The sequence below is a fragment of the Arabidopsis lyrata genome (genome assembly GCF_000004255.2).
Source record: "Arabidopsis lyrata subsp. lyrata unplaced genomic scaffold ARALYscaffold_3, whole genome shotgun sequence".
In the NCBI taxonomy this organism is placed as follows: Eukaryota; Viridiplantae; Streptophyta; class Magnoliopsida; order Brassicales; family Brassicaceae; genus Arabidopsis; species Arabidopsis lyrata.
This window is the reverse complement of record NW_003302553.1, coordinates 13,633,962-13,753,865: the sequence shown is the minus strand read 5'-3', so window position 1 is coordinate 13,753,865 and position 119,904 is coordinate 13,633,962. Positions and strand designations below refer to the sequence as shown.

Below are 119,904 nucleotides of genomic sequence, written 5' to 3'. Positions count from 1 at the left end.
GTGCACTCAAAGACCTGATTGATTAAAATGGTACAAGACCATAAAACGTGGAGCTAAGAATCATTAAGAAGAAGAATGTGTTTGGTCCAATACAAAGGACACCATTCAATGTAAAGCCAGTGGGACAAATGAGTCTTTGTGATTGTGTGAAATAAACATAGTGAAAGCGTAATATATCAGACACGGCTTGTCGCACAAGGATTCACACAAAGACCAGAAATAGAGGAGATATTCTCCCCTGTGGTGGATGCTAAGACATTTAAATCTTTGCTAAGTCTGGCTATATAAAAGAGAAAGATTTGCGGCTAATGGATGTAATGCCTGCATATTTATATAAGTCCACTGGATAATATATGAGATTACCAGAGGGTATTGAGCTCAAAGATAAGAAAGATTTTCGAGAACAGCACTGCATAAGGCTGGACAAATCCTTATATGGACTGAAACAAAGCGGACGTATGTGGTATAACCGGTTAAGCGAATATCTCATCAGAGAAGGCTATAAAAACGATCCGATCAGTCCATGTATTTTTATCAAGAAGTTTGCAAACAAAGGATTTGTAATCATAGAAGTGTATATGAATGATTTAAACCTCTGGGTAATCGCCCAAACAGTTGAGTATATCTAAAGAAAGAATCTCAAATGAAAGACCTAGGCAATAATTAAGTTCTGTTTGGGATTACAACCTGAGTACGTGAATAATGGAATCCTTGTGCATCAAATGGCATACACTGAAAGAGTACTCAAGGAAATTTAATAAGGACCAGGCCCGCCCATTGACCAGGCCCAATGGTGGTGAGAAGCCTCAGATTGGATAGTGATCCACTCAGTCCGGAAATGCCATACTTCAGTGCCATAGGAGTTCTAATGAATTTTGCTAGACACACTAGACCAAACATTTGTTTTGCCGTGAGTCTCCTGTCTAAATTTAGTTCATGATCAACTCAAAGGCACTGGAAAGGTTTAAAGGAAGGTTTGGTTAAATTTTAAAGTTTATTCTTCCTGCGTTGTTTACTTGGGTTTATTCTATACTGATCTAACCAAAGAAGATCCAGTTTGCTTTGGTTTAGTTTGATTTGCTGATGCAGGTTATTCATAAGATCAGATTATGGCATGGTCAATGAATAGGAACTACGTGTGGCTTGATCCCTTCCAAGGGTACGTAGGCAGCCTTCCTTAAGGCGCAGCTACTACTACTACTACTAATACTACTACTACTACTACTAATACTACTACTACTACTACTACTACTACTACTACATCAAAGACCATCATATTTGAAGACAACGCAGCCTGTATTGCTCAACTAAAGGATGGCTATATCAAAGGGGATCGAACGAAGCATATTCTGCCTAAGTTCATCTTCACTCATGAATTACAGAAGGACGGTCAGGTCAAAGTTCAACAGATCCGGTCAAGTGAGAATTCAGCCGACCTATTCACCAAATCATTGCCGACTTCAACGTTCCGGAAGCTCATTCATCAGATCGGGATGCGCGGACTTAAGGATCTACAGTGATGCTCAAATCAGGGGGAGTAATGCGTGTTGTACTCTTTTTCCTTCACCATGGTTTTGTCCCACTGGGTTTTCCTGGTAAGGTTTTAATGAGGCAACATTCCCCAGCGCATTATAGAGATCCCGGTTTAGTATCGGGCACGGTTATGTCTTCCAAGGGGGAGTGTTATAAACCATATGGATGGACTCCATAACCGGCCCATGGCCCATTAGGGTTTTACCTTATTCTATGTATCCTGCTATTATCATTGTATATATATCCCTTATTCTATTAATGAGATGACACAGTTCATAACAGGAAAGATTTTATGTTGGTCAGAAATTTAGAATTGTGATTTTTTTTTTAAAACTACAGAATTGTGATTTATTATGAAAGCAATATACAATATATTTTGGTCCCTAATTAAATTAAAAAGGGGGAAAAAAGAAAGGAAAAAAAGTACACATTATTTTGCCAAGAAGGATACGTCATTTCTCCCACCATCCAGTGGATCCTAACCGTTGGATCAAACATTTCATAGATTTTTGTCCGAAAAATGTAATATATAGGATAATGTGACAAATAAGCTTCATATTTTAAAATTATCGTTAAATACTTAAATATATATATTTTTTGGACGAGTAACAATTTAGTAAGATGATGCTTATATCTTTAGTAGAATGTATAATTACGCATTTACTAAAAACTAAAAAATAAGAGACGAATTGATCTTTTTAACTTTTTTTCTTTAGCTCAACATAGATTTATTTCTTCAATAAAATATAACACAATCACACTTTTCATTTAGCGGTCTCTCCTCCTATCTACAGTAACTTTACATTGCAGTTGAAAGCCTCCATCTAATTCTAAACTCAAACAACTTTTGTCATCATTGACTCGCGCTGACCTTGTCATGCATATACACCTTGATATACTTTTTTTTTATTATTGAACAGTTGTCTTTGACGCATGAAATAGAGTTGTTATAGTTTACCCATGGATACTTCGTCGTTTTTTTTCCCATTTGAAGCGTTTTTGTGTCTAAAACTATGCAACCAAGACTTTTTTTGTTAATAAGTGTATTTTGCTGTTAAGAATGATCTTTTGACCCATAAAGGTTCATCGAATAAAATCTTTTAAACTTATAATTTAATATATTTTATTTTTATCGGATTTGTACTTTAGATGTACAAGAGCTTTGACGAAGATTTGCTTTCTTTGTATCATTATCTTTTGAACATATATGATTTTATGTGTTTGAGTGTAGATCATACATGCATCATCGTCTAAAACATATGATTTAGAGACAAAAGATAGGGAATTTTTTATTTTTAGAGGTTTTTGGGTTCTTTAAATTTTCATATGCCGATAATCTTTTTATTGGATTGAAATACAATATTAAAGTCATTAGACATAAACACTTATTAATTTCTTCTTTATACAATTGTTCCATAACTTTCGGTAATTACACAATTATTCTAGAACTTTATATAATTACAAAATTATCCAGAACTTTCTTAAATTACAAAGCTAACAAAAACTAATTCAGAAATGCAGTGGGGACCCAGTAATTTATTTTACCAGTGTCAACATATTAAATAAAATTTAATTAATTAAAAAGTATTATTATTATTAAAAAAATTACACAAGTTATTAAATTTTTACGTTTTAATAGTCTTGATAGAATAGTTTATTTTTAATTTATTTATATAAAAAATAAAATTAAAAGTAACGTAAATTACATGTAGCAAAACAATGAAAAAGATGGAAAACAAATATTATGGGACAAAAATAAATTAAAAGCGATAATAAGTGTGTCACAAGGAAGATTCGAACTCACGTTGTGGGGTAGTTTGAGCAGACTTTAACCAATTAAGCTTTTAATTAATTTTTTATCAAAAGAAACATTTGAAAAAGGGAGAAATCTCAAGGTGAGTATCTTCAATGTCTCACTCTTTTGCTCTGTTTCCTAACTAAGAATATGGTATTTACATCTTCTTGTTGATTTGATTTCGTTTAGCTTCTGTGTAGTAGTCACTGTGCTCTTGGTTAAATTAATAGCTAATACGTGAATCTTGTCAAAATAATCTTCAGGTTTTGTTAAGGATTTCACATTGACAAATCTTCTTGTTGATTTGATTTCGTTTAGCTTCTGTGTATTAGTCACTGTGCTCTTGGTTAAATTGATAGCTAATACGTGAATCTTGTCAAAATAATCTTCAGGTTTTGTTAAGTATTTCACATTGACAAATTGATTTTGAGAACATTTTAGGGTTTTACTATCTACATAATCGGAGTTCTGTTGATTCTTCTGGATAAAAGAAAACCAAGTTTATTCCAATTGCTTATTCGAATGTTGAATATAGGTTATCATAAATCTATGAATGTGAATGTCTACAAACAATGTCTCACTCTTGAAGTCAGTGAATTAGTTAACTAAGAACTCTCATAGCCATTCTCTTTCTAATTGCAGGGTCATATAGGCAGCATTAGGGCCAAATATCTCAATGATGTGGCAGCTCGAGATGTCTTGAAAAAACAACTTGCTGTAGCCATCTATCTCATTGATAGATTGGCTTTTAGAGCTGGATACGAAAAGGTAAGGATTTGTACTTAGATGTTTTGTAAATGAAATCTCATGTTGAATTCTTATTGACAAGATGGTGATGAGGCTCAAACCGTTTGCTGCTGCAAACTTAGAGTAGAAGATGTGCAATGTCTATCTGAAAACAAGCTAAAGGTAACCAATCAATCTGGAATGTGAAATAAGTGTGTTTATACTAAGTGAAACTTACTTGTCTTTTATGTTCTCAGATTGTCTTTTCCGGTGAAGATTCTACCTGTTTTCAATACACAACTGATGTTGATGTTTCTGTTGGCAAGGCAATCAGACAACTTCATTGTGGTAAGATGTTACTTAATCTTGTATTTCTCTGTTTTTTTTTCTGTTGACTGAAACAATTTGATTCGATTTTTTTCTGGTCTAGGAAAATCAAAAACTGATAAAGGTATTTGAAGCGTTTTTGTGTCTAAAACTATGCAACCAAGACCTTTTTTTGTTAATAAGTGTATTTTGCTGTTAAGAATGATCTTTTGACCCATAAAGGTTCATCGAATAGAATCTTTCAAACTTATAATTTAATATATTTGATTTTTATCGGATTTGTACTTTAGATGTACAATAGCTTTGACGAAGATTTGCTTTCTTTGTATCATTATCTTTTGAACATATATGATTTTATGTGTTTGAGTGTAGATCATACATCCATCATCGTCTAAAACATATGATTTAGAGACAAAAGATAAGGAATTTTTTATTTTTAGAGGTTTTTGGGTTCTTCAAATTTTCATATGCCGATAATCTTTTTATTGGATTGAAATACAATATTAAAGTCATTAGACATAAGCAGTTATTAATTTCTTCTTTATACAATTGTTCCATAACTTTCGGTAACTACACAATTATTCTAGACCTTTCTTAAATTACAAAGCTGACAAAAACTAATTCAGAAATGCAGTGGGGACCCAGTAATTTATTTTACCAGTGTCAACATATTAAATACAATTTAATTAATTAAAAAATATTATTATTATTAAAATAGTTACACAAGTTATTAGATTTTTACGTTTTAATAGCCTTGATAGAATAGTTTATTTTTAATTTATTTATATAAAAAATAAAATTAAAAGTAAAGTAAAATACATGTAGCAAAACAATGAAAAAGATGGAAAACAAATATTATGGGACAAAAATAAATTAAAAGCGATAATAAGTGCATCACAAGGAAGATTCAAACTCACGTTGTGGGGTACTTTGAGCAGACTTTAACCAATTAAGCTGCAGATTATTTTTGCAAATCCAGATTTTAATATTTAAGGCGGGTCGGGTGATACCCCTTCTCCTAATGTGGGTTCGCCGTTGCAGGAGTGTATACATTTCCCTCATGTATTTTTCAACATGAATTCCTCTCCCATTGTTGTAAACACTATTTTGTCCACTCTCTTGATCGATCTTAAACTTTAACCAAGTGCATAGAAGGATCAATCTGTTTCTTATCAACCAGATTCATTATTAGCTCGTCCAATATCTTCAAAAACCCAGAAGAGTAAAATACATACCACTTCTTCATTAGCTCATCCTCGTAAATCCAAAGCCCCTCACAAATTTCTTTGTTAACTGATCTAATGTATGATTCTGGCCAGAGTAGGATGTGATCTCCCTCACACTTCTTCTGGTATGATGCATCTTTTGAGGTTCTCGCCAATATATATTGAGATACATGAGAAGAAGAGAGAGATTGAAAAATTGGAGACAAATCGCCTAACATATTCTAAAAAAAAAATTATAAAGCTGTCCATAACTTTTGTTAATTATGAAATTGTCTCAGATAATATTGTAACTACAAAATTTCCCATAAAATTTCGTGAATTACAAAATTGCCTAACATATTTAGGTAATTACAAAATTGCACTTTTAGCACTAAAACAAAAAAAAACAAAAACTTCGGCTCCCACAGGGGAACAAAGCGACCGTTTTTGCTCATCATTATTGGTAGCAGCCGGCGAATTGACCGGTAAAAAAATATATTCCGACGTTTCTACAGAGTTCCGAGTCATGCTCTGCCTCTCTAGACGCTCACTCTCTTCTCTTCTCCGATCCGGTTTCAATCTCCGCGGCGATCTTGCTGCGGCAGCTCTCTCCTGTTCCTCTACCTTCTTTGACTCAGTACGTATTCACTCGCACCCAAAATCTCAAATCTCTCATCCCAAATTTATTCTCTTGTAATGCCATGGATAAAAGATTCGAATTTGCTTTCTTCAGATAGAGATTGATTAGGGTTTGGTTTTTTTCTGAATCGTAATTTGAGTTTATGCAGCTTCTTGTTGTTGAATTGGATTAAGTGATGGTGTGTTGTTTTACACAGGACGGTGGGATTAAGAATTTCCATTCTCGAGCTGGAAATGCAATCTTATGGAGAAATAGTCCACTATGTAGTCCTCAAGGAAGCTTTTTTGGACGAGAACAAGTCTCAAGTTCCGTGTTTCGATGTTTCTGCAGTGGCAGTGATACTTCTCCTAGCTTGGATAGGAAGTTTTTGGCTCAGCTATGGGTTGCAGATAAGAAAAAGCTAAAGGCTATGGAAAAGCGATATCGGAAAGCTTATAAGTATAGGAACTACACTGTGAATGATGGATTCGATGTCCATAGTGAGATTGTTGAGCCTGCAGTGCATCAACCACCGGTTAGCCAGTCTATGTCTGGTCTTCTGAGGCCTAAAACTTCTGATGAGGTGACTCATTATCTTTCCTTTGGCTACGAAACCATAACATAATAAAACTGCTTTCTTTTTAGTTTTTGCTTGAGTTCATATATGTATGAATTGTGCCTGTAACTTGCTTTTTTTAGTTATTAGTTTAAGAGCATGTAAAAGCATCGCCAAGTATCTTTTTTTTAGTTTCTAGTTTTTGTTTTGTTTAGTAGGTTGGGAATTCAGCTTATTGTACTACTGTTATACCCGAGTTTCTTGAAATGTAGGAGGTTGGAAATTCATAATCTTATACACTTTCTTTTTAGGCGAAAATTGCAACTCTGCTTGCACGATCGAATTTGCTGATTACAAGAGACATTGAATGGGCAAATCTGGTTCTTGGTTTTGAACAGGTATTTTTTTCTGTCAGTTCTCATGTTCCTCATTTGATTATGTAATACCGTTGCTTGTTTCTGATGAATTAATCATACCATGTTTGTAACTCTTACATATCAATTTTTTTTTACCAAAAAATAAACTCTTACATATCAATTGTGCCTTCAATTCCTACCATTTCATCTCTTTTCTCTCCACATATAGCTGATATCACTCGTGTATTCTCCTCTTCTTTCTGCAGGAAAATCGCTATATTGTAGTTGATGTTTGCTATCCTCAGGCTGTAAGTGATATCTTAAGGCATAGATTCTGGGCTTTCGTTTACGGAAGTTTTGAGTGTGGAGGGCACTACTATTACATAAGACATTGAGTTCATATCAAAATTTCGAATTTCAAACCTCTCTTTTCTCACTTTCTTGACAGCCTGTGGGGTCTATCCGGGAACAAAGCAATTTAATTGCGCGGCAGGTTACATTCTCACTTTGAAATTTTCTTTCTCCATACCTCAACTAATATCATTATGTGTTAATACTTTGAATTAGCTGTCACCAATGAGCAGTGTTTTAAGTTTTGGCATGTTGCAACACAATTCATTGCTATTCCTAACTAGTTGTGAGTATCCTTGGTTAGCATGTCTGCACTCTATTTCCTTATATGAGCATATGACTGTGAAGGCTTGAACTTTCTTTGAATAATTGACGTCGAGGCTTAACTTTGATTGTCGAGGCTTCACCTTTTTCTCACACATTAGATTCTCCAGCAGAAATTTTTGATTTGTTGTTTGAACATCTTTCTCTCAGGAAGGTGTATACTGTGGTTTTTTTTCCTCATTGCTAGCTATCAATTTTTCCTCAGTTGCATCTGCAATTTCGTTTTTCTTAGCTAGTCTTTTGTTTCCTATTTTTTATGTTTGGACGAAGTGCGCTGAATTTGCAAAGACTAGATCATAATAGAAAATGTAACATTACTCACTAAAAGCTTGTGTCGCCTCTATCAGTTATCCCTAGGCACTAAGACTAGATCTATTTCTGTTATTGTGTTACTTCAGAGATGTTGTATCCCGTCAATTACATATCGTGTTAGTAGTGATTTTGTCGACCACATTAATAAAAACCATTCCCATATGATATCAAAAATATTTGTAGCTGCTTCGTACCCGGCGCCCATTTGTTGCTTCCATAACTGATGCTTTGGGTAATGAGCTTTTCCGGGTGAGGTTTTCTTGGATTCTGCTGGTTGAAAGTTTGCGGCAAGAGAATTCTTGAATTTTTTTGAGCTGAAATAATTCCTCTACATCATTTAGGTCCGCAGACCTTTCTGGTGGATCACAAGTTCAATATATGCTGAGATTGATGGAGAGGTACACTTGTGTAGGATTTCAAGCCCTACAGAACAGTAATTAATGGTTAACTGTTCAATTTGGGCTCATTCTCGTGTCTGGTACTGGTGTAGGAAATTGGTGTTGTTCACCAACGATGGCATCTATGGAGAAGAATTTATGATTTATACCTGGGGTAAACTTTATTTCTAAGCACTTTTTCTTAATTGTCTTTCTTTAATGCTTCATTGACCTATCAGATATCCTTTTCTTTGTTATTTGGGAAGAAAGGACCATGTATGTTTGACTTGTATAACCATTAAGAATGACACAGACTTACAATGACAGAGCACGTCTTTGATGTTCAAAGAATCAACTCGTGTTCTGCTCTTCGTTAAACTGATCACCATCTTTGGACGAACAAAATTTGTGAAACATATGATGTTTGCAGGAACAACCAGTTTGCAGTGGTAGAAAATCCTGGATTTTGGAATTGGACATTTACAGTGAAGGATGCTGATGGGGAAGTCTTAGCCCAAATAGATCGTGATTGGAGAGGTTTTGGCTTTGAGGTTTGTATTCTTTAACTAAAGGTTATATACTAAAAGATCAGTCAAATGAAGAATCTCTTACAGGAAAACTGAATATGTAGTTGATTGTTGCGACCAATAAGCCTTGAAGTTTTTGAAATATCTTCAGTGCAATCTATGTAAGACTAGAAGACACATTGTAGATATAAAGATCTAAATGGCTCCTTATATACGTGATACAGATATTCACAGATGCTGGGCAGTACGTGATCCGATTTGGAAAAGCTGATGCTGCAGCCAAAACCGGCCCTGCGACAATGGTGGGTTTACTCCTGTGTCGTGGACTCTTGTATTTTTAATATTGGTTGTTTACTTTATAAGTAGACATTTGATTGAGCTTTTCTTATGCAACTCATGACAGATAGAAGAGTTAGAAGTGAAACGGCCATTGACTTTGTCAGAAAGAGCTGTTGTCCTTACGCTTGCTATTTCACTAGATAATGATTACTTTTCAAGACATGGTGGCTGGTAAGTTTTCCTTATAACTCTCGCTCTCTTAATAACTACAACAATGAGACAATGGACTTTTATCTGAAATCATGGTGCTTCTTGTTGTTGGCAGGGGAATACCATTCATGGCGGTGGGTGAGTAGTAGGTAGGATTCAGTTTTTCACAATTTGTTTTCGTATGGCTATCCGAAAACTTGAGCCTTCTGTTGTGTTTCTCTCTATCTCGTTTCATCTCTTACGAATATGCAGAGCAAATGTAACTTTAAATCATTCGACCTAACTCGGTTTATATAATGATGATTATTGTGGATGATGACCAATGTGTCAACGAGATCTGTCTCTGAAGTGATGGAACCCGCCTTGTCACGGAAACTGCTGCCACACGTTAGGGCTGAGTAACGGTGATAACCCCGAACGTTGTGTAACCATGCCAATCAAGTATCTGAGAAGCTGATTACTCTTCCCCGAACCAGTTTCTCCAATTACAACTACCACCGGATTCTTCTCCACTGTTTCCACGATCTTCTCTTCTAATTGAAGATCGGGAGATTCACCATAAACAGAGATAATAAACTCACAGAACCTATCAATTTCAGCAATCGACAAGAATCAAACTATATCTCCTATTTCTTCTTAGTCGATTAGCAGAAGATTAACAAAGAGTTCCCAAAAAAAGGAAACGCAATAATGGTAAATTGCTAGAACAAAGTCGGTCAGATTTAGGTGGTGTTATTCAATGATGGATTTTAATAGAACTAGGTTATGAACCCCGCGATATCGCGGGGAACTCATTTTCAACAAATATATTTTATTCAGTTTATGTATTAAATTTTTATTATTATATATTCAAATAATTGAATTATTATATAAAATTAACTATGTCTTAAAGTTATATCGTAAATATTTTCTAAAGATATTAAAAAAAATTTATGAATAAAAATGTAAAAAAAAAAATTATGATTAAAAAACACTTTGAAACATTTTTTGTGAATATAAAATTATTTTAAGTGACAAAATAACTAACGAAGAGTTATAATATAGAGAGGAAAAATTCTAGCGGGTCAAAACAAAAAAGATATAAAAACACAACCAGAAAAATAACCGTCAACACAAAAAGTAACCGTCAATATTTTAACGAAGAGTTGCGATAAAAAACACAACCGAGAAAAAATAACCGTCAATATTTTAACGAAAAGTTGCGATAAAAAGACACAACAAAAAAAAAAGTAAATGTCAACATTTTTACGAAAAGTTACGATAAAAAGACACATCAGAAAAAATAACTGTCAACAAAAAATGTAACCGTATATATTTTAACGAAAAGTTGCTATAAAAAGACACAACCGAAAAAAAATAACAGTAAATATTTAAACGAAAAATTGCGATAAAAAGACAAACGGAAAAAAATAACCGTCAATATTTTAACGAAGAGTTGCGATAAAAAGACACAACCGAGAAAAATAACCGTCAATATTTTAACGAAAAGTTACGATAGAAAGACACAACCGAGAAAAAGAAACCGTCGATATTTTAACGGAAAGATACGATAAAAAGACAAAAACAAAAAAAGAAACCATCAATATTTTAACTGAAAGTTACGATAAAAAGACACAACCGAGAAAATAACCATCAAAGAAAAATTGTAAACGTAAATATTTTAACAAAGAGGTACGACAAAAAGATACAACCGAGAAAAAATAACCGTTAATATTTTAACGAAAAGTTACGATAAAAAGACACAAACGAGAAAAATAATGTTAATATTTTAACGGAAAGTTGCGATAAAAAGACACAACCAAAAAAATAATCGTCAACAAAAGAACTGTCTATATTTTAACGAAGAGTCACGATAAAAAGACACAACCGAGAAAAAAATAACCGTCAAACTTTTAACGGAAAGTTGCGATAGAAAGACACAAACAAAAAAAATGACCGTCAATATTTTAACGGAAAGTTACGATAAAAGACACAACCGAAATAACTGTCAACGAAAAAAATAACCGTCAATATTTTAACGAAGAGTTGCGATAAAAAGATACAACCGAGAAAAAATAACTATCAATATTTTAGCAAAAATTGCGATAAAAAGACACAACCGAGAAAAAAATAACCGTCAATATTTTAACAGACAAAAGAAGACACAATCGAGAAATAAATATCGTCAATATTTTAACAAAAAGTTATGATAAAAAACAGAAACGAAAAAAGTAACCGTCAATATTTTAACAGAAAATTGCGAAAAAAAAAACTCAACCAAAAAAATAACCGTCAACAAAAAAAGTAACTGTTAATATTTTAACGAAAAGCTGCGAGAAAAAGACACAACCGAAAAATAACCGTCAACTAAAAAATTAACTGTCAATATTTTAACGAAGAGTTGCGATAAAAAGACACAAACGAGAAAAAATAACCGTCAACATTTTAGCGGAAAGTTGCGATAAAAAGACACAACCGAAAAAAAATAACCGTCAATATTTTAACGGAAAACTGCGATAAAAAGACACAAACTAATAAAGTAACAACCAATATTTTAACGGAAAGTTGCAATAAAAAGACACAACCGAAAAAAACCCGTCAATATTTTAATGAAGAGTTGCGATAAAAAACACACCCGAAAAAATAACCGTTAATATTTTAACGGAAAGTTACGATAAAGAGACACAACCGTTCAGAAGTGCAAAATGCATTTATTGAGGTTGTTATTTTGGTTAATAAAACCAATTTGATATGTAGTCTAATGGATGTAAAAAAACTTCGTAGTATTACTAACTATACAAAAAATGCAATGAAATTATATAGTGGAAAGACGTAACTTTAAATGAATAAATGCAACTATAAAGATATAACTGTAAACTGAAAAGATATGACTGTAATTGAACAAATATAACCGTAAATAATTCAACGAAAATTCAAAGAGAAAATTCAATAAAGATATAACCATAAAAAAATAACCGATTTAAACGAAAGGTTGCGATAAAAAGACGCAACCGTTCAGATGTGCAAATGATATTTATTAGATTGCTATTATATATAGATTGAAATCCAACACTAATCTAGTGTTATTAACCTAATGATTCTAAATCTAACTCTAATAGATTTTAAAGTTTGGTGTTATTCAACTAAGATTTAAAATGCTTCATTAAAATCTAGTGTTATTCAAAACTAAAAGACTTGTAAAATCTTTGTATATCAAATCATTTGAAATGAAACATCTTTGGATTTCATGAGTAAATAATTAGAATCATAATCCTAGATATACTGCAGAGATTTTGAACTCCACACAAACAGATTGTTAAAAACAATATCAGAAATCAAATCTAAACCTTTAAGAATTGACTTTAACTCCATGAATGAATAACACCCCCTTAGAGAATCTATATTTCCATAAATTAGTAACGATCTTTCTATACTAGAGATCATTGCATGTCAATTGGGCTAGCCCGGCTCGAAACCCGCAAAACACGCATATTTGAATCCTGTTCGACTAGACCCGTAAAAATTTCAATCCTAAATTTTAAAGAGAATTTATAGAAACTAACCTTGAATTCAAAAAGAATTCACAAACTAACCATGAGCTACAGTATCATGTCTGTAATATGTCGGAATGGCTGTGTAATTAAGTATATGTCCTTTGTAACACGCTTTTTTTTCGAATTACATGTGATAGCATAATATATCTATTTTTATCATGTATTTTTCTCGTACTACATGTTATTTATAAAGAACACATAGTATTTATCGAAAAAAACATTATATTCAGTGTAATATCTGTCTTTATCATGTTATTTTGTAATAATACACGTGTTTTATTAAGATCACATGTGAATATCTGTCTTTATTACGTAACAATGTTTTTTCTTAAAAATTCACTATATTTTTTAAAATATCATGTCTTTTAGTTAAATATAACATGCGAAATTTAAATGTTACATGCTATTTTCAAAAATATCACGAAACTGTCTTCTTTTTTTATATTCAGCGACAAAGTTCTTGTAATTACTATAACTTACAAGGATAATTTTGTATTTATCCTACCCCTACCCCACAAGAAAAAGAGTTAGTTACCAAAAGTTTCTGACGCATGGTTACTTCCTTAATTTATGTGTTTTTTTTGGCTACTTTGTAATATTTCCCAATTTTAAAATCAAAAAAGTAATCCAAATAAATTGTTTAAACTCATAGCAAATAAAATGTAAAATAAGAAGACTTTGAACTAGGGTTTTAGATTTATAGTGAGGCACGATAAAAAAACTATGTTTAGGGTTTTTAACTCTAGTAAAAAAATCTAAAAAAAAAAATCTCTCAATTAAACGAAAATATTAACAAAAAAGTCAAAATATTTTTTTAGAACTTTTTGGGCCAGTCTGAGCCCGGTCGGAAATTTTTTTTTAGCCCGGAAATTTTTCAGCCCAAACCTTTTCAGGGTTGAGCCGGGCCAGCTCGCGGGCTTTACCCCTAATTGACATGACTTCCCTTTAAACCTCAAATTGAATTATCTCTCTCGTCAAACTAGGGTTTCTGATCAAACTAGGGTCTTCTATCGATCAGAAAAAAAATCATGTTCGTAACCACTTCTAGTAGTTGTTGTGGTCACTGGTACGGTTTTCATGGAGTCTGCATCGGCTGCAAATCAATAGTGCACAAAAGCCAATGGCGAGCATTTGATTATATTTTCAACGGTTTACAGCTAAGCCACGAAGCTGTGGCATTAACCAAGTCCCGCACAACAAATAACTCTTGTCTCAACGAGAAGAAACTTCACCTTGTCCTTGACTTGGACCACACGCTTCTCCACATGAAAAAGGTTCCATGTCTCTCCCGAGCAGAGATGTATCTAATCCAAGAAGCATGTTCAGTAACAAGGGAAGATATATGGAAAATAAGACTCCTAGGAGATCCCATAGATCGCTTGATAAAGCTACGACCCTTTGTTCGCGACTTCTTGAAAGAAGCCAATGAGATGTTCACAATGTATGTTTACACAAAGGGTACTCGCAAATACGCTAAAGCTGTCTTGGAGCTGATTGATCCTAATAGACTCTATTTTGGTGATAGAGTGATTACAAAAGACGAGAGTCCTCATCAGAAGACGCTTGATTTGGTTTTGGCTGAGGAGCGTGGGGTGGTGATTGTTGATGATAGGCGTGATATTTGGCCCCATCACAAGAGTAACCTAATAGAGATTAGCAAGTACAAGTATTTCAGAGTCAGTGGCCAAGGGTCAAATTCTTACTCTGAGAAGAAGACAGACGAGAGTGAAAAAGACGGTGGATTGGCGAATGTTTTAAAATTACTCAAACAAGTTCACTGTAGATTCTTCATGGTCGAGGAGGAGAAGCTGGAGTCAATGGACGTCAGGTCGCTGCTAAAAGAATTATATATAGACTTTGATACCAACCAAGAATCTGTAGAATGATGATCTCTTTCTCTGTCTTTTAAGTTCTTTAGAAACTTCAGAATCTTTTTGAGAAATCTTTTATGTGTTTTGAGATCACTGACTCACTGACCATACTTTGGTTAGACTCTCTTGCATTTATATTTTTATCTACTCTGGCGTTTTCCAGCTTTGAGAATATGCTAATGCATTATGTTTTCGGCTGATTTCCACACAAACCTAAAGATCCTTATCTAACACGATTTAGGGTTTGGATTTCCTATTTGGGGATTTTAGGTTTAACATGAGGAGAAGAAGACAAACTAACAGACTGTTAACGTTGAACTAATAGTTCAGAAACATAAAAGTACATGTTTAGAATTTTATAGGTAATCGTTCAAAGAAGACACACTAAAAAACTTTTAAGAGTCTTCTTCACATGTTTCTGATGCATGCTAAATCATGGATCTGCATATGCCTGAAATGTATGTGTAAGTCTTGTTACTTGGTTGTTGTGGATATCCTAAATGTGCATATAATCTCCTAAACATTCATGGCCTTAGTGTGTGTGTGTGTATAATTTGTTTATATCTAATACACCTTTAAAGGCTTCAAAAAGGATTGATTTGTTTATTGCACTATGATTTTGATATAAAACTTTCATTTTCAGTACTGCTTCGTTGAAATGGCTTGTGTTCTTCGTTGCTGTTTCCCTTATTTAATTCGCACAATCAATTTCTGAGTTATTACTTCTTGTAGTGGTAAGACTCTTAAGAGATGGTTGTGGTGTGAGAAACATAAATGTGTGAGAGGAAATATCAAGGAACATGTATTCAGAGAAAATTCCAAGAAATGGTGGAACCTACATGATAGCTAAGGTTGTGGCTCACATAGTTTCCATGAAAAGATAAAACTTCACTTCCAATCAATAGAGTCAACATTCTACGCATTATAGCTACAAAGTCTCTTTGCTTATCCTCACATAGCTAGTAGCTTTGTTCTTGGATCTGTGATCTTAAAGCTATTCTCTAAGTTAATTGTAGTAATGGTTTCTTCTTCTTCTTCGTCTCGAAACTGGGATCACAATGTCTTTCCGAGCTTCCACGGGCCGGACGTACGCAAAGGCCTTCTCAGTCACCTTCTAGAGAAGTTTAAAATCAAAGGAATCCAATCATTCATCGATAACGAGATCAGGAGAGGAGAATCTATCGGTCCTGAACTCAAACGTGCAATCAAAGGATCTAAGATTGCACTCGTCTTGCTCTCCAAAAACTACGCTTCTTCGTCGTGGTGTCTTGATGAATTGGTGGAGATCATGAACAAAGAGTTGGGTCAAACTGTAATGACCATTTTCTATGATGTTGATCCAACTGAAGTTAAGAAGCAGACCGGAGTTTTTGGGAAGGTCTTTGGAGAAACTTGTAAGGGAAAAACAGAGGAGAAGATTGATACGTGGAGAAATGCTTTGGAGGGTGTAGCCACAATCGCTGGTTACCATTTAAGCAACTGGTTGGTCTCTTAATCTTTCTGAACATATTATAATTATCTTCATAGCATTTAAGTAATATATTGCCAAGAGACTTGTATCTTGAGTTCTTAATTATTGTTTATATGCTAGATGTATGAATAGATTTCTTTGTTTTATAGGGATACTGAAGCAACCATGATTGAATACATAGCCACTGATATTTCGAACATCTTGAATCTTGCTACACGATCACATGATTTCGACGATTTAATTGGGATAGGAGCTCATATGGAAAGGATGGAACCATTGCTACGCCTAGATTGGGATTTGTGGTCCTCCTGGGATTGGTAAGACAACCATTGCCAGATTTCTGTTTGAACAATATTCTAATAGTTTCCAGTTGAGAGCAATCATGGTCAATATTAAAGAAAGCTATCGACAACTTGGTCTTGATGAGAAAAGTGCACAATTGAAACTACAGAGTCATATGTTGTCTGAGATGCTCAACCAAAAAGATATCATGGTTCCTAATTTAGGAGTCGCACAAGAAAGGTTGAAAGACAAGGAAATATTTCTCGTTCTTGATGATGTTGATCGGTTAGAACAACTGGATGCCTTGGCAAAAGAAACTCGGTGGTTTGGTCCTCGAAGTCGGATTATCATCACAACACAAGATCTAAGAGTTTTAGAGGCACATGGGATCAACCATATTTATAAAGTGGATTTTCCATCAACTCATGAGGCTTTTCAAATGGTCTGTATATATGCTTTTGGTCAGAAGAACCCTGAATATGATTTCACAGAACTTGTTTGGGAAGTTGCAAATCTTGCTAGTCAACTTCCTCTAGGACTAAAGGTTATGGGCTCCCACTTCAAGAGAAAATCCAAGCAAGAGTGGAAAAATGCTCTACCAAGTTTGAAGAATCGCCTTCACGCGGATATTGTGAGTGTTTTAAAGGTCAGTTATGATGCCTTATGCGATGATAATAAAAATTTATTCATTCATATAGCTTGCTATTTCAATCACGAAGTATTGGAGATGGTTTGATCCGGTTAACTCTGGTTAACTTGGTATTGGTTTAATGTCGATTATTAAGTTGTATATATAAGCTTAAGATTACAGTTTTATTTTCAACAAGTTTTTGTAACAAACTCTGTTTTTGACTGTTGAATAAAGATTCTCTTTGACTCCGATTCTTCTTTGCTCGTGTTCATCTTCTCCGATTCACCGGAGTTAATACGAAGAACTTGAGAAAGTTGTAGCGTATCTTGCGAACTGTTTCGAGAATGTGAGGCACAGACTTGATGTCTTAGCTGAGAAATCTCTTTTATCTATGGAGAATTCGAAAATAGGAATGCATAGTCTGCTAGTAAAACTCGGTAAAGATATTGTTCGTAAACAGTTTGATGAGCCTGGACAACGCCAATTTTTTGTCGATAGTGGAGAGAATTGTGAAGTATTACTGGCTGATGAGGCAACAGTAAGTTTTGCCGTTAGTATTTCATTGCATTGCTCATTACAAATTGAGTTTGTTTGTTAACTAACCATCTAATTTATTCTTCTTGGCCTTTTATTTTCCAGGGTAGTAGAGGTGTTATTGGTATAGATTGTAGATTTAATGGAAGAAAATTAAATATAAGCGGGAGAGCTTTTGAAAGAATGTCTAATCTCCAATTCTTAAGATTAAAAGGATTCTATTACGATGCATGGTATATATCACATGGTCTAAGAGCATCTCCAATGGTGAGAGCCCTCCATTGGCTCTCACCATTTTTTTAAGAATAAAATTTTCAAATTTATGAGATGAGAGTTTTTGTTAAATTTTTTTAATTTTGCAAAGTCCAATGGTAGGCTCTCTTTGTGGGGTTCTCAGGAAAAAATTAAATTATTATTTTAATTATTTTATTTCATAAAACTGAAAAAATATTACAATTCATAACATATTAAACATACAATAATTTCATACATTTGAAAATAAATTTGCAAAAAAAAAAAACGATTAGTTATTCTGTTGATTGTTGCGAAATTTTCTCCTTCTTCGCGTTTTCTGTCAAAATAAGTTCGTTTCCTATTTTTTTTTGCCACCTCTTCGCCATTAGACAATTCGACGAACATATTTTTGTGGTACACATTCATTCTAACTTATTCGTGGTACACAATTTTCATAAATTATTTGTGGTACATGTTTATTATTTATTGTTTACTTGTTTATTATTCAGTCAACATAGTTATTATATCATTTGTGAATAATGATGGTTGATGTGTGTTAAGCTTAGATGCAACATGAGTAACGCTAATGAGAACCAGCAAAACCAATATGTTGCCAATGATGACTTCTCAAAAAACAAACCATCCTTCTCTATTTTCACCAATGATGACTTCTTTTCCATGGATGCATCAAATGGCGGCATGTATCACAAGTCCTCCACACACATTAATCTCAAGCTTTAGCAGCAGCCAATGATCAAAGGATTCAACTCTAACAGTGATAACCTACAAAGAGGAAGATGGAGTCAGCGACAAGAAGAAGAGAAAGATGAAAAGAATAGATAGGCCATGTCTCAGAGGAAGAAGATGAGTCAACGATGAAGAAGCAAAGGGATAAGAAGAAGCCTAACTAAGCTAGATGTACACATTACTACATAAGTCCTCTGAATAAATTATTGAGCTAGATGGTTGAGTAAATTATATGCATACATTGAAAAAAGAAACTGTAGTATGACAAACGTATAACTATCATCAATCAATTGATTTAGCAACTTAAGCCACTATAATCTTAGCAAATCTAAATCAATATGAAAACTCAAGTCTTTTCATTGCAGATGCAGATTCAAATCAATCTCAAACAATATTTGAAGAAAACACCCACCTTTCTTAGCAATAGTTTGCTTCTGTGACTTAGGCTTCTTCTTCTCATACTATGTAACCTCAGCGAAGTCATCCTAAAGAAACATGAAAAAGAAATCACTCTTTTATCTCTATGGATTCTAATGGATCTCTGAATCAACCAATTGATTCTGTTCGAGATGAAATTGATTGGAAAGATGATGACTCCAGCGTCACGAACTCTCAGATACCACGATTACACACGTAATTTTACCCCATCCCGTGAAATTTGATCTCGTTTTTTCCCCAATTTCGCAGAACAAGACTAAAAATCAACTACAACCGAATCAATCTCATCAAACGTAGAGCAGATCAATAGGCGAAATCAATCAATAAACCACTAAATGATCCTTGAGAAAGCGGATTTGTTCTTCTACGACTAAATAGAGAAACAGAAAAGTATTGTACCTCCATGGCAAAGATGACAGACTCCGTCGAACACGAAGACACGTTGATGAAGGTTACCAGACATAATCACCGGAATCGCAGTTAACGATTCAGTTGGGTCCGAGTACGCGAACTCTCCATCGGCTATCGTGGGCAAAGTGTTTTTTTTTTTACGCGTTTTTTTTTTCTTCTATTTTGTCAAAAGAACCGACCAATAAAAACGTGACACGTCATCGTCTCTCTTGTCTTGCAAAATTTCTCTCAAGAGAGACAGCTCTCTCAAAAATAAATCATTATGATTTATTTTTTTCAATTTTTAATGAGAGAAACTATGAAGAAAGCTCCATTTTTACACCATTGGAGATGCTCTAAGCTATCTCTCTCCGAAACTTCGAATACTAGATTGGAATTATTTTCCTGCGACACGTTTGCCTTCCAATTTCAACCTGAAGTTCCTCGCGGAATTAGACATGAGCAAATAGCAATAGCAACCTTGAGAAGTTGTGGGAAGGAATCAAAGTAAGTAATATATTTTACTTATTTTGTTTTCAGTTTTATTTTGAATCTATAAGATGTTTTCTTTTGTAGAGTTATTATTATTATTTGGTCAGATTTTTACAGTTATTTAACGGGAGAATCACATTTTTAACCCTCATGAGTGGGTAACACTTTAAACCTCGAAAGAATTTCACTAACACTATAAACCACAATATATTTTTACTAACACTTTAAACCTCCAAGCTAGCTTTTTTTTGTTTGCGCCGCCAGAAAAATGACGGAACAATCAATTTCTGTTTGTTAAATATAAATATATTTAATTTCATTTTAATTTAAATTAATTTTATTATTTATTACAATTAATAAAAATCTTTTAAAAAAATTATCTTCTTCGTTTACTCACCGTCCGACCATGACATTTTCTTATAAACCTCTAAAACTAGAGGCTAAAGCACAAGAGAAGTGTAAAATAGAAGAATATAAACCAAATAACATAGAATCTGAGATACAAGAGAAAAAACATGGTAAACACATAGAATGAACTGAATAAAAACCTGAAAATTTTATGGTCAGACGGTGAGTAGTCGAAGATGATGAATTAATAACATTAATTAAAATTTAAATTAAATTAAATAAATTTATATTAACAAACATAAATTAATTGTTCCATCAATTTTTATGGCGATGCAAACAGAAAAGCTAGTTTGGAGGTTTAAAGTGTTAGTAAAAGGGTTAATGAAATATCTATACCTGCAGTGGCAAATAATTAAGGATCTGTACATTTCATTTCGTTATTTAGGTGGACATTTTCTTGCAAATTAAATATGACGAAATTACCCCTAGAAGCCCACAGAATCGATAGCCTACTGCCGCGAGATAACGAGCATTAAATGCTAGGAAAATCTACCATGATATTGCGCCGCCCACTGGGAAACTAAAAAAGAAGTTAAGAAGTAATGATTAGATGTGATACGTAATCGATTTCGCAGATATGGAAGCTACATGTTTGGCTATTTATTATCTCCATATCGACATTGCTGCAACAAGAAGAACTCAAACAACTAACATATTAAACACTGCAACCGCTAAAAACTAAAAGAGAAAGAAAGACAGACCATTTAAGTCTCAGGTGTGTAGTTATGGAGATTTCTCTTTGGTTTTCTACCTATATATATAGCTACTTGTTATTTTTGAAAAAAGGGCAGTCGTTAACAAAACTTTTACCATGCTGTTTATACAGGAGAAAGATGTCGCTGGTCGTCCGGCTTGTGCGAGGAGAGTGGAAAAAGGACGAAACCGGGTGCTACGAACATGTATCCGAGATAGAAGGTTTCTGTCTAGCCGTCCGTTTGCGAGAAAAAGACAGTTACGCAAGAGTTGTCTAAGTAGTGAAATACAAACTTAATCTCCGACCGGAGGATGATATCGAGCTGTCTTATCAATGGCCGCAATGGATGATGGGACTAGATTGGCAGCGAGCGAACCCCATACACATTCTCGACGACGAAGATATGACGTTGTTTATGGCCATCCGAGCAGATCTTGAGGAGATGCATCTGAAGGTTAAAATCGTGAGAGGGTCGATGATAGAGCGTACAGTGAACTCATACAGAAGCCACATCGACATCGGAAGCATGAGCGCAGAGGCGATATCAGACAGATATTGGAACAGTGCAGAGACAAGGGCTGTCTAGGACACTGCGGTAACGAAGATGTTACTCCATAATCTATCAGATAACGCGGCCGGCAGTAGTAGCCCACAAGTTACCCAACCAGAAGGTATGGCTGGCGCGTTGAGAAGACAACAGGCCGGAGGGGTAGTAATCAATGACAACCAGGGCATGACCGGGACAGGAAGTGTTAATCCAATAAACATGACACAGCCAGATAATGGAGTAAGCGCGAAAGGGAAAGAGCCAGCCATTGACGAGGAGACAAGGAGAGATTTGGAATTTGAGATGTGGAGAAAATATAAACAAGCTGAGATGTTGAGAGAAATTTATGCAACAGAGATGACACTGGGGGTTCCAGACAGAGCAGTGGAGGAAAAAACACCGGACAAGAGAACAGCAAGAGCACTTGATTTCGGAGATCAACATAAAGATGGTGCAAATCCAAACAGCGAAGTCCAACTAACACTTGCAAGTGCGGAACCAAATACGGGTGGGCCAATGATAGTATCTGTATCATCAACGGACTCAACATATGGAACGCCAACAGAGCTATCTGAAAGCTTAAGCTACGAGAGTGACGAGCTGATGGATGACACAGATATATCGAGCAACAACTGCCTGTCATAGATAGGTAAGTTACTGGATAACTGTGAACTTATCGTAAGTGTAGTGTTACGTGCTAACTAACTTGGAGTGTTATTACTGAATGTAGGGGAAGACATGCTAGCTCACTATTACTCAGACCCAGATGGGCCGCTATGTATGGGACCGACTGATACAACAAACATGAATAAGAGAAAGGCAGTATCAGTCCCCGGCGCCAGAACAATTCAAGATTTAGGAGAGGCATCAACGGCGACGGTAGGAACAAAAATGGGGGAGATGGTTTTGAAGGAAACTCCGGTTCCAACAGTCATGTATGATAGAGACGCACCACCGTACTTTGACGACCCGGGAGAAGAAGGTAGGTTAAGTGTATTTAGTTGCCTTTACTTAAAAAAGTAGCAGATAACATATCCTAGTTATAGATACCTATTACGATGATAACAGTTGATTCGATAGCGACAATAGTTGCTAACGAAAATAATGTGCTAACTGTATTATCAAGTCATTACTTAACTTATCGATTACTATTTTCATTGACAGATTATTTGCATCGGGCCCTGATGGATGCAGACTACGAAGGGGATGACATATTCATTGGCAGGTTGTTCAAAAGTAAGGAAGACTGTGCAACAAAGCTTGCTATTCATGCAATAAGGCGAAAATTTCATTTCATTTACGCCAAATCATGCCCCAACATACTGTTAGCGGTTCGCGTCAGTCACACGTGCCCGTGGCGGGTTTACGCAACAAAGCTAGAGGATAGCGAGCGTTTCGAAGTTAAAAGCGCGACTCTCCATCATACTTGCAGTGTTGACGCGCGAGGAGACTTCCATAAGCAAGCATCAACTGCGGTTATCGGGAAATTGATGCGGACCAAGTATCTTGGAGTTGGAGGAGGACCATGACCTAACGAGTTGAGGAAAATGCTACGACAAGAATTTAGCCTTAATGTGTCTTACTGGAAAGCGTGGAGGGCCAGAGAAATAGCAATGGACAATGCGATGGGTTCAACAATGGGGAGCTATGCTTTAATTCAACCTTACTTCAAACTTCTGTTGGAGACAAACCCTAATTCATTGGTGGCCTTGGAGACAGAGAAAGATAGCTCCGGTGTGGAACGCTTTAAGTATTTGTTCTTCGCACTCCACGCTTCCATCCAAAGATATGAATATATGAGGAAAGTGATAGTGATTGATGGCACTCACCTAAGGGGACGGTATGGAGGATGCTTAATCGCTGCAAGCGCTCAGGATGCCAATTTCCAAGTTTTCCCAATTGCTTTTGGGATAGTGAACAGCGAAAACGATGATGCATGGACATGGTTCATGGAGAGGATAACAAATGCGATACCTAATGATCCAGATCTAGTGTTTGTGTCAGACAGACACTCATCAATTTATACAAGCATCCGTAAGGTATGACGAAATCCTCAAACAGATGACTAGTAGGTTGATTTTTTAGCACTAACTTAAACAATAGCAAGATAATATACGAATTAGCAAGATAAATATTTAATTACATATTACATTTGTTGAGATGGCTAGGATATACTCTATTAACAAAATAACGCCTCAGTAATGATGGTACAGGTTTACCCAATGGCTTCACATGCAGCTTGCGTGGTACATCTGAAAAGGAACATTGTAGCAATGTTCAAATCTGAGGCGTTAAGTGTTCTAGTAGCGAGAGCAGCAAGAGCTTACCGACTAAGTGATTTCAACGGAATATTTGCTGAGATAAGAGCAATACACCCACCATGCGCAGATTACCTAACAGGAATCGGGTTTGAGCATTGGACTAGGTCGCATTTCGTTGGAGATCGGTTTAACTTCATGACGAGCAACATAGCGGAGTCGCTAAATAATGTCTTAACAATGGCTCGGGATTATCCGGTAATTTCTATTCTAGAATCACTCCGAACCACGCTGGTTACATGGTTTGCCCTCAGGCGAGAAGCTGCTCAGCAGGAGGGAAACATTTTACCACCCAAAGTGAATGTAATGGTGATTGAGAATTTTGAGAAAGGAGCTGGATATGTGGTGCTTAAGATCGGGGAGGACAATTATGAAGTGAGAGATAGAAATGACTCCGGATTTGCTGTAAACTTGTGGGAGAGAACTTGCACATGCAGGGAGTTCCAGCTATTAACAATTCCTTGTTCCCACGCAATAGCAGCAGGTATAAAAGAGGGGATTCGGGTAGACACAATGGTAGGCATACATCACACAGTGCCTCATCTAAGGTTGGCCTACCAAGGCATAATAATGCCGGTCCCAGATATGGATACACTAACTCCATCCCCAGATGATATCGGAGGGGGGAAACTGGCCCCACCATATGTCCGCAGGCCGCCAGGTCGCCCAAGAAAAAGAAGGATGCTGTCAAGGGGGGAGTTTAAGGTAAGTTAGCTACGGGATAAGAGTGTTAACAAATAACATATATAGTTATCGGGCTCTTGTGATATGTAATAATGAAGTTTTTAAAATTTTCCAGAGAACTTCGGCGAAAAGGTGTTCACGCTGCAGGGGAATTGGCCATAACAGGGCAACATGTCGGGGACCGATAGCGGTAAAAAATATATAACTAACAATGATTCTCTATGAGTACAAGTAGATTCGATAAGGGGGGTGTTATCAGATAACACATGGAAACGTGTGCTAATTGAAAAATAATGTCCCGCAGGGAGGCAAGTGATCGAGGAGGGAAAAGGTTTTTTGGCGGTAGCAGATGGAGGAAGGAGACTGTTTTTTGGACTAGGGAGGGTTTGAAAGGATGGTGCCGCGATTAGAAGACTCAGAAGAAGTCATGTTTTATAAATAACAAGAATTCGGAGATCAGAAAATTTTCAATGTATATACGTACGGATCCTGATCCAAGAAATGTGTATTATCTGCAATCAGGGGCGATCCCAACAAACCTTCCTTATGAATGTTAAATATATGTTTATGTTGAATGATATGCGGTAACAAAATATGTACCACGATATATACCCTCTTTGAAATTTAGCAACTTGAAAGGTAACTAGCGTCCTGTACTAAAAAGATAAGACAACAACGACTTCGCTAAGAATAAGATTACCTTCTAATGAATGTGAAAGAAGAGAAAAAAAGAGTTCAAATAAAAGGTTAGTCGTAAAATGGTTATAAATGAGATACAAAAATAAAGAAATAAAGGAGAAGTTATATAATTTAGAAAAATTAAACTTAAAATATGATATAGAAGATGATTTAGAAACGTATATTGGTTAACAACTAACAAAAAAAATATCTAAAACAAGTAACAAACTGAAAGAAATAAAATGAGAAGTTATATAATTTAGAAAAATTAAACTTAAAACATGATATAGAAGATGATTTAGAAACGTATATAACATGGTTAACAACTAACAAAAAAACTATCTTAAACAACTAACAAACTGAATATCGACTACTAAGTTCCGCGATAACAAAAGCTACAAAAATAAAATCTTAAACATAGATGTTAACAAACAATTAAACATGACAGACAGTAATTAGTAATTACTAAAAAACTTAGTATCCAATACTTTGTGAGGTACCGCGATAACAAAAGCTACAATTTGAAAGCCGACCCATGTCTAAAACCCGACCCGCGTACCTATATACTCCATCTTCTTCTCCAAAATCCCCAAATCGAAAAAAAAAAAAAAAACCTAAAATCATCAATCTCTAAAATCGACCTCTCTAATCATGAGCAATATCTCTGGAGCTTCAAGTGGATCATCAAATGTCCGGGAAAGAGTGAAAGGCGTGCCCAAGAAATGTTGGTGTGGAGAACAAATTGTGCAAAAAATTTCAAAATCCGACCCAAATCCATACCGCCGCTACTTTCGTTGTGGTTATGCTGCAACAAATAGAGTAATACCCTTCCGTTGAACTTTGATGGCTAATGTTTATTTTAGATTCTCATTGTACTTATACTTGTCTTTCTCGTTGTAGCTTATGAATGATAACCACACATTTAAGTGGGTGGATGAGGCATTGTGTGATGAGGTATCGACATTGAATGGGCAAACTAAGAGGCTGTAAGAAGACATCAAAGAGATCATAACAAATTCAATGAAGCACGACGAGATGATTTTTGAGAAAATGCAGAAGGAGCTTGAGAAAGAGATTTTTGAGAGAGTGGAAGATGCTATGATGGAAAAAATCTGAGTTCAAGTCCAAGATGAATAAGATGATGATTTTTTTTTGTTTTTGGTTGTTTGATCATGGTAGGTCTCATTAAGGTACTAGGTTGAGTCATCGTCATGTGTTTGACTCAGATTTGCGTAATTGTTGTCCTTGCTTATTTTGAGTCATTGTTGAATATTGGTTTTCTGTCATTTTGGATGTCTTTTGTCTCTAATGTACTCTTGTAATGTTTGTGACGAAGACGCAGGGAGATTACTATCCCCAGTATTTCTGAGAAAAAAGATCTAAGCTTACCTGCTATATCTTAGGTTAACTGCTATATCAAGGGTTCGGGATTTCAATAGGAGGATAGGAGCTTTAGCAACAAATTGCGGTCGATATTTAACAAGGGTGGGTGCAAAATTTTAATTATTTTTTAGTTAAACGTCGCCGTTTACGCTTTCAGGAAACACTTAGTTTTAGTGAAAAATATTGCTCCAATTGTTAGGTGGTAACAAAAGGCTTACATAACAACAGGAAGGATACGGACTGAGGGGTTACGAACCAACCAGTTAACAAATAAAAAGAACAACAAAAAAAAACTCCAAATATTACTTAAAAATAGTAACATACCAAGAAATTAAAAAGGTAGCAATAACCAAACATTAAAAGATGTAAGAGATTGGTTCAGGATAAGAAACAACTAAGACCGCTAATAAAACGGTTAGGAAGCAACACCGGCAATCATTATGGCACAAACGAGCTTTTTCACTTCACTCTCAATCGCCCCAACGTCAAAATCATTACACTCCTCCAGACCTCCAGTGGCATGCACATGGATTAAGAAGACAGATACAACCCCAGAATCAAATGGAGATGAAACCTGAGGGATCGACAGAGGACGTTCAATAGAAAATGGGTTAACAGGCAACTGCTTCATAGACGGATTAAATGCAGCTTGTTTGAGAAGGAAAGGCAGCATGACAGCAAGAGGCTGAAGTTCAGATTGTAGAGCTGCATCTTTACGGAGCTGATAATTAGAGTCAAGGACTACAATCTTGCCGCCATTGAGGTCAACACACAATGCAACCCAATGTTTTTTGTCGAAGTTAAACGGCAGGTAATGAAAATCAGCCTCGGAAAATAATTCAACCCGCTCAGGATCCCCAGCTCCACGTAAAATATCAATCAATGGGGATGGGAAAATGAAATTTCCAAGGGGATCAGATTTGGAAAACTTGTAATAAAGACGAGTTAGCTGGGAAACAAACTTCGAATCGAGGACTTCAATACGCAACTTCTCACCGTCACCATCATCAACCCTCAATATATGCCGACTGAACTTGATTAGTGCATCCAAGACCTTGAAAGAAAACAAGAGAAATAAACAAAAGGGGTAATGATAAATTAAAACATACATACATAAAAAGAAGAGGGTTTAATACCTTGTTGTTGAGATGTTTTTTCCGCTCAATCAATTCAAAAATATCCTTGTTAGCAAGCAAAATATCCCCACCCAGGGAAACAGAACTGCAAGGGAAAAAAAATGCTAAATCCTAAAAACAGCGAATAATGTTGTAACTATCGGATAACCAACATTACATGGTAACAAAGTTAACCTTGTCGCCTTGAGTTTTTTAAGAGATCCTTGGAATCGTTCCTCAGGGTCAACGCATTGATTACTTCCTACTACCAACGGGGAAGGGTGGCCAACTAAGCCCTTAATTTTCTTATCGAAATGGAACCTCTCATCTAATTTACTAGAAAAGGTTCTAAGCCTTTTGCTCCTCCTACCAGCCTTCAAACAGACATTCGAGGGGACAACAGGGGCGGCCTTGCCATCAACAAAGGACAGAGGTTTGGCACACAAAACCTCCTACAAAATGAAAAATTAGAAACAACTGATGAATATAAACAATAAGCAATAACACCATAGTTACAAGATAACCTTGACGTTAGATCGAGACTAGGTTGACGGGGGTGGAGTGGTGAAATCCTAAAAATGAAACAAGAAATATATCCCCATTTAAGTATTTTACCAAATTAAATCTGTAACAGGGCAAAAATATCTAACCTCATCAGAATCCTTCTGTTCCTCGACTGCAGTGGTTGATTTTGCCGGATTGTTGTTGGCCTGCAAGAAAGAATAAAATAATTAAAAGAGAATAAATGATAACAATCTTACCTGCTAAAGCACCGGTTACTAATTGGTGAAATCCTTAAATTGAAATCACCGGATAAGGATTTCCCAAAATGCAAGTTAGTGAAAGAGAAGAAACTACTGACCTGATCAGAATCCTTCTCTTCCTCGACTGCAGAGGTTGATTCCAAAGGACTGCTGTTTGCCTGGAAGAAAGAATAAAATAATTAAAAATAAATGAATGATAACGATCTTACCGGCTAAATAAGAAAGAAGGGGGTACAAAAATGAATAGAAAGGTTAAGAAAAAATGGAAAAACGAGTTCGTGAGCTCGATGCTCGAGGGCCTCAGCAGAGTTGTTGACCTGGGGAATCGTGGAGAAAATTGAGTAAACTCGGCTCCAGAATCAGAAAAACCACCAAACAAAAGAAAAAATAATAAAAAAAAAATGATGAAGATCGACCATTACCAAGACAGAATCAGAAGCTCCCACAATCGCACCACTGTCATCGGGGAGGACAGGTAATGTTGGGGACGAAGAAGCAGGGAGATTTGTATCCCCAAGCTTCAGAAAAGAAAGCGAATTAAATATTAGCTAGCCACATATAATACTTAGCTGCTAAACTACTATATAAAACGAATAAAATATAAAACACATTTAACTAACATCAGCATCTGTAGTAGGTGGCAAATCAGAATGGAGGGGGCTGAGGGCCTAACAAGCAAAAATGTAACAACATTACAATAACTTGATACATATATTCGTTTGAGAAAGATATAGCGGATAAAGATATTAGCTGGTAACTTCATTATTATCAACCTCTTCCTGACTTCCACGAGTAGTCTCACTCCCCGACTGAAACAATTAAGATATGAATAAGAAATTTATGAAACCGATAATCTAAAAAAGGTACTCCCTGGACGAAATTTCCTATCTAACTTACCTCCGACTCTCTGGGATACGATGTCTCCATGTCATCACCCTAATAATTCGCAATTACGTATTAGTCGTTAGCAGGTAAAAATATAGATATCTAATACATAAAACTTAACTATACTACGTAACCTGCAAGCTGCTGTCTGGCAAGGAAGAAGACACCTCAGGCAATGGGACCTACAAAAATAAATAATGTGTTACCAATTGATTAAGAGGGCAACACAAGCAAAAATGAATAAAAATGGGCAGAATGCAATCGCCAAAAATGGCTTCACAATGTCGAGACCAACAAAAACGATAAGAAACAAGTGATCAATGTTTTAATGTTAACAACTAACCTTATCCTTATCAGCAGGATTCCCGGGAGGTGGCATAGTCTTCTCGTTTTCATTCTGCCAACAATAAAACACTGTTAAATTTCAAAACTCGAAATTTCAAAACATATTAAAAGTAACGCCAGAACGCTATTATCAACTAACCATTACATTATCTTGGTTAGGAGGCACACCAGCCACATTATTACCATCACCGCCGACGTTATTAGAATTGTAGAAACTCACTACATCTTCAACACCAGCCATCACGTCAACACGGGTAGAAGACCGGATATTATATTCACCAGCTGGAAAAGAATCATACATAGCATGAGCAGCAGAGGCGTGAACAGGGGAAGAATTCACATTTTTTCCAACAGCAGATTGTTTCATCTTATCAGCAGGAACGGGGTCTCCTAATGTCGCCGAGGTTTTAGAATTGTCAACGTCAATAACAGTGTTCTTGACAAACCAATTAATCACCCCTTGAATAATCCTTTTTTCTAGGCCGTCGAGTTTGTCATCGAGCAATCGAGACAAATCATCTTTCACTACATGACCAGAACCTTGACCTTCCTCTAAATTGGGACTTTGATGCTTCCTTCGTAGACCAACCGGGTTCCTCCCTTGGTTTTGTGGCTTCCTACCACGGACTATTTTGGATTTGCCACCCCTCTTAACCTTTTTTGGCCCCACTTCCACCTCGGATGGTATACATCCCCCAGTGAACATTTCATTGCGAAAAGTAATCCCTTCGCCAACTAACTTGACGATATTATCAATTTCTCACATCTTCCTCATCATCAGACCAGCTTAAATCTTCTTGCGGGTTCATCTCCACGTCAGGGCAAATGATAGGCTCCACATACGTCTGCTTAGTAAAACATATCAGAGATGAAGATTAGTAACGTTAACAAAAATGATATCAAGATAATATAATTATCGGGTAGTAGATTTCTTACCGAGCAGTTACCATCCAACTCTTTCGCATTGCCAAGCATCAGGGGAACCAACTGACGAGGAGCGACTTCAACAGCTTCATCTTCATCAGAGTCGGTCCCCACAACCTCATCCATCAACGGGCCTTCCTGAATAGCGGGAGCAGCTTGCAAAACAACAAGCTGGAGAGCGTATAACAGGCCCTGAACAGCGACACAAGTAGTAGCGAGTTGCTCAACTTCCCTCTCTTTAATTGAGGTCATCATCATCTCAAAGGACATCCGCCCCCAAGGATAAGCAAGAAAACCCTCCAAATCTTCAGACATCTCAGCGTGTTCCTTCATTATTTTGGGGTAATGAGAGGTAGGAAGAAGAAACCCGTCAACAATGGCCAGGCACGCGTATCTCAGCCTTACGTCTCTATCAGAGACAATCCTCCTTTTCAACATCGTGACAACCCTTTCCACTGTCACGTCTTCTTCAAGCCCAAACAAAGTGCTGTAATAAGGAATTTTTTTCCCAGCCGTCCCTCTTATCTTCTTCTTTTTCCGAGACAGGTACTTACCACAGGGAAGACCAGTAACAATTTTGAACTCCCGCATCGAGAAACGAACAGGCGTGCCGGCGTATACAACCCAAATCTCATTGGGTTTCGCTACATCCAATTGGCGACTCAAAAGGAAAATACCAAAACTCGCAGACCACGACGGCTTATTAGGAAAATCCAAAATCCCACCAAGCGAAGTACCCGCAATATACTCACGTTCTTCGTCATCCAATGCTTCAATAATGCCGCATAGTGTTTTGATTTTGTGGTATACATTAACACTTTCCCCAAGGGGTTCTTCTCCATCAGCGATCAAACGATTCGGAAGTTCAATCTCTCGCATCTAACAAGAAAAATGTGAACCGCAGTTAGACAATCATATAACAAAATCTTATCAGACTCCGAAAAAACCTAGTCAGTATAGATAGGAAATTTACTCCGGCTCTGCGACAAACAGAATTTTACTACGGCGAATTGAAACAACACAGAAGATAGGCTGACGAAAGCGCTTCGATTCTCTGAAAAGCAATGTGTTTTACTAAGACGAAAAAGGGATGCGACTCTCCATATGGAAGAAAAAGGATAACGACGACTCGTTTCCCCAAGACCAATTAAATAAAGGAAAACCAAAAATACAACACGCGCAGACAAATAATGATCTACTAAGATTTTAATACGGCCGTCTAACACAATATATTTCAAACAGTATAAAAAGATCTTCCCGCTATATAGGGGTACATACGCAATTTCCACATACACAGTTCCAGCCAAACAGTAGCTTTTTTGGGCACCTAAATAACGACTCTTCGAGGTATAGTCTGTTCAATTTCCCTTAGTAAAACTATGTTGGTAGTTTATAGTGTTAGTGACACTTTTAAGGTTAAAAATATTTAATTTAAAGAAAATATTAATTGACTGATCTTGTCACTCGCTCTTTAATTATATTAAACACTCAAGCATGGAATGTGCTCTTTTTGTTCCATGCGTATTCTTTTTATGTGTTATAATGCTCAGTGTATAAATGTGATCTTGTTATTTGTCTGTACAGCCACTTGCAAATCTCAAGTGGATGAATTTGAGATCCTCTCATTATTTGAATGAGCTTCCTGATCTCTCGACTGCAACAAATCTCCAAGAATTATATCTTAATGGTTGCATAAGTCTCGTGGAGCTCCCTTACTCTATTGGGAATGCCATTTATCTCAAAATATTAGAGCTCAGTGGATGTTCAAGTTTGGTGGAGCTCCCTTTTTCTATTGGGAATGCAATTAATCTCCAAGACTTATATCTAAGTAATTTTTCAAGTCTCGTGGAACTCCCTTCCTCTATCGAAAATGCAACTACTTTAAGAAAGTTGGATCTCAGTGGATGTTCAAGTTTGGTTGAACTCCCTTCTTCTCTTGGGAGTGCAATTAATCTCCAAGACTTATATCTCATTAATTGTTCAAGTCTGGTGAAGCTACCTTCTTCTATTAGAAATGCAGCTAATCACAAAATATTGGATCTCAGTGGATGTTCAAGTCTGGTAGAGCTCCCTTCCTCTATCGGAAATGCAACTAATCTCCAAACATTAAATCTTAGTAATTGTTGCCGTTTGGTAGAGCTCCCTTCCTCTATCGGAAATGCAACTAATCTCCAAACATTGAATCTCAGTGGATGTTCAAGTTTGGTGGAGCTCCCTTCCTCTATCGGAAATGCAACTAATCTCCAAACATTGAATCTCAGAAATTGTTTAAGTTTGGTAGAGCTCCCTTCCTCTATCGGAAAGGCAACTAATCTCCAAACATTGAATCTCAGTGATTGTCACCGTTTGGTAGAGCTACCTACCTCTATCGGAAATGCAACTAATCTCCAAACATTGAATCTCAGAGATTGTTTAAGTTTGGCACAGCTCCCTTCCTCTATTGGAAAGGCAACTCATCTCCAATCATTGAATCTCAGTTATTGTACAAGTCTGGTGGAGCTCCCTTCCTTAATTGGAAATGCTACTAGTTTCCAAAAATTGAATCTCAGTTATTGTACAAGTCTAGTGAGGCTCCCTTCCTCTATCGGAAATGTTTCTAATCTCCAAACATTGAATCTCAGGGATTGTAAAAGTCTTGTGGAGCTTCCTTCTTCTATTGGAAATTTAACTAAATTAGATTTAGATATCCGAGGATGCTCAAGTTTGGTGGAGCTGCCTTCCTCTATTGGGAATTTCATAATGAATCAAGATGGTGGGAATATCTACTCTTTCAATACATGCACAAGTTTGTTGCAAATCCCTTCCTCTATTGGGAATGCCATTAAGCTTGAAAGTTTGAATTTTTATGGCTGCTCAAGTCTTGTGGATGTCCCGGCCTCTATTGGAAACCTAATTAATCTCGACGTGTTGGTTTTTAGTGAATGCTCAAGTCTTGTGGAAGTCCCGACATGTATTGGAAATCTAATTAATCTCACTTATTTGGATTTTAATGGATGCTCAAGTCTTGTGGCTATCCCGGCCTCTATTGGAAACCTTCATAAACTGAGGATGTTGGCGATGAAAGGATGCTCCAAGTTAGAGATTCTTCCGGGCAACGTCAACTTGAAATCTCTCGATAGACTTGTTCTTAGTGGCTGCTCGTCGTTAAGATGTTTTCCTGAGATCTCCACAAACATCAGAGAACTCTATCTCAGTGGAACTGCGATAGAAGTGGTGCCTTCATTTATCTGGTCATGTTTGCGTCTTGAGACATTAGATATGTCATATTGCAAAAACCTCAAGGAATTCTTGCATACTCCTGACAGCATCACCGGGCATGATTCAAAAAGAAAAAAAGTTTCTCCATTCGCAGAAAATTGTGAGTCTTTAGAGAGACTATATTCCTCCTGCCACAATCCATATATCAGTCTCAACTTTGATAATTGCTTTAAACTAAATCAAGAAGCAAGAGATCTCATCATCCAGACATCGACTCAACTTACGGTCTTACCCGGTGGAGATATACCTACCTACTTCACCTATCGAGCTAGTGGAGGTTCTCTAGTAGTGAAGTTGAAGGAGAGGCCTTTCTGTTCAACCTTGATATTTAAGGTTTGCATTATTCTGGTTAGTAAGAAGAATGGTTAAGTTAAAGCTGGTAATGGAAAAAGGGTGTCTGTACATTGTGGGATCATGGACAAGCAGCATAGGCTCAACATTCTCTCTTTAACGGAGCATTTAATTTATACATCTTTGAAATAGAATCAAGTGTGACTTCAAACGAGATTTTCTTTGAAATTGTGATCTCCAATGACAAATGGGCGATAAAAGAATGCGGGGTACATTAAAAAAGTTGTAACAAAGAAAAGAATGCGGTATGATGGACAATGTGAAGCCAAAGAAGAGGAAAATGGTGAGGCAGTTCCCTCTTGAATTGTATTCCTATTTGCACTATATATATATATATATTAACAATAAATGTGATTCATTAACTTTACAGCCTCATGAATCCACATCAAAGAAGAGTAGATTGTCAGGTCATGGTCGTGTTATGACATGTTCCAACTGTAAAGAAGAAGGGCATAACAAAGTGACATGTCCAAATTAGTCATGAGTTGAAGAAGGATCAGGTTTACTGTCTTTAATTTGTTGTGTTCATTTGGTTTGTTTTTGTAGACAATTGTTGTGTTTATATGGTTTACATAAATTTGGTTTTATCATTTCATCACAGGGAAAACTTTAAGCAGAGGAATCTTTGTAGAGTGCTTGGTAAAGAGCTTCGTATGGGGTTTGACAAAGATCATCCTAGGCCGTTTCGCGGAGAACTTCGCACGGAGCTTCATAGAGACTTTCATAGAAACTTATCGTCTTTCAAGAAACTTTTGTGTTGTGTTTCAGATCAGGAACCTTGTATTTTTTTCTTTGCTTCAAACGAGTATTTTTAGCCAGAGTCCTAGAATTTTGCATATATTCTCCATGTAATTTATTGTTCCAGATCAGGAACCTTGTAATTGATAAGTTTTTTTTTTAATTATGTGCTTGATCTTCACAACAGAAACGGTAACAGTACTCACTAAAAGCTTTTGTGGCTTCTCAGTTATTTCCAAGCACTAAGACTAGATCAATGTAGTACAACAAAGCTAATTGTTGTTGGCAGAGGAATACGCTGCCTTTTCATTTTCTTTTTATAAACAAAAAAAGCTAAAAGGTAACAAAAATATAGGGAAAACGGCTTTTTTCAACCTCAACTATTTGCTGGCGGGTTTTTCCAACCCAAACTATGACCCCCAGTCGATTTCAATCCGAACTCAAAAATAATACAAAATCAAAACCTAAACTAATGTAAATGAGCCGATTTCAACACGACGTGAAACAATGTTAGTTCGGAAGTTAACAGTTCTCAAAGTTATTTGATTTTATTTTCAAAGTTTGATGAATGTTGTAGAGAGAGAATTACCCAAGGTTGAGTAACCGTTAACTTCCGAACTAACACCGTTCCGTGTCGTGGTTAAATCGGCTCATTTGCATTAGTTCAGGTTTCGATTTTGAATTAATTTTGGGTTTGGGTTGAAATCGACTAGGGGTAATAGTTTGGGTTGGAAAAACCCGCCTGCAAATAGTTGAGGTTGAAAAAGGCGGTTTTCCCCAAAAATATATTCCGCTATCAGGCTTGGAACCAGGATCTCATGTTCAATTGAACTAGATCAATTGTTTAACCAATGTACTACAACGGGTCTTTTTCTATGACTATATACAAGTTTACATATAGCATTTAACTTGTTGCAAGAAAAAGATCCGTATCTGAAGTGATGGAATCTACTGTTTTCTCTCTCAATAATTTCTCGTCCATAGATACGAGACACTTAATTTAGTTACAGAATAGCATTCATCACAGCCCTTATTGGACTTTTGTTGTCGATTAGACCGTAAGCTATAGCCAATCTCTCATCACTATGGAACTCCAAGTCAACTTCTTTCTCTTTCTAAGTACAAATGACTAAATGAGCTTCCTTCACAAATCCAACGTGACTGCTAGGCGCAGTCTGCATTTTGAAGGTTTTGGGAGAAAAGAAGACAATACGCTGCCGTTTCGGTTTCTTGCTAAAGACAAAAAAACCTAAAACGTACAAAAAATATATTCCGCTGCCGGGCTTCGAACCCGGAAATCAATTCTAGACAATCTAGATAAATACTTAAGCCAAAGTGCTACAGCGGATCTTTTGATAAAGTTGTATATAACCTTATTATATATAGTACTTCACTTGTTCTTCCTCTTCTCAAGCTTTGGTGGAGGGTTTAACATATCGACATCAATTTGGAGAACCTGTTTTCTTATCAAACATTACAAGATTTCCCAAGCTTAATCAGACCATCAAACCATAACAATCCCATGCAACAAAGACAAACTCGAATCAGTTTAAGCCATTAACCAAGTAAAGGCAGAGATAAAAGGATAATGACATCTTCGCTTGGATTACAAGATACATGCGATAGCAAAACGTTAATGTCTTCAGAGAGAGAATAACAAAGTTAAATAACTAGAAAGAAACAAAGTTAACAAACCATGGGATTATTTGACGATTCTGTTTATACTAAAACTAATTAGGGATATCTTTCTACCAGTCTCTTAAATTCGATAAAGCAAGCCGATACATGAAAAACAACTAACGACACCCGTAATTTATAAACAGATAGAGGAACTTATAATTGAGTAAATACATACGAAAACAATTCTATACCTTTTTCCCTTTTGTCTTCTTCTCTAAACTGACTCAAACCTTAAGATGTGAGATCTTTAACTCTCCAACTGGTTATTTTTATATATTCTATCTCGAAGCGATCTCAATTGAAATTCGGTTACGTATCTCTTCAACTGATAATTTCTTGTTGGTCATATATCCTTTACCATTGTTTTCTTCTTGGACTCTATAGTAGAGTTTTTTTGACCCCAGTGCAGACAATGTTCCTCCACTTATTAACACATACATTCACAGAGTACAAGCGCAAAGTGCAGGTTCAAATTTGCATATTGGTTTAAAACTTTGATCAAAAGCGAGTCAGTTGGGATAAGAACTGTTGAACTATAATCAAAATCTCGTATAAGTTAGTTATATTCACATTAGTTAGTTACTTGATCAAGAGGCACAAATACTCTGTTTTAAGGTTGTGTCTTTTAGATTAAGAGTTGTGTTCTTTCATTTACACATCACATCTGTTCGGTTTGTTTAAATACTCTAGAACGTGTGATTGTTAAACATATTACTCGAGTTGTAATACTTTTTCAAGTTATCAATAAAGATCAAGTTACAACCATTGTTCTTACTCTGTTTTTTTTCTCATTCCTTCAAAAGACTAACATGGTATCAGAGCTTATCGATTGAGAGGACAAAGAGAGAAAGCACAAACAATCACAGCAAGAAAAAGGCAAAAGTTTTTCGTATACGTTTCGCAAAATAAGCCGAAACGATGCAAGGCTCTTCACATCAAGTGATTCCTATATTCGATGGGGAGAAGTACGACTTCTGGAGCATTAAGATGACAACCATTCTCAAGACCAGAAAACTATGGTCTGTGGTTGAAGAAGGAGTGCCAGCCGAACCAGCACAAGGAGAAGAAACTCCCGAGACAGCGGCGGCAAAAGCAAAAAGAGAAGAGGCAATGAATGTAATGGATAGAAGAAATGAATCATAAGTTAAATCAATTCACTAATTAATCAAATGACATTGTCTAGAAACATGAAACCGAAAAAAAAAAAATAGGTTCTACAACACAAACCTTACTTGTACCGACTAGTTCCATTCTTTTCTTTTGTCCACTACCTTGCTAACTTTGAACCAAACTTGGTACATAACTGAAGATAATCGGGCGCTGCCAATTTGTAGAATCTTCATCAGGGATTTCAGCGTAATATTGATCGTGCAGTCCAGTAATGTTGACCATGTTCCTGCTGGTCTCATAAGAACCTATAGTACAACACAAGGCCTTTTCCTTCCCCTCATGCATCAAAAAACTCCAGCAAACCGGAAAACAATAATAAGTCGAGAGGTTTTTGAAATCCACTTTAATGAATATACTCCACGACAAGGCGGATTCAGTATCAATATCATCGGTCATCCAAATCTCCATCTCTAATGCATGATAGCTCTGAAGTAACACTAAGAGTTGTTCTTCTCTAACTGATAGAACTATCTTCCCAAAATTCTGAATTGGTGGAAGACAAAAACTTTTGAATCTTTCCGTTGTAAAATCAAAACTGAGTAAGAAATTTGTTACTTCATCCGAAGCAATCCAGTAAGTATTTCCTTTCAAAGAAACACCAGTATTTGGTTCTATGAAGCAGTCCAGAGGGTCGTTATCAAGAACCCTCCATGAACCAGAGCAAAACTCATAGATTTCAACCGCAGCAACATGGTTCATAACCATCCCAACACCTCAAGATTTTGTAGCTACGACTAGGCTTGTTATACTCATATCCTAGAGCTAACTTAGAGTCTCTCTTGTGATCAGTTTTGTGTTGGATCCACCTGGTTTCCTCTAAATACGGATTCCAAACCACGAGTCTATCGTCCTCGGTGGTGCATAACAACAAACCGTCGCAGTGAAAAACGCCAGCTATATCGACTTGTTGTGACTTAAAATGTGGATCCATTAGGCTAAGTGCACCATCAAATTCTTTAGATGGAGCAGCGACGTCGTGATTGACGCTCATTCGCCAAACCCTATAATCCCTCAAAATGAGAACCAGAGGCTTCTTTGCAGCTTCGAGAAATCTTGGGTTTCTTTTTATTAAACCGTTCCATAGTTTGCAAGTGGATCGTAGTCCTTTCAGAGACGTGGTCGGGAGTCTATTGAAAATATCTTCTAACAAATCCACCGGAAGATCAGACATCATCATTGTTTCTCTTGTGATCTCCCCAGGTTCTGTAAGTAGAAAATTAGGGTTTTGAGTTATTCTCGTTTGCCCCATCTTGTTTATTAGTATTACTTTTTTTTTTTCTTAGTCCAATTTACATTAATAAAGAAAAAGAAGCAGCCCACCAAAATAAAAAGAAAAAGAAGCAGCCCACCAAAATAAAAAGAAAAAGACAAGAAGCATATATGTAAATAGTATATGGATTCTTTTTTTTTTTTCACTCAACTATTAAATAATTTAATCATCACTGTGCGTATCCTGCAGTAAATTAATGGACCTTATACAGTAAAACCTCTATAAATTAATAATGTTGAGGCCATGGTATTTTATTAATTTATAATGATATTAATTTACCTATATTTTTGATTTTTTAAATTAATAAATAATTATAAACCTTATTTTTGATTTTTTAAATTAATAAATAATTATAAATAGATACCAAAAATCACAACTTCATCGCTAATATTTTCCCGCTAAAACAAAATCCCGTCAAAATTTTCCCGCAAAAAAAATATCTGTCAAAATTTCCCGCAAAAATATTTTCTGCTCCCGAAAAAAAAAACCGTCAAAATTTTCCCGCCAAAAAAATTCCGTCCGACTTTTCCCGCCAAAAAAAAATCCAAAAAATTCAGGAAGTATTCTACGAAATTTAGGAAGGATTTCACGTAATTCAGGAAGGGTTTCACGACATGAATTCATGAAATCCTTCCTAAATTACGTGGAATCCTTCCTGAATTCGTTGAATACTTCCTAAATTTTGTGCAATCCTTTCAGGAATCCTTTCCTGAAATTCAAGGAATCCTTTCTGAATTTCTTGATATCCTTCTTGAATTTCGTGGATTTTTTTGGCGGAAAAAGTTAGACCGAAAATGGTCTCCAATAGCCTTAAATGAAGTTTTTGTGACACAAATAGCATCTCCTAGTTTATTTGACAAAAATAACACTCATTTATTTTTAAAAATTTAATAAACAAAAGGGAAAAAATAGCACTCCACGATAACTGGCGACGGACAGAGACGATTTCAGGAGATAGCTGCCGGCGACGGAGAGAGCTGCCGGCGACGGAGAGATCTGCCGGCGACGGAGATCTGCCGGCGACGGAGAAAGCTTCACCTATTTTCGATCTTCAAACTGGTCTAAATCGATCTCTTTCACCAATTTTTTCTTCTTCATCTTCCCCAATCGTGTTGACAAAATTAGGCGTTTATTGTTGAATTATGGCTTTCTATTGTGGAATTAGGCGAATTATAGGTGCGTTCATTGATTCAGCACAAAGAATTCTGATGTGTCATTGTTCATCTCTTACCTTTTTCATTGTTGGGCTTGATTGCATTAGAAATCTTAAGTAGATGAGACTTGTAATTGGAAACTGTTGATAAGTAGATGCTTTACGAATTCTGATGGATCTTCTAGTTTGTTCATTGTATTTGGTTGTTGCTTTCTTTAGGTATGGTGGAGATATACTCTGTTTGTGGGAAGTGGAAACAAAATGAAAAGCTTCAGTGGGTTTTCTTAGTAGACACAGAGAAAGGTGGATCCCTTTGTGAGGTAGATGAGAATATTTCATACAAGGGATTAGTTGAGAGTGTTATTGAAGATTTCGGACTTAGTCAAAGATATTTCCCTTAGCTATGAACTTCCCCCAAGGATGAAGCTGATGTTAGAAGATTCTCTACTAATATGTATTCGGAATGATCGCCAAGTTTGCACTTTCATCAAGAAGAAACAAAGAGATCCTGAAATAATTCGTTTGTGTGTAACGGTAAGTAAAAACGTATATGACTCTTTCTTGTATTAACTGTGGTCAGACTTACACTACATACTAAATTATTTACATTTGATCTTCTGGCAAGAACTTCATCGATCAACTGGAAGTGACATCTCAGTTTCTGTGCCGCCAAGTGATACATGTTCAATGGCTAAAAAAGGACATGGCAATGATTCATTATTTTTGCCTCCTGCTCGAGATTCTTCTATCTCTGCTGCACATGAAAACCAGAAGGTAAAAACTCAATTTAAATCCTTCCCGAATTACTATAAACCACAACTCACCTCATGCTAAGCATTGTCTTCTTGTTCATCAGCTCTATCATTTTCATTCACTCCATTGTCAACATTATCTCTCTGCAACAAATATAACAAGTTCAGGAAATATGTTCCTAAACACTGTAAAACAAAGAAAACTCACCTCATCATGTTGATCATTGTCTTGTTGTTCATTAGTTCCATCCATTTGATTCATTCTATTGCCAACATTATCTTCATTCTTGTTTCCTGAAGAATTGATATCCTGGGTTACCTCCTGTGTTTAGTTCTCAGCATTTGTCTAATCTTTGTTCATCTTCAAATCCAAGACAGTAATTATTTGAGTTAGCTTTTTTACAAAGTTTAAGATTTAAGAAAGCTGTAGAAATCTTTATTTTACCTCATTTGTAGAACTAATCTTCTGGGTTATCTCCTCTGTTTGGATCGTCTTCTGAGTCTGGGAAGTCTGAGTAAGAGGGACAGTATGTTGCTCAGTTGTTTGATCAGGTGCTTGCTCATCTGCTTTCTCAGCTGGTTGTTCAGTAGCGGTAGGAGATGGGGGATTGTTGAAAAAGAAATCATTTTCCCTAGGAGATGGAGTTTCTGGTCTTTCCCTCTACAAGAAGAAATCAAACCGTTCATTTCAGTTTCTATAACATCACTAAAGTTTTTTAAGAAGCTTCTGTTACCTGATCTTTTTTTTTTTCTTGCACTAAGTATTCTCAGCTTCTTCTCCATCTTTGATAAGCGTTGATTTGTTGATTTGAACCCATCTTCAACTAGCTTGTATAGCTTGTCAAGCTTCTCCATAAATGACTCGCCTGATGAAGATAGTTGCACTGCCTCCTTGTTACTGAACATATAAGATTTCATAGCAACCTCTTCCATCACAGCTCCAACGTCAAGTGATCCTCTTCGCCAATCTTCAGCTTTCATGACGTTGGAGCTGTGATGGAAGAGGTGGGAGTTGAATTGAGTTTGATGATCCTGAAGAGGATCACTTAGGACCGCCAATATTTAACGAAACATTTGCCCAGACCGCCAACACTTAGCCAAACAATAAAAAAAAGCTCAAATTAAAAATCAAAACCTAATTTCTATCTTCTCTATCCTCTTTCTCTCTTTTACGCTCTCTTCCTCGATTCTTCCCTTCTTCCTTGATTCTTCCCTTCTCCTTACCTCTCCTTTACCCATTCACTCTTTTCCTATGATTATACACCCCTAGATCTATTGGATTTTATCAATTTCTATCACTCTTTGTCATTCTCGCTCTTATCCCCAAATTCTTCTTCTTCTTAAATTCTATGAATTCTTCATCCTCCATCTTCGTCGCTCGTCCAGATCCCCTAAACCATAGCATTTGATTTCGTTGGCCAGAAACCCCAAAACATCTTTGTCGCAGGTATGATTTTGTTATGGTTCAGTAGATTCATGAGCACTTGGGTTAGATTTTGTTAGGGTTTGATCGATTTGGATTATATTGATTTCTTAGAAGCTTTTGGCAGGAGTGGAGTGGTTTATGTTCTGATGATGCTTTTCATGCCCTCCAGGTGTTCGACGAATTGCCTCATTATTGGCTTGCTTGTTTCTTAACTGTTTTGTGTTAATTTAGGTTTTGTGTTGTTGATGTTAAAACTTGCAGGTGCTTACTATTTTGTTTGTTTCTATACAACGTTTTTATGCACTCCATGCAGTCTTACTTAGTAGACATGTTCTGTTTTTGTTGTTGTGAGGGTGTCTTGATTTTGGTTTCCAAGTGAGTTTGAATAAATTTGTGGCAAAAAATTTCAGAAAACAATTAGACGTTAGTTGAATCAAGTTGGTGAGTCCTTCAGAAAAAAATTTGTGGCCTACACGTCTTGACAACCTCTCTTCTTTACACGTTTTGTGCGAGTCCTTAACGATTTGGTTTTGTGTGAGTCCTTAACGTTTGCATTATATATTGTGGTTAGTCAAATTGACTAGGTTTGGTTTCTCAAATGTGAGGGCTTTGTCTCTATGTAAACCAATTTGATGTCTTCTCCTAAGTAATTTCAAGCTAGATTCATTCGTACTTGCTCTTAGATGAGCATGATTAGTCTGTTTAGTTCAATTTTGTGCTTAGATGAAGAGTTTGATGTGACTCTATCTCACTATTTGAATATTAGTCTAAGTGAAAACATTAATAGTCATACTTGTTTGTATTTATTCTCTCTCCATATGTTTCTTTTTTCTAAAATCTCATTCATCTGCAAGGGATAAGGATTCATTTTTCCTCTATGAATGAAATGCTTAATCTGTGATGTTTATTCTTATTCTGTGATGTTTAGTTGTTTAATTGTTTGCTTAATCTATGATTTTGGTCTGAAATTAATCTGATTTAGCATGATAATTACTCTGGTTTCACATGATGTTAATTTGCTCTTAAATTCTTAAAATTTTGTTTCATGCAGAGGTTAATTAACAACATCAAGACTGTGAAAAAGATTTTGGACATGAAGGTGTAGAAGTCATACTATTGATGAGCCTAACGATAAGCTCTTAGTCTGAAGCAAGATAATGTTAGGTAGCTTAAGTTGAAATTTATGGTTGTGTGACACAAATAAAGTTATTTCGGTTTGGTTTTGAAACTAATGTAGTCAAACTAGAGTTCTTATTTAATTGTATTATTCTTCATTAATTATGTATAGTCAAACCGGATTGAAAATTATGTATAGTGCAAAAAAAAACAAAAACCAAAACAAAAAGAAAACCATAATATATTGCATAATACAAATGCTATTTTAATTGAATAAATTGCGTATTATAAATGCTATTCTAATTGATTAAATTGCATATAACAAATGCTGTAATTTGATAATTAATAAAAAAATATAGTCGCTATTATATAATATTAAATTACATAAGAAAACAAGCTATAATATGTAAACAAAATATAGCACCACCAAAAACCGCTATCGGAAGCCGTCGACCAATTATCATGGGCGCAGATATAGCGCTTTCTAGTCCACAAATTCCACCGCTAGATAGCGTTATTCGGCCGCTAAAGATACTCTATTTTCCTGTAGTGAACATATTTAGGAACACCATCCCGAATTACTATAAATACTTTCCGAAACCATCCTGAATTACTATAAATACTTCCTGAATTTCTCTAAGTTCTTCCATTAAGTTAAAAGCAGAGAATGAACTTACATTGTCTGAAGCTTCTAAGTTTTCTATTTGCGGAATTTGTGGAGTTGTTGTGCTTGTGTACCTCTCACAAATGAATGCAGTCCAAGGCTCGAGCAAACTCACTCTGCTTAAGCTTGATTGCAACACTGGAATGGACTCCAGAATCCAGAGATGGAGAGCCAACAGATACCCTTGGATATCATACTTACCCTTCAACAATTTAGATGGCACAATAGACTTAATCGAGGACAACAACACCTTGAAAGCATCTATCCCCCGTGGATAGTTGAGGAATTGATGAACATCTTGAGCTCTCTTAAGGTGAGTTGCAGGAAATTTGTTGCCTTTAAACATGTTGAGAAAGATACACTCCGTCAACAGGAGCATGGCAAGAAGGAATCTTCGTCCCCTGAATCCCTATTAGTCTTTCTCAATATGTCTAACAGCTCCTCAGATGTGTGTCGCTGACTGGTATTTGCCCAACCATAGCGATTATCCTCCACATTTTCATCAGCTTCCTGGGGAGAACATTTCAATCCAGTAACCATATGAAATCAATCCAGTATCCATAGGTTGGCCCCCAAAATGAAACCACAACTCATTCTTCTTCACTGTCATTAAGCTTCTCGCCAAGAAACAATGGATCAACTTGCATGACAGATTTAATTCCCTTGATGTAGCCTTCAGAACGGGTCCTAAAAACGATTCTCTGATTCTCTGAAACTCTGTAGAAGAGAGGATGGTTTGTACTTTATCGATATACTCATATCTTGCACATTGATTTATCCTAACATCTGAATTTGGCTTCTGTCCTATATTGTACAGAAGCTTTGGCAGTGTGACATCTGTTGGAAACGAATCTCCCATTTTCCTGCAATTAAAATTAAAGGAAATCAGTAAACAGATATATTCAGGAAAGACCTTCCCGAATTACTATAAGTCCTTCCCGAATCAGGAAGATCTTCCCGAATTACTATAAATCCTTCCCGAATCAGGAAGACCATTCTAGAATGCAAACTAAAACAACTCTATCAAGCAAACAGAATAGACAATAACACTACAGAAACAAGTAAAGAAACTTGAATCACAAACTTGAATTTATACCTATGTGACGATATAAAGTGATAAACTAATCTGATGCAAAGTTAGATTCACAAGCTATCTAAGAGAAGCTAAGGTTAACAAAAGTAGCCTTAAATTAATGATTAGATAGTGACAATTACAAAAGGTCTTGTACTTAGAGTTGAAATTTTAAAAAATATATGTTCATTGTGACAATAATCTGCTAGCAATACAAATGATCGTATATGAGGAGTAGTAGAGGGTATAATATGGGAATAAAAGAGAGATATGATAGGTGTGTGCTCACGTTTTCTATTTTCAAATGAGTTCCAATACTGCATAACATCCAAGAAATCATATCATGCTAGCAAGTCATGTTTATTAAAGGGCTGATAATTAATGAAACTAGCTCTTATTATGCTTCCATTACTAGATTGTTACCCGCGGTACACCGCGGGTTAGTTATTTGATTTTTTTTGTCTTTTTATAAACTGATGAATTTGTTGTATATAATATTTTTTGTTGTACATTGCGAGTCACATGCGTTGTAACTAAAAATGAAAATTTTAAGTTGTATTTGTTTTGTTTAGTGTTTAAAATGGTATAATTGTATTTTGATTTGTTAATCCCAGGATTTCACCCGTGATATATTATCCCGTATTAATATCAATCCAAATCCGACCCGTCCCACCATATAATCATGTCCCGTAAAATTAAACATAATTTTGTTATTTCTTTTAATAACACTTTTATTTAAAAGACATATAATTCGAGTCAATTTAAAAGTTTGCTTTCAAATAGTTTATATAATATATATATATATATATATTTTTTCAAATTAGTGTGTGTTTTTATAATCAATATAAAAATTATATATCTATAAAAATTGTAGAGAATATGCCATATGTATATATTAGTAATTAATAAAATTACCATAAAATCTAAAAATTAATAAAATTACCATAAAATTACATATGGCATATATAAAATTGTAGAGAATATGCCATATGTATATATTATAAAATTAAAAAACGAAAATTAATCAATAAAATCTAAAAAATATATATTTTCTAATTACTAATATATACATATGGCATATTCTCTACAATTTTTATAGATATATAATTTTTAGATTATTTAATTTTATAGATATATTTTCTAATTACTAATATATACATATGGCATATGGACAATTTTTAGATTATTTAATTTTTAGTAAAAATTGTAGAGAATAATCATATTAGAAAATATTTATTTTTTAGATTTTATTGATTAATTTTCGTTTTTTAATTTTATCAAAAATAAGGAAAGATCCGATTGAAGATTTCTGGGTCAAAATTAAACAAAATTTGACCCGATTAGGAACCCCAAAAAGTGTTGCAAAAATGTATAGTAGATTTGCTCAAATGTGGTTGGTGAAACAATATGTGTTACAAAAGGTGTTGTAACTGGAGTTGAAACTGAAAAATACCTTCAAAGTTCCACTAAACCACTGACTATACAAATTGATGCAACTACCAACCATGGAAATAGTGGTGGCCCGGTTATTACAGGAAACAAAGTCGTTGGTGTAGAATTTCAGGCATAAGGCAAGCAAAATTTTTTTGAGAAGTAATGCAACACAGTGAACATACAAAACCTGAAAAATCTATTCATGAGCTAAATCTCAACCATCAAGAACGAAACATATTAAGCTATCAAATGTTAGATTCAGTTCAATCAAAAAGCCTAACAAGAACTAGAAACTAAAACATGACACTACACTATAAACTTAGGCAAGCATAACTCTAAAAATCTGATGAAACATGGGCAAAAAAAATCTTTATCGATTTCAACTTATCACAGAGAGATGATTACTTATAACCTGGACAAAGACTAGAAACTCTCCCGTAGGAAGTTTAAAAACAAAAGGATTCTACTTTTTGTAAAAGACCCACAAAAACCAAATCGTTGGAGACGATTCAAAACACAAAAAAGAAGAGAAATTGAAATACAATAAGAGATAATAAGAACTTACAGGAAACCCTAGAACACAATGAAGCAGAGAGAAAAGAGGAGAATCAGTGAAAATCGGGTTGGCGAAACAAAAAGGAACCGAGAGTTGGCGAAACAGAGAGGAAACCGTGAAGAATTGGCGAAACAGAGAGGAACCGTGAAGGATTCCGGCAGAGGTGTTCGAGATTCCGGCAGAGGTGACGAGATTCCGGCGGAGGCGACGAGATCGTCGGTCGAAGATGAGAGAAAACGAGACTTTTGGGTGCGTCAGAGGCGTTTAGGGTTAGTCTCTCAAATTTTCTATTTTTTGTTTTAATTAATGTTTAATTAAAACTTTTGGGTGCTATTTCTGGAATTTATGAAATATGGGGCTATTTTTAGAAGAAAATTTTTTTTGGGGTCATTTATGTAAATTACCCTATATAATATTCTATTTATATATATATATATATATTATTTATATGATTATGAATTTATGATATTATTGGGACCATATTTTTACATAGAAATTTCAAAAAAATTATTATTTTATTATCTTATCGAATTTGATTAATTTGTATACTGGCCCAACTCGGGACCGGAAAAATTTATTATTTTATCGAGTTTATTAATTTATCGAGTATTAATTTATAGAGATTCTACTGTAGTTCCAAGAAGATTGAATACCATATTTGGTCATGTTTAAGATGCACATTTTTTTTTATCAAAAAAAAAGATCCACATCATTAAGCCTCTGGGAAGATGAAAACTTTTTGATAAGATCCCGCCTTGCCTAACCGCAAATCATCCCGGTCCAAGAAACTACATTTCATATGCTTTGTGTCATAAAAAAGTTTTTTTGAGAAACAGTTTGTAGTATCTAAACAAGAGACGAGCGTCTCTCATTCTAGAGTCGATTATGGACTCTTTTTCCTACTTTTCTGTTCTTGAATATTATTTAATACAGAATATTTTCATTAGATACGGTCGATGGAGATGGTCTAAGCGTTGGAATTAAGCGTTTTGGTTACTAGGCGGAACTATGCGGTTCTAGGGGGTCATTTAAGTCATTAATCAGTGATCATCTTCTTCTTTTTTGACTATATTTTTTTAATTTTTATTTACATTTATTTAGATTTATAAGTTTTCTATACATAATTAGAAAAGTTCATATGATGTTTAATATGAACTAGAGTATTCCCGAAATTAATCCAAGCTATTTTTTGAGGTGTGATTTGCAATCGTAGAAGAAGAACTCGTATCATGGTTCTTTAACCCCATAAAAAATCGTAGAAGAAGATTTCAGACCAATATCTCTGTGAAACACTGTGTATAAAGTGATTTCTAAGCTTTTGGCTGGCAGGCTGAAATCTCTTCTCCCACTGATTATCTCCAACGCTCAATCTGCTTTCCTTCCGGGTAGACTTCTGGCCGAAAACGTCCTGCTGGCTACAAAACTGGTTAATGGCTATAACAGAAAGAATATTGGGCCAAGAGGCATGCTAAAAGTTGATTTGCGGAAAGCGTTCGATTCTGTGAAATGGGACTTCATCATTGCTGCTATGAAAGCCCTCAACTTCCCTGTCAAATTCACTAATTGGATCTTCCAGTGTATTTCAACTCCGTAGTTTTCTGTCTCTGTGAATGGGCTCACCTCTGGTTATTTTCGAAGTTCTCGAGGTTTAAGGCAAGGAGACCCGATCTCTCCCTACTTGTTTGTGTTGGCAATGGAGGTTTTCAGCAAACTAATGAGATCAAGCTTCGCTGCTGGTTTCATAAATCACCATCCAAAAACTAGGGAGCTGGACATTACTCACTTAATGTTTGCAGATGACGTTATGGTATTCTTTGATGGCTCCTCATCGTCTTTGTCAGGTATTGCAGAAGCTTTGGATACTTTTGTTTAGCTGTTCTGGTTTGAAAATGAACTGTGAGAAAACACAGATTTTTACCGCTGGCTTAGAACCTTGGGAATCCTTAGCAATTACTAACTCTGGATTTACCACCGGTTCTTTGCCCATTAGATACTTAGGACTGCCTTTAATGAGCAGGAAACTAAGAGTCTCGGAGTACTCTCCTCTTATTGATAAGCTGAGGCAACGTTTTCAAAGCTGGACCACCACTTCTCTGTCTTACGCTGGAAGGTTGGTGCTGATAAATTCAGTAATTTACGGTCTGATAAACTTCTGGACTAGAACATTTATTCTCCCGAAAGCTTGCATAAGAATGATGGAATCTCTCTGCGCCAGATTTCTTTGGTCTGGATCTATCGACAAATCAAAAGGGATAAGGGTTTCTTGGGCTAATGTCTACTACCCTAAGACGGAAGGAGGTCTTGGTCTGCGCTGCTTGGGTATTTGGAATTCAACCCTCTGCTTGAAACTAGTGTGGCTGCTTTTTTCAGGTAGTGGATCTCTTTGGGTGGCATGGCATCATCACCATCATATAAAAGGAAAAAGTTTCTGGTCCCTTAAAGCATCTGTGAATGATTCTTGGAACTGGAAGTCTTTATAGAATTTAAGACCCCTAGCTGAGACTTTTGTGAAGTGTAATTTGGGTAATGGTCGGCACGCAAGTTTTTGGTTTGATTCTTGGTGCCATTTTGGTCCTTTAATCAAACGTTTTGGGCATGATGGCCCGAGCCTCCTTAGGCTCCCAACACACTGCTCTATAGCTGATGCTTGTGACGAGCACGGCTGGATTCTGCCTCCATCCAGATCTCTCCATGCCCTGCCTCTCCACGCCCATCTTTCATCAATCACTCCGCCTAGTAGTGACGCCGGTGATGATAGGTACAACTGGACTGTCCAAGGTAATTCTTACCACTTGTTTCCTACTGCAATTACGTGGGAATCTACTAGGCCGCGGAACACTCCTAAGGATTGGGCTTCTTCTATCTGGTTTAAAGGAGCCACGCCCAAGCATGCTTTCAATATGTGGGTGGCGCAGTTGCTGAGGCTGCCAACAAGAGTCCGCCTTGCCTCTTGGGGAATTCTGTTGCCCACATATTGAAAGCATGCTTGGGCATGGTCATCGCTAATTGCTTGGACTAGGATGAATACCGCTTCTTCTCCTACAATCCTTCGGAAGCTTTCAAGCCAAGCAGCAGTGTACCATCTTTGGAAGCAGAGAAACAATGTTCTCCACAACCAAACCTATCTCTCTCCAAATGCAGTATTCTCCCTCATCGAGAAAGAGCTGCACAATACTATCTCGGCCAGAAGGCACTGGAAGAAATTCAGGAACCTAATGGCGCTTTGGATCTGCTAAACTGTTGATTGACACTCAACTGATCTTTGTAACCACTGTTTTTTATTCTTTTTTGGTATGGTTGCAATCTCTAGGTTAACTCTTTTTGTAAAACCTCAAACTTCATATTATATGATATTCACATTCCTATCAACAATTAGAGACCATTATAAATTTGATTTAAATGATTAAGAATTGATTATAATACTTCAACTTTTGCATATTTTTGGTATAGTTTTTTTCATTATTTCATGTTAAAATAGAATCATTCTAATATTCAATGTAAAAGACATTCGGTATTTTAGGTGTTCCAAATGATAAATGTTTGGTGTTTAAAACAATCAACATCCCTAGAATTATGGTTGATCAATTTAATAAGAATGCATGAAAAAGATAATTGTGCACACAAAACTTTGTACATATGGATATAATGTGTAGAAGAAAGATCAAAGAGTTGCTTTACCGATGGGAGACTATGACTTAGTGGCGAAATAGAAAGGTTGGGTATTTCGTCGTGTCACCCAAAGTTAAAATACATTTTTATTGCTTGTCTCTGTCATATTTAGATCACATTTTCCCTAAAATAAATTGGTCTCAGAACAAACGCATGTGATGCTGATTTGGGAAATAATGCCACAAACGCTAGAAAGAGGTGTTTTATTAAAGGTAACGTCTAGGAATATGCAACTAAAATTTATTAAATGAATAAATAGCAACTCAATTCGTAATATACATGAACTCGATATTTTTAGAGGTTAGTAAGAACAAGTGAAGTCTCAAATCCAAAAATTTGAATATTTTTTAAAGACATGAGGTTTAATAATAAGATTTAGTTTCATAGGATTCAAGGGTTGTTACACTTGTTCAAGAATGTATTCTTTGTCTTAATAAAATCTCTATTTCTCAAAAGAAACCAATTAGAGTCTGAATTAGGAGAGGAAAAAGAGAATAGTTTGTTGAACCTTTTTTCTGTTCTTATTTTCAACAGCTTTTTGGCATGTGATCTTATTTGAAAGTTAGAGATCCACACACACACGCACAAAATCCCAACTTTACATGTTTTAAAATTAAAAAAGATGTAACATAATACTTTACCAATGAATTGTTAACATAACTGAAAGCAAAGTGTGTATCCCTTTTGTCACAACAGAAAAATTAATATGAATTGGAAATAAATCACATTACCATTCAATGTGTATCCCACTTGTACCCATTTTCGAACCCAAAACAGATTTTTAAGATGGTTAAGCACTGCAGCTTTATTGTGTTTACTTTGTAAAATTTTCTTAAAATGATCACTTCATTTCTTACTTTTCCTTAAAACTTAGCGCATGTATCATGATGTGTTTTTTTTTAAGTAGCTTTTAGCATATTTTTTTGTGCTTATCATTGAACGGATTGAACCAAATGAACTTGATACTAATGTTTTCTTGTTGTTGTGATTACAATCAAAGTTTAGTAATTTATAATTAATAATGTGGCTAGCTAGTGCTTCGAGAAAAATTTACTCGGTGTGCGTATTTAACTTGCTCGTTTTGGCTAGATTGAGATTTGGCGGATCGAATAAACTCAACTTAACACTCTGTTAAGTTTGGCTGACGTTTGGATTGCTCCGACTAACATACATAATGCAAAGTTGAACATTTATCTAGTTATGGGTAAATTTTTTGTTGTTTTTTTGGGACCAAAATGTGTAAGTTGTAGGCTTTTTATATAATTTTTTTCTAATATAAAATATATTGGTCACTCTATTAATTTTTATTTGGTTTAGATATACTCAAGATATTGGTTTAGTATACCGGTTCTAATTGTTCCGGTTCAATACTGTAAATAGTTTACGATTTACTTGTTTATAAATAGCATGTAAAGTTACTTTTGATTCTTAATGAGAAAATCTTTTCAACAAATTCTCTCAGATAATTCTTTGTAATATGGTATCAGAGCTATCCAAATCTCAGATCTAAATCTCAGATCTGACATTTTCGCCATCATCGAACTCGATCTGAGCTCTTGTATCGATCATTTTCTGCTCAAGGATGGTGATTAAGAAGACTGTGGTTTGCCGATCGTTGCGATCGAAGACTACATCGGATTCTCCTTCGAATCCAGCTGGAAAAAGGACTAGATCGACCGTCGTTGCTGTTTCTCCTCCGAATACTCCTCCGGTAGCTGTTTCTCAGTCTTCTGGAGCTTCGCGAGCTGAAGCGATGTCGGTTCCTTCCGATCCAAGTCACTCTCTGTTCTATATGCACAACGCCGATCATCCAGGTTTGTCGATCGTTTCTCTTCGCTTAGATGGTACAAACTATGATGATTGGAGTGCTGCGATGCTGATTTCCTTAGATGCTAAGAATAAGATTGGATTTATCGATGGTACTCTGCTTCGTCCTCTTGAATCTGATCCTCTCTTTCGTCTTTGGTCACGCTGCAATAGTATGGTAAAGTCATGGCTGTTAAATTCTGTTTCCCCTCAAATTTATCGTAGCATCTTACGTCTGAATGATGCTGCTGATATCTGGAAAGATTTATATGGTCGTTTTCATCTCACAAATCTTCCCCGGACTTTCAATCTCACTCAGGAGATTCAAGATCTACGTCAAGGATCTATGTCTCTCTCTGATTACTATACAAAATTGAAAACTCTGTGGGATAATCTTGATAGTACAGATGAGCCTGATGCTCCTTGTACTTGTGGTAAAGCTTCTCGTCTGCAACTGAAGGCAGAGAGAGCTAAACTTGTTAAGTTCCTTGTAGGCCTCAATGAGTCTTACTCTATCATCCGTAAACAGATTATCATGAAGAAGGTTCTTCCTAGTCTTGCAGAGGTGTACAATATCCTTGACCAAGATGACAGTCAGAGAGGTTTCTCCAATGTTACTACTCCTCCTGCTGCATTTCAAGTATCTGAAAGTACTCCTCCCTCTGCTCTGGGTGAACCAACTGTCTGCTATGTTACTTCTGGCCCTAACAAAGGACGTCCCATATGTTCTTACTGTTACAGGGTTGGTCATATAGCGGAACGATGCTACAAGAAACATGGTTTCCCTCCTGGATTCACTCCCAAAGGCAAATTTCCAGATAAATCTCAGAAACCACAACCTGTAGCTGCTCAAGTTGCTTTGTCACCTCTCCCTGAATCTCAACCAACTAACTTGGCTAGCTTAGTTGGTCATCTTTCCAAAGATCAGTTGCAACAGTTTATTGCTTTGATGAGCTCTCAACTTCAGAATCAGTCAGTCACAAATGAAGCTAGTTCTTCTCAGTCTGATATTGCTCCCTCTGGTATCTCCTTTTCTTCCTCCACTTACTGTTTTGTTGGCATACTTACAGTATCTAGACATACTCTCTCCAATGAATCTTGGATCATTGATTCTAGTGCAACACATCATGTGTGCCATGATAAATCAATGTTTGATTCTCTGGATACATCTATTGTCAGTGCTGTGAATTTACCTACGGGACCAACTATCAGAATCAGTGGTGTGGGGACTCTTCAGATAAATAAGGAAATTTATTTGAAGAATGTTCTATTCATTCCGGAGTTCAGATTGAATTTAATCAGTATTAGCTCTCTTACTGATACTCTTGGTTCCCGCATAATTTTTGATCCCCATTCTTGTACCATTCAGGATCCTACCAAGGAATTAATAATTGGCAGAGGTAGGAGAGTTGCAAACCTGTATGTGTTGGACACTGAAGCTCCTTTGGATTCATCAGTCTCTGTGAATGCAGTGGTGGATGTTGGTGTTTGGCACAACAGACTTGGACATGCTTCTTACTCTCGTTTGGATACAATCTCTACAGTTTTGGGGACTACTAGACACAAGAATAAAGGAGTAGCTTATTGCCATATCTGTCATTTGGCTAAACAGAAGAAGTTATCTTTTACATCTCAAAACAATATTTGTAAAGATATCTTTGAGTTGCTACATATTGATGTCTGGGGACCATTTTCAGTGGATACAGTTGAAGGTTATAGATATTTTTTGACAATTGTGGATGATCATTCTCGTGCTACCTGGATTTATCTTCTCAAAACTAAAAATGAAGTGATTTCAGTTTTCCCTGCTTTTGTTGCAATGGTTGAGAATCAGTTTAATTTGCGGGTTAAGGCAGTAAGATCAGACAACGCTCCTGAATTGAAATTTTCAAAGTTTTATCAAGAAAAGGGCATTGTTTCTTATCATTCATGTCCAGAAACCCCGGAACAGAACTCAGTCGTCGAGCGCAAACACCAACATATATTGAATGTGGCAAGGGCTCTGTTGTTTCAGTCTCAAATTTCTTTATCTTATTGGGGAGGTTGTGTTTTGACTGATGTGTTTCTCATTAATAGAACTCCATCACAGCTTCTCTCAAACAAAACTCCTTATGAGCTTCTCACGGGTAAGCCACCAGACTACAGTCAGCTCAAAACTTTTGGTTGTCTTTGTTATGGATCAACATCACCTCATCAACGACATAAGTTTCAACCAAGATCAAGAGCATGTGTGTTTCTGGGTTATCCGGTTGGTGTCAAGGGATATAAGTTGCTAGATTTGGAATCACATAAGATTTTTATCTCCAGGAATGTGGTGTTTCATGAAGAAATTTTTCCTTTGGCCAAGAATACTGTTTCAGAGGCGCCTTTGGATTTCTTTACACCTTTGAATTCTGAGCTTCCAGGTATCATTCCTCCACAAATTTCTCCATCTTCTCCTTCTCTACCACCAGAAATTTCTCCATCTAGAAACAGAAAACCTCCTGCTCATTTACAGGATTATCACTGTTATTCTACACAACACAACATAAATCATCCTATTTCCTCTTCTCTCTCTTACTCTAAAATTTCTCCATCTCATCTTGCTTATATCAATAGCATTACACAAATACCTATTCCTCAATCATTTTATGAGGCTCAGAATTCAAAGGAAATGTGTGAAGCTGTGGATAAGGAGATTGGTGGAATGGAATCTACAGAGACATGGGAAATCACATCACTACCTCCGGGAAAGAAAGCAGTGGGATGTAAGTGGGTGTTCACGTTGAAATTTCATGCTGATGGTACCTTGGAGAGATATAAGGCACGATTGGTCGCAAAGGGCTATAGTCAAAAGGAGGGCCTAGACTACACAAATACTTTTTCACCAGTGGCTAAAATGGCCACAGTGAAACTCTTGTTAAAAGTATCAGCTTCAAAGAAATGGTATTTGACTCAACTTGATGTTTCTAATGCTTTTCTTAATGGTGAATTGGAAGAACAAATTTTTATGAAACTGCCAGAGGGTTATGCTGCAAGGAAGGGGGACTCTTTGCCTCCTAATGCAGTTTGTCGTCTCAAGAAGTCTATATACGGTCTGAAACAAGCATCCCGTCAGTGGTTCAAGAAATTCTCTGAATCATTACTTGTTTTGGGTTTTATTAAGGCTCATGGAGATCACACTCTTTTTGTCAAAGGTATTGGTGCTGAGTTTGTTGCAGTATTGGTGTATGTAGATGACATTGTGATTGCCAGCACTAGTAATGAAGCTGCTTCATCTTTGACTGCTACATTAAAGGAATGCTTCAAACTCAGAGACTTAGGACCATTGAAATATTTCTTAGGTCTTGAAGTTGCCAGGAATGATGAAGGAATCTCATTATGTCAGCGAAAATATGCCTTGGAGCTCTTAACCTCTACAGGTATGTTAGGTTGTAAACCTGTCTCTGTCCCTATGGTGCCTAATTTGAGACTTTCCAAAGAGGATGGTGATTTGCTTGATGACAGAGAAATGTATAGACGCATTGTGGGAAAACTCATGTACTTGACTATCACAAGACCTGACATAACTTTTGTAGTTAATAAGTTATGTCAGTTTTCTTCTGCTCCTCGTACATCCCACCTTGCTGCAGTATACAGGGTCCTTCAGTACATCAAAGGCACTGTTGGCCAAGGTCTCTTCTACTCAGCTACAGAGGATCTCACTCTTAGTGGTTTTGCTGACTCAGATTGGGGAACATGTCCTGATAGTAGGCGTTCTACTACTGGTTTCAGCATGTTTATTGGAGATTCTTTAATCTCTTGGCGCTCCAAGAAACAACCAGTTGTTTTTCGGTCTTCAGCTGAAGCAGAGTATCGTGCTCTTGCTCTTGCTTCCTGTGAATTGGTTTGGCTACATAGACTGCTCAAAGACTTGAGAGTTGCTTCTTCTGCAGTTCCAATTCTCTTTTCTGACAGCACAGCCGCCATATACATTGCTACTAATCCCGTGTTCCACGAGCGTACCAAACACATAGAGATTGATTGCCACACGGTTCGGGATCGCTTGGATCAAGGCCTTCTTAAGACTCTTCATGTATGGACCGAAGATCAGGTGGCTGATATCTTGACTAAACCGTTATTTCCTCATCAATTTGAACACCTTAAATCCAAGATGAGCCTTCAAAACATATTCTGCTCATCTTGAGGGGGACTATTGGTTTAGTATACCGGTTCTAATTGTTCCGGTTCAATACTGTAAATAGTTTACGGTTTACTTGTTTATAAATAGCATGTAAAGTTACTTTTGATTCTTAATAAAAAAATCTTTTCAACAAATTCTCTCAGATAATTCTTTGTAATACAAGAAAAAAAAACTATGAAATAAGTTTTGTCTACTATCTATAACATATCTTTTAGGGTTTGCATTTTTATTTTTGCAATTAGGAATTTTTTTTGGTACATTGAATTAGACTAAAACATCAAGAAACATGCCAATTGTCACACAGGTCAAGGCTAGTTTTCTCATCGGCCACACAAATATTATATTACATTATATATGTGTAAAAAAGCATATAATACAGCACAGACAAAATCAATGGCTCTCAAAATTTCCACCGAATTTAAGCGAAATTTCTGACCTATGCAACATTAACTTTATTTAAGTCTTCCAAAATAATTAAAAGTAGTAGTACATATATACTTCAGTTTTTGATAACATAAAAGACGTATATAGTTATATTCAATGATTCTGTATAGTGTATACCTAATTTTAATTTTAGTACGGATGATTTAAGATGATGTAAGATAACCTTGAATATCCATTATATAGCTACTCAATATACCACCTGAGCTAGTGGAGCGAAATGAGACTGCGGAGTTTGCGGAGATGGTGACCAAAACTCGAGGAGGTAAAGAGGTGCTCTTGAGACCATCTCTACCTAGAGAATCAAAATCTGCTCATAAGGTGATATCCAACAACTATTCTCAATCAACAAGGGATCTCCCTAAGATTCAGAACAGGAAACCACCCCCAAAGCGTTGTTAATGTCGAGTTTCTTTTGGAATGTTTGGGGCTTGAATAAAACATTAAAACATTCTGTAATAAAAAAGTGGGTGGAGGAATCTAATTTTCAGTTCGGGTGCTTGTTGGAGACACGAGTTAAGGAAAAGAAAGCTCAGAGATTGGGTAGCAAGTTGTTTAAAGATTGGTCGGTGTTAACGAATTATGAATATAATCAAAGGGGTCGCATTTGGGTATTGTGGCGAAGTAGTGTGAGATTGAGTCCTTTCTACAAAAGTGCTCAGGTAATAACATGTTCAGTAAAGCTAGAGGATCAAGAAAAAAAATTCTTTTGCTCTTTTGTCTATGCGTCTAACATAGTGGAAGAGCGAAAGATACTATGGCAGGAGTTGAAGGATCATTTTGATTCTCCCATTATCAAGAAAAAACCATGGCTAATATTTGGGGATTTTAATGAAACTCTAGACATATAAGAACACTCAAAGGCGGAAGCATACCCTGTGGTTACCTCTAGTATGAAAGATTTTCAGGAGATAATAAGCTACTGCTCTATCACAGATATGACTTCTCATGGTCCGTTGTATACTTGGTGTAACAAGAGAGAAAATGATCTCATTTTGAAAAAACTGGACCGCGTGTTGGTTAATGACATTTGGATGCAAGCGTTTTCGCAATCTTATACTGTTTTTGAGGCTGGAGGATGTTCGGATCATTTGCGGGGACGAATAAACCTAAGGGGAGGAGAAGGAGGTAATGTGAAAAGTAAGAGACCTTTTAAGTTTGTCAATGTTCTTCCAGAAATGGAGGAGTTCAAGCCAATGATTGATAGCTTTTGGAGGGAAACATAGCCTTTATTTTTAGCTACCTCAACACTGTTCCGCTTCACCAAGAATTTAAAAGGACTTAAGCCCAAGATAAGGGCACTTGCTAAGGAAGGTATGGGAAATCTGGTGAAAAAATCAAAGGAAGCTTATGACACCCTATGTCAAAAACAGGAGGAGAACTTATCTAACCCGTCAACGCATTCCATGGAAGCAGAGAATGTGGCTTATATTCGATGGGATTTTGTGGCTGGACTTGAAGAGAAATATTTAAAGAAAAAATCGAAGTTGCACTGGATGCAGGTGGGGGATAAAAACAATAAGACTTTTCATAGGGCTGTGGTAGCAAGGGAAGCAAAAAATCAGGTCAAGGAAATACAAGGTTCTGATGGTAGTGTGTTAAAAGGGGAAACAATTATAAAGGAAGCTGAAAGATTCTTTAAAGAATTCTTGCAGTTTATTCCAGAAGATTATGTGGGAATAGAGGTTAGTGAGATCCAAGATTTACTATATTTTCGTTGTTCTCATACAGATCAAGAGTTTCTTATGCGGGAGGTCACGGCAGAGGAAGTAAAGAAGGTTTTATTTTCTATGCCGAATGATAAATCCCCATGCCCAGACGGTTATACTTCAGAGTTTTACGAGGCGACATGGGATATAATAGGCAATGAATTCATCTTGGCGATTTAATCTTTTTTTGTAAAAGGTTTTTTACCTAAAGGTATAAACTCTACCATTCTTGCCCTAATTCAAAAAAATCTTGAAGCCAAGGAAATGAGAGACTACCGACCTATCTCATGCTGCAATGTAATCTACAAGGTTATCTCGAAGATTCTTACGAATAGATTAAAACTGATGCTACCAAAATTCATTGCGGAAAATCAGTCTGCATTTGTCAAGGACAGGTTACTCATTGAGAATTTGTTACTTGCAACAGAACTAGTAAAGGACTACCATAAAGACTCGATCTCTAGCCGTTGCGCCATAAAGATTGATATTTCAAAAGCTTTTGACTCGGTCCAATGGCCCTTTCTTGTCAACGTTCTGGTGGCTATGAACTTCCGTGCGACTTTCATACATTGGATAAAGCTTTGTATTACTACGGCCTCGTTCTCGGTTCAGGTTAATGGAGATCTTGCAGGTTATTTTCAAAGTGCAAGGGGACTTCGTCAAGGATGCTCCTTATCGCCTTATTTGTTTGTAATAAGCATGGACGTTTTATCTAAGATGCTAGATAAGGTAGTGGGTGCGCGACGCTTTGGTTTCCATCCCAACTGCAAACGACTAGGCTTGACACACTTAAGCTTTGCCGATGACTTAATGGTTCTGTCTGATGTTAAAGTTTGATCTATGGAGGGCATAGTGGAGGTTTTTGATGAGTTTTACAAGCGGTCTTGTTTAAAGATAAGCATAGAGAAATCGACATTGTATATGGTTGGAGTTCCACCGCAAGTAAGACAAGAGATATCATCCAAATTTCCATTCGATGTTGGTCAATTAGCTGTCAGATATTTAGGCCTACCTCTGGTAACCAAAAGACTCACGACTGCGGACTACTCTCCTCTCATTGAACAGATAAAAAAACGCATTTCTTCTTGGACATCATGCTACCTCTCTTTTGCAGGTCGGTTCAACTTGATTAATTCGGTTCTTTGGAGTATCTGTAATTTTTGGCTGGCTGCTTTCCGTCTTCCTCGCCAATGCATTCGGGAGATAGACAAGCTTTGCTCTACTTTCCTTTGGTCAGGCACTGAAATGAGTTCAAAGAAGGCAAAAATATCTTGGGGAAATGTGTGTAAACCAAAAACAGTGGGGGGCCTGGGTTTACGAAATTTGAAAGAGGCAAATGATGTGTGTTGCTTGAAGTTGATTTGGAGAATCATCTCAAATAGCACATCTCTATGGGTCAAATGGGTGGATACATACCTGCTATGGAGAAAGTCGTTTTGGACTGTAAAACAGAACACAAGCATTGGATCGTGGATATGGAAAAAAATTCTAAAATACAGAGAAATAGCTAAATCCTTTAGCAAAGTTGATGTGGGAAATGGGCAGTCGGTATCCTTCTGGTTTGATAATTGGTCAACTCTTGGGAGATTAATTGATGTTGCAGGCGAGAGGGGAGTTATCGATCTTGGTATAAGTAAAGAGTCATCACTGGTGGACAGGGAGACGACGAAAAAAACACCGAATGGCTCACTTAAATGAGATCGAAGAGGTGTTAGTTATACATAGGCAGAAACGCAAAGAGGCTGATGATATTGCACTATGGAAAGGTTAAAATAATGTGTTCAAAGAAAACTTCTCTACGAAGGATACTTGGAACTATATAAGAGCTACTTCACTCATGGTCCCTTGGCATAAGGGGGTGTGGTTCTCTCATGCCACACCCAAGTACTCATTTTGTTCTTGGCTTCCGATTCAAGATAGACTATCAACTGGAGAGCGAATGGTTAAATGGAAAGGGAGTGCTACGGGTAACTGTGTTTTTTGTACGAACAACATGGAGACTCGCGATCACTTGTTCTTCTCTTGTAGCTATGTCTCTACCATATGGGCTGCGCTTACTAAGAGTTTGTGGAAAACCAGATACACAACGGGCTGGTCACAGATTTTGGCTCACACCTCGGATGCATCTCTAAATCGAATAGAAGGTTTCTTAATCCGGTATCTTTTCCAAGCCACTATCTATACTGTTTGGAGAGAGAGGAATGGATGACGGCATGGAGAAGCACCGAATTCTTCAGCTCAATTGATCGGCTGGGCAGATAAACAAGTGACAAATCAAATAACCACCATTCGACGTATGGGAGATCGACGGTATGACGCAGCCTTTCAAGTCTGGCTCAAAGCACATAGTTGATTCTTTTCAATCTTTCAAATTGTTCAAATTTAGAAAATTCTTAGCTTTTTATTTCGATAAACCGTTGCACTAGCTGTAAAAACGTTATTTTTCCTTTGAATGTAGTTTAACATTACATTCAAAAAAAAAAAAGATATACACATTTTCTTCTTAATTGTGATGTAAAATGTGAATCACTGTCTATAAAACTTTAATTTGCATTTTTTTTTAACCACAGACAAATGGGTAATTCAATCTGTCCTTAGAAAAGAGACAAGAGACATATATGCGCACATATTGTTTTCAGTATATTGGTTTGAATTTTTTTTTGTCATTACTTCAAATAAAATTTTAATTTTAATCGATTGTACCTTTCATATATATGAATAAGTTGTGGCCGTTAGAATATATATACATTATTTTGTTGAAATTTAAAATTTATGGATGAACAAAGGAGGTTATTGTTAGACTACTATTTATTTGAGCAATTGATTATATTTGATGTAGTATATATAATAAAGTATGTGATTAGAGAGCAATGATTTAGCATCATTTGTATGCTCTTAGTGCTGTAATTTGTCACATGACTTTTTTTAATGTGTTTAAGCTTATGGTAGTATATTATTGTTATATATCTACTTTTTTTATTTGACTCTTTAATTGTTTTTATAATTTAAAAGCCGCCTCTAAAAGATGAAGATGGGCGTGTAAGCCGCCTCTAAAACTAAAGATGAATTATGTAAAATATAGAAGATGTTAAAATAATAAAAAGAATACTATAAATTTTTTTATTAGTAGTAATAAAATAATTAAACTTTTAACAGATAAAAATGAAAAATGATCATACTTCAAATTTTTTAATATATTAATGAGTTTTTGAATGGAAGTAAACTTAAATGCATGGTAGAATAAAACTAAATTTAAGTAATTATATATATATATAATTTTATACAAGGAAATAAAATTTAAAATAAAACATTAGTTTTTAAGAACAATATAGTACATATTTTTATTTATTATTAAATTTTTACTTTAAACATGAAAAATTATTAAATTGAATTTAAATTTATAATTTAAGACGAAGATATTGTAAGTCTCACACTTTATCTTGTGAAGTTAAACCAAAAATTTAAAAATTTAAACATTATCATCCATCTTTATAAGAATAAATAATCAATGATCACATATTCATTAGTTCTACAACAAAACATATAAAAAATGATATGTAAGCCGTTAAAAAAAATGTGATATGTAATTTGTGTAGCATATTTTCAAGTGAAACTATAACTTTATAACATTATCAAAAAGAAAAAGAAGTTTGATATTTCATCAATTGAATCAAATGCTTTTGACCCAAAAAATTGAGTATTGAAAGATAAGAATTAAGGAGAAAATAGTTATGATACGTCTTAAAAATTAAATCACAGTTCAATATATATTATATGTGAGTTAATTAAAGGAGAAAAAAGTAGATGTCGAGAAGCAACGAGTTTATCATAGAAGATGACGAAAGAATTGGTAGTTAAAAGTGTGTGGAAATAAATTTCTAAACTTAGCAAGATAATGCACATGACTAAGGTAAAATCTTTGAAATCTCATTCATTGTGTGAAACGAATGAGTTATTAGAAAAATACATGACATACTTTTTTAAACAGATTATTAGATTCAAAGTTGGACTTTACCGTTTGGTCATGTAATCATGGAAAGTGAGATAATATAGACACATTGATGACTTAATCGAGAATTATCTAATGGTTCGCTACACTTGCTTTGATGGGTAAAACAAGTTCGCTAAAACTGTTCTAGCAGCATGTATTATAGATGTACCCTTTTTTTTTTTTTTTGGACAAAGTATTATAGATGTACCTTTGGACTAAATAATATTCATAAAACTCGGTATATCGGTATATTCACATTTTATGTGGAATGATGTTATGTTCGGTCAATATTTAATCATAAATAATATCTACAATTAGGTCAACAATCGATAATTAACATCAAAACTTTTTAAAAAATGTTTTCATAGAATATGAATAAGAAAGAAACTCTTTTAGAGATTAGATAAAGGATCATTAGATGGTCATCGATGTCATTTATTCTTCTCGCGAATTTCTTAAGTGATCTTTGTTACCACGTGATATATATCAAACCATTGATTTGTCACAGAAACATTATCGTCGACAATATATATGTTGTATATCGCTTATTATATTTATGCTCAAATATTTATCTTTTAAATTTTAATAATTATATTTTATGTTGAAAATTTTATATTAATAAAATAGCTTTTAAATCAAAATCACGCGCAACGCGCGGATACAAAATCTAGGCTTGTTACCTATAATAAGTTGTGGCCGTTAGAATATATATATATATATATATATATATATATATATATATATATATATATATATATATATATACATTATTTTGTTGAAATTTAAAATTTATGGATGAACAAAGAAAGTTATTGTTAGACTACTATTTATTTGAGCAATTGATTATATTTGATGTAGTATATATAATAAAGTATGTGATTAGAGAGCAATGATTTAGCATCATTTGTATGTTCTTAGTGCTGTAATTTGTCACAGGACTTTTTTAATGTGTTTAAGCTTATGGTAGTATATTATTGTTATATATCTACTTTTTCATTTGACTCTTTAATTGTTTTTATAATTTAAAAGCCGCCTCTAAAAGATGAAGATGGCGTGTAAAGTGATACATTTTGTTAGTAGTTTTTGAAGGTAACAACAACAAAAAAAAATGCAAAGTGGAATAATTAACCCGTAATTAGCCTTTTGTTACAACATGTCCATCCATGTGCTGCCTTCTGAAGCAACTACAGACGAATATTCTATAGATATGCATCTCTATTTGTGTGCATGATACTATTTTCAACGAAACTATCATCATAGTTATATAATGAGTCGTGACTATGATGGATGATTAAGTTTAAGTGATCGGTAAGAGATACTTTAGTAAAGGAAATGGTGCGATTAAACCAGGAGTTGTTTCCTAGTGGTAAAGGGTCTCCAGTTGGGGGTATCGCCACCTGGGTTCGATTCCTGGCCACTGCGGAATTCACATGGCGGCTGCAGACTTCCAGGACCACGTCTGTTCCGCTTGGACACGACGCTAGTCAGGCCAATTCGGTGGGACCGGACACCTGGGTTATCGAAAAAAAAAAAAGATGGTGCGATTAGAAACAAATGAAAAAATTTAACAAAAAATCGATTGTTGATATTTTAATGGTTAAAACAGTATAAAGTAAAAGTTATTAAAATATTTAATAAAAACGCATTATACAATTTAACAAAAAAGTTATACTTACATTACCTCTCGTCAATTTATAGGTAGCAAGCAAAGCACCCCAAATTTACATGTGGTCAAATTTTCCATTAGTTATATCGTTGCAACATAATATTGATGAGATAATAACTTTCTGTTGAACAAATTTCCATTGCTAATTAATTATTAAAAAAATTTGGTTAACATAATTATTGATAAATTTACGACATAATTTATAAATTTTACTTAAAGTAGTATATAGTTTTTACATTTCATAACTCTTTCTAGGTAATTGGTCACTAATGATAGCAGGGTTTAAGAAGAATAGTAAAAAATATTAATTTATACAAAATAATTAAACTAGCTAAAAATGGTTTTTAATTGGTCATCAAATCCAACTCATTGCAAATCTTAAATTAATCAAAGACTGAATAGTAACAAAGATAAATGGATGAAGAGTTCCCCGTTATGTAAACACTAGATTTTGATTTAAAAGCTCTTTTATTAATATAAATTTTTTAACATAAAATATAATTATTAAAATTTAAAAGATAAATATTTGAGCATAAATATAATAAGCGATATACAACATATATATTGCCGACGATAATGTTTCTGTGATAAATAAATGGTTTGATATATATCACGTGGTAACAAAGATCACTTAAGAAATTCGCGAGAACAATAAATGACATCGATGACCATCTAATGATCCTTTATCTAATCTCTAAAAGAGTTTCTTTCTTATTCATATTCCATGAAAACATTTTTTAAAAAATTTTTGATGTTAATTATCGATTGTTGACCTAATTGTAGATATTATTTATGATTAAATATTGACCGAACATAACATCATTCCACATAAAATGTGAATATACCGATATACCGTGTTTTATGAATATTATTTAGTCCAAAGGTACATCTATAATACCATGATGCTAGAACAGTTTTAACGAACTTGTTTTACCCATTAAAGCAAGTGTATCGAACCATTAGATAAATCTCGATTAAGTCATCAATGTGTCTATATTATCTCACTTTCCATGATTACATGGCCAAACCGTAAAGTCCAACTTTGAATCTAATAATCTGTTTAAAAAATTATGTCATGTATTTTTCTAATAACTTATTCGTCGTTTCACACAATGAATGAGATTTCAAAGATTTTATCTTAGTCATGTGCATTATCTTTCTAAGTTTAGAAATTTATTTCCACACACTTTTAACTACCAATTCTTTCGTCATCTTCTATGATAAACTCGTTGCTTCTCGACATCTACTTTTTTCTCCTCTAATTAACTCACATATAATATATATTGAACAGTGATTTGATTTTCAAGACGTATCATAACTATTTTCTCCTTAATTCTTATCTTTCAATACTCAAATTTTTGGGTCAAAAGCATTTGATTCAATTGATGAAATATCAAACTTCTTTTTCTTTTTGATAATGTTATAAAGTTATAGTTTCAGTTGAGAATATGCTACACAAATTACATATCACATTTTTTTTAACGGCTTACATATCATTTTTTATATATTATTTATTCTTATAAAGAGGGATGATAATGTTTAAATTTTTAAATTTTTTTTTTAACTTCACAAGATAAAGTGTGAGACTTACAATATCTTCGTCTTAAATTATAAATTTAAATTGAATTTAATAATTTTTTATTTTTAAAGTAAAAATTTAATAATAAATAAAAATATGTACTATATTGTTCTTAAAAACTAATGTTTTACTTTAAATTTTATTTCCTTGTTTAAAATTTTACATATAAAATTACTTAAATTTAGTTTTATTCTACCATGCATTTAAATTTACTTCCATTCAAAAACTCATTAATATATTTAAGAATTTGAAGTATGATCATTTTTCATTTTTATCTGTTAAAAGTTGAATTATTTTATTACTACTAATAAAAAAATTTATAGTATTCTTTTTATTATTTTAACATCTTATATATTTTACATAATTCATTTTTTGTTTATCTAATTTTTCTATTAATTATAAGTAACATAAATATATTCTAACATGCATTTAAATTTACTTCCATTCAAAAAATCATTAATATATTTAAGAATTTGAAGTATGATCATTTTTCATTTTAATCTGTTAAAAGTTGAATTATTTTATTACTACTAATAAAAAAATTTATAGTATTCTTTTTATTATTTTAACATCTTATATATTTTACATAATTCATTTTTTGTTTATTTAATTTTTCTATTAATTATAATAACATAAATATGCACTAATATTTAAAATTTATTTTAATGTAAATAAATAGTGTTGCTTATGTGGATGATGATATGGATAGCCTAAATGGAGAGAAAACTCTCTCATTATATATATAGATTTTTGTTTATTTAATTTTTCTATTAATTATAAGTAACATAAATATGCACTAATATTTAAAATTTATTTTAATGTAAATAAATAGTGTTGCTTATGTGGATGATTATGTGGATAGCCTAAATGGAGAGAAAACTCTCTCATTATATATATAGATTTTTGTTTATTTAATTTTTCTATTAATTATAAGTAACATAAATATGCACTAATATTTAAAATTTATTTTAATGTAAATAAATAGTGTTGCTTATGTGGATGATGATGTGGATAGCCTAAATGGAGAGAAAACTCTCTCATTATATATATAGATTATAAGAACTTTTTGTGTAATTCTCATATATGATTTAATATTTTTTATTTTTTTTAATATATGCTTTTGTCTAAATCGCATCTATGATATTTTCTTAATGTCGTAGTTTTGATATTTATTATATTTTCTATTTGATATTCTATATTTGTAATATTTTCTTAATAATATTTTATGTAGTTTGAGCATACAATCTATATTATTAATGTTTATAAAGTATGATATTTCATATATTCTACTCTATACAAATAATATATTGTTTTATGTTGTAAACACCTAATATTCAATTCGCCTATGTAGTAAATAAAGAAACACTCGCCTATGGCATTAAACTCTTGGACTCTCAAGTTTTTGAGTTTGGCAGGACGGTTAACTCTTATCTCCTCTGTTATCTCGGGAATTATCGGTTTTTGGACTAGTGCTTTCTTCCTTCCTAAGCAGGTTATTAAGAAGATCAATGGCCTGTGCAGCTCCTTTCTTTGGCGTGGAAAGCTGGATATATCTGCAGGTGCAAAAGTGTCCTGGTATAATGTATGTTTCCCTAAATCTGAAGGGGGACTTGGATTGAAACACATTGGTAGTTGGAACGAGACTTGTGGCTTGAAACTTTTTTGGATGCTGTTTTTTAAAGCTGGTTCTTTATGGGTGGCATGGATACGAAGTAAGTATTTGTCTACGGCTCCTCTTTGGGCGCTCAATGAAAAAAATGTTGTCTACTCTTGGGTGTTTAGAAAACTACTTAAGCTTCGTCCCAAAGCTCTTAAATTTCTTAGCATCACTATTGGAAATGGTGACTCTACCTTCTTCTGGTGGGATCCATGGACTCCCTTTGGCTCTCTTTATCATTTTCTTGGTTCAGATGGCCCTACTCGTTTGGGGATCCCTTTGTTTTCAACTGTAGCTGAACTTCGAATTGCGAACGGTTGGTCTCTCCCAAGCGCTAGAACAGAGAGACAAGTTCTTCTCCACTCTTTCATATCTACCATTACCATGTCATCAACAAATGATACTCCAATTTGGACAATCGATGGTCTTCCTTACAAGTCTTTCTCCTCTAAAGCTGTATGGAATGCTATTCGGATTTCAAATCCAAAACGATTTTGGGCCCCTCTTTTGTGGCATAAGGCTGCCATTCCAAGACATGCTATCTCCTCATGGCTGTTTATGCTCAATCGTAATCCTACTCTTGATCGTTTGTCATCTTGGGGGTTTGATGTTGAGTTGGATTGTCTCCTCTGTGGTATGGCCCAGGAATCACGGAACCATCTGTTTTTTAACTGTGTTTTCTCTGCTGAAGTTTGGAGATTGATTACTCAAAGGCTTGGGTTCTCATCTCCTCCGATTCTATGGGATCATATCCTTTTTTGGCTATCAACAATTTCAGGATCCAAGTACAAGAAACTTGCTCTCCTTCAAGGTTGGCAGGGAGCAATCTATGAACTATGGCGGGAAAGAAATCGGCGTTTCCATGATGGTCTCTCTCTTTCTCCGGTTATAGTAGCAAAGCACATTATTTCCACTATGGAAAACAAGTGTAATGCATTGAATCAGCTGGGCTTTAAGCATGGGATCTCAATTCTTCAATGCTGGACCATCTAAGGTTTTGGAAAAAGGCAGAAGTTAGGATCTGTTTTTCTCTTTTTTATTAGGTTTCTTTGTTCTGAATCCTTCTTTCTCTTAGCACTTGTTGCTAGTTCTGATCGTAATATCTTGCTTCTTTGTATACTTTTCTTTTTGTTATTAATGAAAGCCTTTAACAAAAAAAAAAACACCTAATATTGTTATATCTCCCAAGTATCTTTTCTATAGATGTCATCGTTTCATTTCTTACACGGTGCTACAGTGTATCTTGACTTATTTAACACGAATAAATGAAGTAAGTGTTAATCACGTACAATTGATGAGGAAGGCCAAATGCATTATTGAATACGCTAGCTTTTGTTTTCACTCTTTAATCAGTTACGTCGTCGTCAGGAAGTCATTGCGTTTAGACTTTTCATCAATGCATTATGCTTCACTTTCTTTGTTCTTGATTATGGCTAAGTCTTGGCCGCCTCTTTCATTTGTTTTGGTTTAAATACTAATACTATTGTGGAGTATGTTTGGAGACTTTGACACAGTCAAATCACCGAAGCTACCCAAGGAACACGCCAAAGACTCTCTTTAGTATACATATAGCACTAAGCTTATATATATGGGTTTGATCCTATAAACCCTCACTCACTACCTTTACCAAAAACCGATAGCCAAGAACTTTTGTTTTCCTTTGTCTTTCTGAAATCATGGATCGATTTCCGTTCTTGAATGTTGTAATGGAGGGATTGGGTATTCTACATGAAACCCGCAAATTGTTTCTCAAGAACAAAAAAATGTCGATGATGTTCTCAGTCTTGGTATTCCCCTTCTTACTCAATTGTTTAGTTTTCTTGTTTAACCAAACGTTTGTGGGTTTTTCATACATCTTCATGGCAGTATTCCCCATTATTAACCTCTATTCTGATCTAGTCACCGTTCACGCATCAGCTCTTACTCTGAAAAATGAAAACATCAAGATCAAATATTTTCCGGTTATGACCTTTAAATCTTGGAAGGGACCTCTTGTGACAAAATTCTATATTGCTCTTTTCATTCTTGGCTATGGGTTCCTATACGCTATAATTTTTTGTCCTCTCTTAGTGTTTTCTTCAAAACTTTTTTTCTTGGTAGCCAAGTCTGTCCCTTTATTGATTCTATTGGAAGTCTATGAGTCCTATTTAGCTATCGTTTGGAACTTATCTATGGTCATATCGATACTAGAGGAAACTTATGGGATCAAAGCTTTAAGGAAAGCTGCAAAGATTGCTAAAGGGATGAAGCCAAAAATATTTCTCTTGAATCTTTCCTTCCATTTATTGACATTCGGATTAGGTCAAATCTTGCAGCTGATAAATTGGAGAAGATCTTTCTCGGTTACCTTAGCCACTGGTTTAGTCTTTGTGTGTTTGGACTTTGCGCTGAGGATGTTTCAGCTTGTGACTTACACCGTTGTCTATTTCCAATGTAAGAGCCTCCAAAGCAAAGATGTTGAGTCGCTCGGAGATGTGGAATATACGAAATTGTCCTCCAATACTGTCATGGGATGATTGGCATGATATTCCAAGAGAAGGGGCCCAGATGATATTTAATCGGTGGATTTGTTTGTTTATCTTGAGAATATTTAAGTTGACCATTGACTTGGAAAATTATTTTTCAAGCCTTTTTTTTTTTGTCATAGTTGAATAATAAAAAATTTGGTTGATTATATTGTTTTAAGATTTTGTTATACACATGTGTAGAGAAAACTGAGAATAACATTTGCTTTTAAAAGAAAAAAATTAACATAAGAATTTGAGAACCGAGTTTACGGCTAACCCCTACGTCTCGGAGAAGGACTCTTGCTCCGAAGCTTCACTATATCACTAACTTGTGATGTCTTTGGTTTTTTTTTCCACCAGGTTTTACACACATGAATATTTGGAGGTTGTTTCAAAGAGAGATCGGAGAAACACTAGGGCACTTGGCCCAAAACTTCACTAATTTTCGATGTGTAGAGACATCTTTTGTTGGAACGTCCGCGGGTTTAATAAGCAATCACATAGAAGCGGTTTCAAGAAGTGGTGCTATAGTATTAAGCCCATTTTTGGTAGTCTCATTGAGACTCATGTTAAAAGGCCGAAGATCGCAAAGTTTGTTAATGCGTTACTTCCGGGCTGGTTTTTTGAAGACAATTACAATTTTTCAGAGTTAGGAAAGATTTGGATCCTTTGGCACCCTAGTGTTAAGGTGGTGATTGTGTCGAAGTCTCTTCAAATGATTACATGCGAGGTTCAATTTCCGGATAATCCTGTTGGGTTCATTGTGTCTTTTCTCTACGCTTCAAATGAGCAGGCTGTCAGAAGCGTCTTGTGGTCGGAGATTGTTACTTTGGCTTCTTCTCCGACTGTTTTGGGAAAGGCTTGGGTGGTTCTTGGTGATTTCAACCAAATCCTTTTGGCCTCTGATCATTCATCTCGAACAGATCAAAACATGGACAGTGCTATGAGAGCCTTTGGTAATACTCTATCATACTCTTCTCTCTTTGACCTAAACTTTAGAGGTTGCTCCTTCGCATGGTGGAACAAAAGAATTGGAAATCCTGTTGCAAAAAAGATTGACAGAATCTTGATAAATGATGAATGGCAAGCTCTCTTTCCTCTCTCCACTGGTTTCTTTGGAGCCCCAGAATTCTCTGATCACTCTCCAAGCACCATCACTCTAAATTCGGCTCAGCCAAGGCGCAAAAAACCCTTCAAGTTCTATAACTTTCTTCTGAAGAATCATGACTTTCTCTCTTTGGTGTGCAACAGTTGGTTCTCCTTAAATGTGGTTGGGTCTGAAATGTTCAGGGTCTCTTCAAAGTTAAAGGAATTGAAAAAGGATATCATGTCATTTAGCAAGCTTAACTATTCTGATTTGGAGAAAAGAGTTCAGGAAGCCTTAGTTGTGTTGACTGACGCTCAGCTGAGTATGCTTTCCAACCCTTCAGTCGCTAATGCAGCTGTCGAATCTGAAGCAAACAGAAAGTGGGAAATCCTCGCAAAGGCTGAAGAGAGCTTCTTCTACCAGCGTTCTAGGATTAAGTGGATTGATGAAGGAGACCAGAACTCGGCTTATTTTCACAGAATCACATCAACAAGACAAGGTTTAAATCACATTCATTTTCTGGTTGATGACAATGGTTGTTCTATTGAGTCGCAGCATGGCATTCAAAATCACTGCGTTGACTACTTCAAGGGTCTCCTAGGTAGTTCTGAGGGCCAGTCGCTTTTTTGTCAAGATGATATTACTGCTTTGCTGAATTTCAGTTGTTCAGAGGAACAAAAAACAGGACTGGACCAATTGTTTACAATGGAAGAGATTAAAGCAGCGTTCTTCTCCCTCCCAAAGAACAAGACTAGTGGTCCAGACGGGTATTCCGCAGAATTCTTCACAAGCTGTTGGAGTGTAATAGGAGCTGAGGTTTCTGCTGCTGTTTCTGAATTTTTCTCCTCTGGCACTATGCTAAAGCAATGGAACGCCACAAACTTGGTGCTTATTCCGAAAATTCAGAATGCTTCAAAAGTCTCGGAGTTTAGACCGATTTCTTGCCTAAATACAATGTACAAGGTGATCTCAAGGCTTTTATCCAACATGCTAATATCAGTTTTGTGTTCAGTAATCTCTCATTCTCAGTCAGCATTTATGCCTGGTAGGCTTTTATCTGAAAATGTCCTACTTGCTTCAGAGATTGTCCAAGGCTATAACTGGAGAAATATTGAACCAAGAGCTATGCTTAAAGTCGACATCAGAAAGGCCTTCGATTCTATCAGGTGGGATTTTGTTTTGGCATCTCTTGCAGCTTTAGGCTTTCCGGACATATTTATAGGCTGGATAAAAGAATGTGTTTGTTCTCCTTCCTTCTCGATTGCTGTAAATGGTATGACTGCAGGGTATTTCAAAAGCTCCAGAGGTTTGAGGCAGGGTGACCCACTCTCACCATATCTCTTTGTTTTGGCAATGGAGGTGTTCTCAAAGTTATTGTCCTCCAGATTTGCTTCGGGTTATATTTCCTTTCATATCAAAAACTGCTGATTTGGAAATTTCGCATCTAATGTTCGCAGACGACGTCATGGTCTTCTTTGATGGTAGCTCTTCTTCTCTTCATGGTATTTATGAGACCCTTGAAGACTTTGCGGGCTGGTCAGGCTTAAACATGAATAGAGATAAGACGGTTCTCTTCCAAGCTGGTCTCTCTCAAAGAGAGATTGATGTATCTGCTGTCTACGGATTTTCTACGATGACTCTACCTGTTAGATACCTTGGCTTTCCATTAATGTCCAGGAAGCTGAAAATAAATGAATACTCCCCTCTTTTGGAGAAGATCATTAGCAAGTTCAATGGTTGGGCTGTAAAGTCTTTATCTTTTGCAGATCCCAACTAATTGCTTCGGTGATTTACGGGTCTGTGAATTTTTGGATGTCTACATTTATGCTCCCCAAGGGTTGTATTAGAAAGATCGAATCTCTCTGCTCACGCTTCCTCTGGTTGGGAAACATCGATACTCATTCTAAAGCGAAAGTTGCTTGGTCAACGGTTTGCCTACCAAAGAAGGAAGGAGGCTTAGGTCTGCGAAAGCTCTCTGTTTGGAACACAACACTTTGCCTGCGACTCATTTGGCTGCTCTTCTCAAACAGTGGCTCTCTTTGGGTTGCTTGGCAGTCTCATCATCACAAGCTGGATTGCTGTAGCTTCTGGGATTTAAAGCCAAAGAGTACAGATTCTTGGTTCTGGAAAGGTCTGTTGAAGCTGCGGGGTCTTACTCATAAATTTATCCGCTGTCATCTTGGTAATGGATCAAAAGCTTGGTTTTGGCATGACTTTTGGACTCCACTTGGCCCTCTAATTGACGTTTTTGGTGCTGAGGGTCCGAGAATACTAAGAGTTCCACTGAACTCAAGAGTTATTGATGCTTATAATTGGAGAGGAAGGAACCTTGCCCCTGCAGGGTCTGATAATGCTGTCTCCCTCCACGCTTACTTATCTTCTATTGGTACCCCAATCCGGGGTCTGTAGAGGACTCTTTTGACTGGGCTATTGATGATAAGACTTATGGGAGTTTTTCGGCAAGTAAGACTTGGGAATCCCTGAGACCAAGAGAGCCGGAAAAAGATTGGGCCAAAACCGTTTGGTTTAAAGGCCACATTCCAAGACATGCTTTCAACTTTTGGATTGCTAATATGGATAGGTTACCCACTATGGCGCGTCTTGCTTCATGGGGTTTACAAGTTTCTTCTGTTTGTAGTCTATGTCGGGCTGCAACTGAAACTCGAGACCACTTATTTCTCCATTGCCAATTCTCTCGAGTCATCTGGGACAGAATTATGCACAGGATTCGACTTTCTACAACAACTTTTGCTAGCTGGTCTTCTTTGGTTGTTTGGGCAAAGGCGAGTTCTGCTGCTTCTCCTAGAACTCTGCGAATTCTTCTGATTCAAGCGCTAGTTTATTGTGTCTGGAGACAGAGAAACAACATCATTCATAACCAAATCATCATACCGCCGCTCACTATCTTCAGAGATATTGACCGCCAAATCAAGAACTCAATCACAGCCAGGAGGAAAAGGAAAAACTTTAGACACCTTATGGCCCTGTGGATCTAGATGGATCATATCTTTCCTGTACTCTTCAGATTTATTCGGTAAGTATCGATCTAAAGATAGAGGTGTGTGAGTTAACCTTTTATTTTCCCGGTTTAGAATCCCACATACCTAAATACTTGATTGATTGCGATAAGTTGTTGCTATGTGGGACGGAGAAAGGAGCTGTGGTTTGGAACCCTTGCTTGAGACAGAGTAGATGGATTGAGCAAGATTTAAACCAAACTCGAATGGAAGCCTATGGCATAGGATACAACAATAAGGGGAGTTACAAGATCGTTGCTGGTTGTTGTTGGAAGGAACATCCCACCAAGAGCTTGTGGACAATCCATGACTTTGCCTCCAATGCATGGAAAGACCTCGAGTTAGATTCTGGTAATAGGAAGTTAGATTCTGGTATTAGTAAGGAAGAAAAAAGGCCTATATTACACAACAAAAGTACTGGTGTATCGTTGAACGGAAATTTGTATTGGATTACTTTTTATGACAAGACTGATCCCGTGTACAACCTATATAAATTCAATTACTCGAGCGAAAAGTTCTTCAGATTTTGTGATCTACCATGTGGAACGACGGACTATCTTAAGGATGCTCTTGTCCTCAAGGTTTTTGAGGGAGATCGTTTTTCATTGTTAAAGCAATGCCATGCAACAAAGAAGATTGAGGTTTGGGTGAGCAAGTACAAGATTAATAATAATTTGGATAGTGAAGATGTGGAATGGATAAAGTTCATGGAAGTGTCAAGTCCTAACTTGCCGGATTTAGTAGATCCTAGATACTCTCAGCCAAGTTACTTCATCGAAGATAAAGGCTCGTAGTGTGCTCTTGCGATGAAACTGGTCGGGCTTTGATCTATGTTTTCGGGGAAAATAAGTTGGTCAGTAAAACTCAAATAGATTATGTGGTTGATCCTTGGCCTTCGCACTCTACATTTATTCCCAGTTTGGTGCCTGTTCCTCGAGGTCAAAGAGAAGAACTAGCAGAACTACAAGTTTAAATTTACGTACTTTTTTGGCTTCTTGGTTGGTGAGAAAGCTAAATTTGATTAGGATTTTAGTTTTTTTATTCACAAACTATCTTATTTGTTGCAACTAGAGATTTTTGCTAATTTTGCTTCTTCTTCTCTTTTTTTGCAAAATGAATTCTTAATTTCTTATAGAACAAACTAGAGAGAATGGCTTTCATTCTCGTAGTCTTGGCTTTGATCCGGAAGTAATATTCTTTCGAAAACTTTGTTAGCTTTCACTTCTTGTTGGGTCAAATATTTCTAAGCTTGTTTAATAGTTTTAAAATGGTTTTGTTTAGGTCTTTGCAACAAAAGAATTTTTCGCTGCTGTTCCACATGTTATCATCTGTTCCTAATTTTGAGGAACTATATTGTCTTAATATGAATTACCAACATATATCAAAGAAACACCATCTTCTTTCAATAATGAAATATCACCATGTTCCTGAGTGTTCTATATTTGACCCCGACACGAAATTTGGCTTATACTGTATTTACTTACCTTATACATTGGTGAGTCTCGTAATTCAATATTCCAATATTAATAGTAAGATAAACCCAGTTTTTCAAAACCATTTAAAGTCCATGCAAACCGGAGGCATCAAATTTACCAAGAATCACAATTGGTTAAACATATATGGTTTCAGTTGAGAGATGGTCAGCTATTCTTTTTCTCTCACTTGGTTAAGAGACTGATGCCTTCAAGAAAATTGAGTTCATATGTAGGATAAGCTTGACCACTATCTTTTTTTTTTTTTAATGTAATGTTAAATTAAGAAGGAAAAAAATATATGTTTTTACAACTAGTGCAACATTTGGCTTAAGCTGAGAAAACTGAAATCGAAACAGAAAATCAAAAAATCAGAATGTTTTTCGCTTAGAGTCTCGACTCAAACCATCTTTGAAGGCCTTTCTCATAACGTCTATCACCAGCGGCTCTTATCTCTGAAAATTGATTCCGAAGTTGCTTATCTATCCAAGTGATTAGTTGATTTGGTGTGCTGGGGTTCTCTCCGTGTCTTCTCCCGTTTCGCTCACGCCATATAGTGTAGACCGTGGCTTGGAAAACGTATCTAACAATGAAGTTTTCGATTTGATCGTTCCACTTATTTGAAACAGAGTTGATTAGTGAGGCCCAGCTCGTCGAATGATTACCTTGTTTTTAAAATGTTTTTGGCTACTGCTCTCCAGACCTGTGAGGTAAACCTGCAGCTAAAAAACAAGTGATCCCGAGTTTCAGAACTTGCATTGCAGAAGACACAGCTCGTCGACCAAACCCCCGTTGAGAGTTGTTCCGTGTTTCCAGCCAGACACAAAAGGAAAACTTAGGTGTTCCGTTAGTGAACCAAACCCCGCTGTGCCAAGCGACCCTAGCTGAGGTGGTACGGGTGTGGTTCCACGTGTCTTTAGTGGAGAAACTTTTTTTTTTTTTTTTTTTTTTTTTAATATATTAATAATTCCCAAAAAGGGCTTAGGCTGATGGGCCTAGAAAATTAACGGGTTACAAAAAGAAATGGCCCAATCAGAAACACAAGCAAAGTGAGATCTGAAGAAGGCAGTACACCGGAAAACACGAATCTCGCCTTCCAGATCCGATGCTAACAAGGACGGTTCCTTTGCGGACAAGACCTCAACAGCAAGACTTTGACCGGAGCTAGCAAATCCGGTCGCAACCTGTCGCCGAGACACAAACCGAACCCAGAACTTTCCTTTCGGGAAAGGAAGATCCGCCACAACCGAGACCCAGGACCTCTTCTCCCCGACCTAGCAAGAAGAGAGACATCAAAACTAACCCTTACTTCCCTCGACGTTCTTCCTTGAACCACTCCAAAAGCTAAATCAGTCTTCAGATCCGGCAAAGAGGAAGCCAAAAACGGAGGCAGCTGATGGACGCCGGCTCAAAACAAGCCATCAACCGCCCAAATCCGGCCAAGGATCACCCGAAACTAGCCATCTAGGATCCTGCCAAGGAGCCACCGTTAACCTCTTCGCAAAGTGGTGAAACCCACCGATCGAAAGCTCAACTTCCGCTACTCGCCGGAGCCACAATCACAAGCCGCCGAGCCGTGAGAAACAAGATCCAATCTACTGTTGTCCTTAACCAGCAGAACGAAGGAACCGCTTCTCTGGCCGCCGTGAAGGAGAGCCACCAACAAGCAATGAGCCAAAGACCAAACCACACCTCACACCACCGGAGAAGAAAGACGCTCACCACCGCTTCACTCCCTCACCCATCAACCGACACTGAAGATCAATAAACGAAAAAAGAAAAAAGGAGATGAAGTAGATCTAAGATCTGGCTTTAGGAGAGAGAAGAGAGGGTTTCAATGGGAACGATTGTCCCTTTTTTTAGTGGAGAAACTTGGTTTGAATACATCAGATTTCCCTCTCCAAAGGGTTTTGTCCTCCCCTGTTTTCATGTTTTGCTTTTTAAGTTCCAACGCATCTTCTATCAAGTTCTAATAGACAGCTCGATGCCTTCTCCGATGGCGACCTGTCCTTGCTTCTGCAACTGATGCTTGTCTCCTTATTCCCATATCAATTACCCCTCTGTCCCCTGCAACTTCGATTAGGCGGCCCAGGTTTGACCAGTCATCGTACCAGAACGATGTCGTCTCTCCATTCATAACTTCGACCTTACAAAAACGCTTTGCTACATCCCTGAATTTGATTAGTTTTTTCCACATCCAAGACCCCATGCTTGACCACTATCTGAACATAAGAGTTATTTTAAAAAAAAATTCAATAACGTTAGCATTCACTCAAAAACACATATACATAGTGTATAGCGTCGTATCCATTAACCTAAACTCTTTCCTTCATGATTTACGCTCTCTTTACTGTAAAATTCTTGCATTTTTTTGTAGTTAATGTTACATGTTATCTCTAGGACCCGACGGTCAACTCTCTTTAGGTACAGAGATATACAAAGTTGTGGGCAACAGGATCCGACAGTCTCACAGCACGTTTCTACCAAAATTACTGGGAGTGAGTAGGTGCATACGTCATTAAAGAGGTTAGGTTCTTTAACAAACCTACAATGCAACCATGCATGTATTAATTATCATACCAAATATATGTACGATTCCTAAGATTGAGAAGCTAGTTTTACGCTGTCACACTATAGACATATTGGTCTGTGCAATTTTTATTACAAAATCAGATCCAAGTTTCTTGTGGCACGTTTGAAATCCTACTTAAACACCATTATCTCAGAGTCGCATGCGGCTTTCATTATGGGTCGAATGATCTCAGATGATAGAGGCAAACTGCAAGCACATTCTTGACTTGCAAGGCTTAACGAAACATAAAAAAATACTACTCTTTTGAGTCTTATGGAGAAAATGGGAGTCGAGAAACAATTTCCTCTTCAATAGTACGAGACATTGAATTGGCAAACGAATGGAGCTAACAATAAAAACAAAAAAAAAAGAAGGAGTTACTGTGAAAAGTTGTTATTTTTTTATTGAAGGGACATCAAAAAATTTAGGGTGAAATGTTTTCAAATAAAATGTTAAACTATTGTACACTAGAGGTTTAAACGACTACGTGCATATACAATATATACATGATGGTATTACGATAAAACAAGTACCAATAAATGTAAAATTTCTCTTTTTGCCTAGTTAATGTTCCTTAATGACTAAATGTAAAATTTCCATTTTTTTCAAGTTAATATTCTTTAACAAATGTAAAACTTACAAATTTCCCCGATGTTTACATATAATATAATATTTTGTGTTGACGATATATGTATATAAATATAATTTGTAACCGGAAAAAGAAGAAGACGAGAGAAAAAAAGTAAGAAAGAAAACATTTGTCTGTGTGGTGAAAACACAATATGGACTATGATCTAATCAAAGTTATCGCAATCTTGGGCGTTCCAGCAGTCATCATCATCATTTTGATGTTGGTTTATGCATGGTTTGTCAGTCGCGGTCGAGCAAAGATTGAACCCAATGTGATATGGAGCTGAGCTTAATATGTAATCCGTAGCTATTTTATCTTACGTGTTTTTGTTTTTCTTAATTGATATTACAATTTATCGCCTTTTTTCCATTTGTTTTTATTTTATTTTTATATATGAATTATTCTATGATGAAATCGTTAGATTAACATCGTATAGAATATCATATCGATAATGCAACGCTGCAATGTTTATTTATAAATTACGGATTGTTTTTTTTGGTGCAATGATATTAAAAGTTGGGCAATTTACACAAATGGCACTAAAAAGGTATATTATTCCAAAAATGGCACTTTCTTTTGAAACTTCCAAAAATAGCACACAAAGTTTAGAAAATACACAAACCTACCTAATTTCATTTCTTCCAAACCCGACGACTTCCAAAAACATGTCGCTTTCGACGACTCCGTCGCTCACCGGATCTGATTTCTTCACCGGAGATTCGAAGACTTTGCCGGAGATCCGCAGTTTCGTCAGATTCATTAGGCGTTATCTCATCCGACGCCGATTGTGCAGGAAAATTGGATTCATTAGGCGCCTCCGCCGGAATCTGGAACGTCTCTGCTGGAATCCTCTTTACTCCGGCACCAGCACTCTTGCTCTGGTAAACTAAACTATCTCTCTCTCTCTCCCCCGATCAATTTCTCGATCCGTATCCTTGACTTGTCTTTTTTTTTTTGTATCGATTTAGGTTGCTCGTGCTTCGGCTTTTGGGTTGGTTCTTATCTATCGCAACATCAAGCTCAAGGCTTTGAAGGTACATCTCTATCCCCTTGTCTTGTTTTTATCAGATCCTGAAGAGCTTCAAAGTAATGGATTTCTGCGAATTGTTACTCTTGTTAACCCGATTTAGCTGTGTCTTGTTAAATTTGGAATCTTTATCTCGTTTATGAATGATTTGATTATGGGTTAGCTTTGAATGTAGTGCTCTTTTTTTTGAATGAATCTAATGTCAGCAGAATGCTTTGAGTTTTTGACGCATGTGTTGTTTATAGATTTTGTTGCATTCAAGATGATCTATTGAAGATTTTTGTGATCTATTGGACTGATACATTACAAGCTAAGACAGTTTAAGACTAAGACTGTTCTGTTTAAGACTAATACAATTTAAGACTAAGACTGTTTAAGACTAAGACAATATAAGATTAGTTTATCACTTTAGATGAGTTTAGTTTTTGTCACAATTTGAGAGATATATTGTCACATAGTTATAGATTCAAGTTTGTGATATGAAGATATGAATAAACATTCTTTACTTGTTTCTGTAGTGTTATTGTCTGTTCTCTTTGCTTGATAGAGTTGTTTTAGTTTGCATTCTAGAAAGGTCTTCCTGATTCGGGAAGGTCTTCCTAATTCGGGAAGGACTTATAGTAATTCGGGAAGGTCTTCCTGAATATTTATGTTTACTGATTTCCTTTAATTTTAGTTGCAGGAAAATGGGAGATTCGTTTCCAACAGATGTCAAACTGCCAACGCTTCTGTACAATATAGGACAAGAGCCAAATTCAAATGATGGGATAAATCAATGTGTAAGATATGAGTATATCGATAAAGTACAACGCATCTTCTCTGCTACAGAGTTTCAGAGAATCAGAGAATTGAAGATTTCTCCAAGCTGCGTGATATAGATTCAGAAGACATCAGAAACAAGTTGGTTGTGGATATCTTCAATGAGTGTGTTAAGATTTCTTAGGACTATCTTTCTTTATTGGATGTATGATGCTTGTGAAACCGTTTTAGACTGTTTTGGTACTTCTATGATGGTTCTGAACTAGAAAAGTATCATCTGTTTCTATTTATATTTTTTTTAGATATTCAATGTATGGTATTTTGTCAGATACCATATGTTTCGTACAGATTATCCACTCAGTTGTATGCTCTCAGCATATCCTTTGCATCTTAACTGTGCAATTTGTGAAAGATTTGAGGCAAATTATGCAAAAGTAAATAATTTTTGAAATTCAGGAAGGGTTTTCAAATATTCAGGAAGGTCTTCCCTAAAAAAAACCTGTAATAGTTACTTCCACCAAGATTCAAAACCGGGACCTATTGTTTTTGTAATAGAACATGTAACCAGTGAGCCAAGCTTCTAATTATAAGATCTTATACAAACGAACGTTTATATTTCTATGAAACACGAAACACATCATGACATAAAAAGAGATTTTATAACTTCGCAGTAGCTTGCCTATGATTTTCATTTCTGTGTGTAGTGTCACATGTGTGCTCATGACAATACTTTTCACCACAAAGAAATCACAAGAGTCTACCCTTATTGCACGCATCCTCAAAGTACATTTATCATCTACAGATACCAAAACCACTCTCTCTTTGTTAGACCATCGATACCTAAACTCAAACTTATACTCCAACTCCCATGTCCTCATCTTCTGCATTAACTCAGCCTTGTTCATGAAATATTTATTAACATATATATCATCAGCACCTTGTGTTGAATGTACACCGCCTATAGGAATCAGACTACGATCAGGAGCAGGAAGCAAATCCAATGACTTATTGCCTATTCCCTTTTCAGCCGTTGAACATGTATCACTATATGGCACAGAGATGGAAGAAATTCCGACTGTTGGATGAGGTTCCTACAAACGCAAAAATAGATAAGCATATGAACAAAGAGGTAAAATTGAAAAAAGGACGACTAGAAACGGATCATATCTGTATATTGTAGTATTTAGGAAGGTCATCCTAAAACTAAATGTATCCTTCCTAAAACCTATGAAATTGAGTTTTTACCTTCTGGTTTTCATGTGCAGTAGAGATAAAAGAAGTTCCAACTGAAAGATGAGGTTCCTACAAACACAAAAATAGATAGGCATATGAAAAAGAGTTAAAATTTAAAAAAGACGACTAGAAACTGATCATATCTGTATATTGCAGTATTTAGGAAGGTCATCCTAAACCTAAATGTATCCTTTCTAAAACCTATGAAATTGAGTTTTTACCTTCTGGTTTTCATGTGCAGCAGAGATAGAAGAAGTTCCAACTGAAGGATGAGGTTCTACAAAACCAAAAATAGATAGGCATATGAATAAACAGTTCAAATTGAAAAAAAAAAGACGACTAGTTAGGATCATATCTGTATATTGCATTATTTAGGAAGGTCATCCTAAAATTAAATGTATCCTTCCTAAACCCTATGAAATTGAGATTTTACCTTCTGATTTTCATGTGCAGCCGTTGAATGTGAACTTCCTATAGGAATCACAGTAGAATCTCGAGCAGGAGGCAAAAATAATGAATAATTGCCCTGTCCTTTTTCAGGCGTTGAACATGTATCACTTGGTGGCACAGAAACTGAGATGTCCATTCTAGTGCCTTCTTCAGCCTGCATAAATGTCACATAGATCCTAACTTATAAGATTAATGGTAATGCATGGAAATAAGAAGTTTTGGTTGCTTACCTCAAGTTCTCCAAGTACCAAATCGTCAAGTTCCTCGCAGATGAAAACTTCGTCTTCATCATCCAAACTTTAATTCACCAACAAGATTTAATCAAATCCAGAAACCATATAAACAAAAACAAGGACAGGACTAGAGATCACGAGATACAAATCAGTTACAATCTTAGATCGACATAGCTCCAAACACATGATCTTTCCTCAATAAACAAAGCTTGTGGATTCGTCGGAGATTTCACCGATTTAGCACGAGCGTAAGCTTCTTTGACTGAATCATATATCATATGTTTATATCATCTACCTTATATCATATGTAAATCATCTATAGATACCAAAACCACTCTCTTTGTTCAGAATTCGTAAAGCATCTATTTATCAATAGTTTCCAATTACAAGTTTCATCTACTTAAGATTTCTAATGCAATCAAGCCCAACAATGAAAAAGGTAAGAGATGAACAATGACACATCAGAATTCTTTATGCTGAATCAATGAACGCACCTATAATTTGCCTAATTCCACAATAGAAAGCCATAATTCAACAATAAACGCCTAATTTCGTCAACACGATTGGGGAAGAAGAAGAAGCAAAAATTGGTGAAAGAGATCGATTTATACCAGTTTGAAGATCGAAAATAGGTGAAGATTTCTCCGTCGTCGGCAGATCTCTCCGTCGCCGGCAGCTCTCTCCGTCGCCGACAGCTATCACGTGAAATCGTCTCCGTCGCCTTATCGTGGATCGTGGAATGCTTTCTTTTCCTTTTTGTTTATTAAATTTATTAATTTTTTTAAAAGAGTGCTATTTTTGTCAAATAAACTAAGAGGTGCTATTTTTGTCACAAAAACTTCATTTAGGGCTATTGGAGACCATTTCTCTTAAAAGTTTGTAACCCTATTTTACATAATCATATTTCAGTGATGCTCTGATTTTAAAATACATACGCTCATCAATATTTACAAGTGTTTAAATGAGTTATTAGCTCATGACTCAACTAGTTCAACATGATTATTAGTTCAAATGATGTTTTATAGATTTGATTAATGAAAAAATTTAAGAGATCAAGTTAAATTGAGGTGGTGTATTATATGATTAAGCTGTAATAGGTTCAAACTTTTTTTTGAGAATGAAATTAATATAGATTTATGTTGTAAATATATAGACACAAATATACCTACTAAAGCCAGAAAAATTGTTTATAGGGGTCAATTTTTTTTAATATATAAAATATATAACTTTATTAAAAAATATATATATAATCAAAGTATAATTTTTAGAAATTTTTTAAGAATTATTTATATCTTGTAAATATTTTATTATTTTTTTCGTTTGTCACAGTGTTACGTATTTTTCATTCAAAAACTAGAAAGTTATTTGAAATTGTATCAACAATATGATTACGTGAAGTCGTTTTCAAAATATTCATAGTAAAGAAATTTCTTTCAACTGTTGCAATTGCAAATTAAACTTCAAAAATAGTTTTAAAAGTCGATAAAAAAAATGAAACATATTTTTCCTTTTAATATACGAACAAAATCATTAAAACGTTTCATGTCAAACTTAAAGGTATATAAATTTTAACTTAAAATTTTATTTCCAATATGATTTTCAATGGATAATGTTAATTGAAATAGAGGAAAAAGGAAAAAAAAATCATAAAGTAGCGAAAGAATAGTGATAATTAGGTGGAACTCATTTTAATGGATATATCTTTATTTTTTAATTTATTTTTATATTTATTTGTAATGAGTTTAATTATAATAATTCTTTTTGATATATAATATTTAGTGGTTTTCTTTTAAATTAAAATTTGATTGGGGTCAAATTTTATTTTGTAATGGGGTCAATTTATAAATGATTAATCAAATTAAACTAAGTTTTTAAAATCCATGGGTGTCAATTGACCCCCATGGTACAACACTACCTCCGCCACTGAGCATACGTTCTTTATCTAGTTTAATTAAAACAAAAAATATAAAAAATTATTTACCCTTACTTGGAAACTTGATATTTTTCCAACATAGAGATGAAGAGGAAGAACATCATTGCTATATTATCCCAAGACTATAAATATATACTCCCTCCGTTTTCGAATAAATATCGTTTTAGAGAATTTTTTTTGTTTTTAATTAGTTGTCGTTTTCAGTTTTCGATGCAAAATTTATTATTTTTTTATTTTTATATTTATTTTTATTATGCAACTTGATTTACTATTGGTTAAATTATGTTTAGGTAGATAATTAGTGATATTTTTATATTGAAAAACTAACAACATTAATAGTTTCTTAATTTGTGTGCATATAGTTAAAACGACAACTATTCGAAAACGGAGGGAAATTTAACAACCATTTTAAATGATCGTTGCATGATTTTGGATTTGTATACTTTATTTTTGTTACACATTATTTTTTGTTTAGAATTTGACAAAAACCTTAGTTGGATTATATTTTAAATTATTGACTAGAAAACTCTTAAGGTTGATTTTTTGGATATTTTTTATTTAATTTGAATGGATAAAACAAAAGATTATTCATACTAGTTTCTATAATACATGGCGTGGATTAGGGCTGGGCAAAATATCCATTAGATTCGCTTCGATCCGTTATTCGATTCGATTCGATTTGAAAAATCCGGATATCCGTAACTTTTCGAAGCAAATCAAATATTAAAAATAGGTATTCGTAAAAAACGGAGCAAATATCAAATACTATAATTCAAATTGGCGGATATCCGCTTCGCTCCAGAATACATACATATATATAGATTATTACATATATAAATTATAATTTTATTATTCTTATAAGAGTTTTATAATTTTTAATCTCCGAATTAATTATTTGAACTACTAGTTTGAACAATTAAAAGAGAAATATATATATTTTTGATTAAATATTACTACTTTTAATAAAATTTTACAATGATTGGATTAGATTTTTTTTTAAAAATTTTAAACAAATACTTAACGGAACGAATATCCAGCAAATAGTTTGGATTTTAACGGATATACGAACAGCCGGATATCCGGTCACTAACAAAGCAAATTAAATACGAATTGGAAAACTTAGTATTCGGAAAAAATGAATCGAATAACAAATACCATTAAAAATCAGGATATCAGCTCCGTGCACACCCCTAGCATGGATACATAAAAGTATATATCTCCACACATTCCATTTGAATACAAAATACGATTACACGGCCCAATACGTACGTAACAATTTAGTTTACATTGTTTGAAACCAATACAATTCAAGCATCATTTAGCAAGTAACAAACAAAACATGGTCGAGTTCTGTCAATATACAACGATGAAGTGAAGAAAAAAAGAAAAAAAAAACAAAAAGAGCAAAGAAAGGCTGAAATAGAAATAAAGAAAAATTGAGTCTAGTTTAAAGGAACCGCTCCGGCATGCTCAGGTCCTTCCTAAGAAAAACTCGTGTTGCTAAATTTCTTGACGTTGTAGTGGGCGGGGTTCATTGCTCCTACTATGAGCTCGCAGACATGAAATTATGGTTGTTAACCACGATATCTAGGTCACGCATATAAGCTGTTTTGGGGATGCTTAGAAAGTATCCAGATCCCATCTGAGTAGTCGTCTGCTGACCGGAACATTTTTGTTTACTATTTCACTGCCACACTATACCTTTTGTGCGTCGTCAATGACCCTATGCACACAAAATAATGTGAAAGGCCAAAAGTGGCAACTTCCCGCTATGTCTTTATTTGTTTAATGGATTGTACCCTTAAATATAGTTTTTCTTGCTTCTAATGTCTAAATTTAAATCTATAATTTCTACTTTAATCATTATGCGGTTGAAAAAAAAATTATTTTTATATTTTGCTTATGTTTTGCGTAAGTTTTGTTTCTTTTTCTTCCAATTTTTTTTTCGTTTTGTTTTGCTTATTCAAAAAATTTAAATGTCTATATATGCATTTAAAATAGCCACTACCGCATAATAAAACTAGATAAATGTTCCAAGGCTAATCTAAAAATGTCTACCTCTATTCTTTCTGGCATTTTAGAAACTAGATTTACTCGTCCGCGCGTTGCGCGAGATTTCAAGTTTGCACTTCGGTGTCTGATACTAGGATTTTACTATCAATTACCCTAATATACTTTCATGTCATTGCAGTATAAGAGGTTATCAATCCAATCAGGTGCTCTTACTATCAATCAAGATGTGATCAGAGAATACTAAGTCAAGCCAAGCAGAATAGAGGTTTGTTTATCTAACAATCCTAAGCGAACATGCATAAAAACGATAAAACTACAGAACAGGAACGATCATGCATAAAGAGAAAGAACTATCAATACTAAGCAGCAATAAGCAACAGGTAAAGAGACAAGTAAATCAAATGAGATAAAAGGTCCTGAGGATAGGGTAATTGATTATAGCAGTCTCCTTAATCTACTTAGGTGGTTAACAATCCAAACAGGCTATCCCTAGACAATAGATTCAACTACAGATCAATCCACTCTCGTGACAGAGATCCTCAAGCAATACCAGTTCCAGACCTAATCATCATTAGCGAAATCTAGCAAAGCAGGCAATAAGATTCAATCTAATATAGTCAATAAACATTCTAAACATCCAATCTCTTGGGCTAGAGTATGTAAATCTCTGGAGTAGTTGGTTCAGACATTTCATCGAACACCTGGTGGGTGTGGAAATGTCTGGGTTCAAATCCCAGTTGATCAGAAAGGAATAAGCACTAAGTACTACTAATCCAGAAGGGATTCAAGCAATTCTACACTTAACCACCTAAATAAACTAAGGATTCCACACCTAATCTATCCCATCCTCAAGAACCCTAATCCACTACTCAGACATGCTCAAGAACACAAACCCAGAAAATTGCATAAACCCAGAAATCGCTAAAAACTTCATATGTTATAGATCAAAGCAAGATAAACAACTTTGTAGAAGGAAATTATTGCAAAAACTCAAAGGATCAAAAGTAATTTGGATTACAAAAGTTTGCAGAAATATTGTTCAAAGGATAAAAACGAGATCCTTTGGGCAAAGCCCTAAGAGGTCTATTTATAGCAAAAGTAGAAAACCCTAGTACACAAAACGACAAAATAGAAAGTCGGTTTAGGGTCTACTCGAGCTGGTACTCGAGTGGCTTGGTCGAGTAGTCCATTCTTCAAAGGTTGCATCTTGCTCGGGTAAGTCTCTCAGGTCCAGTTCGAGTAGCCTGTTCGAGTAGGTTAGTCGAGTATGTCTTGGTCTTCTCTTCAGAAATCTGCTCGAGTACACTACTCTGGAACTGCTCTGGCACTGCTCTTGCACTGCTCTTGCTCTGCTCGAGTACACTGCTCTGGCTCTGCTCGAGTACACTGCTCGAGTACACTACTCTGGAACTGCTCTGGCACTGCTCTTGCACTGCTCTGGCTCTGCTCGAGTACACTGCTTTGGCTCTGCTCCTTAGTACCTGAATGTACCAGATACAACTCCAAAATGCAAGAATGCATGCTATGCTAATGTAGAATACTCTAAGTATGCAAAGTGATGCAAAATGACTACAAATGACAGTAAATAAGAGTGAATACTAAGCTAAATGCATAGCAAATGTATGCTAAAAAGAGGTAAAATACAGAGATATCAACTCCCCCAAACTTAGCTTTTGCTTGCCCTCAAGCAAACAAATAGAACTAAGCTGGAGAAGAGGTTTGAAGGTGGGGATTCAGAACCAAAACATGCATATAGAGTAAGTGAATTCAATGTCCAGGTTGCTAATTCTAGAATGCAAGGTTGACTGATCCCTACTTAAAAACATTAGCCATCTCCTTCACATCTCAACCTAACCTCTGCCTTAATCAAATCAAGCATTCAAATCTGCACATTCCCTTTAACATTGATTAAGTGAGAACCGTGGATCATACAATGCAATGGATATGAACTCATTTGGTTTAAGGGTATAGGTCAAGAGACAAAGATGGTCCCTTAAAGATCTGGTTTAAATCGCAACAAGGGATCTCTCAAGAATGATTGAGCTTTAGTAGAATGCTAAAGGTGAGTATCAAGTTATGCATACAAGGATAGGACCCCATCTACCCAGAATGTAATCAATATCAACCCAAATAGAGGTCCTATTTCTAATCCCAGAATCATGAACTTAACTCTACCCTTTTGCATTCAAAGCATTTACAGACTTTACTCAAATCATCCCTTTTCTTTTCTTTGCTTTCTATCCTAGGAGAAGCTTTCTTACTGCTCTGTCTAGCGGATCGGGTTTCTTTAACAACTAGGATTCCCTTTTCTTTCTTCTTATAAACACAAGGCTTTTGCCCAATCTCTTTAAGCTATTTACAGAACCCTTTTTCCTTTACTTTAGCACACCAAAATCCTTTACTAGACTTCTCTTACTTTAGCTACTTCTCCTTAGGACTCTTTTCCCTTTTCTTTTCTTTCAATGATGAACACAACCTTTTCTTTCTTTTAAACACAACCCAAACCCAGAATTAAGCACCCACCTAGTCCTATCTGGTCCAGATAACGTGAACCAGAACTACATGAGATACTATCCTTGTCGTTACAGACCTAACACTTTCTACCAAGCTCAATCGGAATAAGGCCTCACATTCACACACAAATGATAAATGGCTTGAAAGAAGGTTAAGGATAAGGGTGGGGAATAACTGCTCCAAAGATGGGAGTCAGCTACTTGGACTAGCAAGAGTGATAAAAAGGTAAAAGAAAGTCCAAGTATTTTAAGGTATCCATGAGTTCATAGCACAATGCACAGCATGATAATTATAAGTCAAAATTCAGGTTCAAATTGATAGGAAAATGCATCAGATCAAAGCAAGATTCGACTAAGAACAAGAAAATCAAGCGTTGAATTCAAAAGATGGTGCGGTCTTACTTCAAGTTCAGTCGATTATGCATTAGAGAACTAACAACCAGGGCACTGAGTTCTACTTAGTGAATAAGCATATTTACAAGGTTATAATCATCATAATCTCCAATGCAAATGCATGATGCAACAGCCCTAAGTGAAAGCATACTAAAACAATCCTAAAATGACAATGCAAGCTATATGAACACTCTGTTTTTGTGAAACAATTTTCGAAAATTTTCAAATTTTTATGGTTTTTCTATGCCTTAGATGCAATGATGCAAAATTTGAAATAAGAGCAAAACAAACGATGTCAAATACTCCCTGAGCCCTCCCCCAAACTTAAATTACACAGTCCTCTGTGTAACAAAAGCTTGGAAGAGAGTACTCAGGGCAAACCAATAGATAAACAAGATGAAAGATGATATAAACAATGGTGAAGTAGAGTTGTTACCTAGTCTAAGTAAAGAAAGCAGAGACGTAGTCATCCATGCTCTCACTTGTGTAGCTCCAAGGTACTGGCTAGGATGAGCTCGGAACAGTGTGATCTGGTTGTTATACTCGAGTACTGTAGCGTTTCTGCAAAAAATTTCTGAGCTTTTCCTGAACCAAAACCTTCTTCTTTTTGCCTCTGCAAAAAATTTCTGAGCTTTTCCTGAACCAAAACCTTTCCCCTTTTTCCTGAAAATCACAGACACTACAAAAACACATCCCAAGTGAGCTTGTTTAAAGTCTTTAGCTTGACTTCTCACACTAAATAAGCTTAGGGTGGGTTGTAGAGAGGAAGTGAGGTCTCCTCTGTCATGCGGGTGGATGAATCATCAAACTTAGCATGCTCGCTTGACAAATCTGTAGTTGAGTACTCAATGGCCCTTTTCTCATAGTAAGCTTCCTGTTGATCAACTGGATAGTCTTCTTCTATAGACCATTCTGAAGTGAATTCACTCCTCTTTTTACTGACCAGAGTAGATGCTTCATCATTTGGGACATCCTTGATTTGGAGTGGTACTTGGTTGGCGTTCCCATGGAGCTCCTTGATTTGATCCTTCAGCTCTCTCACAGTGTCAGTTAGCTCCCTTATGGCTTTATCCTGCCATTTAGACCTCCTCTTGAGTTCTAACCAGCCATCTGGCGCAGAATTGCTAGACTCTAGCAGCTTATCAAGATGTTTGGTCGAGCTAGAGTTCTCTAGACTAGTTGAGGGCTTGCTCAAGTGTATACTCGAGTAAGTTGGTTGAGCATGTGTTGAGCTTGCTTCATATGCCACCTTAACCTCTGTTTTTGACCCAATCAAGCCTTTAAAGACCTCTGACCCTACTACTTCTTTGTGTGAATCTAGTGACTTACCACAGCTCAAGGTTTCAGTGAGAAGATATCCTGCTTCACCACTCTTAGTCAAAGAAGTTTGTTGGTGATCTTCCTCAGCAATCTCCTCTAGCTGTTCATCAGCTAGGCAATCCATTACCTTAACTACGAAGGTCTGTCCTTCAATTGTTGGCTTCCTCGTGGCATCATTGATGTCAAACTTCATTTTAAAATCATTTCCCAGATTAAGATCAATCTTCCCATTCTTAACATCAATGACAGCTCCAGCAGTGGCTAAGAAGGGCCTTCCTAAGATTAAAGGATCTTTTGGTTCATCCATTTCTAGCACTATGAAGTCTGTAGGGATTTCAGCATTTCCAATCTTAATAGGCAAATCTTCTAATAACCCATGAGGAAATCTGATAGACTCATCAGCCAGGATCAAGGAGATGTTGCAAGGTTTATACTTGCTGAAACCCAGTCTCTTGGCCACGGAGAGAGGCATGAGACTTTTAAAAGCACCTAGATCGCAGAGGCAGTTACTGAAGGCTAATGTGCCTAGAGAGCAAGGTAGAGTAAACGAACCAGGATCTCCCAATTTCTTGGGAATAATCTTCGTTTGGATGATTTCACTGCACTCATGACTCTCCATCCCTTGCACTTCCTTAATTCTCTCCATTACCATGTCTTTAAAGAACTTGTGAGAATCCGGAATTAGCATGAAAGCATCAATGAGAGGCATCCTTAATTCAATCTCCTTGATGTGTTTAGCAAACATGGCTCTGTACTTCTCAATGATATCCCTCTTGAATCTTCCTGGGAATGGTATTTTGGGCTTGTAGGGTGGTGGAACGAAAGCTTTCTTCTTACTCTTATCAACAACTGGTTCTTTGATCTGGGGGCTTTTAGCTTGATCACTAGGTACAGTCTCTTGGTCTAGCTTAGTGGTGTCTTCTACTTGAGTTTCATGCTGAATGAAATCCTCCCCCTCTTGAAGCTATGCTATGCTAGGTCGAGTTTGCAGCTCTCGACCACTGCGAAGGTGAATAGCATTAACATGACCTTTCTGATGCTGAATAGCTTTCCCTGGCAGTTGCCCTGGATTCTGAGGTGCAGAAGTAGAGGCAACTTGGCTCTCCATGTACTTAATCCTGGAGTTTAGAGCCTCAATCTTGACATGTAGATCATTGTAGGAGCAGTCAACTTTATTTTGAATCTCAGCCATCTTCTTATCACCAGCTGCTTGACCTTGTAGAAGCTGTTGAAGCATTTGCTTCATGTCTTGATCTTGTGCAGGTGGAGCTGGCTGGGGTTGCTGTGCAAAACCGGGTGGTGGATTATATTGTTGATAACCGCCACTAAACTGCTGCTTTGGGACAAAGCCTTGATTGTATGGTATGAATGGCTTGGACTGGTTCTGTTGTTGCTGAGGATAAACCTGATCCTGAGGGTTTGCAACATTCGTGCTCCGATAAGATAGATTTGGATGAGCATGCTGGTAGGGGTTGTAGCCCTTGTTGTAGCCACCTTGGTTCTGAATATAGCTGACTTCTGCAGCCTGATTGTTCTCCCCCTCTTGGATTTGATAGTGCTCTTCTTCAGTGAGATAGTGGACTGGTTTCTGGTTAGTAAGCAGAAATTTATCCAGCTTGTCGTTGAGAGCCTGAACCATCTCCTTAGTATGCTTTGCATCCGGATCTCCAATACCTCTGTTGGAGCGATCAAAATCCTCGTTATAGTTACCATCAGATAGAGCTAAGTTCTCTATCAATTCCCAGCCTTCCTCAACATCCTTATTCAAGAAATTCCCATTAGAGGCAGTGTCTAGTAACATTCTGATCTTGGGCAAAACTCCCCTGTAGAGTGTGCTGAGTAGTGAAGCCTTCTTGAAACCATGGTGTGGACACTGTATAGTGTAGCCTTTGAATCTCTCCCAGGCCTCACAAATGGATTCAGACTGCTTTTGAGTAAAACTGGAGATTTCATTCCGTAGACGTGCAGTTCTTGAATTGGAGAAGAACTTTGTTAAGAATGCCTTCTTGCAATCATCCCAAGATGTGATGGAGCCAGCAGGTAGTGTCTTCTCCCAGTGGTGTGCTTTGTCTCCCAGCGAGAAGGGAAACAGACGCAGCTTGAAGCTGTCTTCACTAACACCATTTATCCTGGTAAGGCTGCAGAGCCTATCAAAATTATCCAAGTGATCCAAGGGATCTTCCAGAGGCAATCCATGAAACTTGTTACCTTGAATCATTGAGATCAATCCACTCTTGATCTCAAAATTGTTGTTCTGGACAGGAGGTGGAACGATGCCCTGTCTCTGTTGATGGTTGCGTGGTGCATCACCATCACCAATGTTCCTTGGTATCCCAACTCCCTGATTGTCTTGATCTTGTTCGTCCATAGCAGCTGGATTGTGCTGTTCACAACCGTCTCTGTCTCTACGCTCTCTCAACTCACGAGCTAAACGATTGATGTTGTCTCTGTAGCTGATGAGATTGTCAGAACCTTTGGAACGAGTTTGCATGCACGTGTTGAGTTGGTACTCGAGCTAGTGCCTGGAACACAAAATCAAGCAGCTGAAGAGAGGAGTTAGTAACCAAAGTAAAGAAAGAACTTGATCTTAGCAATTCTAAAATCTTGAATGTAACAAGCAGACACCCAAATGGCAACGGCGCCAAATTGATACTAGGATTTTACTATCAATTACCCTAATATACTTTCATGTCATTGCAGTATAAGAGGTTATCAATCCAATCAGGTGCTCTTACTATCAATCAAGATGTGATCAGAGAATACTAAGTCAAGCCAGGCAGGATATTGTTTGTTTATCTAACAATCCTAAGCGAACATGCTACAGAACAAGAGTGAACATGCATAAGAGAAAGAACTATCAAAAAGAACTATCAATACTAAGCAGCAATAAGCAACAGGTAAAGAGACAAGTAAATCAAATGAGATAAAAGGTCCTGAGGATAGGGTAATCGATTATAGCAGTCTCCTTAATCTACTTAGGTGGTTAACAATCCAAACAGGCTATCCCTAGACAATAGATTCAACTACAGATCAATCCACTCTCGTGACAGAGATCCTCAAGCAATACCAGTTCCAGACCTAATCATCATTAGCGAAATCTAGCAAAGCAGGCAATAAGATTCAATCTAATATAGTCAATAAACATTCTAAACATCCAATCTCTTGGGCTAGAGTATGTAAATCTCTGGAGTAGTTGGTTCAGACATTTCATCGAACACCTGGTGGGTGTGGAAATGTCTGGGTTCAAATCCCAGTTGATCAGAAAGGAATAAGCAATAAGTACTACTAATCCAGAAGGGATTCAAGCAATTCTACACTTAACCACCTAAATAAACTATGGATTCCACACCTAATCTATCCCATCCTCAAGAACCCTAATCCACTACTCAGACATGCTCAAGAACACAAACCCAGAAATTTGCACAAACCCAGAAATCGCTAAAAACATCATATGTTATAGATCAAAGCAAGATAAACAACTTTGCAGAAGGAAATTTTTGCAAAAACTCAAACGATCAAAAGTAATTTGGATTACAAAAGTTTGGAGAAATATTGTTCAGAGGATAAAAGCGAGATTCTTTGGGCAAAGCCCTAAGAGGTCTATTTATAGCAAAAGTAGAAAACCCTAGTACACAAAACGACAAAATAGAAAGTCGGTTTAGGGTCTACTCGAGCTGGTACTCGAGTGGCTTGGTCGAGTAGTCCATTCTTCAAAGGTTGCATCTTGCTCGGGTAAGTCTCTCAGGTCCAGTTCGAGTAGCCTGTTCGAGTAGGTTAGTCGAGTATGTCTTGGTCTTCTCTTCAGAAATCTGCTCGAGTACACTACTCTGGAACTGCTCTGGCACTGCACTGCTCTTGCACTGCTCTTGCTCTGCTCGAGTACACTGCTCTGGCTCTGCTCGAGTACACTGCTCGAGTACTGCTCTGGCACTGCTCTTGCACTGCTCTGGCTCTGCTCGAGTACACTGCTTTGGCTCTGCTCCTTAGTACCTGAATGTACCAGATACAACTCCAAAATGCAAGAATGCATGCTATGCTAATGTAGAATACTCTAAGTATGCAAAGTGATGCAAAATGACTACAAATGACAGTAAATAAGAGTGAATACTAAGCTAAATGCATAGCAAATGTATGCTAAAAAGAGGTAAAATACAGAGATATCAATACACACGAGATCTAGTCATATTTGACTCCAAAAACACTAACAAAGATTCTTAATGCCTCTCAAAGCTTTTTGGGTGTGGCCGAAGTCCTATGAGTTTTTGGTTTTGGAGCTTCTAAACGGAGTCAAAAATATTTGGTATGTACAACCACGTAATAACAAAAGTAATATAAGATGAATCGGTCTCGGTAGCCATTCATGGACTTTTATCAAAAAGAGATTTATTCCATAAACAGATCTTTTAAGTATATCTATCTCGAGGTTTTGATCTAATCGTATCCAACACTAAAATTAAATTTGCTGAATTTGAAAATCAATTTATGAAAATATATAAACGTAATATTCATGCCACTTCAATAGGTTTGGAGAGCACAATTTACCTATTGAAGCAAGACAATCATGCATTAAGAAATTTTTTGACCAAATCATGAATGTCCTTATCTTATATTTTCTATCCTACAACGCTTTATTACATACCTCAACGGTGTTGGTGTCGGATCCCGCACCAGAAGTCCGAGATCAACCAAAGATTGCCACGTAGTCAAGATAATGGCCCATAAGGGATAAAGCCCATTGGACCCATGAGCCGAAGGAACGGTCGAGGTGGTTGTCACCACCTCGGGAATTCGAAGTGGCTGCACTGAGACACGAGTTCGGTGTGAAAGATGCGGGCAAGTCGGTTCGGGGACGCTTGGGCCAGAAAGGCGAGGCCCATAAAGATCAGAGTCAACTCAAATTCAAACGTTGAGCATTAAAGTCAAAGAATCAAAACGGACACATTTAAGAGGGAATAATTGTACTTAATTATTCATTTTAATGTCAATTCTCTATGTATAAATAGAAAGGCCAATGGCCATGTAAAGGGATCTTCCTCTCAAGAAAGAAATATTATAGCAATTTTTGTAACAATTCACAAGTTTTTACACATTCATTTTTGTCCCTCAAGAATAATCTTTCCCACTTAATCAAATACTTGAGTGTGTGAACCCGACATCCACATTTTGGCGCCGTCTGTGGGGACAGATTAGGATTCTTGAGTGGTCAGATTTTTCCTTTATCACATTTCCGAGATAAGCAACAATGTCCGGAGGAGACGCCGTTGAGACATCATTGGCTGAAACCCTCAAAGCTATGCAGCAAACCATGTCGGACATATCACAAAAGTTCTCGGATGTGGAAAAGGCCGTCGATACGTTGCAAACATCCCAGGTATCTCTTAGTCAAAACGTCAATACTATACAAACTCGTGTTCGCTCTTTAAGTGCAGGAAACCCGGTGGGAATCCGAAGAGGGATATTCAACTCGCCAAGTTCCGCTGCACGAAATGAAACCAGCGGACAAACAACCCCCGGTGCTACTAATAATGTAGCTCAGACGTTGGAGGAAGAGACGCAGCTCGGAGATGAAGAACAACTTGCAGCTCAGTATGAGCAGGAGAACCTCGACCAGTTCAAGACCATGAGGAAGGTTAGCCAGGAATTAAAAGAAATGAAATCAAAATTTCATCAAGCTACAAGTTCAGAGCCAGACATCAATCGAGTCATTGAAGAAGCTAGGCGAACACCTTTCATCTCGCGAATTGCGAGTTTGAGGATCAAAGATTCCCGGAAACTCAAATTGGATCCTTACAGCGGATTGGAGGATCCAAAAAGCTATCTCGCAGCTTTTCTGATCGCTGCAGGAAGAGTCGAATTGGATGAAGCTGATGAAGACGCAGGCTATTGCAAGCTGTTTTCGGAGAATCTATGTGGCCAAGCTCTAATGTGGTTCACCCAATTAGAGCCAGGTTCGATCAGCAATTTCGACGAATTATCAGCTGTATTCTTAAAGCAATACTCCATCCTTATGGATAAAAGCGTTTCGGATGCCGATCTTTGGAACTTAACGCAAGGATCTAATGAGTCACTTCGAGTTTTCATCACCAAATTCAAAGGAGTGCTGTCAAAACTCCCAAGAATCTCACAGCAATCAGCTTTATCTGCCTTACGAAAAGGATTGCGACATGATTCAAGGTTTAAAGAAGACTTAATACTTCATAAACCAGACACAATTCAGGATGCACTCTTCCGCGCGAACAACTGGATGGAGGTAGAGGACGAAAAAGAAAGTTTTGCCAAAAGGAATAAACAAGAAAAGTCCGCAATCACCGTCCCTACCAGGAAGTTCGAGCCTAGGGAGAGCAAGGGACCAAAGAAGTTTGGGTCGCAACCCTTCAACAATACCGTCGGGAAGCAATTCCAAGGGAAAGGAAGATCAAACACTTGGGTCCGTGATGAAAGTCTATATTGCGACATTCATAAAGTAACCGGACATTTAACCAAGGATTGCAGCGTTCTTAAAAAGCACCTCGCAGAGCTTTGGGCTAGCGGTGATCTTTCTAAATTCGATATAAAAGATTTTGTGAAGGAATACCACGAAGCAAAGGAAAACTCCAAAGAACAAGATTCCAAAAGACCAAGGTTATCCAACGAGGAAGAACAAAGAAGATCGAAGGGTAAGATCAATGTGATTCTAGGAGGTACCAGATTTTGCGGAGATTCAATAAGTTCCATCAAAAAGCATAGACGAAATGTCTTACTCAAAGCAAGCTTGAGCGAAGAAATTGATTTTCAAGGTGCCTCAATATCATTTAACGAAGAAGAAACGCGGCATCTCGAAAGACCGCATGATGATGCTCTAGTCATTACTCTTGATGTCGCTAACTTCGAAGTGTCAAGGATCCTTATAGATACAGGCAGTTCGGTCGACTTGATCTTTTTAAGTACTCTAGAAAAAATGGGAATCAGCCGAGGAGACATAGTAGGACCCCCATCTCCGTTAGTTGCGTTCACAAGCGAGTCAGCCATGTCGCTCGGAACAATCAAGCTACCGGTCCTTGCCAAGAAGGTATCGAAGATCGTGGACTTCGTTGTCTTCGATAAGCCCGCAGCTTACAACATTATCCTCGGGACTCCCTGGATTTACCGAATGAAAGCAGTCCCCTCTACATATCATCAATGTATCAAATTTCCAACATCAAATGGGGTGGAAACAATTCGGGGAGACCAAGAAGCTTCACGGACGTGTTACTTAGCTAGCCACCGTTTGAAGATCCAATAGCAATTAACAAAGCCCGCAAAAGAAGGACTAAGGCAAAAATTTCCTAGTGGGCAGGAAAAAGAGGATGTGGTAGTCGAAGTGGTATTGGAAGAAGACAAACCAGATCGGAAAGTTCGAATTGGAGCAACTTTGACTGGTCAAATAAAAGAAGCTTTGATCGAACTCTTAAGGAAAAACAAAGCATCATTTGCATGGTCAGCAGCGGACATGCCTGGCATAAATCCGAGTGTAATTTGTCATGAACTAAACGTAGATCCAAGCTTCAAACCGGTGAAACAAAAAAGAAGAAAACTCGGAGTGGAGCGAGCCAAAATAGTAAATGACGAAGTAGATAAACTTTTGAAGATAGGATCCATAAGAGAAGTGCAATACCCGGAATGGATAGCAAACACTGTCGTTGTCAAGAAAAAGAATGGGAAAGATAGGGTTTGCATCGATTTTACAGACTTGAATAAAGCATGTCCCAAAGATAGTTTCCCGCTCCCGCATATAGATCGACTTGTGGAGTCCACCGCTGGAAATGAGCTGTTAACGTTCATGGACGCCTTCTCGGGTTATAATCAGATAATGATGAACCCCGAAGATCAAGAAAAGACGTCATTTATCACAGATAGAGGTATCTACTGTTACAAGGTAATGCATTTTGGTTTGAAATATGCAGGAGCAACTTACCAACGGTTGGTGAACAAAATGTTTCACAATCACCTCGGGAAGACTATGGAAGTCTACATAGATGATATGTTGGTTAAATCGTTGAAGAAAGAAGATCATGTTAAACATTTGGAGGAATGTTTCGATATTCTCAATAAATATCAAATGGAGCTGAACCCGGCGAAGTGCACATTTGGAGTCCCATCCGGAGAATTTCTTGGCTATATCGTGACAGAAAGAGGGATTGAAGCCAATCCAAATCAAATTAACGCCTTTCTAAACATGCCATCTCCAAGAAACTTCAAAGAAGTACAACGATTGACTGGGCGGATTGCGGCTTTGAATCGTTTTATCTCGAGGTCAACAGATAAGTCGTTGCCTTTCTACCAAATTCTAAAAGGGAACAAAGGATTCCTTTGGGATGAGAAATGTGAAGAAGCTTTTGGGCAGCTTAAGGCATACTTAACCACTCCGCCTATACTGTCCAAACCGGAAGTGGACGAAAAACTTTATTTGTACGTATCAGTTTCAAACCACGCGGTTAGTGGAGTCTTGGTTCGGGAAGACCGTGGAGAGCAGAAGCCAATTTACTACGTGAGCAAGTCAATGACGGATCCGGAAACCAGGTACACAATGATGGAAAAGCTTGCACTCGCGGTGGTAACTTCGGCTCGGAAGCTGCGTCCATATTTTCAGTCCCATCCGGTTGAAGTATTAACTAACCAACCACTCCGAACAATACTTCATAGTCCAAGTCAGTCCGGACGTTTGGCGAAATGGGCGGTGGAATTAAGCGAGTACGACATAGAGTTCAAAAACCGAATCAGTATGAAGGCTCAGGTCTTAGCAGACTTCCTGACCGAACTACCAATACCTGGAACGATAGAGCAACCGGAGAACCAAATTTGGAAATTACACGTAGACGGGTCTTCAACAAAACAAGGATCTGGAGTGGGAATCAAGTTGGAATCTCCAACATCAGAAATTCTAGAACAATCATTCCGATTGTTATTCAATGCTTCCAACAACGAGGCAGAATACGAAGCCCTTATTGCCGGACTTCGACTAGCACAAGGACTTGGAGCTAAGGAAATATTGGCTTATTGCGATTCGCAATTAGTAGTTAACCAATTTAATGGAGACTATGAAGCCAGAGATTCAAGAATGGAAGCGTACCTCGAAGTGGTGAAGGATTTATCTAAAAATTTTTCGAAATTCGAATTAATCCGCATACCTCGGGGAGAGAATACAACTGCGGATGCACTTGCCGCATTGGCGTCAACATCAGATCCCGAGTTAAAGAGAGTTATTCCAGTGGAATGCATTTCGGAGCGAAGCATTCAAGACAGCAAAGAGACCCTCGCCATTACAAGATCTCGAGCAGCGGCACGCGACCGCGGCGAACCAGATATCGAACCGCCTTCAAACAAACGAAGGAAGTCAAAGGGATCAAATACATCTAACAAGGAACCCGTTGTCTTAGCTGAAGAAGTGATTCCAGAAACGATGTTAGAAACCGAGCCATTAATCGAGGAGAATATTCTTGAACCAAACGAACATCCCGAACCAGAGCCACGGATATTTCACAAAGTTGACCAAATTCCGGCTAAAGACTGGGGGGCTGACTGGAGGGAGCCAATAAAGCACTACATCATGACAGGTGAGCTCCCAAAGAATAAATGGCAGGCCAGGAAAATGAAAGTCGTTAGCGCGAAATTTTGTCTGTCAAAGGATGCGTTGTATAGACGAGGTGTCAGTGACCCTTACCTATTATGCATTTTTGGGCCCGAAGTCGAAATTGTCATGAGCGAGGTGCACGAAGGATTATGTGGGAGTCATTCATCAGGAAGAGCTATGGCTTTTAAAGTTAAAAGAATGGGGTATTTTTGGCCCACTATGATCACAGATTGTGTTAAGTTCGCCCAAAGATGCAAGCGCTGTCAGCTCCATGCACCATTGATCCATCAACCGTCGGAGTTATTCTCCTCCATTTCCGCCCCATACCCGTTTATGAGGTGGTCAATGGACATCATTGGACCATTGCACAAATCAACTCGAGGTGTACAGTACCTTTTAGTCCTTACGGACTACTTTTCGAAATGGATTGAAGCTGAGGCGTATGTTGGTATCAAGGATTCGGCGGTGAAGACCTTTATTTGGAAAAACATTATATGTCGACATGGAGTTCCGTACGAAATAGTCACTGATAATGGACCACAATTCATTTCACACGAGTTTGATGCCTTTTGTGCGGACTGGGGAATCAAAGTTAGTTATTCTACTCCACGATATCCGCAAGGAAACGGACAAGCTGAAGCCGCGAACAAGACAATATTAAGCAATCTCAAGAAACGCTTAAGTCATCTAAAGGGAGGATGGTATGAAGAACTCCAACCCGTCCTGTGGGCCTATCGTACAAACCCTAGGCGACCTACAGGAGAAACTCCATTCTCTTTGGTTTATGGCATGGAGGCGGTAGTACCAGCTGAACTCAATGTGCCCGGACTTCGTCGAACAGAAGCACCGTTAAATGAGGAAGAAAATTCAGCAATGCTTAACGATTCACTAGATACCATAAATGAAAGGCGTGATCAAGCTCTAATTCGGATCCAGAATTACCAACAGGCAGCAGCCCGGTATTACAATTCAAAGGTTAAAAGTAGGCCGTTCTTCGTGGGAGATTACGTATTAAGGCGCGTCTTTGACAACAAAAAAGAAGAAGGTGCCGGAAAACTCGGTATTAATTGGGAAGGACCTTACATTATTACCGAGGTGGTTCGAAACGGTGTTTACAGGTTGAAAGATTTAGAAGACAATCCAGTCAAGCGACCTTGGAATGTGATCAACCTAAAGAAATTTTATGTTTAAAGCTACATGCATTGTTTATGTACATGAACTACGGTGTGGCTTGATCCCGAGATGGGTACGTAGGCAGCTCAAAAACGAGTTCAGCTATTAATAAAAATTTGTTTCATTTCTTTATTAAAGGAAAAAGTTTCGACTATGCGAACAAGTGAAGCAAATAGAAGGTTCGGCTAAACGAACATACAAGAAATTGGAAATAGAGCGTTTATTCAAAAGACGGAATGTCCCTCATCGTACACTTCGGACTATGAAAATCTTGTTGACGAGCAGAACACTTCAACTCCTTGACCAGCAAGATCGAGGATTGGCATCATGCAGTCCGGAATTCGAGCAAAATCTGAAATTCCAAGCTCAATCCACTCTCCGGGGTGAGACTCAAGGATGTGAAGATCTCTTGACACTGTAGTAAGCCTGCGTTGCATCCGGTTAATCCTCTTCCGAAGTCTCCTCTTTTCCGACATAAGCTTCTGGTGTTGAAGCTCGAGTGCCTCTATGAACGCCGTCGCTGTTCCTTGGTCTCTGATTGGGAGATCCCTGATCAAAGCACATGGGGCTCGGATCTGAGATCTCAAGAAGCCGCGAAGTGGAGGAGGCTGCCTGCTTGGCTCATTTGGAACATCTTCGTTTATCATTCCGATTCTGGAGAAGTCGGGCATAGATTCTGAACAGCGAAGATTGAACTCCATACCTGCTAAAATAAAAAGAGTGGTGAGGAGTAAAGGGAAATTGAAACTATAATTTATAGGAACCCCATATCCTTAGCAAGCTGCGGATTCTATCCAAAGAATGGAGTGATTCGCGGAGAGATTTATGCCCTCGAGCAGATCCTGCATTAAAAGACGCATCTCCGAGATATTCGAAAAGAAAGGAAAGTTGCGAATATTTCCATAAATAAAAAGGGGCCGAAGCCCATTACGAGTTTTAAAAAAAAAAAAGTGAAGAAGTTAAAAAACATTTATGGGAGAGGCTCAGGAACAGGCTCCTTCATCGCCGGTTTAGTCTTCGAAGTGGACGCCTTGTTCTTGGCATCTACTTCGGAACGATCCCGAACGCGTTTCCGACAGTTGCTGGCCTCCTCCTCCAAATCGTCTTCCTCTTCACTGTCAGATGGAACAGCGCAGACAGGGGTGTTCACGGGACCCGGGACTCCTTTAGCGCGGAGATACATCCGAAGCATCTTCGGGATCTCAGCGACGGAGTCAAAGTTCCGCCACTCCCATTGAAAGGGATCACTCTCCAAGGCCCGTATCTTCCTCTCCACCCGAGCAATACGAGTCTCGAGTGTTTGCCTTTTAAGGCCCAGCCGTTGCCTCTCTTCACACAAGCAACGGTGCTTGTCGACAACCTAGCGTAAAGATGAATGAATAAGATAAAACAAAAAGGTTTTAAGTCAAAAACTTTAAATATTTACCTTGTCGACAAAGTCGCAAGCCTCTTTCTTCTCCTTTGAAGGAAAGTGAAATACGGCGTGAGGGAAGAGAACGCCGGCCGGTTCAAAGCCGTCGCCGGACAAGAAGAGTGGGCTGCCGGGATCGATGGGGGCTACTGTTTCGTTTTCCATTCTCGAAATATTTCTCAAGTAAGATTCTAAAAACATGTTTAAATAAAGCTTGGAGGTAGGTAAGCCTTTATTTATAATGATTTAGGGTTTGTCTTGGAACCATAGAGCCATTAATGGTAGCGTGTCCGAATGGATTAAACCATTTTTGGAAAATCGAGAAAAGGCAGTTATTGCATTAAAAGACGAGCCGTTTTCCTTACTTATAAGAAGGGAAAGCGCAACCATCGCATTAATTACAAAAGTTTCTAAGGCCCAAGCCCAGTAAGTTTATCGAGTTGACTAAACCCGAAGTGGGGAACTCGCTTTAAGCCGAGCTCAGTTCTCGCATCCTAAAGAGAAAGGTCTGATCAACCTAAAAATCTCAAAAGCATAACCACAAGGCCACAAAAGGTTAAAAGCGGACTTTGCAAACCCGCATATAAATTTAACCAAACCCCCTTGGGTCACAACCTAGAAAGGTTTAAAAGCCTCCTCAGGCAAATGTCTTGTTCAAAAGAAAATAATAAAGCCTCCTTAGGCAAAGACAAGTTCGAAATTAAGTCTTAAAATTAAAGGGACAATTCCCAATTTAAAGTGGACACAGCCACTACGGAGCAGCAGCCACCTCGGAATCCGGCTCAACAGTCGAAGCTTCATTCGCCTCCTTGGCAGCCGCTTGGTCAGATGAAACTCCTGATCCAACCTCCGGAGTGACCTCCGGTACCATAGGAACTACGGGCGGGACAACGTTTTCCGTCTCACTTGAGCCTAGGAATAATAATTCCAGTCAATCAAAGGTACAAGGTAAGAAAAGGTAATAAATATCAGGAGCCGAGCATTACCTGCCCAGTCTAGACCTGATTCACTTATAGGAGGCGATTCAGTGAAGAACTCCTCGAAGTCCTGAGGGTTGAAGGTCGAAGTAGGAAGAGCTGCCAAGCGACTCCGCTTTTCAGAAAGATTAGCCGACAGTTCGGTTCTCTCTTGCTCCTCGGAGAAATCTGTGTCATGGATTTGATCCAGCAGGATCAGGTTGCTCTCGTGCTCCTTGATGTCTGATTCCAAATCAGACCTAGCCTTCTCAGTCTGCATGAATCGGATGGCCCCTTGGATCAACTCCATCCCGCGTCCCTTAACCTCTTTTCTGGCTTTTGATGCCGACCTCGCCAACTCGGAGTCACGCAATTTGGCAATCGCCTTGTACTTCGCGTTAAGCTCGATGAGTTGGTTGTTCAGGGAATCAGCGTTTGATTCGGACTCTTGAAGCCTACCCTGGACACCAGAAAACTCTTCCTGGAGCTTGAAGTTCTGGTCGTACTGACCCTGCAGCTCCCCCTTTATCTGCGCAAGCTCGGATGTTAAACTGTAGACCTTGTCCTCCAGATCGTGCTTGGAGCCGGCAGAAGAACTGAGTTCAGCCTCAAGGGCAGAGAGTTTCTTTTTCCACATGTCAATCTCCTTCTCCCGTCCAATGACCAACCCTTCGTAATGTTCGATCATGTCGTTAAATTCGCTATGAGCCTGGCATTATACATGAACCCGGGATGGCGAGTCAGTTTGCAGAATGGCGTAGCAAAAAAAAAAAAAAAAAAAAACGGAACTAACCCGAGATGAGTGATGCGCGTGAAGCAAATAGCGTTCACGAATCGCAGGGCGCCATTTGTCGAAGTCTGGCAAGATCGAACCCGATCGGGTCTTGAAGCATCGGAAGACGCTGCCCTCTTTCTCCATAGCTGCGAAGAAAGAAGAGTTGTAAAAATCGAAATCTTAATGGAAATAAAAAAAAAAACGTTGAAGACTGTATGAATCACCGAACCTGAAAGCGATTTGACTTGAGGGACAAGAGCAGGTTTTAACCTCGAGGAAGCATCTCGAGACTCAGAATCTCCCTTTTTCGGAGACGCACTCCGGGCAGTCTTTCCACTATCAGGCTGGGAAGAGGAAGACATATCAACCGGTCGTGGAGGACCCATTGGTTCAGGAGGAGGGGATGATCGAGGTGAGCGGTCAGTCCGGGCCCTTGACTTTTCCCTCCGCGGGGAAGAATCACTGCGAGAGGACTTGTCTCTCTTCCGGCGAACCAAGTTCTTAATTGGTTCGTTACTAAAATCATCTCGGGGAGGACGAGGTGAGTCACGGCGAGGAGATTGATCCCTCCGAGGAGAACGTGAGTCGCGACGATCGCGACGAGGAGTTAATCTGAAGGAAGCGACAGATCGAGCTCCCTCGGTGCTGCCATCATCAACCAGCAAGGTCCTACTGTAATCCTTCTTGTCTATAGAAGTCGCGAGAAACTTTTTCTTCTCCTCGCAAGCCTCAGCCGTCGGCTTGGAAAGCAACTTACGCTTGGCCGCAAGGGCCCGAGATGACATTCCCTGAGTTGAGGGAGGAGGCGGAATCTGGTGAAGATGACCAGGTGGACTCATCCTGAGTCTGTGGTTAGCTTCTAGGAATCGTTCAATAGTGAAAGAATTCCAAAGGGTTTCCCCTTCAAGAATTATTTTGAAGAATTCGATGAACTCTTCAGATGGGAGAGTGGAGGCGACGAAAGCTGCGAAATGAAACAACGGTGTTAGTCAATAAAGATAAAAAAACAACCGGGAAAGATACGGGCGACCTAATCACTACCGGGTTTCGCAGACCACTTCGAAGGGAGAAAATCTGCAAGATTTCCGATCGAAGCGGGAGTTTTCTTAATCAGAAACCAAGGATGATGCCAATTTTCATCCTTGTTCGGAAGATGTGAAATGATGTTCCTGTTGGCATTAGGATATGCTGAGAAATACCCCGTTTTCTTCGATGAACTTCTCACGCTTAGAAGCTCATTTAGTTCAGTAACTCCGACAACGTAACCGGCCTCCGCCGCGATTGTTATAATTCCAAGAATAGTACGGAGGAGATTGGGGGTTAATTGAGGAAGAGCGATTTCAAGAGCCGCTAGGTATAGAACTAGGGCTTCGGGAAGAGGAAAGGTCAGCCCGCAACCCTTGAAATAAATCTCGTACACACAGAAGTAACCATCGCGATGGTTCTCTGGGGATTCTGTGGGGGAGGCTATTTGTGCTTCCGCCATGATTTCCGGCGGAATCCGGCAAAGCTCTCTCAACCACTCGAGGGATTGAAGAGTACAAGTGGACCTATAGTGCGGACCGGCAATATCATCAGAGCGGGTGCACTCATCATTGCTAGAACGCCTCTCATCGAAAGACGGAGACTCGGGTCTATCAGAATCGGAAGTCATTGGGAAGAAGGAAAAAATTCAAGATCCGGCGAAGAGGGGTTTTTGTGAGGAAACAAAGAGAGAGGCTCCGATTAAAGTACAAAAGAAAAAGAAGAGAGTAATGGTGAAAAGAAGTTACCTCAAGCTAATGATGAAACCGCCTCGGAAGTTGTGTGGGTAGTGGGAAGGTTTTTTCCGTTTTAATAGTAATTAATCAATGTACGGTCATAATGATGACAGATGTCACTAGGTTAAAAAAGGCTAGTGCCGAAATTAAAGGAGTGATGAGATTTTCGGCGGGAAATCAGAAAGATTCTCGAGCGCAATCTTTGGCCACTTGAGCATTGGACCCATGAGCCGAAGGAACGGTCGAGGTGGTTGTCACCACCTCGGGAATTCGAAGTGGCTGCACTGAGACACGAGTTCGGTGTGAAAGATGCGGGCAAGTCGGTTCGGGGACGCTTGGGCCAGAAAGGCGAGGCCCATAAAGATCAGAGTCAACTCAAATTCAAACGTTGAGCATTAAAGTCAAAGAATCAAAACGGACACATTTAAGAGGGAATAATTGTACTTAATTATTCATTTTAATGTCAATTCTCTATGTATAAATAGAAAGGCCAATGGCCATGTAAAGGGATCTTCCTCTCAAGAAAGAAATATTATAGCAATTTTTGTAACAATTCACAAGTTTTTACACATTCATTTTTGTCCCTCAAGAATAATCTTTCCCACTTAATCAAATACTTGAGTGTGTGAACCCGACATCCACAAACGGTTTAACCCAATGCTGAATATGATAGTCTGGTTTACTAAATCAAACTATATGATAGTGCATACATATATCCGATGAATTTACTTTAGTCATGTGCATACATATATCCGATGCTTCAAGCATTAGTCAATTTCTCTTCAAATACTTTTTCTCTGTCATTTTTTCGTCATCTTCTATGATGCACTTGTACGCCTCCCAATATCTAATATTCTTTTATCTTCTATGAACACTTACATATAATAAAACTTTGAATGCATTCTTGACTCAAAATTATTTTCTCATTTTCATCTTCTTAGTCTATTTTCTCTTATTAATAATATGATTTTCATGCTTGAGCGTAATATAATTTTACGGAAGATATATATTTATGAAAATTGTCTCTACACTTATTTTGATTTTTACCTATATTTAAATATTTTAACCTTTTTTTATTTAGAAAGCAAACAATAATACAGATATAATTGTTACATTTTACTATAATAAAATACTAAGATACAATCAATCTTATTATTTTTTTTGTCAATGTCAATTTCTACTTTTGTTTTTCTAAATATAATTTCCAATTTTAAAAATGAATTATTTCTTATATCTTAAAAAACTTATACATTATAAATTTATTATAACATCTAACCATTTATTTTTAATCTAAAAAATAATATTATTTTAAATAGATTTCTTCCACTTCATTGTCATCTCTTTAAGTTAATGTTTCTAGAAAATACGAATATCTTCTTATTATTAAAAAAAACTCTTATAGCCTTCCATTTCAATTATTTTTTTCATCCTAAATTATATTTGAGGTTTCCTTATTAGTCTTGATAACGATAGTTTTTAAACCTTTTTGTTTCTGATAAGTTATTTTTTTTGTAATTGTATAATAAATTTCATTAAGAATCATTTTGCCCATCTTAAATAACATTGGTATTTCTATGAAATTTTCATTATTATTTTTATTTCTTAATTATATATTTAGGGATTATGTTCATTTAAGTTATATATTACCAAAAATTTAATTTTAAGTATTTTATATGTATATATGTTACCTTTAAGTTAACCTCACCCGACCTATTCACCCGACCAGAGGTAGGGCGAATTAAAAAACATCTGCTGATTAATGAGGACGATGACTAAAGTAATGGCGGGACAATCGCGCAAAAAAATAACAGTACAAGTATTCTTCTATAACTTTGTGTAACATTAGTTTGGGCCCTATAATTTTATATAGGTCAGGTCGATTGGATGGATCAGTAGATTTATTGACTCGCCCTACCTCTGGTTGGGTGAATAGGTCAGGTCAACTAGTATGAACGTATTTTCATAATCTTTAAGCGGGTTTCAATGCTTTTTGCTCCAAACTTCAGCCATCTCTATTGTAGCACCTGAAATGACTCAAAACGACTCGACAGACTCTAAAAACATCTAAAAGACGCTTAGACTCGACAAAAGACTCAAAAGTGGTAAAACGCAACACATCAACTCTCCCAACTTAAATCTTTTCTTATCCTCAAGGAAAAGAAAAAACCTAAATAATAGAAGAGGTTTGAAAACATGAGAACTCACATTTTCTTCGGGATCATGCTCTTATCATTCCTGCAAATTACTATCACAAGATTCATATCAAACCGTATTGAACTGTACTTCGTCATAACCGTAACAACAAGATTAAGCCCTGAGATTTAAAAGAAAATTCAGGTCTGAACATAACTACAAGAAACATGGCATGTTCTATTGTGCTTTATGTGGGTAGGGTATTTTTAGTATTTTAGTGTTATTGGTTTGTGATTTAAATAGAGTTTTAATGTCTTTAAATGTTATGTAGAATCTGCTGTTATTCAATTAAGATTTTTTAAAAGTTCGTTAAATTTTGGTGTTATTAATTAAAGATTTGTAAAAAGTAATCTCAAATCTTCAAAAATCTGGAGTTATTGGATTCAAACTTTTATAAAGTCAATAAAAGTTTTGTGTTATTCAATTAAAACAAAAGAATCGATGATTGTTAATGAATTAAATTATGGGAAATTTACTAGAGTGACCCATAATTTGTGTTTAATTACTAGAATGGCATACCAAAAATATGGGTTATATGAGTAATATTTATGACTAAAATGCTCCTGTTGTGCTTTGTAGAGAAAAAACATATTACAGGAATGCCATTAATATTTAATTCCAGCGTGGCAAAAAATACAATTTATTTACGATACTGCCACTCTCGTTTTTGTTAAATCTGTGGCTCATGTTGCGACAGATTTATTTAGTACGACAGACTATTTGATCCACCACAGACTTTCTTCGACAGACTTTTTTTGTACCACAGACTTTGTTTGATTTAGTAATGACAGATTTATATTTTTCCGCAGATTTTTTTTTCGCGACAGATTTGTTGTATGTTGTATCCACAGATTTTCCTAAAATTTTTAGATTTTGAATGGTTATAAAATAAATCTGCCACAGATTTGTTTTCCAACCGCAGACTTTTCTTTATTCTGACAACATATTTTAGGATTTTTTTAAAAAACTGTCGTTTTATAACAGATTTTTTAACACAAAAAATTGATATATAATGATGACAGAGTTGTTTTATGTACTCGCGGATTTTCTTTATTTGTTGACAAATCTGGCGTATTATAGCAGGTTTTTTTTTTAAAATATAATTACTAAACAGTCGCATAGTGATAACAGATTTGTTTTTAGTTATGACAGTTTTGTTTTTTGGACCCTAAGCATAACAGATTTTCTTATGTCATGTTATGGCAGATTTGTTTCTAACTAGAATAACTTTTTTAGTGTTGACAGACTTTTGGTTGGCAGATTTGTTTTTGAAATTTCAAAAAATCGCGTTACATGAGATTTAATATCTAGCCTCAAATTCGACAGAACTCCAAATCTTGCCGGTTTGCTTGTATGTTTAAACCGGTTTGATTGCGTTTAGTTACGACAGACTTTTATTATCTCTGACAGATTTATACAAATTATTGTCATAATTGACGTTTAATGCATTAAATTCCTAATATTTAGAGAAATAATATTCTTCTAGGGCTTTTGCTCCAGAAACGGTTTTTGTTTTTGTCTTCTTCTTTTACGCTTACCCACTATCTCACGATTTCATCCTTTATTTTTCTTCCTTTTCGGGATCAAATTTGCTTCAATTGTTTCTGTTCTCTTTTTGATCCCTCACGATTTCATCCCTCTCCTTCTATTTGAGTGTCGTTCCATATTTTTTTTGTTTTTCTTCCTTTTGATTGCAGTGAGATCGAAGTCCAATGAATTGGGCATGGATCAGGTGATTCTCGTATGTAAAAAATGGATCTTTGAGAAAACGAAGTGGCTTTTTGTCGTTGATAATAGTAAAGGTTGTCGCGTACTCGAAGGTAACAACAGTGAAACCAGTTATGATGATTTCATTTCAATGGTGTATGAGGACTACGGCTTGGATAACAGGGTAGTCGAAGTTGTTTTGAGTTACAAGATCTCAAATTCAAAGAAATTACTAGCATATATACCACCCGTAATTATTGGTAATAATAGACAGTTTCAGTCTTTTTTGGGCCAAACGAAGAATGCTACTGTTCGACTTTGTGTTGAAGTGAAAGAGAAAGTTCATGTTGAATCAAAAGAGGAAGGCATAAGGGGTTTCGGTAACTGCAATTTGCCTTGCTAATATCCATTACATAATTCCATGCCTTGCTAATATCCATTACATGCTCCAACTCAGAAAACAAAGGCCCATCGGACGTTCCAACACCCATTTCATTCCAGAACTCATGGTAAGCAGCTTCACATGTGTCTGACTCGTCAATAAAATCACAATTGAGCCCCGTTACGTCCGCGAATTCATAAAGAGAAAATCTGATTGGCCTTTGATCAATCAAACACCAAATCTCGTGAGAGTTGTCGACTCGCAGCTGATTTGTGAGGAAGTAATGAACGGTCTGGGCAGCCCATGTGTATTCAACATCAGTCAATTTTATAAACACTCCAAGTGTTGATTTCATCAAACCATCCCACACATCCGGACCTAATCCTTCTCTGATCTTCCCAATTTGAAAAAAATAGCAGCTGTGGTTCATGCTCCTATTTTGCAAAGGTGATTTTCCTTCTTCATACAGTCGCGGAGGGTACTTGAGGATTTGACTAGAAGACGCCATTCCTAATCACATAAACAAAATACAAACATGATTGTTAAAGCTTTTACTTAAAAATCTGTCACTGAAAAATCTGTTACTTAAGAAATCTGTCACAAAATTCCTAAAAATCTGTCACTTAAGAAATGCAAACATTCAATAAATCTGGGATAACAACAGTCAAAAGCAAAAACCAAAAACAAAACAGAGGCGGGAAGAAAAGTTTGTAAAATTTTTGAATCCGAAAAATGTAAGAGAAATAGCAATTTGCATAAAACCAAAACTTGAAAAATCTGTGAGAACTTCAACAAAATCTGTGGTCATGTAAATCGAAAAGGCGCGAACGAATTTTACAAAAAACATTCCGACGAAATTAGGTTAAATTTTACTGGAAACCGGAAGAACAATGTAGCTACTGAGATGACGGTGGTCGATCTGCAAAAAAAAACTCAGGGGTTAATCATAATTGAAAGCAAAATTGAAAGCAAAGTGAAAGCAAAATCGAAAGCAAAATTGAATGGGAAAATATCTGGGTAAAGGTAATCATACACTGTTGAAAGCAAAGTGAAAGCAAAATCATACACTGTTGTTAAACAATTTATGAATATCAAAAATCGATTTCGAAGACTCCACAACACATCGAGAAATTACAAAAGCTTTAGACCCATTGTTAAAGAGTTTACCTTGTTCTGAAGCCGACTTCCAAAACAACTCAGCGATTTGTAGCCGGAGATCACCTAAACGCCGGAATCAAAAAAGCATCGGAGAAGATAAATACTCAATAAACAAAATCGACGGTTTGGGTTTCATTGGGGTTTAAATGTTAGAAACTTACCTATAACAATGCTGATGAACCAAGGGAAGCACCGATTCAGTCTCTAGAGATCTCGTAAACGCCACCACCGGTAATTCAAACCACCACCGGAAAGTTAATGACCCATGTATCCTCGAAATCAACACGATTTCGGCATGCAGACTACGATATCAAACAGAGGCGGCTGAAGATTAGAGATGATTCTAGGGTTTTTAGTGGAACCGACGGAGAAGAGAGTCTCAAAACTTTTGTCGATTTGATTTCTTTTTCTCGACATTTTTTTCTTTGTTTACATATTTGTTTATTTTGTTATTTTTTTTTTCTTTTTTAAATGGCAAATGGCATGATTGTTATTAATATTAACTACAAAGGTTAATTAGTCTTTTTACTTAAAATGTGGGTTAGTCTAGTTCACTAAATGAAACTGAGTGTCAATTGAGTTATATTAGCTAAGTTTAGAGTCATTCTAGGTAAATCTCAGTTAAATTATTATGTTATTGGTTTATGACGTTTTACACTTTTCTTCACAAAATAAAGTCATGAAAATATCATCAAAATAGAAAGATTGTTTGGAAAAATTTATAAGCTTATAAAAAAACTAATGAACAAAATTATAGAAAACTCTCTAGTAATAGTTTAGAATCTTTCATTAATTTAGTTTATATGATTTTATTAAAGTCATCAAAAGTTTTTGTAAATTAGGAACCAATAACACCCCCAAGATTAAGAAATATTTGGATACCTTTTATAAGACGTCTAATGTGATATTTCAAGGGATTCCTTTAGTTGGATATAAATATTCTTAATACACTAGTATTTAAAAACAAATTAATAAATAAAGACTTCAAGAGTAAAAAAATGTACATATATGGTAAAATATTTAATTTTTTTTTTCTTTTAATTTTTATGGTCAACATTTAGTTCCCAAAATAATTGTCAAACACTATGAATAAATATGATTCAAAATAATAAAAATAATGTAGTCAATATAATTTGTAGCATAAAATGATGACAAAATAATGAATTAAAAGTATATTGACTATGATCGCAAATATGGACAGAAATGCAATAGTGATATACAAATAGTATAATTAATTCCATGTAATAACATAACCACCATAGAGATTTTAACGTGTTGGTGGTTTAATCTTCTTTTAGTATTGGTCTAATAATTTAATTGGTTTTAAAAGAATAATCAATGTAAAACCAAACCAAATCTAATATATTTAAGTAGAATTTTCATTTCCCTTTTAAGAACTTATGCAAATTCTATTACTCTTTTATGAAAATAAGTTTAGTTTATAACCATTTTATTTTGGTAAAACATCGGTTAAGGTATATTTAGTATTTGGAAAATAACTACTCAAACTATATCAAAGGAAATATTTAGTTTTTGAATTGATATTTCAACTTTGTTTGGATCAAAAAATCTTTGGTTTAACTTAAAAGCCACAATAAACAATATTCAACACTTTTTACTAAGTAGTAATTAATTTTACATCTTTTCTTTTGACTAGTATCGAAAAGTTTTGGTTTAACTGAAAAGCCACAATAAACATTCAACACTTTTTAGTAAGTAGTAATTAATTTTACATCTTTTCTTTTGACTAGTATCGGTATCCGAAATCTTATCTCTTTATTTGAACTCTCTATTTATATGGACTAGATTTACTCGCCCGCGCGTTGCGCGGGATACCAAATTTCAACGGGTTACAATACAAAATGTTAAAACTAATCATAATCGTTTGAATTTCAAAAACTCTATATATTTATACTTGTTTTACGAAACAATATACAACATAGAAATTATAAAATATATTTGGTAGGTACCACGTAATAATAAAAATTATATAAGATGAATCGGTCTCGGTAGTTATCAATGGACTTTATCAAAAAGAGAGTTATTTCCATAAACAAATCTTGTAAGTATATTTTTCTTGATGTTTTGACCTATCGTACCTCGTACTAAAAGTAAATTTGCTAAGTTTGAACATCAATCTATGAAAATATATAAACGTAATATTCATGCCACTTCAATAGGTTTGGAGAGCATAATTTATCTATTGAAGCAAGACCATAATACCTAAAGGAAAGTTTTGACCAAATCATAAATGTCTTTATCTTATCTATCCTACTATGCTTACATGGTTCGACGATTTAACCCGATGTTGAATATGATAGTCTGGTTTACTAAACCAAATTATCTATAGTGCATACATATATCCGATGAATTTCGTTTAGTCATATGCATACATATATCTGATGCTTCAGGATCTTCAAACATTTTTTCGTCATCTTCTATGATGCATTTGTTCGCTTTCCAACATCTACTCTTCTATTATCTTCTATGCTCACTTACATATAATAAAACTTTAAATTGATTCTTAACTCAAAACTATTTCCTCATTTTCATCTTCTTAGTTTATCTTTCGTTTATCAGTTATATGGTTTTCGTGCTTCAGTGTAATGTAATTTTACGAAAGATATATATTTGTTATAATTTTCTCAATAGTACTTATTTAGATTTTTACCTATATTTAAACATATTCAATTTTTATTTAGAAAGCAAACAATAATGTAGATATAATTGTATTATTTTTATTCTTATATTTTACTCTAATTTAATATTTAGATACAATGAATCTTTCTATTTTTTTCATCAATGTGAATCTATACTATTACTATCTCGAAATAATGTAGATATAATTGTATTGTTTTTATTCTTATATTTTACTCTAATTTAATATTAAGATACATTGAATCTTTCTATTTTTTTCGTCAATGTGAATCTATACTATTACTCTCTCGAAATATAATTTTAAATATAAATTATTTCTTTTATCTTTAAAAACTTATACAAACATACATTTACTATAACATTTAACCATTTATTTTTTTAATCTAAAAATATTATTATTTTAACCATTTACTATTTCATTATTATCTCTTTAAGTTAATGTTTTCATGAAATATGAATATCTTCTTATTATTAAAAAAAAAAAAACTCTTATAGCTTTCCATTTCAATTTTGTTCATCCTAAATTATATTTGAGGTTTCCTTATTATTCTTAAAATGATAGTTTTTAATGTTTTATTTTATTTTTAATAAGTTATTATTTGTTTGTAATTGTATAATAAATTTCATTAAGAATCCTTTTATCCATCTTAAATAACATTGATATCTTTATAAAATTTTCATAATTATTTTTTATTTCTTAATTAAATATTTAGGGGTTATGTTCATTTTAAGTTATATATTAACATAAAATTAATTTTAAATGTTTTATATGTATATATGTTACACTTATGTTATTCTTATTCAAGTAACCTTTATTTAAAATTATGCATTAATTGATGATTACTTCTTTGATAATGAGATGTATTAACCATAAAATTAAATATTTTGAAATAATTGTTGGTGGGACCTATAATATTAATGTGGTGATGATGTGGACACCCTAAGAGGAGAGAAACTCTCCCATTATATATATAGATTCCCACGTTATTCTTTTTTCATATACCCAACAACATTTCACTTTTAAAAGGAGTAAAACTAAAATCAAGGAGTAAACATGACAGGAAAAAAAGTAAATCTTGCATGGATAGAGAGTGACTACTCCAGATCAATGACATTGAAAAGAAGGAGGGCAGGGTTAGTGAAAAAGGTGAATGAACTAAGCATATTGTGCGATGTAAGGGCTTGCACGATCATTTTTAGTCCTAATGAGGCTGAACCAGTGGTGTGGCCATCTGCTGAGAAAACTCATGGCCTCCTAGACGAGTTTTTTTCCTTTCCAAAGTTCAAGCAGAACAAAAAACAGACGAGTGTCGAGTCATACCTAAATGACAAGACGAAGAAGATTCATGAGGAACTGATGAAGATCGATAAGCAGAAAAAGGAGTATGTTACTAATGAGTTGATGATTCAACTACAAAGCGGTCGTAGAATTGGTGATCTTACCTTGAGTGAGATCTACACCTTGATATCTTTCTTAAAGGATAATATCATATGTTGTAGGAAGAAGCTAGATTCCATGCAGTTTACTCCTCTTCGTGATCCACCTCTATTTCCATTTGAAGTACAAGTCGAGGCAATTAAGACCACCACAAATGATATTTTTCATAATTTGGTTGAGTCAGTCTCTCAACCTTTCCAGCATCATAACATGAACTACAATCCAATAATGACTACGAATCAACAAAGGCCACACCTTTTTGATTTCATGAGCCGTAATCTAGAAGTAAGCAAGGAAGGAAGCAACATTCACAACTCACATTTACAGGAGAAAAAACACTATAGCGACCACGATGGTTTCTGTCAAGAGCCAGCTCCTAATGGAACAACCGCTGGAGAAGATAATGCTGATGTGACATCGTTTGATATCAATAGGATTTTGGCGGTATTTAAGAATGATCATATCTAAACTCTTTGTTGGTTTATGTTCTAAGTTTGGTATGCATTTATTTTAAAACTATGTTTGTAAATCTCTTTATGGACCATTAAAACCTTTTATCTTTGTTATTTTGAAATATTGTTTGTCTATTTGTTTCTTTCTTTTGAAACTAAGGATCTCTAAATCTTTTTATTTTGTCAAATTGGTTTCTATGATGTCCAACTAGTTCCTAATTTCGAAAAACTTAAATATGATTTACTTTGATTTAGAAACTTTCATAAGAAAAACGATAAAAATAGATCAAAATATATCTAGAAATTAATCAACTTTTAACTATATATCCAATGTTTAAAGAGTAATACTTGGGTTCATCCCTATGGGTGAATCCTTTGATTTTAACCAGTCAGAATTTGCCACATAATAAAAAAAATTTGCCACATAATAACCAATCAGAGTAATCCTTTGATTCACCCCCTTTTATTTTAACCAATCAGAATTTGCCACATAATAAAAAAAAATTAAACTCAATTATTAAATCTAATCTCTAACTATTCTTTTATAAACTCAAACCGATATATAATCTCGTTTAGTTACAAAATCTAAACCCTAATTCTCCTTTGTAAACCCAAACCGCCATTTAAACTCATTTAATCGTAAAAAATCTAAACCCTAATCGTAATTTCTAAACCCAAACCGATATTTAACCTCGTTTAATCATAAAATCCAAACTCTAATCGTATTTTCTAAACCCAAACCGACATTTAACCTCGTTTAATTGTAAAATTTAAATCTGTTTATAAACTCAAACCGATACTTAACCTTGTTTAATCATAAAATCTAAACCCTAATCGTACTTTCTACACCGAAATCGACACTTAACCTCGTTTAATTGTAAATTCTAAGTCCGTTTATAAACCCAAACCGATATTTAGCCTCGTTTAATCATAAAATCTAAACCCTAATCGTACTTTCTAAACCCAAATCGACATTTAACCTCGTTTAATTATAAAATCTAAGTCTGTTTATAAACCTAAACAGATATTTAACCTCGTTTAATTATAAAATCTAAACCCTAACCCTTTCTAATAAACCCAAACCGATACATAATTTTGTTTTAGTGGCAAATTAGATTTTATAATTAAATGAATTTTTTTTTATTACTTGGTGGCAAATTCTAATTGGCTGAAATAAAAAGGGTGAATATAATATAACCCTAGGTGTGAACCCAAGTATTTTTCATGTTTAAAATATTTCTTTAATCGTACAGTAAAAAAATATCGAAGTTTTAGTCAATTAGTCGGAGATTAAAAGAAGAATATGCTGAGATTTTTTTTTTGTATTCTTTCATTTTTATAGATAAATTACAGAAATTAAATATATAATGCTAAAGATTCAATTTTAAATATCTATTTTCTTTCAAAAAATGTATAGTTAAATTAGAAAATAATAATTGAAAAAACAGATTAATCGGGAGCGTATACCAAAAAAATGATCTCGTGTTATTTGGGCGCTTAATCGCGCAATTTTTAGAACATGGAATAAATTGGAGTATTCCAACTATTTAGGAGTGTATCAGAGTATTCCACCTATCTAACTTATGAAAAAAACGTTACTGTAACGCTCCGACCGTCTCTACCAATGGGTCCCACGTCTTCTCTCGGCCCATGGGCCCACTCCTGTCCGACGGCCGGTCCGCTACGTCCGGGAGGCTTTAAAGACTTGTTTACCGACCCTACAAATCACCACATGGTTTGTCCTCATTCACACGGTTCTGACAATCACTTCCCGGAAGGTCACCAATCCTGAAATTGCTCCAGCTCAAGCACGCTTAACTGTGGAGTTCTCTCAGGACAGTTGACTGAAAAGATAAGTGCACTTTGGTGACATAGGTGGCCAAATCAATTCTTTTAAACTTCTCCGCATGCACCACCATATTCCTTAAACTGGGGTGTTACATTTACACCCCAATTGATAAAATATAGTATATAGCATAATTTATATGAAAGAAATGAACTAAAATTGAACAAACGAAGTAGTGAGATGTTTCTGAATGGGTTAGTTAGTGAGTTCTTAAGATTTGCATAGAGGACATAAAGCGAGCTAGTACTGCTTCAGATATGCAACCTCATACCACGAACTCAACGCAATGTAACGCAGTGTAGTGCTTATCTGTGCCTTACGACGCCAATTGGATCCCCAAGCTACAATCTACTTTTCCTCTTTGGTTCTTGCAGTGTTGCGTCTTGATTGCACATTCTTCTTTGTTAAATCACACGAACATTTGTATCTCGATCATCTGTCTTTATCAAGAACATATTCTCAACTTTGTCATGATGTGATTGTTGTTATCAGCTATAATTGGGACAAATCTTGCAACGTATTTTGCACCAGTAAATGCTGCTATATAGTAATCCCTTTGAAGCATCCTCGAATAACCAAGTATCATGACAAACCAATAATTTGATGCGATATGCTAACACATTCAAGACGTCTACTTACGAGGATAAACAATCGTATAATATATCTTGTGATTGAAAGTGGCTAAGCTGCACTTGTATTGCTTAAGCCACTTAATGTGACTCATGCTAATATGGTCATTTCTTTTCGTTTTTTTTTACCCTTGAAGCAACAAGGAGAGTCTATGATTCCGAAAAGAAGATCAACTAGAAAACAAAGTCTGGCGAAGCTTCTTTTCTTGATATTTTTTAGGAAGTGGCACATACCAATATTAGCTATGACAGCTGATGTGATTTAATTAGGCTACAAACGAAAAATTCATCAAGTGTGGAATATATGATTACGTATCGAAACAGTTTGAGGAGGAAAATAGATTATTCATCCGTGGCAAGATTCTTCGACAAAGAAAAAGAACATCTATAGTTAGGAAACCCATGAGATTGTAGGCAACATATATCACAGTA

General features: G+C 36.2%; 13 protein-coding genes, 2 long non-coding RNA genes and 1 pseudogene across 20 annotated transcripts; 10 read left to right on the top strand and 6 right to left on the bottom strand.

Annotated features, from left to right (window-relative positions):
- Positions 1–5,984: 5,984 nt before the first annotated feature.
- Positions 5,985–9,816, top strand: LOC9321853 (altered inheritance rate of mitochondria protein 25). The gene is made up of 12 exons (XM_002885741.2): positions 5,985–6,223; positions 6,423–6,788; positions 7,073–7,159; positions 7,384–7,425; positions 7,566–7,610; positions 8,288–8,353; positions 8,446–8,502; positions 8,595–8,656; positions 8,912–9,032; positions 9,233–9,310; positions 9,412–9,518; positions 9,613–9,816. The coding sequence occupies exons 1-12, from the start codon at positions 6,113–6,115 to the stop codon at positions 9,641–9,643; spliced, it is 1,173 nt and encodes a 390-aa protein (XP_002885787.1). The 5' UTR covers positions 5,985–6,112; the 3' UTR covers positions 9,644–9,816.
- Positions 9,817–13,930: 4,114 nt separating this feature from the next.
- On the top strand, positions 13,931–15,049 carry LOC9321852 (RNA polymerase II C-terminal domain phosphatase-like 4). The gene has a single exon (XM_002885740.2). It carries the CDS (start codon positions 14,059–14,061, stop codon positions 14,914–14,916), a length of 858 nt encoding a protein of 285 aa, XP_002885786.1. The 5' UTR covers positions 13,931–14,058; the 3' UTR covers positions 14,917–15,049.
- A 760-nt stretch (positions 15,050–15,809) lies between these two features.
- LOC110229681 (probable disease resistance protein RPP1) lies at positions 15,810–16,784 on the top strand. Its single transcript, XM_021030366.1, has 2 exons — positions 15,810–16,383; positions 16,522–16,784. Exons 1-2 carry the CDS (start codon positions 15,920–15,922, stop codon positions 16,691–16,693), a joined length of 636 nt encoding a protein of 211 aa, XP_020886025.1. The 5' UTR covers positions 15,810–15,919; the 3' UTR covers positions 16,694–16,784.
- On the top strand, positions 16,729–20,115 carry LOC9319747 (disease resistance protein TAO1). Its single transcript, XM_021030362.1, has 4 exons — positions 16,729–17,372; positions 17,587–17,823; positions 17,925–18,067; positions 19,984–20,115. Exons 1-4 carry the CDS (start codon positions 16,755–16,757, stop codon positions 20,096–20,098), a joined length of 1,113 nt encoding a protein of 370 aa, XP_020886021.1. The 5' UTR covers positions 16,729–16,754; the 3' UTR covers positions 20,099–20,115.
- Positions 18,652–19,804, bottom strand: LOC110229682. Its single transcript, XR_002333073.1, has 3 exons — positions 19,638–19,804; positions 19,213–19,285; positions 18,652–18,836 (listed from the first exon to the last, which is right to left on the bottom strand). It is a non-coding gene; the product is annotated as an uncharacterized LOC110229682 (long non-coding RNA).
- Positions 20,116–23,747: 3,632 nt separating the features above from the next.
- LOC110229680 lies at positions 23,748–26,735 on the top strand. Its single transcript, XM_021030364.1, has 2 exons — positions 23,748–24,792; positions 24,887–26,735. Exons 1-2 carry the CDS (start codon positions 23,971–23,973, stop codon positions 24,974–24,976), a joined length of 912 nt encoding a protein of 303 aa, XP_020886023.1. The 5' UTR covers positions 23,748–23,970; the 3' UTR covers positions 24,977–26,735.
- A 401-nt stretch (positions 26,736–27,136) lies between these two features.
- On the bottom strand, positions 27,137–29,638 carry LOC110224155. Its single transcript, XM_021032087.1, has 9 exons — positions 29,609–29,638; positions 29,470–29,520; positions 29,332–29,379; positions 29,134–29,229; positions 28,810–28,869; positions 28,598–28,657; positions 28,143–28,399; positions 27,969–28,053; positions 27,137–27,886 (listed from the first exon to the last, which is right to left on the bottom strand). Exons 1-9 carry the CDS (start codon positions 29,636–29,638, stop codon positions 27,248–27,250), a joined length of 1,326 nt encoding a protein of 441 aa, XP_020887746.1. The 3' UTR covers positions 27,137–27,247.
- On the bottom strand, positions 29,254–30,317 carry LOC9321851. 4 transcript variants are annotated; one of them, XR_002333072.1, is made up of 5 exons: positions 30,081–30,317; positions 29,940–29,993; positions 29,609–29,778; positions 29,485–29,520; positions 29,254–29,379 (listed from the first exon to the last, which is right to left on the bottom strand). XR_002333072.1 is itself a non-coding variant. In XM_021030369.1 (3 exons), exons 1-3 carry the CDS (start codon positions 30,306–30,308, stop codon positions 29,722–29,724), a joined length of 339 nt encoding a protein of 112 aa, XP_020886028.1. In that variant the 5' UTR covers positions 30,309–30,317; the 3' UTR covers positions 29,254–29,721. The 4 variants fall into 4 exon arrangements, 1 of the variants encoding a protein (XP_020886028.1); XR_002333070.1 differs by having other exon boundaries at positions 29,485–29,778; XR_002333071.1 differs by having other exon boundaries at positions 29,254–29,520.
- A 2,007-nt stretch (positions 30,318–32,324) lies between these two features.
- On the top strand, positions 32,325–34,492 carry LOC9319746 (protein SUPPRESSOR OF npr1-1, CONSTITUTIVE 1). The gene has a single exon (XM_002885738.2). It carries the CDS (start codon positions 32,471–32,473, stop codon positions 34,490–34,492), a length of 2,022 nt encoding a protein of 673 aa, XP_002885784.1. The 5' UTR covers positions 32,325–32,470.
- Positions 34,493–38,041: 3,549 nt separating this feature from the next.
- On the bottom strand, positions 38,042–39,314 carry LOC9319745 (annotated as a pseudogene).
- A 3,217-nt stretch (positions 39,315–42,531) lies between these two features.
- On the top strand, positions 42,532–43,943 carry LOC110229683. Its single transcript, XR_002333074.1, has 3 exons — positions 42,532–42,684; positions 42,788–42,832; positions 43,715–43,943. It is a non-coding gene; the product is annotated as an uncharacterized LOC110229683 (long non-coding RNA).
- A 25,771-nt stretch (positions 43,944–69,714) lies between these two features.
- Positions 69,715–70,876, top strand: LOC9321848. The gene has a single exon (XM_002885736.2). The coding sequence runs from the start codon at positions 69,862–69,864 to the stop codon at positions 70,699–70,701; it is 840 nt and encodes a 279-aa protein (XP_002885782.1). The 5' UTR covers positions 69,715–69,861; the 3' UTR covers positions 70,702–70,876.
- Positions 70,877–79,996: 9,120 nt separating this feature from the next.
- On the top strand, positions 79,997–81,545 carry LOC9319742. Of its 3 annotated transcripts, none has more exons than XM_021030368.1 (3): positions 79,997–80,352; positions 80,440–80,505; positions 81,181–81,545. In XM_021030368.1, the coding sequence occupies exons 1-3, from the start codon at positions 80,005–80,007 to the stop codon at positions 81,259–81,261; spliced, it is 495 nt and encodes a 164-aa protein (XP_020886027.1). In that variant the 5' UTR covers positions 79,997–80,004; the 3' UTR covers positions 81,262–81,545. The 3 variants fall into 3 exon arrangements, with proteins under 3 accessions (XP_020886027.1, XP_020886026.1, XP_002885780.2); XM_021030367.1 differs by having other exon boundaries at positions 81,175–81,545; XM_002885734.2 differs by having other exon boundaries at positions 80,440–81,545.
- Positions 81,546–81,683: 138 nt separating this feature from the next.
- On the bottom strand, positions 81,684–83,919 carry LOC9319741. Its single transcript, XM_021030365.1, has 6 exons — positions 83,785–83,919; positions 83,171–83,237; positions 82,924–83,094; positions 82,712–82,768; positions 82,503–82,559; positions 81,684–82,348 (listed from the first exon to the last, which is right to left on the bottom strand). Exons 3-6 carry the CDS (start codon positions 83,074–83,076, stop codon positions 81,842–81,844), a joined length of 774 nt encoding a protein of 257 aa, XP_020886024.1. The 5' UTR covers positions 83,077–83,094; positions 83,171–83,237; positions 83,785–83,919; the 3' UTR covers positions 81,684–81,841.
- Positions 83,920–111,128: 27,209 nt separating this feature from the next.
- On the bottom strand, positions 111,129–112,512 carry LOC110229662. The gene is made up of 3 exons (XM_021030283.1): positions 112,459–112,512; positions 112,165–112,210; positions 111,129–111,801 (listed from the first exon to the last, which is right to left on the bottom strand). Exon 3 carries the CDS (start codon positions 111,797–111,799, stop codon positions 111,215–111,217), a length of 585 nt encoding a protein of 194 aa, XP_020885942.1. The 5' UTR covers positions 111,800–111,801; positions 112,165–112,210; positions 112,459–112,512; the 3' UTR covers positions 111,129–111,214.
- Positions 112,513–116,143: 3,631 nt separating this feature from the next.
- On the top strand, positions 116,144–117,200 carry LOC110229724 (agamous-like MADS-box protein AGL80). Its single transcript, XM_021030479.1, has one exon. It carries the CDS (start codon positions 116,162–116,164, stop codon positions 117,011–117,013), a length of 852 nt encoding a protein of 283 aa, XP_020886138.1. The 5' UTR covers positions 116,144–116,161; the 3' UTR covers positions 117,014–117,200.
- Positions 117,201–119,904: the final 2,704 nt, after the last annotated feature.

Excerpts from the sequence above, each read along its gene's own strand:
- LOC9319742 (XM_002885734.2), top strand. The coding sequence starts at position 80,005 with ATGGCACTAAAAAGGTATATTATTCCAAAAATGGCACTTTCTTTTGAA. Across the intron at positions 80,353-80,439 it reads GCACCAGCACTCTTGCTCTG|GTTGCTCGTGCTTCGGCTTT; the intron begins GTAAACTAAACT and ends GTATCGATTTAG.
- LOC9319747 (XM_021030362.1), top strand. The coding sequence starts at position 16,755 with ATGGTCAATATTAAAGAAAGCTATCGACAACTTGGTCTTGATGAGAAA. Across the intron at positions 17,824-17,924 it reads TACTGGCTGATGAGGCAACA|GGTAGTAGAGGTGTTATTGG; the intron begins GTAAGTTTTGCC and ends TTTATTTTCCAG. Across the intron at positions 18,068-19,983 it reads GCATGGTATATATCACATGG|TCTAAGCTATCTCTCTCCGA; the intron begins TCTAAGAGCATC and ends CATTGGAGATGC.
- LOC110229681 (XM_021030366.1), top strand. The coding sequence starts at position 15,920 with ATGGTTTCTTCTTCTTCTTCGTCTCGAAACTGGGATCACAATGTCTTT. Across the intron at positions 16,384-16,521 it reads GGTTACCATTTAAGCAACTG|GGATACTGAAGCAACCATGA; the intron begins GTTGGTCTCTTA and ends TTTGTTTTATAG.
- LOC9321851 (XM_021030369.1), bottom strand. The coding sequence starts at position 30,308 with ATGAAACAATCTGCTGTTGGAAAAAATGTGAATTCTTCCCCTGTTCAC. Across the intron at positions 29,994-30,080 it reads CTAACCAAGATAATGTAATG|AATGAAAACGAGAAGACTAT; the intron begins GTTAGTTGATAA and ends TATTGTTGGCAG. Across the intron at positions 29,779-29,939 it reads ATCCTGCTGATAAGGATAAG|GTCCCATTGCCTGAGGTGTC; the intron begins GTTAGTTGTTAA and ends TTATTTTTGTAG.
- LOC9321853 (XM_002885741.2), top strand. The coding sequence starts at position 6,113 with ATGCTCTGCCTCTCTAGACGCTCACTCTCTTCTCTTCTCCGATCCGGT. Across the intron at positions 9,033-9,232 it reads GGAGAGGTTTTGGCTTTGAG|ATATTCACAGATGCTGGGCA; the intron begins GTTTGTATTCTT and ends TACGTGATACAG. Across the intron at positions 9,311-9,411 it reads AAACCGGCCCTGCGACAATG|ATAGAAGAGTTAGAAGTGAA; the intron begins GTGGGTTTACTC and ends AACTCATGACAG.
- LOC110224155 (XM_021032087.1), bottom strand. The coding sequence starts at position 29,638 with ATGGAGACATCGTATCCCAGAGAGTCGGAG. Across the intron at positions 29,521-29,608 it reads CGTATCCCAGAGAGTCGGAG|TCGGGGAGTGAGACTACTCG; the intron begins GTAAGTTAGATA and ends TAATTGTTTCAG. Across the intron at positions 28,658-28,809 it reads AAGAGAAGGATTCTGATCAG|GCCAACAACAATCCGGCAAA; the intron begins GTCAGTAGTTTC and ends TCTTTCTTGCAG.
- LOC110229680 (XM_021030364.1), top strand. The coding sequence starts at position 23,971 with ATGATGGTACAGGTTTACCCAATGGCTTCACATGCAGCTTGCGTGGTA. Across the intron at positions 24,793-24,886 it reads TGTCAAGGGGGGAGTTTAAG|AGAACTTCGGCGAAAAGGTG; the intron begins GTAAGTTAGCTA and ends AAAATTTTCCAG.
- LOC9321852 (XM_002885740.2), top strand. The coding sequence starts at position 14,059 with ATGTTCGTAACCACTTCTAGTAGTTGTTGTGGTCACTGGTACGGTTTT.
- LOC110229662 (XM_021030283.1), bottom strand. The coding sequence starts at position 111,799 with ATGGCGTCTTCTAGTCAAATCCTCAAGTACCCTCCGCGACTGTATGAA.
- LOC9321848 (XM_002885736.2), top strand. The coding sequence starts at position 69,862 with ATGGATCGATTTCCGTTCTTGAATGTTGTAATGGAGGGATTGGGTATT.
- LOC9319741 (XM_021030365.1), bottom strand. The coding sequence starts at position 83,076 with ATGGACATCTCAGTTTCTGTGCCACCAAGTGATACATGTTCAACGCCT. Across the intron at positions 82,769-82,923 it reads CTGCACATGAAAATCAGAAG|GAACCTCATCCTTCAGTTGG; the intron begins GTAAAATCTCAA and ends TTTGGTTTTGTA. Across the intron at positions 82,560-82,711 it reads CTGCACATGAAAACCAGAAG|GAACCTCATCTTTCAGTTGG; the intron begins GTAAAAACTCAA and ends TTGTGTTTGTAG.
- LOC9319746 (XM_002885738.2), top strand. The coding sequence starts at position 32,471 with ATGAATTTGAGATCCTCTCATTATTTGAATGAGCTTCCTGATCTCTCG.
- LOC110229724 (XM_021030479.1), top strand. The coding sequence starts at position 116,162 with ATGACAGGAAAAAAAGTAAATCTTGCATGGATAGAGAGTGACTACTCC.